Source organism: Lissotriton helveticus, chromosome 12 (assembly GCF_964261635.1).
Source record: "Lissotriton helveticus chromosome 12, aLisHel1.1, whole genome shotgun sequence".
NCBI classification, from domain to species: Eukaryota; Metazoa; Chordata; class Amphibia; order Caudata; family Salamandridae; genus Lissotriton; species Lissotriton helveticus.
The window spans coordinates 326,213,306-326,357,484 of NC_136073.1; positions in this window are offsets into that span (position 1 = coordinate 326,213,306).

The window sequence follows — 144,179 nt, forward strand, 5'->3', positions numbered from 1 at the left end:
AGTATCTTCAAGCCAAAGTCCAAATTCTGTCCACTTATGATCAAGGACAATCTCGACGCCTTCCACGATAAAGTTGGATCTGAATTGAAATCATTGCACTTAAGAGTTTCAAATGCTGCTAAACGTAGAAACTACAAAGATATGGAGTACCATAAACTAATCAAGAAAATAAGAACTAATGTTAACATTGTAGTGAGACAATCTGACAAGGGCGGTAACGTGGTCCTGTGGCCACGCACAATGTACACGGAAGTGGCCCTTGGTCAATTGAACGATCGTGAGTGTTACAAAAGGACTAATTTAAATGAGGTTCAAATGGCACACAATGACATCTATTCAAAACTGATGGCCTGGAGGAGCAAGGGATTGCTAAGCATGGATGAATACAAGTTTCTAAAGAATGATAAACCGACCATGCCAGTGATTTACTTTATCCCGAAAGTGCACAAAAACAAACTGCAACCACCTGGCAGGCCGATCATCTCAGCAAGAAACAGTATTCTTGAAAATGTAAGCAAATATGTTGACTACTACTTACAAGAACATGTGAAAAACCTAGCGTCTTTTATATTAGACACTGGAGACTTACTTAAGAAGTTGTCAACTTTCAAATGGAAACCTGGTTACTTATTGGTTTCAATGGATGTAACATCCCTGTATACAAGTATTTTTCACAGGGATGGCACAAGAGCCATTCAATTTTACTTGAACAAGAGACCTAACTCTCAAAATGAACACTCTAAAATGATCATTGATATGATTAACCTCTGTCTTAACAACAATGTTTTCCTTTTTTCCAATCAAACCAGGGGTGTAGCAATGGGGGCTTGCTTTTCCCCAAGTTATGCCTGCCTTCACATGGGATATTGGGAGGAGCAGGTCCTGGCCATTGACTACGGTCCCATTGTGAACACCAAAATAAAGAGGTGGTTAAGATATATTGACGACCTCCTCTTTATTTGGGATGGGTCCGAAAGTGAAGTTGTTGAATTCATTGACCAACTCAATGTAAACAATCTGAATTTACAGTTCACTAGTAACATCAGTGCAGAATCAGTCAATTTCCTGGATGTTGAGATAGCTGTAGTAGATGGCAGACTGGAGACCAAACTCTTCAGGAAACCCACTGCAGGGAATTCCGTGCTGCATGCTGCCAGTCAGCACCCAGCCCACCTAATACGGAGCATTCCTTATGGGGAGATGCTCCGTATTAGGAGAATATGTAGCAGTGACTCTGAATGTTATAAAAGCCCAAAGAGAGAGTCAGATCAGGTTTCTAGCCAGAGGTTACAACAAAGAAACTCTGTCCAGAGCCATCAACAGAGCTAACTCCAAAACAAGGCAGCAAATACTATTTCCTAATGTGGATAACACTCCAACTCTAGTACCTGACAGTGAGACACGCATCATTTTTGGCTTTAGTACTCAACACAAGGCCATTCACAGGATTGTGAAAACCAACTGGTCACTCGTAACTAGTGATCCGGTTGTTGGCCATCTAATGAGAAGTACTCCAAACATCACCTACAGAAAAGCCAGATCCATGCAGGACAGTCTCGTCTCTAGTAGCCCGGAAATCAGAGCTAAAACACCTTGGCTCGATAGCAGCAGGGGTTTTCTGAAATGCTTTGCCTGCAAAGCCTGCAAAAATGGCATCAGCAAGAAAGAATACACGACCCCTTTTAGCAACGACCCTATCCAAATTCGACACAAACTGAACTGTAGAACAGAATATGCTGTTTATATTCTGGAGTGTCCCTGTGGCCTTCGATATGTGGGAAGTACCAGGCCGCAGGTGTACAAACGGATTCTACAACACCTCAGAGCAATCACCAATGCTGACGCAGCATATCCTGTTGCGCGGCACTTTGAGGAGTGTCATGCTAAAAATGCCAGCGGACTTAAATACTATGTAATAGACACAGTACCACCCCAGAGAAGGGGTGGGGACCGTGAGGCCCAGCTACGTAAACTTGAGACGAGACACATTATTCTGCTTGATACAAAAATACCAAACGGTCTCAATGCTAGTGAGGACTGTTACACCTACTTATGAACTCGGTAACCAAATAGGAGCAAATGTGTATACATTTGGCATTGCAATCCTTTAACACTCTTTTACATGCCTATATACAATGAAATGATGCCGTCCATATTTGTTTTTAGCACACAATTTGTATTTTGATATTTCACTGGTAGCACTCTTTTAACCTATTGCATATAAATGAATTTTATGTCATCTTTTTATGCTATTGCCAATAGACATATTCTGATATATCTTTTATGGTTTGCGCTGTTTTGCACACAATGTAAGGTTAGCCCACTTGGGCTTAATCAACCCTCCGGGCACTGTTGGACTAGTGACGGATTGGGGGTTTTTAGCCTCCCTGTAAATATGTGTTTTAAATTGGTTGGATAAACTGATATTTTATCTTGATTAACCATTTGTATATACACATTTTACCATGGTTTTAGGGAAGCTAAGTCTTTTTTATCTTTTGCAATGATTTATGAATATTTATATTTTAGAACTTATATGAGAGACACTCATTGAGTTTTATCATTATTCTTAAATTGCATTTAGATAATTACTTTAACCTTACATACAACTCATGATGTGAAATCAAAAATGGCGAGTTAATGTGTTTACTACTTTTGCCACGCAATACTTCTTGATGTTAAGACACTATGTCTTTAAGTATTTTCTTTATGTCTATGTCTATCTACCGCACTGTGCACTTTAAATTTGCTAGTCCGTCTCACAAACGTTGTCATGTGATCAAGGCCTCGCCAGGCCGAAACGCGTCATGGCAGAAGTGGTGTTGGGTTCTAAATAAATTTACACGCACCAGATACTGGGTTTGCCTCGTTCTTGACCGATTGATTGGTTGCTGAAGGACGTCTACGTACCGAATATATATATATATATATATATATATATATATATATATATATATATATATATATATAGTAGGTATATATAGTTAGGATTTTTTCTCTATGGGATTTTTGAAAATTCTATGTCTAATAACTTTGGCGTTTGTGGACGGAATTGGCTGAAATTGTCAGGAAAATGGAACATTTTGTTTCTGAGCAGATACTGAAAATTTGGGGGGGGTTGTAAAGGGGGGGCTGAGAAAAAAGGGGGGTCCCAAAACGTGTTTTTCCCATGTTAATTTCCATGTTAATTTCCATAGGGCGGTTGGCCTCACTTTTAGCCCGAACGGCTGAATGGATTTGCACGAAACTTGGCAAAATTGTAGGGACTGGTAGCCCGATGTGCCTTTGCTAGGTCTCAATATATGTGATCCAGTGGATTTTGAGAAATTAACGTTCAAAAAAAGATATATATCTGTAAGCGCGCTCCGGGCAGCGCTCCGGTTCGCGTACCTGACGCGTAACGGAACTTTGCGTAGCGAAGCTGATTGGCTCTCCGGTGTCTGTCAACATTCTAAACAGTCCGGAGCGGCCGCCATCTTGTCTCTCGGTAGGATCGAGAGACAAGAGGAGGCAAAAACAAAGGGGGAAATGACCATAAGGGGGCATAGTAGATCCTCCCTGACCCCCTAGGTTTTATGTGGAGGCTTTAAAAGGGCCCGCGCAAAAAAAAAAAATGTTTGGTTTTTTTGCGTGGGGAGCGCCCGGTACGCGCACCGGGAAGCGCTCTGGCGAGCGTAGTATAAGGAAAAAAGAATGATAGACTTTTCAAATATTGTATGTTAATTGATTGTTTGTTTTGTTGATTTTTTTTTATTTCTTTATTTTTTAAGCAATTATTTATTATTGTGATTGTGTTTCAAAATTTAATAAAATGTCTAATATTTCACTGTCTGAAATGTCGTTATTTTCATTGAACATAGCTTGTAATGTTTGAGTGTGTAAAATGTCCTCATTTTCAAGGAGGACATCTACTGATTGCACACATTGCAGTAGTTCTTGGTCCCAAGTTTCATCCATAAATTCAATGTCATTTGGATCAATGATTTCTTGGTTGGTCTCTGCAAGGACAATTTCAAATGAAACTTTCTGTTCGCCTTCCATTTTGTCTGAAATTTGCATAACAAAATATATATTAGTAGAGATAGGGCACTGTTGGGATTAATTTTAGATAGGCAGTTTTTAACAGTGAATTTATCTTTGGGCAGTGTATAGTATCAGAGTGGAAGTAGGAATATAAAAAAGTGTATGTGATTTAACGTAAGTAAATTCATAATTATACAAGAGAAGCCTAAGTCCATCCATAACTATAACAGAGAAGTCTATCTAAATCTATAACTACTACAGAGGGATAGTATATAACTATCAGAAAAAGTTTACTATATTCACTTAAAGTGCACAATATACTTCAGTTTTTAAAATAACAACTTACCTTTAAAAAGAAGTTGAAGTTATTAGTGAAAATCCTATTGAAATGTACACCAGGAAGTAGTAGTCAAAATGGCTGTGTTTCCTTCTCTTCCTTTATATATATTCAGGTACATAACCAATCAAATGTCAGGTAAAAAAAAATAGAAAATGAAAGTAACATTTTAATTGGTTGTCAATTCCAACACTTCAGATGTGTTTTGTGAAGTAATTTACCTCAGGGTATTTAGAGAGGTCTACAGGCTAAATGGCTAAATGGAATTCCTTTTTTTTTTCTTTTTTTTTATTTGCAAACTGATGAGAGAAACATAACGAAAATACATTAAATGAAATACAAAGTATACATTGCACGATCTTTACAAAAACAAATTATCAGTTTCCCGTTTCAGGCACATTTCAGAAAAATCAATACTTCTATGATACGGATTTTAAAACATTTTAAGCATAGCCAAGCTCAGGGCCGTCAATAAAGTCACCCCATATTTTTTCGACTTTCATTCGTGAGCGAGTTCCTCTCAAGTTAGCTAACCCAAATTCCATGGAATGAGTTTCGTTAACTAGTGACCACCATTCCCAGATATTGGGGGGTTTGGGGCAGATCCAGGCTCTAGCCAATGTGAGTTTGGCGCAGGACATAAGGATTGTTGTCAGGGCAGGTTGTGATATACCAGAAGGATATAAGTCGAGTAATATAATTGATGGAGTGAGCGTGGGAAGAAATATTTTTTTAATTTTTAAAATTTTGGTTAGTTCCCCCCAGAAGTCTTTTAACATTGGGCAAGAAAACAGCATGTGTTCTAAATCTGCTGCATAAGCAAGGCATTTAGGACATTTAGAGTATCGTTAAGGGACCACTTTGAGATCTTTTCCGGCGTATAATATAGCATACAGACTGTGCGGAACTGTTGTAGTCTCAAACTAGATGAACGTACAGCGTTGTTTATATTAGCTAAAGAGCATTTGATTTGTTGAGACGTTATATTTAAACCAGTTTTGTTGCTCCATTTTTGAGCTAATTGTAAACAGTCATCGATTTTAACTGCACAGAAATGTTTGTATGCCTCGCTTATCACAGATTTATTTTTATTAGAGTATAGGCTGTTCCAAATGTCAGAATCTACGATATTAAGTCGTTTTTTCTTTCTGATTAAAAAATCATGTACTTGTATATACTTAAATCTCATATTTTCTGTCAAATTATACAACATTTGTAAAGTATGAAACGGTAAGAATCCTTGTGCCCCATATAAATCCCCGAGAGTGTTAATGCCAAGTGTTGACCATCTTTGAGTCGTTCCATCACTAAATATTCCCGGGAGGCCCGGATTGTCCCAAAGTGGTAATTTCGGGTGGTAAAAGGACGTTTTAAAGTAAGTCAAAATGTTGTTCCATATCCTAATAATGTCTTTAGCGGTCTTGAATTTCACCCGTTTAAAGTAGTTAGGGTCGTTAACTCGCAGTAAAAACATGTTGGCTTCTGCTTTTAGCATAAATGCATGAAAAAATAATGTTTTTTCTTTATGGAGTAAAGATCGAAGGCGCCTAATAAACGACGACCAGAAATATAATTTCAGGTCAGGAAAGTCTAAGCCACCTTTGTCTGTGTTGTTTTTAAGATGTTTCAACGATCTTCTAGCTTTTTTATACCCCCATATAAAACTACTGAAGATCCCATTAAGCTGTTTGAAAAAAGAATTATTTAAAGCAAATGGGATAGAACGGAATAAGTATAAAAATTTGGGAAGTATCTTCATTTTGATAAGATTTATTCTACCAATTAAGTTCAAAGGTAGCCTATGCCATTTTTTTAATGTACCAATAGTAGATTTGGTTAAATCATTATAGTTGAGATTATTTATTTCTCGTATTTTCGAAGTGATTTTACCGCCTAAATAGGTTGCGGTTTTACAAATCTCAGGGACTTCTGTTGCTGGTAAATAGTTAGCTATGATTTGTGTTTTGTTTATATTTAACTTATACCCAGATACTCTGCCAAATTTAAGGGCCTCTATGTTTATACCTTCTAAAGTCTGGGGAATGTCCGAAGAGTATACAGCAATGTCATCAGCGTATGCGGTTATTTTTAACACCTGTTCTTTAGATTTAAACGGTATGATTTTGGGTTGTGTTTGAAGAGAGTGTAAAAATGGTTCGAGTGATAGGGCAAATAATAGTGGTGATAACGGGCAGCCTTGACGGGTGCCTCGCAGTATCGGAAAATCTGCAGAGATCAGACCCCCATAGCTAATGCATGCAGTGGGATTATCATATAGTGCTTTTATCCCCTTTAGAAAGTATCCATTAAACCCCATTTTGTTCATAACATGCCATAGATAATTCCACCCCACCCGGTCAAAAGCCTTCTCGGCATCCAATAATATCATACCGAGTGGGGTCGACTCGATCTCGGCCACATCAAATGCTGTGATGGCCATGTTGACGTGTATGGTAGTATCCCGTCCGGTGACAAACCCGTGTTGCTGGGGATTAACCATTTTAGGCATAAGAGGTGCTAGTCTAGAAGCTAAAATTTTGGCAAAGATTTTTGCATCCTTGTTAATCAAGGAAATGGGCCTGTATGACCCTCTTTCCTGCTTTGGTTTACCTTTTTTAAGAAAAAATATTATTTTAGCTCTGTTCCATGATTTGGGTGCTTTATTGGTTTCCCCAATTGATTGCATTACCTGTAATAGCAGCGGTTGAAGTTCTGCTAAGCAGATCTTGTAGATCTCTAGCGGTATTGTATCTTCACCTGAAGCCTTTCCAGAGGGTAAAGAAGTAATAGCCTTGAGTAGTTCTTGTCCGGTAATGTTTTCAGACATAAAGTCTGATTCTGATTTGTTAAGTGGAACTATAGGAAGATCTTCTAGGTATTTCTGTATTGTTATTTCATTTGGGGTGAATTCTGGAGTATATAAAGTCCTATAAAATTCGGCAAACTGATCTAGTATGTCATGTGGTTGCTCGTGTAGTCGATTATCAGTGCCCCGAATACTGACAATCGTAGTATTTGCTCTGTCTTCCGCTACTTTGTAAGCCAGGATTTTCCCTATTTTATCCCCCCCCTCATATTGTTCTATCTTATATTTATGTAATTTAATACTGGTTTTTTTAATAAATTTCGCTTTTGTTTCTGACTTCATCTGATTTAATTTGAGACCAATTTCTACAGCCGTTGGCAATTTAAGGCGTAGTGCAGTTGACAACAACAGTTCTTGAGCCAAAATACTTGAGATCAAAGATTGATTGGCTTTTTGGCGTTCATGATTTAGTCTAATCACATATCCTTGCGTAAACCCCCTAATACTTGCCTTACAGGCATCCCAAACTATGTTACAAGTAGCAGAGTCTTGGTTGATTTCTATAAATTCTGTAATATGTGCTTTCAGCTGTAAAATATAAACAGAGTCTGTGATCAAGTGTCTAGGAAAAGAAAATAATCTAGGGTTAATGTTTCTATGTGAGATATCAAATGTTAGCAACACAGGATTATGGTCAGAAGAAATTCGGGGACAAACCTCCATTAAGCAGGTATTTAAAAAGTTTATATTGGTAAAGGCCATGTCCAGCCGGGAGCAAAGATTGTGGGGTGCAGAGTAGTAGGTATATCCTGGTGATGCTGGGTGTAGGTATCGCCATGCATCTTTGATATTATGAGTGCGACATAGATCTAAGATTGACTTTCTAGTTTTACGCATCCTCTGAAAACTTCCTGGCCTAGTAGTATCTATTTGGTAATCCATAATACAGTTGAAATCCCCCATTATAATAAGCTCCCCATCCCACCCCAACAAATTTATGTTCAAATCATCAAAAAACTTAGGTTCATCTAGGTTTGGAGCATAAATTGCGCATATAACGTATTTATGATTGTCAATATCCATTTGAGCTATTACCCATCTACCGTCTTTATCGTAAGCTGTTTGTAAAGTTTCAGCTTTGAGTCGTTTGTCTTTAAGAATCGCAACCCCTCTTATCGAACCCCCAAATACAGTACAACTAATGATATCATAGCCTAATTGACGTAATATTTTTCTGTCTTTACCAGCCAGATGTGTCTCAGAGAGTAATAAAAAATGAGGGTTATAGAACCTTATTTCTTCAGACACCAGACGTCGCTTATTTTTGCTGTTTAGCCCGGCCACATTCCAGGCCAAGCATTTTATTCTATGCATTGTGAATATAAACAACCGCCATGATAGTAAGCCCGTACTTCCTGAGTTCAAAATCGTGCATAAGTAAATATTTATTTATATTTTTATCATTTTTTTTACCAGTCTCCCTCCTAGTTTGCAAATACATTTTTTCACAGTTTTTTTTCCCCCCCACCCTGCGGAGAATCGATGGACCCCACCCACCACCCCCCTGTCACCCACCCACAACGGGAAGGGACCACCCTTCAGGTTCTGCTGCCGATGAAGAGGCAGCTTCTGCAGCAGTCCACCTGAGCAATCCTGCCATCACCCCCACTAAATACCTTTGCGTCTCGAGAAGTTCATTAGTTTCTTTTACTTTAGACTGTCTAGCTCGGCGTAGTTAAAAAAAAGATGAAAGAAAAAAAAGAGAAGGGGAAAAAAATAAAAAATAAATAAGGACATAATAATCTTAGCTACATAACAGATTCTCTATATTCTTAGTTTTTGCTTTAGCTCTATCTTTTACTTAGTCCAGAAAGATAGTGTCCAGCTTCTTTAGGATCGTTAAAAAAATGGGTGCGTCCATCTTTCATAACTTTCAACCGTGCCGGTTCTTGGAGAAAAGCTTGGCCCCCCGCTGATTTTATTGGATCTATCAGTTTTCGTAATTCCCAGCGTCTATCCATTGTGGCTTTACTGAGATCAGACCTAACAAATAAAGACAAATTCCCTATTACTATAGGGGTGTTAGGGCGCGCTTTCTGCCATATGGCCTGTCTCAGTAAAAAATTGCCCAAAAAAATAATAAAGGGGCGGGGGAATTTGCTTTCTTTGTTCTTTTGTAATAACGGTAAACGGTGTGCCCTTTGGATTTGAGAATCCCAATCCCAATCAGCTAAGTCCAGGAAAGCCTTTTGCAGTAGTCCCACCAAATAGGCTCTCGGGTCCGATCCCTCCGATCCTTCCGGCACCCCAAAAAGTCTCAGATTCGATCTCCTCTGTCTGTTTTCTAGATCCTCTACTTTAAGTTGGAGTGCCGTTATCTGAGTATCGGGTTGATCTACCGTTGATTGCGTACGAGTGGTAGATTCCTCTATGCCTACTACTCTATGTTGTAGCTCTTCAACATCTTGTGAAACCCCGCAGAGTTTAGAAGTTAGATCAGATAAGACAGATTGTAATTTATCATTATCTTCGCGTGCTCGAGAGTAATGCTCTTGCGCTTCAGTGCGTTGGTTAGTAAGTATCTGGAGTATAGTGTCAAACTGAGTAGAGTTGGGTTCTTGCTTGCTCTCCCCTGTTGAATTCTGCGTTAAAATGCTATTGCTGGCCTTCGGGGAAGAAGGAGAGGGGTAGATATTCGCGTTTGACACAGACGGGGCAATGGGTAGAGCACGGAACACTAAGGCTGCACCCCCTCCCGTGGATGTTAGCACGGGGGGGCTAAATGCAACGAGCGCGGCCGATGCAGTGGTGGTTCCCGCAGTGGCGGGAGTCGTTGGAGCCGGGATAGGGGCCACTGGCACGGCAATTGGACCGGCTACTATTTCAACATGCAGCTCATCGCCGGCTAATGGCCCCTCGGAGCAAAACGCTGTTACTTGGCAGATTTCAGAGGGAGAGACAGCGTCCCATGGCTCAAAGGAGCTCCCTACAGTCGCAACATTAGCTGACAAAAATGTGGGGAGAAATATTGGAAAATCAACTCTTGGTAAGCCTTCTATCTGCTCTGTAAAAATAACTGATTCAACTGACTCTAGTATCTCTTTGCCTAAAAAAAATGTAAAAAATGTTACAAAACCAAAGTGCAAGATGGGTGCGGGGAACCCTGGACACAAGAACAATATATTAAATGACATTAACATTAATAACGCTACAAGCCCAACCAATATGCTTATCACACCTGGGGGATCTAATGTGGAAACTACTAATACAGACAACGGGTCAGGCGATATATTATCTAAAAGCCGAGAGACAGAAACAAATAAAATATTAAAGGAGAATACAAGGGTAAAAGACAATCTAACTGCTGATTCAACCATTGACTTAACTGTGCAACCCGCTGATGGGGGATCTAAAATTCAAGCTGCACAACTCACTAAATCACTATCCGCTTCTGAAGTAACACAGACTGCTGACTTTGATGGCGACAATACTAAATCACAAAAAAAAATCAATTCCACTGTGGTGGTAGATGAAGAGAGTGCAGACCCAGGCTCTTATGATGAATTTGAAAATGAGACAGGAGAAGAAGAATCAACTGATCCGTCTGAAAGTGTAACCAAATCTTTGGCGGCCAGAAGACGCAAAACAAAAGGCAAATTTAAGACCAAAAGGGGGGCAAAAGCAAGTACTACTTTAAATCGAACTGTCATCAACAATATAGCGTCAGCTAAGAAAACTTTGGCTGATAAGAGCCCTCTTAGAAAATGGATTGAGGCTAAAGGGCTGGTCAAAAATATGACATTAAGGCTATCCGGTGCAAGCCCCACGGACCTGGATTCAAATCTTAGTTTGTCAGGCGACCTAGCCCTCCCATGTAACAGCATTACAAAGGCCATGATCGATTTAACTGACAAAGCTGCACCAGAACAAGGCTAAATGGAATTCCAACCAAATTTGTGAAAATGGTAGGGATTGGTATGTAGTATGAGCTAATCTATATTTGGTGAAAGTGTCTCCAGGGTTTCTTCTGTAAATTACTTTCCCACCTTTTTTGATGGAGCGCTTCCCGGTGAGCGCCCCGGTACGCGAACCGGCAGCGTTACGGGAGTCCACCATTTTGTGTTTCGGTCGAATTAAGATACAAGATGGAGGGCAAATAATGTTCAGAATGGGTAGAAGGGGGCACGGTAGACGTATCTTGACCCCCTAGGTTTTCTGAGGGTGGCTGAGGAGGCCCATATGTGCGGAAAAAAAACATTTTTTAAAAAAATTTCGCGTGGTTAGCTTCCGGTTCGCGTACCGGGTAGCGCTCCGGGGAGCGTACTTTTGCTCCGGGGAGCGTACTTTGTTGAAAATTTGTGAAAAAAGTTAGAGTAAAATAATAATTGTGAGTGATCAGATGTAGGGTAGCTCTGAGAAGAGCTTTTGGGTTTATGGTACATTTAGGTACTTATAAGTAGGTACCAATGCACAGTCTTAAATTCAAAATGAAAACTCTGTTGCCCTCATCTGAGAAGTGAACTCCATCTCCTCTGTAGATATCTTGCATGTAGTAATGCAAGTTATTGTTGTACAATGAGCCCATTCCATGGTCTCTCATGTAAGCTGAAACAGATTTGTTTACATGCTTCCTCGACTTCTCAATTTGTGGACAAAATTGGTTCGACCACCTCCATTTCTGTCTTTGGCATATATTTGAATATACCAAGGCAGTTTGAGGAAAAAGTACCATCAATTGCTCAAAGGTGTCCTTTAAAAGCATTTCCAGACCTACACCAGTCAAAGTGCCCAAGTCATTTCCTCCACAGTGCACAATGAACAGGTCAGGTTTAGGCAAATGTATAAAGGTTTTCACCAATGGTATCAATTGGTGACATTTTAATCCTCTGTGGCCAAACCACTTAATTTCCACATCTTGTAAATTGAGGTTAGGTAAATTTCTGTTCTCAGCATACCTTTGAGCCCAGTAGATGTAACTATGTCCAACAATCCAGACAGAAAACATGGTGAGAGGAGGTTCTGCTGCAGTCAGATGAAGTGTGGCAATGAAATGGGAGTTGAAAAAATAAAAGAGTTTAAAATGAAAAAAACTGTGGAGTTTCTGTGTTAAGGAAGCAGTAGCAGTGATTGGTGGATTTTGATTGCTGAAAACAGAAAGTTAGGGTGCATGGATGTGTTGTTTGAAAGGTGTAATTTGAATGGTCAAGAAAAAATCATTTAATGAAAGATTGCACTGGATACGCAGGTGCACTGAGAGTTCAGAGTTCAATTGAAACATTGTTGTGTGAACTTGCAAACATGAGAGGTCTTTCAGGAGGTGGTTGCTATGCAAAAAAGGCAGAAAGGCCAGAGGGGGGAAGGGTGTTGATTTGAAAAAAGTGAGGGAAGAGTTTTGATTGGGTGACATGAGAGATATGTGTGATGAGTTACAGCATTTCTGTGCTTTTCATAGCTGCAGACTCTGGAGTGCATACCTTTTGCTCTGCTAAAGACAATTTGGCGTGTTTCTGAGACTGTTTTGAAACTCATAACGTATTTGCTAAGGTGAGAAAAGATTCATTTAATTTAGGTAGAGAATAGTATGGTTTAGGGAGAAAATTATGAAGAAAGTTGTGTATTTAAAATGTTGCTTTGTGTCAAGTGTTTTACAAATAGATTTTGTTTCTTTGTGTTACATAGCCATGTTAAAAGTGATGCAAAAAAAGTGCAAGGGTCTTACAAAAATGCTTTCATGTGTCTTAGGGTATTTTAACTCACTTCCCCATGAATGTATGAATATAATTGTTTTACAAGATATGTTTAAAAACGTTTTTAAAAATCAATTAGGTTTCTTGATATGTACTGCTAGAGTTTCATAGGTTGCTTGGGGCATATTTTCAAGGCTTTTGACTTCCTTTGATGTAAATTTTCCCATTTTAATTTAAGACATTTCCCTGTGGTGCAAGGTCCTTGTAAATATGCCCCCATCTGTGCTTGGCAAATGTAGATTTTAATTATTTGACTAACATAGCCATGTTAAAAGTGACCCAAAAATGTTGCAAGGGCCTTAAAAAAAACGCGTTCATGTGTCTTAGGCCATTTTAAGTCATTTCCCCTTGAATGTAGGTATCTAATTGATTTAGTTGATGTGTTTAAAAACGATTTTTGAAATCAATTAGGTTTCTTGATATGTACTGCTAGAGCTTCATAGGTTGCTTGGAGCATATTTATAAGGCCTTTGTGTCTCTCTGATGTTATGTTTCCCATTTTAATTTAAGACCTTTCCCTGTGGTGCAAGGTCCTTGTAAATACGCCCCCATGTGTGCTTGGCAAATTTAGATCTTGATTATTTGACTTACATAGCCATGTTAAAAGTGATCTAAAAATGGAGCAAGGGCTTAAAAAAACGCTTTCATGTGTCTTAGGGTATTTTAAGTAACTTCCCCATGAATGTATGAATATAATTGCTTTACAAGTTGTGTTTAAAAACGTTTTTTTGAAATCAATTAGGTTTCTTGATATGTAATGCTAGAGGTTCATATGTTGCTTGGGGCATATTTATAAGGCCTTTGAGTCTCTCTGATGTTATTTTTCCCATTTTAATTTAAGACCTTTCCCTGTGGTGCAAGGTCCTTGTAAATACGCCCCCATCTGTGCTTGGCAAATTTAGATCTTGATTATTTGACTTACATAGCCATGTTAAAAGTGATCTAAAAATGGAGCAAGGGCTTAAAAAAAACGCTTTCATGTGTCTTAGGGCATTTTAAGTCACTTCCTGATGAATGTAGGTATATAATTTATTTAGATGATGTGTTTAAAAACGATTTTTGAAATCAATTAGGTTTCTTGATATGTAATGCTAGAGCTTCATAGGTTGCTTGGGGCATATTTATAAGGCCTTTGAGTCTCTCTGATGTTATTTTTCCCATTTTAATTTAAGACCTTTCCCTGTGGTGCAAGGTCCTTGTAAATACGCCCCCATGTGTGCTTGGCAAATTTAGATTTTGATTTTTTGACTTACATAGCCATGTTCCATACAGTTGTAACCTTCTGCGTAGTCTTTGATATGCTAGACTCCATCTGCACTATGAGATACCTAAGCAAAGGAAACACAGGTGATGTGATTGTGAAATGAGGAAAAGAAACTACACATTTTTCAATTACATCACATGTGTTTCCTAAGTTTACGAATGACATTGTGCAGATGAGGTTTAGGTCTGTCCACGGACACAGAAAAGGTCTGGCCTTTGTTCAAGAGTGAAGTGGACATGACTTACTTCATTGGTAGGGCTTCACATGTATTATCTCCTCTGTACTCTTCAAAAAGCGTAAATTTCATCTGCAACCCTGAGTAGGCCTCACCTCAAACAAACCTCTGGATAGGGCACACCTTATCGTCATCCTGAATCAATCATTTAAAATATTAGGGACAGATTTATGATAGGTGTATGCCTCTTTTGCGTCACTGTGCATCACTTTTGTGACGCAGCGACGGTGCAAAAGATTTGCTATGTGGTGACATATTTACAACTTGATGCATCTAGGCAGATGTGTCATGCTGTAAAGTCCCGTGCCACATGAAACTGATGCAGCAGTGATGCAAAAGATGCACCATGTTGCAAGACAGGCCTCATTTCATCTCCAACAAGATAAGAAGCTGAATCTTCTCTAAATGTCAAAATTGTTGTATTCACTGCTCAACTTATGTGTACTCTTTGATATGCTAGAGTCCATCTGCACTATGAGATACCTAAGCAAAGGAAACACAGGTGATGTGATTGTGAAATGAGGAAAAGAAACTCCACATTTTTCAATTACATCACCTGTGTTTCCTAAGTTTATGAATGACATTGTGCAGATGAGGTTTAGGTCTGTCCACGGACACAGAAGAGGTCTGGCCTTTGTTCAAGAGTGAAGTGGACATGACTTACTTCATTGGTAGGTCTTCACATGTATTATATCCTCTATACTCTTCAACAAGCGTAAATTTCATCTGCAACCCTGAGTAGGCCTTACCTTAAACAAACCTCTGGATAGGCCACACCTTAATGTCATCCTGAATCAATCATTTAACATGTTAGGGACAGATTTATGATAGGTGTATGACTCTTTTGCGTCACTGTGCGTCACTTTTGTGACGCAGCGGCGGTGCAAAAGATTTGCTATGTGGCGACATATTTAAAAATTGATGCATCTAGGCAGATGTGTCATGTTGTAAAGTCCCGTGCCACATGAAACCGATGCAGCAGTGATGGAAAAGATGCACCATGTTGCAAGACAGGCCTCATTTCATCTCCAACAAGATAAGAAGCTGAATCTTATGTAAATGTCAAAATTGTTGTATACACTGCTCAGCTTATGTGTACTCTTTCATATGCTAGAGTCCATCTGCAGTATGAGATACTTAAGCAAAGGAAACACAGGTGATGTGATTGTGAAATGAGGAAAAGAAACTCCACATTTTTCAATTACATCACCTGTGTTTCCTAAGTTTACGAATGACATTGTGCAGATGAGATTTAGGTCTGTCCACGGACACAGAAGAGGTCTGGCCTTTGTTCAAGAGTGAAGTGGACATGACTTACTTCATTGGTAGGCCTTTACATATATTATCTCCTCTGTACTCTTCAACAAGTGTAAATCTCATCTGCAACCCTGAGTAGGCCTCACCTCAAACAAACCTCTGGATAGGCCTCACCTTATCGTCATCCTGAATCAATCATTTAAAATGTTAGGGACAGATTTATGATAGGTGTATGCCTCTTTTGCGTCACTGTGCGTCACTTTTGTGACGCAGCGGCGGTGCAAAAGATTTGCTATGTGGTGACATATTTACAACTTGATGCATCTAGGCAGATGTGTCATGCTGTAAAGTCCCGTGCCACATGAAACTGATGCAGGAGTGATGCAAAAGATGCACCATGTTGCAAGACAGGCCTCATTTCATCTCCAACAAGATAAGAAGCTGAATCTTCTGTAAATGTCAAATTTGTTGAATACACTGCTCAACTTATGTGTACTCTTTGATATGCTAGAGTCCATCTGCACTATGAGATACCTAAGCAAAGGAAACACAGGTGATGTGATTGTGAAATGAGGAAAAGAAACTCCACATTTTTCAATTACATCACCTGTGTTTCCTAAGTTTACGAATGACATTGTGCAGATGAAGTTTAGGTCTGTCCATGGACACAGAAAAGGTCTGGCCTTTGTTCAAGAGTGAAGTGGATATGACTTACTTCATTGGTAGGCCTTCACATGTATTATCTCCTCTGTACTCTTCAACAAGCGTAAATTTCATCTGCAACTCTGAATAGGCCTCACCTCAAACAAACCTCTGGATAGGCCACACTTTATCGTAATCTTGAATCAATCATTTAAAATGTTAGGGACAGATTTATGATAGGTGTATGTCTCTTTTGCGTCACTGTGCGTCACTTTTGTGACGCAGCGGCGGTGCAAAACATTTGCTATGTGGCGACATATTTATAACTTGATGCATCAAGGCAGATGTGTCATGCTGTAAAGTCCTGTGCCAAATGAAACCTGCGTCAGTTTTCATATGTGTTTTGTTGCAAGGTATGCATTAATTTGCATGAAAGCCCTGTAAAACTAACACAGTGAAATTTAGAAGATTTCACTGAGTCAGCTTTATAGCATTGTTGAATCAAATCCTTACGCCTGTTTGAAACAGGCATAAGAAGTGATGCACCATGCAATGTGAGGCTTCCTCCTGTGCATTGCAGTAGACATGTCGCGCTTATGACGTGATTCCTGCAATGTGCTGCTTTTGCGGCACAGATGCGTGACGCATCTGTGCTGTTTTTGCTCAATGGTGCTCCACATTGTAAATGCGGCACACTATGGGTGGCAGAGCAGCGGTGCACATTAACTGGTGCATCCGTGGGGATGCGCCACTTAGCATAAATCTGCCCCTGTACATTTAAGTATGAGCAGGGGACACAGAGTCGGTGAGGCTTATCCAAGGTTAAGAAGAGATGAGTCCTGTTCACTGAAAACTTGGACATAGGCCTCACCTCCTCAGCATCGCTGGACATGGCTAAATAATAGCTGAAAAATGTTACTCTTGTTAAACAAATTTACTATTATAATCTCTGAGATTTGTCTCTTACTCTGCAACATCTCATTGTTGTTCTCTTTCTTTAAAGATAACGACAACATCAACATGAGTGACAATCAGCAATCAGTTGATCTCGACCTCATCATTGAACTTGTAATTGAAACGTCAGTGGAAGTAGATCCCTTGGATGATTTAAATCCTGAGGATGATGAAGAATATGATGAGGATGCCGATTTGTCAGAATTGTATGACATAGGGTGGGAAGCTGACCTGCTTGAGCCTATGGAACTATAAACATTTATTTTTAAAATTTACAATAAATGAAAAGTAAAAATGTAAACTGTTTAATTTTAAATTAAACACACCTTCAAAAACAGGTTATGTGTAGTGTCTTCAATAAAATATTAAAATATGCTCATAAAATTAGATCAGATTCACATATAAAACAGGACAGGTAAAATGAAGAAGAATTCCATTTCTTTTCTGCTATTTCTGTATTCTAAATTTGCCAAAGCACTAAAAAATATTATATGTAAAAATGTTAAGTAGTGTGTTAAGTTTTTGATGACTGTTATTGATTTACTGTTTGGTAATAGTGGTTAATAACATTTTTTATTATATTTTACCACAGATTCAACTGCAGATCATTTCAAATTTTGAGAATGCCAACTAAGGAGAGAATGAGAAAGGCTACAAAACGTCAAAGACAGCAGGTCCATCATTTACAGCAGCAGTCCTCTACAATAAAAAATCGTCAAGTCACCAAGAAAGCACCGGGTAAGACCACGAAAACATTCATAAGAAACATTTCTAGAAAAAAAAGTAGTACTACAGAAAAAGTTTTTGTCCAGAAAAAGAGAAGCAATTTAAACGGAAAGGAAAGGCCAATCAAAAATGTTACTGCTAGAGCAAGAGATAACTCTGTGCATGATAGTAGAAGGAAACAACAGTTTAGGGACATTCGTAAACGAATGTTCCGCAACAGGATAATTGGCAATTTGTTAAAAAATATTAAGAAAGGTCAACAGAAAGTGTTTTTTTATAAGAGAAAAAAAAAGTTGAGAAAGTTATTGATCAGGCATTTGAAATTAAACGAAAGTTATTTATTTTGATAATCAATAGAATTAGGAAGCTAAACAAGGCAATTTATGATTTCAAAAGAAATAGTAGATGGAAGAGAATAGTTAATCGTAGTAATTTTTGTGAAGTTTTTTCCGGAGAATGGATGCATAGTTCAAGTTGTGAGGCATTTTTCAATGAGGAGAGTTATTTCCAGGATAATGATTTGGTGCATGCAGTTGACACCAGCGGTCGAGCTTATGAGGTGGAAGATGGTTGTCCAGTTGAAAAAGAAAAACTTGTGACAACAGAGGCAGAAGAGATGTTAGGTAATGAGGTTTTAGGAAGACGTCCTAAGGGACCTGTGTACACCTGGAAGTGTAGTAGTATTTGCAGTGTGCGACAGGATTCCATCAATTTGCTTTGTGATTTTGTACGGACATTTAATAAGAAAAGTTTGAAGCAGAAAATGAAGTTGTTGCAAGAATTAGATCCTTGCAGAGTGAGAGAAGTGACAGGTTTGCATGGTCATTCACTGGCTTGTCTTTCCAGGAGAGTATGCCAGAGTGTTTTTCATCATTTCAGGATGCTAGCAGTGCATCATAATAAAGTGAGGAAATTAGTTAGAATGTTGTATTATGCTAAGAGTCCAGCAGTTATGCTTAAACAATTATGCGCTGCTCTTTTGCATGGTTCTGAAATAGATGTGAAGAATATGTGTGAAGAAATTGAGTTTTGTTACTTTGGAAGTAAAGAGGAGAATGTTGAAATTGACCCAGAAGAAGAGGGTAATGTGGAAGATAGTGTACAGGTTTCCAGTACAGATAATTTTCAGAAGGAAATTGCCACGTTTCAGGTGAAATCAAGTGAGAGGCCTCATTTCACTTGTGTGTGTTGTCGACGCACTTATTATAAGAATCAGACTAAGTTAGTGGATTTATATGCAAGAAGTGAAAGGGAAAATAATAGTGAATGGAAGGATTGCGCTACATACTTGATGGTAGAAAATTGTTTTGATTTGGGATCGGATCAACGTGTGTGTACTTATTGTTGTAACAAATTAAATCAAAACCAGATGCCTGCTAGAGCGGTTCATAATAATCTGGAATTGGTTGAGATTCCTTCTGAATTGAAGGATTTAAATACTTATGAATCTATTTTGATTCAAAGTATCCATCCCTTTCAGGCTATTGTAAGAATGGAGCCAAAGACAGGAGAATTGCCTCCATCAGATTTACAGAGAGGATTAAAGGGAAGAGTTGTTTATTTGCCTCTAGATTTGAAGAAAAACATTAACACAATTGGAGTAGAAAAAGTGGAAGAGGAACCTCTGGTTATCTTAGTTAACGGGTTTCCGACAAAGAATAAAAAAATATGGCAAGATTTAGTGGATGTTAGGAAAGTAAAAAAGGCAACATTGCATTTGAAAAAAAATAATAAGTACTATAAGAATGTATATATATGTTGCAGAAGAGGAAGTAAGTGAGGAAGAGGATAGCGATTTGTGTGCTGGTCAAATTGAGAAAGTAGAACCCTCTAAAAGTGAAGAAATATATGAACATTATAGTGTTCATCCTTTGCATTCCAAGGAAGTCATGGGGAATGCTATTGAGTTGTTTCAAATGAAACAAGCCAAAGGGAGTCCCATTAGTGTCTGGGAGGAAAGTTTGGAAGCTCGGTGTTTTCCACAGCTATTTCCAACAGGTCAAGGAGGAAGATATGATGAGCGACCTCATCAAATTCCTGCTTCTGAATACCGGACTTTACGATTGTATGCAGAAGATGCTAGGTTTCGACAATGCATTCCCTATTTGTTTCATCTCCTGTTTGAAAGCGATCTGTCTGGACTGTCATATGCAGTGAACCACATCTTGAAAAGTGGTATACAGATGCAAAACATCTCGGCAAGTGACTTTATGGATAAAGTCAATGTCCAAGACAGTATTTTGGATTGTCACCTGATTAATCTCATGGCGTGTCAGCGTGGTACTAATGAGTACTGGTACCGTCGTCATGGTGATTTAAAATGTATGCTGAGGAACTTAGGAACTCCCACATGGTTCCTCACTCTGAGCTGTGCCGAGTATGGCTGGGAAGACTTACTTGAATTTCTACGAGAGGCAAATGGAAACATCGAAAACATCGAATTCAAGACACCCGGAGAACTGTGCTCTTTGGATCCAGTGAATATATGCAGGTACTTCAATCATAGATTTGAAGCTATGATGTCTTTCATCATGAATAAGAAGAATCCACCTCTTGGAGAGGTGTTGGATTTCTTCTGGAGAAAGGAGTACCAAGCAAGAGGTGCTCCTCATATACATATGCTGCTGTGGATCAAGGATGCACCTAAATTTGGAACAGATCCAGAAGACTTAGTGATGAGTTTCATAGAACAGTATTCTACATGTGCTGTTCTAAACGCAAAGGAGGACAAAAGCCTAAGAGAACAAGTTCTACGCTTCCAAAGCCATCGTTGCGGAAAGTACTGTCGCCGTAAATTCAGAAACAAGGACAAGTTCTACACCAAATGTCGTTTCGCCTTTCCACGACCGGTGATTTCTAAAGGAAGAGTGAACAGTTTGATGTCTTTGCTACGACATAATGTGACAAGGAAATCACCTAAAAACACATACAATTTGAAGAGGAACGAAGAGTCCAAGTACATCAACGACTACAACCCAGTGATTTTGTCCATGTGGAATGCTAACATGGATATACAGTTTGTGGCTGATAACTGTATGGCTGTGGCTCGGTATGTGACATCTTACATCACCAAAAAAGAAAAGACAGAATTGAAAGATATGTGGGAGGACATTTCCCATGAAAAGAGCCTCAGTAAGAAGTTGTACAGTTTCAGTCTGAAGATGTTGTCGCATCGAGAAATCGGAGCTTACGAATGTTCTGACCGGTTGTCTTCAGCAAGTCTCTATGCCAAATCTAGGAGTATCGTTTGGGCGAGTCTTGGTCTTGCTGCAACGCGTAATCGAGTTCTGAAACCTGTGCGGGAAATTGAGTATTTGGCGGAAAAGGAGCCAAACAGTACCGACATTTTGAAGACCAACATGTTGGATACATATTATCCAAATCGAAGCAGTCACCTCGAGAATGTTTGTCTGTATGAGGTTCTACAAAATTACATATTCAAGAGGAACATCAAAGAAGATATTGATAAAGGAGTGTATGCTGTAATTGGAAGTGAGGGATGTCTGGTCAAGCAAAGAAAATGCCACTTGGTAAACCATCGAAAATTGAGTGGCGAATCTCCTGAAAAAAAGGTTTTTCTATTTAGCACTTTTGCAACTTTTCAAGCCTTGGCGTGCAGAAGAGGAACTGCTTGGAGATTTCCTCTGTTATGAAGACTCTTTCACTGCCGCCAAGGAGACCATAGAATGTCCTGCTTTTCCCAAATATATACAAATGTTGAATGCGGAAATCGAGCAGGAAGCAACGATTGCAGCCGAGATTGCCAGAGACAGTTCTCAGGACAGTCAGAGTTCTGTTTCATTGAGTCAGGATCCACTAGGAGGACCTGTTATCGAAAATGAAGCTGCCACTGCCATGAATGAAGTGGAAAGAGCCATGGCACATGCTCACGAGGATGCGGTTAACTTAGAAGACTTGGAAAGACAACTCAACGTTGAGCAGAGGAAAATATATGACGAAGTTACCAAGCAAATTAATCATGGATTAAGTCATGAGAAGAAAGAGTGCTCATGTACATCGTTGAAGCCTGTCCGACTGTACGTGAGTGGAGAAGCGGGAACTGGAAAGAGTTTCCTCATTAAAGCAATTTCATGTTATTTGAAGGAAAGGACTGAGTCATCGCTGTCTTGTGTTGTCACCGCTCCAACTGGACTGGCAGCACATAACATTAAAGGTATTACTTTGCATCGTCTACTGATGCTGCCAGTGGAGCATGACAACAAATTACAATACCACAAGTTATCTGGAGATGCTTGTTGTGAAGTTTCAAGAGTCTTGAGGAAAATGAAACTTCTTATCATTGACGAAGTAAGCATGGTTTCCAAAGTCATGCTTGCCTTTGTGCATTTTAGAATGCAAGAAGTTCTTAAAACAGAGTATGATGTGTTATTTGGTGGCAAACACATCATTGTTTTCGGAGATCTTCTGCAGCTGACACCAGTGAAAGGACAACCTGTGTTCAAAATGCTCACGCATGAAGATACCAGGAAGTGCCTAGGGAGCATTGGCAACGTCAATTAATGGTTAAACTTCAATTATGCTGAACTGCATGAAAATATGCGTCAGGCGAAGGATGAAGTTTACAAGAATATTCTACAAGATGTTAGAATTGGAAAAGTGACCGAGCATGGGAAACAAGCTTTACATGCACGATTACTGTCAAATTTATATCCAGAACAAGACGTTGTGCCTGAGAATATTTTTCAGAAAATTACTGAGAAGAAATCTGGAATATGTTTGATGCCAACTCTTGTAGAATGTGCCATCTTCAACAACAAAATGTTGTATTTAGAAAACCAAGAGATTGTGAAACTGGAAGCTATTGACAGAGTAGAGCATATGGGATCAACAATTATTTTGTCTGAGAATTTGAAAACAAAATTGGATTCATTAGAGAAGACTATATCTAAAACTGCAGGTTTTGAAAAGACTCTGAATGTGTGCTTAAATTGCCGTATAATTTTAAGAAGGAATTTACATGTTGAAAGAGGTCTGGTAAATGGATCAATGGGTAATGTTGTTGATTTTGTGAAATACAGAAATAGAGATGGAATTGAATTTTTAAAAATTAAATTTGATGGCATTGAGGAAGTACAGCTAATTGGTCGTTGTTCTGCTAGATTTTTGCTTGTAAAAGACTTATATGTTCGCCGTAAGCAGTTTCCTGTTTGCTTGGCATATGCGGTGACAATCCATAAATCACAAGGTTTAAGTGTAGACAGTGCACTGGTGAATATTGGCAGTTCTGTGTTCAAGGAGGGTATGGCATATGTGGCATTGTCACGAGTTAGAACTTTATCGGGATTGTACTTGATTGAGTGTGATGTCACAAACATTTGTGCGGATCTAGATTGTGTTAAGGAATACAATAGGTTAAGAAGAGAGTATGCGCCACATTTGCCTCAATATCCTTTGTTTGAGAAACGTGTGGTAGGCCGGAAACGAAGAAATGTGACCAATACTAGGGAGGTTGTACCAAAAAGACGAAAAGTTGATGAACCTGAAATTATAAGCAGAAAGAAAAAGGATTCTGTTGAAGATGTTGTTGGTTTTCAATTTGAAAACAGTTCTGGTGTCAACTGCTATGCTAATGTAGTGGTTAATGTTTTGTTTTCTCTACAAAATGTAAAAGAAGAGATTGTGGTCAATTCGGATCACAGATTTTGCAGTTTGTTAAATTCTGTGTTAGAGAAATGTAGCACTGATAGAACAAAAATAGAAAGTGTGTCTGAAATTCGAAATCTGTTAGACAGATGTTCAGGTCAAACACAATTCTCTCAAAATATTCAGCAAGATTGTCAGGAGTTTTTAATGTATATGCTTGATGTATTGCATGCTGAAGGTGTAGATGTAGATCACCTGTTTGGGCTTTCTTATCAATGGCAGCATGACTGCGAGAACTGTAGGGTATCAAGTACTACTAGTGTAGACTCAGAAAGATTTATATATTTAACTTTGCCAGACAGTAAATCAGTGTCCTTTAATAAGCTAGTAAAAGCAGCTGATCACAACATGGAGTGTAGCCAATGTAAATCTGAAATGATGTCAACATTATTTATACGAACATATGGCCAGTATGTCATTTTAATGTTCCAACGATGTAGGGCTGATGGAACAAAATTGACAACTTTAATTAAAAAATTTGTAGCTTCGCAGTTGTCAATATCAGGAAGGACTTTTGTAACTGCAGCAATTATATATCATGACGGTCCTTCAATAACATCAGGACATTACACAGCTTATTTAAAGTCTAGAAACGGCTGGTCATTCTGCAACGATTCTGTTTTAACTTTAAAAAAAAAATTGCCGTATGACCTTAAAAATTCTTACCTGGTGTTTTTAAAACTAAAATTTTAGGGAAAGAATCTCGGGATGTGCTCTGAGGAATTTCAAGAGGTTCTAATGGCTCCTACACGATTTGGCCTTGAGGATAAGTGTAGTACAGAGACAATAGTTCCTGGAAAAAAAGAAGATTTTCTTACAGAAAGTGGTGGGCACAGATTAGTTGAAGGGCAACAGAGTATTTCCCAAAGCAAACGGTCTTCTTACCATAACACTTGACGTCATGGAAAAATAACTGCACTTTGAATGAGTTCAGAAAAACTGTTTCTTTTTATAAGCTAATTCAAGCAGCCAATCAAAACATGGAGTAGAGGGAATGTAAGTCTGCAATGCTGTCTAGATTATTGGTCCAAACTTTTGATTATAATGTCATTTTAAAAATCCAATTATATAAACCTGATGAAAGTAATTACAAATGTTGTGGCTACACAGTCGTTGATTTTAGGAAGAAGATTTGTAACTGCAGCTATTATATTGCATGATGGTTATTTGACAAGATCCGCTTATTACACAGGTTATTGAAAATGTAAAAAAATTTGCTGTTTCGGAAATTATTGCCATTTGACTACGATACAATGTTGCCTTTTTACTAAAAAATATTCTTACTTTCTGTTTTCAGAAAAGAGAATTTAGGGTAGGTAACTGGCGTATAATGATTCTAGGGGTTGATATAATTTTATCTACTGTTTTATATTGCTTTGTGATTAAAAGTGATGTAGAGAATTAAATAATTGTAGTAGTCATAGAGGTAGTGTAAGTCTGCTTCATAGTAAGCAGTATCAGTGTCATAGGAAATGTAGAACATGAGTGAGCAAAAAGGGTAAGATATTACTAGTCTAGGATTGTGAAAGTGATCTTGAACGTTTTCTTTCTGAAAGTTGCGGAAATACAAAATGACAGGATTTGCTTACAAGAATTCCAAGAGTTATAAATGGCTCTTACACGATTTGGCCTTGAGGAAAAGTGTGGTAGAGAGCGAGAAGTCATTTATTGTATGTAACATATTTTTCAAAACGATGGAGCTTTTCTTTCAGAAAGTGGCGGGCTGAAAATAATAACAGCACAACAGAGTGTAAGCTGTTCATAGGATATCCTTCGACGTCATGGAAAGTAAGTTACTTTTGAGGAGTTTTGATTTCTGATTGGCTATGTTATATGGGTTTTTTAAACACAATCATTTTGATTGTGGTTTTTTTTCCCCGCTGTTATATGATGAATACCTTCAAGTCACTGTTTTTAGTGAAATTTGATACATTCTGAGAACAGCAAAAATAAACCATTTAACATGTATAGTTAATTCTGTACTGTTTGTATTTATGATGTACATTTAGAACTGTGTAGGAGGCATGGAGAAGGTGAGGCTTCTGTAAGTGTCAAAGTTGTTGCATTCAGTGCGTACTCTTTCATATGCTGGACTACATCTGCATAATGAGATACCTAACCAAAGGAAACACAAGTGATGTGATTGTGAAATGAGCAAAAGAAATTGCATATTTTTCAAATACATTACCTGTGTTTCGTAACATTACGAATCAAATTGTGCAGATGAAGTTTAGGCCTCTCCAGGGAAACAGAGGAAGTCTGAACTTTATTGGTTGCCCTGCACATGTATTATCTCCTCTGAACTCTTCAACAAGGCTAAATTTGATCTGCAACCCTGAGTAGGCCTCACCTGAAACAAACGTTTGGATAGGACACACCTTATTGCCATCCTGAAACAATCATTTAAAATGTTAGGAACAGTTTTATGATGATTGTGCACCTCTTTTGCGCTGCGATTGCGTCACTTTTGTGAGACAACAGCAGTGCAAAAGATGCACCATGTTCCAAGATAGGCCTCAGTTCATCTGCATCAAGATACTGTTAGTTTAAAATGTATATCTTTAGGACTGTGTAGGGGGCCTGGAGAAGCAGAAGCTTCTGTAAGTGTCAAAGTTGTTGAAAAACTGTTTGTCCTTCAATCTTTTCCCTTGTCTTTTCAAATTTTTAAATACATGTTTTAATATTTTTCAAATGTTTGTTCTCTCTTTCACAGATTGAAAGTATAAAAATAACAAGTGACTAAGTTAACGACAATTATAAGGTAAATGTTTTGTACTCTTTTCGTTACATTTCTATCACATTTAACTACTATTAGTTCCACTGCTTCATTTCTTTAACCCTAACTTTCCTGCCTTTGCTACTTCCCTCATTCCTTTCTCTATTACTTACTTACTTACTCTACTCCTTCCACTCCTTTTCTCAGTCCCTCTCCTCATAGTTCCTCACTCTTGTTCACTCACTCCGTCTCTATTACTCTTAGTCTCTCTGACTGATCACTCTTTCACTACTTGTTCATTATGCTTTCTCTGTGTAGTTGAAGCACACTAAGGGGCATATTATGAACACAGCCAATAAAATTATTGCTGCTTTTATCGGCAGAAAACTGCTGCAAAAACGGCTGTAGCGGCAGTTTTCTGCTGCAAAAGCGGCTTTAGCGACACATTTCTGCCAATAAAAGCTGCGAAACTTTTATTGCCTATGTTGATAATATGCCCCTATGTTATTTACATTTTTTGCTGTTTCAATTATTCCTTTTCTGTTACTTCTTCTTTTCTGCTTTCTGTTTTTTCTCTCTGTTATTCCACATGTTTTAATCTTATTTTGAACATTCACTCACATTCTCTAAGAAACTCTTCTTTGTTATTCTTCTACTCTCCTTTTTTTCTTTCACTTCCTTATCTATTTTCTTTTTCACAATTATACCCTCTTCCATCTTTTCTTCGGTAAATAAATCTATTAAACAGTATCTCTGGTTTAGTCCCTATAGCTGTCTTTGTTTTAACATTACTCTCTGTTTACTTCCCTTATACTTACTCTTCTTTTTTTTTTTTTTTTTTTTGGTTCGCTCCCGGTTCGCGTACCGGCGAGCGAACCGGGAAGCGAACCAAAAGAAATAGAGCTTGCCAGAGTGCTAAACATTCTAGCAATTTTTTTATAAAGGGGAGGTAGTTCTGAAAAGAACTTTTTTTTATGTTTTTGTTGTTTTATATATATTTTTTTATTTTTCTGAACATTTTTTTTTTGTATTTTTTGAACAGTTTTATGTTTTTTTTGGTTTTTTGGGGGGGGAAACAACAAAAAACAGGCATTGGAAAGGGCTCAACAGGAGCAAAACATTTTTTTTACTTTTTGGGGCGTTTAGAGCACTTGTGGTTTTCAAATGCTCTGTTTATTAAGTTAATGTTCATATTGGCACATGAGAGCAATGTACCACAATATAAACAGGTAATCTTCATATGGACAAAGTTGTCCTGAATGTTTGGCACGGTTTCCCGTGCCTCTGGCCCCGACAGAGATACCTGTGACGATGTCCTGGCCACAGGAGTTGGTGGATTGTCCTGAAGGTCACGCATCTCTGCCCGGCTGTAGTTTAGTGGATGCCACCTCAGCATGTGACGGTGCATAGTATAGTTGCCGTAACTATACTTCTTTTCTGTGCCTCTAGATAAGTCCTCTTTACATATCAGGCACGTCACATATCGAGCATTAACTTTTTTCTGTCCTTCAGGAAATGAAAAAAACTGCCAAATGAAACTAGTTTTATGATGAGATACCCGGGGCTCCTCTTGTAAAAACGGTGTTTCCTGTATCTCCTGTTCCTTTTCTTCATCCTCTTCCTCCTCTGTGTTGGTAATGAACTGTGGAGGTGGTCCTCTCTTCCTATGAGGAGGTGGTGGTGGTGGTGGGGGTGCACCAGCTGAAGCTACTAATGAAGCCATTGCTCAGTGATCACAAAGGGTCTTCCTCTCACAAAGATGAAAGTCAGAGTAAAGAAAGAAGGAGGGGTTTTCATCATTTTGGAAAAAAAATAGGTCTAAACCAATGAAAAGTGTTATTTTTAGGTCACATGACCTAGCCTTACATCATTAGGAAACCAAAAGTGAAATGAACCAATGAAAAGTTTTATTAACAAGTCACATGACCTGTTACGCTTAAGTTACGCGCTGCGGAACGCGCCCCGGATCGCTTCCGGGGAGCTGCGCTTCGCGCCTCGGTTCGCGCTCCGGAGCACTTCCGGGTGCGCTAACGCGGCGCGTCATAAGACGCATTACGCGGCAACGGGATACGTCGCGCTTTCGCCACGCGCCCCGGATCGCTTCCGGGGAGCTGCGCTCCGCGCCGCGGTTCGCGTACCAGAGCACTTCCGGGTGCGCTAACGCGGCGCATCATAAGACGCATTACGCGACAACGCGATACGTCGCGCTTCCGCGACGCGTCACGATGTTGATTTCTAACGCGGCAGTTGCGCAAACGGAACGTTTACTGGTTCTCGGACCGGGTCGCGGCACCACATTGAGCTAACGGGAAGCTTCCCGGTTCGCGAACCAGGAGCGAACAAAAAAAAATAATAATAAAAAAAATTATTAATAAACATATAAAATATATTTTTTGATTTAAAGAAGAATACATTTTACAGCTATAGATATTAGCTTTTAAAAAACCAATGAAATTCACTGAAAAAACCATAGGTTATAGACCATATATAGTTAGGAATTAGCATTTACAAAACCTTGAAAATTCAGTGAAAAAACCATAGGTTATAGACCATATATAGTTAGGAATTAGCATTTAAGAAACCTTTTTTTTACTCACACAAAACCATTGAAATTCCATATATAGTTAGTTGCACTAACTATATATCGCGCACCCGCAATCCACTGCTGATGATGTCACATATTACATCATTCATGACATGGTCAGTGACATCACTGATGACATCACTGATGACATCTCAAATGACATCATCCATTGACTGTGTGTTTCTGTAAAGTTTAAATATGTTTTACATATTGAAAAATGAGTAGATGTAGAAGTGCCTAAATAAAAGATTTAGTAGGTGCGTGACTGACTTTATGAATGAGTAAGTGATTAAATGTGTCTCACTGAGTGCATGGGTTAGTGACTAAACTGTCTTAATTTGTACATCATTATGTCTGTTGTTCTGTAAAGTGCTGCATGTGTTGATCAGTAGCTATATGAGTAACTATATGGGTTATTGATTGATTGTCCAAGTATTTGTATGGGAGACTGAGTGTGTGTGTGGCTGGCTGGGAGATGTCTGACTCTGTGCAGATCAATGTGTTCTTGTATCAATGATTGTATAAGAGAGTAAGTATGTGTTAGTATATGTTTGAAAATGTAAGGTACTCTATGTTTAACTGTATAGATTAGAAAATGGAAGTGTCATTGATTCTTTACAGGACTGACTAGGTGTGTGAGTAACTCCATGGATGAGTGGCAGAGTGTGAGTGTCTGTATAGGTGTATGAGTGCATATGATAGTGTTGTAAAGATGAGTGATTGTATGTATGAATGATTGTATGGGTGAATGAGTGAATGTGTGTGTAGACGTAGGAATCACTGAGTGCGTATGTAGTAACTAGTATTGGTGTGTCAATGGTTTAAAAAATTATATTCTGTATTTAACACTGGGTGTAACAGAGGTTATATTAAAGTGTGAGGAGATGCATTGTATTGTCATATGAATGATATCATCAGTGATGTGACCATTGATGTCAAATGAGATGTCATCAGTGATGTCATTTGAGATGTCATCAGTGATGTCATCAGGGATGTCATTTGAGATGTTATCAGTGATGTCATTTGAGATGTCATCAGTGATGTCATCAGTGATGTCATTTGAGATGTCATCAGTGATGTCACTGACCATGTCATGAATGATGTAATATGTGACATCATCAGCAGTGGATTGCGGGTGCGCGATATATAGTTAGTGCAACTAACTATATATGGAATTTCAATGGTTTTGTGTGAGTAAAAAAAAGGTTTCTTAAATGCTAATTCCTAACTATATATGGTCTATAACCTATGTTTTTTTCAGTGAATATATATATATATATATATATATATATATATATTAGGGCTGGGCATAGTTTGCGAAGTAGCGCTACGCGTAGGTAAGCGAAGTGAACTTCGTACTACCCGAGCTACACGTAGCACTACGCGAACTGTGTAGTACCCTGTTCGCACTGTGCAAGATGCCGTTTTCAATGATTGCACAGTGCGGACAAGAATTCGGCACTGCGCAATCATTGAAAACGGCATCTTGTAAAGTGCGAGCTGTCGTTTTCTGCCGCTTGAGTAGATTTTTACTCGAGTGGCAGCTTTCTCAACGCGGACTGGTAGTTTCTCATCGTGAGCGGTCGCGAGTATACGCGAACACTGAGAAACCTGACCTCCCCGCGTTGACAATCTTGCCGGGAGGTTTATTTTCCACGCTCACGATCGGCAACTTGAAGTTGCTGATCGGGAACGAGGAAAAAGTCTCGTCGGGATGTCATTTTACTTGCTCGCTGTCGCCAACTTGACGTTGAGGAAGGCGAGCAAGCAAAAAATTACCACTGCACTACGCTACGCTATGCGTGTTTCCACTGTAATACGTTCAGTTTGCGTAGTGCGAAGTAGCGCAAACTACACAAGCGTAGCGTAGTGCTTTGCCCAGGGTTAATATATATATTAGGCTGTTGCCTAAAGTCTTGGTAGAAAATGGTAATATTTCTTTGGGTTGTATTGTTATGATTTTAGTTACATGATTTATTAAGCAAAATGGTCAATATTTTGGTGAAGTAATATATTTATTTTTAGTTTAAACATGTGTAGAAAATGCTTTTGATTTATTTTAAAATATGTTGTTCATAAAATATTATTCATGAATACTTATTAGTGATAATTTAATTCTTTTGGTGATGTTGTTGTAGTCGATATTGTGTGAATTGATATTTCTGACATATCAAAGGTTTATTTAATGGTAACAATATTTTTGTTACCAATATTTGTGTTTTTGATATAAGCAAAAAACAATATTTTTAACAACGATATTTGTGGTTTTACTAGTTAAGAATAGGAAGTCAATATTTTTGTTATTGATATAGACTATCCAGTTTTTGGTTTTCGATATTGCATACATCGATACGTTAGTGATCCTGCAGTGTGTCTATGTGAAAGAATCATGACTCACTTCATGCATTCTGTGCCAGCATTATCATTATGTACAAAAGAAGTAGAATATTAACTATGACAATTAAGAAATGTGTATTATGAACACATTTTTGTGCTTAGTCATGAGTAAGCCAGTATGGCAGCAGTGATTTATGACTGCAACATTTTTAAGCTTGGCCCAGAGACAGGGTTAGTTGCTTTGTTAGCTGCATGTAGACAGACAAATTCATAAATAAAACATACATACAAGTATACCTTTAGATCAGTCCTCTTCATCCATTGGTCTGAAAACTGCAACTCACATTTTGTTCCCGCTTATTACATAATAGACCATGGACATAGTCCACATCTGTCATATTTTGGCTTTTTTATAGAGCACAAATTTGGCCCAAGGGCATTAGAACACTACACTTGAGCACCAGCTTGCATTACATAAGGTTGGATTCAGCTTTCTAGCACGGGTATGAGATTTAGCCAGAATCACAGGATGTTGAGCTGACAAAAGGACTTGAACCGTGTCCCCAATTCCAGAGTTCGCATAAGTGGCTGTTCTACCACATCTCCTCCGCTCCTCCCATGGTTCCCTCACACTGTGAGTGATGCCATTTTGCATGTTGCAATATGTACATCCTGTCTAAAAAGAAGTGCACTTCACTGCCATAGCTGGTTGGCCAATGCTTACGTTGTCAAAGCTTTTTTCTTTCCTTTCCTTATCCTTTTTCTAATGTTGCAGGTATCCTTATGTTTAAATTATGGCTTCAGGTTACAGTAATCCAAAAAAACAATGATACCTATCCTTCATGCCAATAAGTATCGTATTTTCTTGTGATTTATAGTAAAACCAAAAAGGGGTTTCTATACATGTTCCAAAAACCAGCACATGCACTATTTTAAAAAGTTTAGGTTATCGTTTTTTAACATTAAAATATTTATTGAAAGCTAATGGCTGCCATGTTCATTGTTGGGGCATATGCTTGAAATACAAAATAAAAATAAATGTAACCATCATAAAAACTTGTCTAGCTCAGTTGGCTGGCTTTGTCAAAGCTTTTTAAAAAGTCCATGAGTGTCTAATGAGAATTGGACACAATGGATCAAGAGATCTTAAATCCCCCAGCAGCATTAGATGTTCCAGATCATAGTTTTGAAAGAAAATAAGTTATGTTGTTCAATTATTTGAGTGTAAAAAGTCTTTTGACCACTTCAGTATATAGAGAAAGATGAGAATGAGGAAAGCTGGGAGTTATACTGAGAGACACAAAAGTACACTGAAAAGTGTTTTGATACTGCAAAGAGTATGAGAATAAATAGACACAATTTTACTATAGGTACCAGACTGTGGTGGAGAGCGTGGATGAATACGTAGCCAGTCTGAAGATGTTGGTAGCTACAGGTGCTTCCAAAGAAACTAAAGAGATGTTACTGAATCAGACAGTGGTGCAGGTTGCTATTACAAAAGAACAAGAGGCTGTATTAAGCTAGAGGAGTTCCAGTTTAAAAATAAGCATTGGGAAAACCAATAGGTCTCAGCTCATGATAGGCGAAATATTGGCTTTGTCAATGCTTTTTTGCAGAGCCCATACAAATGCATGCTTGAAGATGCATGGCTGCCATGCATTGTGATGCATTGCATACACATTTGTATTTCGTGACACGTGCATTGTGACACCTGCCTGTGCTGCTAATCTTGAGAGATGTGGGAGGGCTTCGGTTGGCATGTAACTGCTACTCTGTGAGTGGTGTGAGAGTGCTGTCTGAAGTGAGTGACTGAAAGGGATGTGAGAGGACTCAAGGTTGTGTATGAGTGCTACAGTGTGAGGTTCATGAGATGTGTGAGTGCTGTCATCAGTTTGTGACTGCTGTGGCTCGTGGAGGTCTGTTGGTTGTGTGAGATGGCGGGTTGAGAGTGCTGTCAGTAGTGTGTGACTGGGTGTAAGAATGTTTGCAGTGTTTGATTCTGAGTCTGTGAAGAGTGTGAGAGTGCTTTGGCAGTGTGTGAATGTTACTCAGACTAGTGCAAGAGTGTTATTAGTATTGTTGACTGCTACACTGTGAGGGTATGGGAGTGCTGTGGGTAGGGTATGACTGCTAGCCTTTGAGGGGGTTGAAAGTGCTTCCAGTACTGTGTTCGTGTTAGTGTGTGAGTGGTGTGAGAGTACTACCAGTACTGTGAGAAAAGCCGGACTGTAAGAGGAATGAAAGTGCAGTTAACAACCCATCCATCTTTCCTGCATAGCCACAAGATTTACTGAAAAACGTACAATAACCAGAAGTTGTGATACTTTTACAGGTTACAATTGATGTGAACCTATTGTCCATAAAGAATTTCTGGTTCAAGGACAAAAATAAAACAGCAAGTAGCTGAATAGTAAACAATTTAGTACGGCAGTATACACAATAAGAAGTGCTGCTATAAAAAATACTGTTTTATTGTCTGTAAAGATCTCACGTCCCGGGAAATGCAGGGAAACTGAGCCCGGCGTTCAACTATGAGGTGTGAAACTGGATAATCATCGCTTAATCTTCTAACATTCATTGACAGGTAAAACAAGCACGTAAAAACCAGCAGAGATACAATACACAATAAAGAAACACTTCAACTGAAATTAGTCACATGCAAGGGATGAAACGGCACTTTAGAGCCGTGTTTAATTTCTTACAAAAGATATGGGGGCAGATGTACAAGGCCCTTGCGCCACTTTTGCGTCATTTTTAACATGGGAAAAGTGACGCAAAAGTGGCGCTAGGGGATTGTAAATCTGCCCCATGATCTTAGTAGGCAACAGCCACTTTCACATACGTTGCCAGTGAAGTTTTATACAAAGTATAAAAGGCAGATATTGCTTTGTGCTCATGTTTGTGAACTGCTCACGAAAACCCTGAATGTAATGTTTTCAGGCATTTCGTAAGTACCTACAAGCTGCTCCCTCCTTTCCACTTGTGCCTGGCTGCGTCTGAGATCGACTGACAGGCAAGTCAGGCCCACTCCTGTAAAACGACATACTCTTGACGTTTGACTAAAGCATCCAGAAGTGAGCATTTAACTCACTGAGCCACCCTCCTTGCAGTCTTCCTAAATCCTATTTCTCCTACAGGCTGTCTGCCCAGTCCCAATGATGGCATGCCCAGCACAAATTACTCACTGTTTGAGCAACGCCAGTGGCAGTAATACAGCCCCACTGACTGCTCAGGCCCGATCACTACCTGTGCAGTCACATTATATGTATAGTCTTCTTTGCCAAATAGCCATGAAAGAAGTCACTGAACACCTGCACTATGATTTAATTTGAAATAGTAAACTATTGTTTAACCAAATCCACTGATTGTAAGCCAGCCAGTCTCTTTTGTGGCTCCTTGAAAATCATGATGGTAGGAAGAGACATTTGTATTGCCCACAAATTATCCCTGTATTTTTATTTCAAAATAGCTCAGAGACAGAATCATTCAGCTGTAATCTCTAGACACCCTCTATGCAGGGCTTTAAGCCCTCCATGGCAGAGATCCAGCAGAAACAATAAAAAGGGTAATTAAAAGCTCAGCCTTTAGTAAAAAATACTAAACGTTGTACACCGTAAATTAAATATAAATACATTGAAGCAAAAGAGGGAATCTTCCTTGTAGGGTGGATTAACTTAAATGCTTCTAGGGGCAACACCACCAGCCATGAAATGTCGCAGGCTTAAAGGACAGTGCGTACAACCTATGGCAAACCTTGAAAAGTACTTTGAAGCCAATTGCTGAAGCGGGCCTATCTGAAGCTCACACTCTCTCTTACTACATCTATTGTCCTTTCTATAACTATTCTCCTAGATAACTAAACAGATAGCAGACCTCCCAGGCAGGACAGCCTCACTGACACAAAACTTAAGGAAAAAAGTCCCCTTATGAATGCAGTGTAAAGGATACAACTCGCCTAATTAGAACTACGTGAGACAAAATTGCTACTGGGAAGGACAAACTAAAAAAAAGGGACAAAAAGCCATCCAATCAGAAGGGAAATGAAATTAACAACAAAGCCATTCAATCATTAGAAAGGAATTGACCGATAGTCCACTTTATGTAGATGTAATGAATGGAAGCAATAGAACTGGCTAAAAGGCAGCTAAAGATGTCTGTAGCTGAGACCTTAATATGATGGATGTCATTAAAAAAAGAGAGTTATGCTAAGGGAATTAGCTCCTATAAAATCGTCTGAAAGTCATAATAAGTGAATTGTATCCATAGAAACAAAGACAACTCAAAAATAAAGAGAAGTGCTACTTCCAAAGGACAGGCATAATACCTTCAAAATAAATGTATGTTAACACTGTGAGTCAGCCAATCACGCTGAGTGCATGATGCAGAGTACCAAAAGAGGCCACACACTAGAAGACAGTGACAGAAGCCTGGAAACTGAAGACCAAATGGAAGAGTTAGTATGCATGATGACCATGCATTTGAAGGTTGAGGTAAATGACAAAACAGTATGTGCGTAGGGATTGAAGGTGTAATGTTCACATTTTTGGTCAAGACAAGGTCAAGACTCAGCGAAATTGCAAAAGATTTATATTCCAGTCTGTTGAGCTGCATCACTCGGTAAACTGATGGGGACATTAATTAAAACTAGCTTTTCCTGTGCTACCAAGCAGTTTGAAGTTTGGATGGCAAGAACTGAGGTAATTCGGGGTGGTCAAGGGTGTGAATAATTTGGGAAGGAAAGAATAAAATAAACCAAGCATGAAGCCAGTTCCATGTACCAAGCAAAGCCGCAACTAAACTCACACCAATACTTCATGAGCCTACCATGTACTCAGGAAAGAATTAGTGATGATGAAATGTCTCCAATCCAAAGGTAAGATGAAAACGGCGGGTGTTGGTGGGAGATCTTGTTCAGAGCTGCCACATGTAGCTTTCGGAGATCTGACTGACAAAAACTTACAAAGGCCCGATGCTCCCTCAGCTTTGGCAATTTCACTGCACTTTAAAGCATATCAACTTGCGGTATGCCTTAACATTTTTCCGAACCATTCTTTCATATTAGTATTTAAAATGTAGGAAGAAGAAGAAGTTGTGGAAAAAATAATGTTGACCAGGTCGTGGGCCTGTGACTAATTTCACCTGTTACTCTGCTTGGCATATCCCACGCTGACGTTGTCATTTCACACCAAAAATAATCAATCATGATGTGTAGTGTAGGAACGAAAATTAAACATAATATTCCTGCCCTTGTATGACATCTTTGATGAGCTCATGTGTTTCTGGCTGAAACAATCAGGAGCTACCCCGAAAAGACATCTCCCTTTAAAAAATCCACATAATTGTGATGGATTCAAAACGGGTCGTTATAATGTAACAACTTTAATCCTGCTGCTGTAGGGCTGTAGCAGAAGTGATTCAGACATGCCTCCTTCTTCTTAGTTACTTTAATGTAAGTCGACTAACAAGGGAACAGAATTAGTGCATTAACTTGCATTTGCATTTCACAGCTTCACGCTATGCATGCATGAATGTTGTCAAGTCATGCCTTCCAAATGGAATAACTAATTATTTTTCGCGTGATATTCTCTCGGTTTTTGGGAATTCGATAATTATATGTTTTTATTATAAATCTGTTATTATAATTAACCCCATTGATATTTAGCATATTAGAAACAACGGTCATTTCGGGATACCATGACATCTTTAGATTTGCACTTAGCTGAAAGACACATGAAGTTAGAAAAGGATCTAGCTATCTATCTATATATCTGTCTATCTATCTATCTATCTATCTATCTATATATCTATCGATCTATCTATCTATCTATCTATCTATCTATCTATCTATCTATCTATCTATCTATCTATCTATCTATCTATCTATCTATCTATCTTTCTATCTATCTATCTATCTATCTATCTATCTGTCTGTCTGTCTGTCTGTCTATACCTATAGCCCTTGGTGAAAGTCATGTCATTTCCTTAGTGGAAATTATTCGAATTGCTCAAATAACGCAAAATTACTCATACTTACTTCAAATGCAGGCTTATTAATTTTGCACTTTTTTGGGCAAAATATGTCCTTTTGCCCAGTTTTTTTCAAGAAGATAATAGTGCTTGTATTTTCAGGCATTTCGCAAAATGCCGGCAATTATGCGTGATTTCGTCATCAATAATGAAATTTCATCCATCTGTCCATCCATCCATTTCTGATCTTTTTTGATTATCTTCAACAGTGGAAATAGTCTCATTGAGATGAGTGTTGACTGGATCTGTCAATAAAGTGACCAATTGCTTTTAAATTTGTGGCTTCCCTGTCTATTTGTTGTGTAAACTAGTAATTAATATTGATTAAACCACAATGAGCACTAATATTGGCAAAGTCAATGGGTCTGGTGTTCGTCACCAGACATTACATTTTGTCAATGCTTGCGTTGTTTTATCATGTGGTTTTTTTTTTTACAAAACTTTGTGGGTGTCCTCCTTGTGAAAGAGTATAATGTTGTCACTTACAGTGAAGACAAGCCAGTGACGGAAGTGGGCTTAACAACTGCCACATGCTGTATGCTGCTGTGGGCAGGACAAAATATGATTGACATAGTATCAGACCAATGGAGGAAGATGGCTGGCAGAAAGCCCCTATGAGCATATTATTAATTTCATTTTAGTAAAATCCAAAGGTTTGCCTATCACCAGACCTGAATATGATAAAAAGGGGCCTTAACTAGGCCTGGGCGGTGTTGGCAGAGTTCCACAAGCAGCGGAGTTTGTTTAGTCATGCCATTGATGTTGATTTTCAGCGTCGGGTGTTTGCCCCACGTGGTAAAATCAGCTGGAATGGCACCATGCACAGTGCAAGACGGTGCTGCTTCTTTTATTAGATCTTGAGAAGATTTTCTACCCAGCAGCAGCTTTCTCAACGCGAACGGATGGTTTCTCAACACATGTGGTTGAGACCATCTTCGACCGACCGTGTTGAGAAATCTGAGCGCCCGCGTTGAGAAATCTCACCGGGAGGAGGATTTTCCTTGCTCACTCTCACCACCTCGAAGCTGGCGAGCTCAAGCGAGGAAAAAACTCCACTCCGCTGAGTGTTTCAGAACTCCGCATAGCACAGAGTGCGGAATATTCCTCAAACTCCTGGAATGGAGCGGAGTTCACTGCCCAGGCTAAGTCTTAATCAGCACTAGTGTCATAATACACTATAAAACCATGGATTTCATTTAGAGGTAGTCAGGGGTCGCAGCTGTGACCTCTCACTTGCTCCTTGCAACTCCTGGCACTTCGTTGCAACCCCTGGAGGGGGGCAAAACTTTCGCCTACGCTGAAGCCAGGGTTGACCAACGAAGTAAAAGGAGTAGCAGGAAGCAAACTAGACATCACAGCTGTGACCGCAGACTACCACCAAATGGCATCCATGTATAAAACATCTATGCGTAAACAGCAGATCTTATGTGTTTGGGTACCAATGATCCAGCAGCGAACAATTTTACCTCATGTCTGAAAAAAATGGAAGACAAACTGATTGCTGAGTTCCTGGCCAAGCTTTCAATGACTTTCTGGATGGATTTTACCCTTAAAATGTGATAACGCAAAGGAAACCATTTAATGTACCCAACGAAGTGCTTAATTTGTACAAAATTAGGGGCCGATTAGGATGGCGGACAGACTTACGTCCGTCCGCCACCCCAGAGGTGGAGGGACCGTCCGCAGGGGCAGCGGCTGTCCCTCCATGCAAATTAGGATGTGACCGCCACCCTGGCGGTCACATCCTGTATGTTTTTACATTGCGGCGGGTGCTGCTTGAAGCAGCACCCGCCGCAATGTTAAAACTGCATGTGTTACATTTACATGCACAAAGCGGCAGGCACCGCGCGGTGCCTGCCGCTTTGTGCATGTAAATGTTGGGGGGTACCATAGGTACCCCCCATGTGCACCCCCCACCCCCGACACCCTGGGGGCCCGCAACGGGCCCCCAAAAGCCAAAGACCACATGCTTTTCCACGGCGGAAAACCCGCCCTGGAAATGCATGTTTCCCCATGCATCCTAAAATGGCTGGCGGTGTCTGATAGACACCGCCACCATATTAGAGCTTTTCCGCCACGGTCTCGCGGCGGAAAAGCGGCGGACGGTCTTGCCTTCCGCAGATGACCCCCCCCGCCATCCTAATTCGACGGGGGTCATTTCTCTTACCGCAGCAGTTAATCCGCATCCTCTGGGCCAGCGGTGGCTTCCGCCGGCCCGGAGGATGCGGATTAACCGCAATCGTAATCGGCCCCTAAGTGCCAGGGCCCTTCTAAGTAAGCCACTGCAGATTGAACCAAACGTTGCCCCTGTCATGCTGCCAATGACAGTATCAACACAATCACTAGCCATCACACGCTTACAAGTGTTACAATTCCGACTACAGGCCACCCAGAGCGATAAAAGTGATATGAGCAGCAGACATTATTCATATTTAATGTATATTGAAGAAATAAACAACTGTTGTTGCACTCATCTCAGAATTAGACAGACAGCACCACTATGTGACGGCCTGTAATAGGTGCCAGTGTTGAGAATGAAGTGCCAGTGCCAAGCCCCGGAAACCACCGGCTCAAATTCAGCACTGGCCCAAATAGGATAAAAGTGGTAATGCTGCTCAACTATTCTGATTCCAGCTAAAAGACTACTGTGTATTAGTGTTTGTTTAATGGTTGTGTCCACTTGCCCAGGTTGTGCATATTATTGCATGATAGCACTGTCTAAAGTGCATACTCTTAATCCTAAACTTCTTGAGTTAGCCTATGAGCTGCAGACCGCACAGCTCAAGATCGTAGCTACCCCGAGTGCAGCAGGTACAGTGGCACCAGTGACCAGATCCCTGAGGTGGACATTGAAACCTGATGAATGCTATATTTTTCTAATCCCAACAGCATTCTATGTGGCCATTTTCCTTCCACCAGGGCCCGTGGTATTTTACTACGCTACTACACAGCACAGAAAGAATAAGGCGTGGTTGCCTCTCTACTTCCGAGCGAAGTGGTGTCAGTATTATTGGAGCAGAAAGGTTGCTCTGCTCACACTTACATGAATTGCAGCCTTGCTTTGGTCCACTTTTAAACAAACAAGACAACTACCCTGAATTGCAGATTAATGGCACAGCTCTTTGGGTAATCAGGATCCCTGATTACCCAAAGAGCTGTGCCATTAATCTGCAATAACGTGACCCGTAGTGCACTTCCCCAAAACAGTCAGCACTTCGCCAAAATACAAAACATTATATTAATAAACATTCAGGAAGATACAATCGACAGTGTATCTAATTTATTTACAAAATATCTTTGCATCAAGAGATACACATATTAAATTATTCGGAACAAATATGTTTTCCTGCACTCTAATCGAAACGAGGGAGTGTGTGGGTCAAAGTTCCTCTGATACACAATGTACCATGCTATCTGTTGTTTCATTTTTTATTTATTTTCTGTACTGTTGAAAAAGAAAACATTTATGATAATGGATCGCAACAACAGTGTCGACCCAGGCGCGAGTCCGGGACGCGCAGGCCTTCCTGCCCACGCGTCTCGTGCTGTTCTGACACGGTGCAGTCAACCTTGACTCCTGGGACCTGCTGCAGTGCTCGGTGCGCGCGAGCTGTTGCAATGCCCTTGCTTATCCAATCCGGCACGGCCGCTGTGTGTGTGCCAAGGCTGCCATCTGGGCCAAGTGGCACTATACTGTTACAGATTAGCGTTGGCTTACACTGAAGAACCGAGAAAAGCCTCTGAGTACAACAAAAGGTGTGATAACAAAGGCTACATGCAAGTAGAAACTGTATTTAACTGTCTGTGTCCATTTAACACAGGGGTTTATCTAATCCATGGGCCTATATTTAGCTTCCACTATTATGCAGGCAGAAACATGGCCTAAGATTGGATGAAATTGATTTTTAATTATCATCTATGCAAATTCTTCTCCTATTTTGTTAGTGGGCAAATGAGAAATCGACTGCCTTGTCAGAGGCTTTCTTGTTAAGTGGCATTTTTAAAGGAGGCCTATAGAAAAAAAATGATAACGCTCCAGGAGCCCAATACTGTGCAGTTTCTTAAAAAAATTTCTAAAATATGAACTTGCGAGTTATACTTCTATAAAATGTACACCACAATAATATGTTGTACATTTCATTAAAAAAATAAAAAACAACATTCAGCTGCATTCTGAAGATAACTTACATAATGTACAAATCCGAGAGAAACATGAAGTTGGAACAACAAAGACTCAAATTGTAAGGAAGAAACAACTAGAAATGATAAATTCAATATAAAATGCAGATATGAATCATTGCAGGTGAGTAAAGGATAGGGGATTCCAGAGGCTAGGTGCAAGAAGAATGAGGGGCCAGGCTTTCAAACGAGCACGGCATGGTCTTGAAACAGGTAAAAGTGTTATGCGCTGTTGTGAGTGAGGTGGTAAATTGTGTTGCATTGTAGCTCGTGCCAATGGAATGGTGTGGCACAACTGGCATTTTAGGGAACATTGGTATGTCCTCAGTTTAGTAGATCCTCCCGTAGGCGTCTGGAAAATTGAAGAGGCCTTCCTCCATTAAACGCATCTTATACCTAATGCTCTCAAAGGGCAGCTTCATGTTAGTGAAGAGAGACTATGCAGTTTCTTCTGTATCTCACTTTGTTAATTGATACTAGAGTGCAAGAAGTGCAGTCATAGGAAGGCAAATGTGATCTAGCAGAAAATCACATGCAAGATCACACACAAAAATGACATGCAAAGCCAAATACTGTGGTATAGCTGTGAAAATGCCATCCATACAAGAAAAGAGTGGAATAAAAGAAAAAAAACAACACTAAAGAAGCCAAATGCAAATAAAGACAGCGACTACGACAGGAATGTTTAAACTCCAAATGCACGCCAGTGGTCCTCCAGCCTTTTAGCTCTCAGGAGATGTGACAATGTGTAGAGGTTCCATACCAAGAGTAATTGGGACCCTGATGCAAGAACCTGCAGAGAAACTGACTTCAGTCCTCTAGCGACCTTGCAGTCTTGTCACTCCATGCACTATACAGATGTAGAAGGTCCCAAACCTCAAGCACAGAGTATCCATGCTTCCATGTCAAGGTTTCAGCCAGGGTGAAATTGTTTATTCTCTTGTGATGGCTATGTCACCTCATGGACGAATAACAAACAACATTTGCTTTATGCATATACAGGCCTTCTACTAAATGTTAAAGGTGTTGTGATATTATACTAACAAAGTGGAATTGTCAGCAATGTAGTTTCAGAGAAACTAGCTCGGTGCATTGGGATAGGGCTACGGACCTTCCCGCTGGCGCGTAGCTGAAGTGATGCTCCTCCCCCTCAAGGCGATGGTGAATCTGCGGTCAGGTGTGGAGAGTGCTGAGGTTGGGTGCTGCAGTTAGATCTCCTCTTCGCTTTTGGCTGTGCTCGATGGCATTTTTCGAGTGCCGTTCACCATCCGCTCACCATCCGCTTTAGGAGATGGACCTGGTAGGCTTTGGGGGAAACAGAGTCGCTTGCTGATTTTTCTTCACCTCTCTGGAGGCATCGGTACTGCTAAACCAGCATATCCCCTTTGTGTGTGCTGTCTGTAATGGCGGCTTGGCGTCCTTTCCGGTCCGGTGCTTAATCCGCCGACCTGTCGATCTCCTGCTGCGGTGTGGCGCGGCTTACAGAACAGAACAGAACACGAACAGTGGCTACTTAAAAGCTGGGAAAATGATGGGAAAACGCCAGGAAAAAACGCTGGGAGAGCTGGTGGCTAGTATAACTGACCCAGGAGGTGAGCGTTGGGAGAGCGGTGAGGCTTATTTAATTGAATGGAATAAGACTCAGTTAGTGACTGGTAGGACTGACTAGAGACTTGTTCTGATTGTATTGAGCTTGCTAAAAGCTGGGTGGTGAAAGATAGCGAGCTTATAGTGAACTTAAAATGCGTAAAAAAAAAATCTGGGAATATGCTGGAGGAGCTGGGAGGCTGCAAAAGAAGCTAATTCAAACAGTGGCAAGAGGAGAGCAGCAGGAGGAAGGCGGGAGCGGTGTCAGTGTCGGTAGCGAGAAAGTTGACTAGATACTTGTGTAGATTTTTCATTTGGCGACTAGAAGTTGGAGTATAGAGCTCAACCTATACAAGTTAAACAATAAAGAAACAGCTGAAGCTGGCTGCTGCAGCAGCTAAAGCGGATGCTGCGATTGCTGCAAAAAATAAAACACGTTTAGCAAAGCCGCGCTGAACCAGACTTCGGCCAAAGCAGGAAGCAAAATGCATCATGTTGAGTCCTCCTTCAGCTCCCAAAGCTCAGAAACCGATGAGCCCTCCTTAAAAGAGATAAGTTTGATGGAGGCTTCAGAAGCTGCGTCAAGGGATAAAAACGTGGTTACTCTGCCAGGGAGTATTGGCGCTTGGCAAAATCAGGACCGAGATTTCCCTCTCTTTGTTAAGAAGATGCTACTTCCCATTACATTGACTGGCAAACCTAGCCGAGATCCTTACGAGCAAAAAACTCTGGTGGCAACAGGAGACTCAACAACGGAAGCTGTATCAGTAGAGCCAGTACCTTCACCGGGGCAACTCTCCTTCTCGTCTCCAGGGACGCCTTTCCCAGGTGGACAGGCCCCACTGGTACAGGTACAGGTAGAAGAATTACAGTCTGCGCTGGGGTTCCTTGGTCCCACTTCAACCTACTGCTTTGACCGTGGCAATGGCTATCGCGTCTCCGCTTCCTCAGTCTCTGCCCTCTCTCCTCCTTACCAGTGTAAATGACTCTCTAACTCAAGCTAATGGCACCATCCTGACCCAGGCTCGGAGTCAGTCAGATAGGCAAGACCAGCATGCTCCGTTAAGTCAACAAATGCTCTCAGCTCTTTCAGCGACCAAATCCACTCTTGAAAGCAGTATTATTTTATTAGATCCTGTGACCGGTGCAGATAACAATGAGTTACAGCAAGGAACTAAAGAATCTGATTTTGTATTCCAGGATGAGAAGGCTGTTTCATACAGATGGATATAAAAACTATGCTAAACTTGATTCTTGAAGAAATCTAAGACATGAAGAAAACTCAACAGTTAGAAATTGTATCTATAGAGCAGCGTTTGGGAAAGGTAGATGAAGCAGTTGCTAGTCTTCCTGTCCGTGTTCATAAGGCTGAATCTAGGATTTCCTCCCTTGAAAATCAAATGAATGGTGTTCTTCAGCGAGTTGATTCAGTCTTTCGGGAAAAAGCAATTATGGAGTATAAGATTAAAGAACTTGAGATTTTTTCACGTCGCTCTAATCTTTGGACAGTTGGTGTTCCGGAACGGCTTGAAGGGGCTGATACACTCAAGTGGGCCATATCTTTTATGAAGAAGGCTGTGATAACTGAGTTTTCCGATGACTTAACATTAATTAGGGCTCATTGGGTTCCCGCTCATCTTTATACCAATGAGAGGTTCCCTCGCACTATACTTGTAAACTTTGCGGACTATCGCATAAAGGAAAAAGTTTTGTCAAAGGCAATCCAGCTGAGACAGTTTGAAACCGAAAATTGAGCTAAATGTAGAATTTTTTCTGACATTTCAGCGGTGCCTAGAAGACGCAAAGAGTTTGTCAATTTATTATACCTGTTTAAAGCTCAAGGGGCAAAAGCTTCTATTGCACAATAATCCAAACTCAAAGTTCTTGTGCAGGGAAAGTTTCATTTGTTCACTAGCATTGAAGAAGCACAGGAGTTGCTTAAGGCAATTTCAGTCGGAAAATAATTGGGTTTTTTTTGGTCTTCTGTCTTGTTATTCTATAATGCTATTTTGTCTCAACTAGATTAGCATTTAGAGTTGCTGTTTCTTTTAAAAAAATCCTTTTGAATATTTGAATAGTGGATTCTAGTACTTTGCATAGTCTTTTTATTGAGGATTCAGTTTGGCTTTTGTGGGGAAGGGGGAGGTCACTTTTTGGTGCAATATCAGGGCACCAGCACGATCACGGGGGGGGGGGAGTATGTGGATAGCGGATCTAGACGCATTTTCTGAGGGTGGGATGGCTTTTAGGGTTGAGGGAGGGTTAGTGTGTTTTGGGCTAACAGAAAAAATGAGCAGGTGCTATCAGGAAAGTGCTAAATGCTGTAGGAATCAACTAAGTATTGAACTTCAGCTTATATTGTTTCTTATAATGTTTCTAATTGTTTTCCTTGTCTATCTGTTAGAATAAGTTTATCCAGTAAATGTCAGATTTAATCTGTTCAGATGAATGGAATATTGCATAGATGTAAATACGGTGGATTGATTAGGTGGCTAGTTAGTCTAAAACTTCAAATTATTTTCTTTCAGGAAAAATCATCTGAAAACAAACCCCCCAAAATGTTATATTCCAGGAATGTTTTCGAGAGTTTTTTTTTCTTCTGCGGGTTTTGCAATGCTGGGGTTGCTATTTATTTCTCTCGGGAATTTGATTGGGTGTTTCTTCAGGAACAAAGGGATCCGCAGGGGAGGTGGATTTGGGTACAGGATTCGCTAAATGGACAGCTTCTGAATTTAGTTAGTTATTATGGTCCAATAACTGACAATGTATTTGCATTACATACACTCTACAAACTCCTGATCGGGATCTCGGGGCAAATTGTGTTTGGGGGCGATTTCAATTATATTCAGGATTTGAAAATGGATACTTCAAATAGAGGAAAAAACAACTGCAACCTAAAACTAAGAAGGTTCTTGAGGTTTTGGGAGAAGATCTTCAGCTAATTGATGCATGGCGTTTGCTTAATCAGACTGTTCGTCAATATACTTGCTCTTCACGCCAACATCAAAATGCATCCCAAATTGATTTTTTATTGATGTCACGCTCATTGTCTCTTAGAGATGCAGTCATTGGTGTGAATGCTTTTTCTGATCATTTTTATGTTCAGGTTGGCATAGGAATGGGTTCTTCTAAAAAGAGCAGGTCCAAGTGGCATATGGACCGCCTTCTCCTTCAAGATCCAGTATGGCTTGAAGAGTTTAGACTCTGGCTACTAGATTATTTTACTACTAATGTAGAGACAGCTGATACGTTTTCTGTCTGGGGTGGTTTTAAGGCTGCAGCCGTGGACAGATGACAGCTGCTTCCACCAGGAAAACTAGGGAACGTTTAGGACAAATCCCACAGCTTCAGAAGTTGTTGGTTTATGCTTCTAAACTCGTGGGCTCCACGTATCGGGCTCAGTTGGAACAGGCAAGGAAGGCATTAAGAGATTTTTTTGTCCAGAAGAAATAAATAGCTCTTAGACATATTTGCAGAAGGGGTATGAAGAAAGCCAAATGGTTAGAAAGATGCTAGCTTGGTCAACTAGGACTCGACAAGAATCCGCCTATATTGTAGAAATAATAGATCCCAAAACAAATACATTAATAACTGACAGAGCTGATATTTCTCGAATTTTTGTTGATCACTTTCAACAAGTATATACCAACAAATATCTGATAACTCCGGAGATGATCCAGAAGTATTTCGCTTCACTTCAATTACCTAAAATATCTCAGTGTGTAGCTATGTTACTGCAGAAGAGAATTACAGAAGCCGAGATATCGGTAGTTATCAAATCATTGGCTGGAGCAAAATCTTGTGGCGAGGACGGAATCCCGATCGAATTTTATAAGAGTTGACCCCATTTTTGGAAAAATTATTTGATCATAATAAACTTGTGGGTCAGTATCTTCAGAATTTATTTAAAAGAGCTATAGTAATTGTTTCGCGAAAAATGGCAAACCGTCTAATACTTTGTATTCTTATCGACCCATTAGTCTACTAAACGCTGACTATAACATTTTTATGAAGATTTGGGACCAGCGATATACTTCTGCAGCTAAGGAAGTAATCCACAGTGATTAAACGGGGTTTATAGCGGGTCGCATGATGACGACCAACACTCGTTTTTTGATTCAAGCTCTAGATTATTTTAATATCAATTAGACACCTGCCTGTATCATGATGGTAGATGCAGAAAAAGCTTTCGATTTAGTTAATGGGGAAACATTATTTTATGTACTTTTTAGGCTTGGAATCCCGTCTTTAGTAATAGCTATGCTTAAAAACACCTACCTTGGGGCACAGGCACAGATAATAGTTAATGGGGCCCAAACAGGATTAATAGATAAAAATTGTGGGACCAGGCAAGGTTGTCCCTTATCACCCCTTCTATTCACCTTTTTTATTGAACCTCTCACAATTAGAATATGAGCTAATAGGAATATTAGAGTCCCAATCAACGGAATGGCGAAATTGAAACTTTTTGCTGATGACGCTATTCTGTACCTAGCTCCAGAAAAATTCAATCTGCAGTCAACATTGGCAGAATTTAGGAAATTCGAACAAATAGGGGGCAATAAAATCAATCCCTGTAAAACTGAAATTTTAATGTTAAACTCCGGGCTTGAATTCCTCCCAGAATATTTAAAACAACATGCATTAAAAACCGATCCCATGCGGTATTTGGGAATTTGCGTTCCAAGCCATTATGGGGAGTTAGTTAAGAATAATTATGAAGCCACCAGTATAAAGATTCAGAAACTGCTGGATAAATGGACCAATCTTCCTCTAACTTTAATAGGACGTGTGGCACTGATTTAGATGTCTATTTTACTTCTTTTGATATTTCTTTTTACTAATATTCCGATTAAAGTTAACACTAGTTTTTTTAAAGGGATCGATTCAATGATTAGGTCATTTGAATGGAATAAAAGGACAGCTAGAGTTAAGTTGCCAACTCTGCAATTAGATACTCAGTTGGGCGGTTTGGCACTTCCAAATATTTGTTTGTATTATGATTAATCATTTTTTGATTATGTAGCATGTTTATTGTCTAAACCACATCAGGTCGATAATTTCTTTGTCAACAAAATGATTCAAGAAGTCGGAACTCACCTTCCTACTTTTTTTAAAGACATCCAAACTTCCAAAGAGAACAAGATATAAAACGTTAGTAGACTTTTCAAATAGACTTCGTACTATTTTTAAACAAAAAAAGTCTCTGTTTTTTGTTCATTAAAATTAACCGAGTGTCGAGATCTAGGCTTATATATTAATTCTACTCAATTGAAAAAATTAAATGATTCTGGCTTAAGGACAGTTAATCGATTTGGTTTTCAGATCAGGATGATTATTTGGGAAGAAGTATAGGCTAGAAGCCTTGGTCCCAATAAACCTTCTTTTTTTTAATTTATCAAATTATTCATTTTTGGAAAAAATACAGGGGCATATTATCAAGTAAGGGCGTTACATTATCGCCGCTTTTATCGGCAGGAAACTGCCGATAAAGTGGCGATAATGGGCTTGATAATATGCTCTATGAATTCCAATCGAAGCCCATGTTAGATGTCTTCACATCTAACATGGGCTTCGATTGGAATTCATAGAGCATATTATCAAGCCCATTATCGCCACTTTATCGGCAGTTTCCTGCCGATAAAAGCGGCGATAATGTAACGCCCTTACTTGATAATATGCCCCTGTATTTTTTATATGCTCTATGAATTCCAATCGAAGCCCATGTTAGATGTGAAGACATCTAACATGGGCTTCGATTGGAATACATAGAGCATATTATCAATCCCATTATCGCCACTTTATCGGCAGTATCCTGCCGATAAAATCGTCGAAAATGTAACGCCCTTACTTGATAATATGCCCCACAATCTTATATTTAATACCACCCCAGGAAGAATTGCTTCTGCTTATATATATCGAAACTGTCTGGAGTGGGCAATTGGTATCGTTTAATGAACTCTCAAGACAAATCTCCATTGGTTTTAAAGATGCTGGAGAAAGTCGCAATTCAAACACAATGTGTTTTTTCCTATCAATAATGGCAAAAGATTTCAACCACAGGAATCAAGGTTTTGAGAGCTGCTAACTATAAAAGAATGGCATTTCTTGCCCACTGGATGGCATATTATACCCCAGAAGCATTAAATAAAATATATCCAGCTGTGGCAAATAGTTGTGTTCGCTGTGGTACTGGGGATGGCGGCATATATTTTTTCTTGCCCCAAGCTGATAATGCTTTGGTAAAAAATATTTGCATATTTTAGCAGGGCGATTAAAAGAACGTGCAAACAGAAGCTGCTTTTTTCGGGATAGCTACTAGGGAACCTAGATTATCGAAAACTGAGGGACTTTTTCTTACTATTGTTATGTTGGTTGCTCATTCATTCATTTTGCAAAACTGGAGATCATCAGAAATATCTTTGTTTGAGAAATGGCTGATGAAGATGAAACAAACGAAGTGGTTCGAAGAAGCCTATGCCAAACGGGTGAGGACAATTAAGACATTTTCACGGGTTTGGGAGTATTTTGTTGATTGTTAATTTGTTGATGGTTTTTTTTGGGGGGCTGATGCTATCGGAAATCAATGACTAATGAACAAAGATTTTGTATTTTGGTTTAAGTTTGAAGTATTTGTTAAGTGTAAATATTGAATGCTTCTTGATGGCTCTGCTCAATAAAAATGTAAATAAAAAAAGTAGTTTCAGAGAAACTAATCATGCACTGTCATGCAAGCAAATGTGTGTCAAAAGTCATCATGTAGAAAAGAAGGCAACTTGCGAAACGTGTGCATGTGAAGAGGGCAGTGGCATTCCCAATGCTTGTTTTTAACATTAATTCAATGTTGTACACAGAGGAAAATCTGTTCCAAGTTCAGGCTCATTTTTACTACATCACTGAGATGACTGCCAGTTTCTTTATTGTGTTGTGCCTGATTTGCATGCCCTGTTTCATGCCATCTTTGCTGTTTGGTGTGTAGAGCAGCAGGCTGTGCTAGAATGTGATGAAGTCATTTGTAAAGCATAACGTAATGGGACTGCAGCTGGGGACAGCTAAAGGCAGTTCCAAGGATTCACTGTATTAAAATAAGTTCTCTATTGCTTTGTAATGAAACTGTTTTTAAAGCAGCAAGGAGTTTCCTATCTCTTGAATTTGGCCGATACATATTAGTATATTTAAGACACCCCAGAAGGCTAAAAAGGAACGGGTTCTTTTGGAAACTGGGCAAATGCAATCTATGTAATTATAAAGTGGGCTATTTTAGCTAAATTATTACAGAAGCTGATTGTAATCCCTAACACACTTTGCTATAAGAACAAAGGAGCACAGGGCCTTATAACAAGCAGCAATAACCCTACTTGTGAGGTCTTTGTGAATATTACTTTAAGTGTATTTAAGATTTACACAGATGATGGACTGCTGAAGCAAGCAGTTAAAGAAGGGAGAGAAGAGTGAACAGAAGAAATAGCATGAACAGGTGTTCAAGGGAGTGACAAAGTGACGTGTAGTAAAACCAACCCTGAGACCAACCGATATCAATAGCAAGTTGTAGTTATTAGTGATATGCCTGTTCTGGTGTGGGAATACTCTCCCAAAAGGGTGGAAGTATGGTGTGACTTCTTTATCTCATTGGTTGACACATGTGGAGGAGAAGAATTCTGTTACTAAGTGAGACTAGTTTCTTTTTTGTGGGGTTGTGATATATATCTGGCATTCTCTATTGAGAGTGCACATCACAAGTCCCCTTATTACAATGCATTTCCTGGAGGTGGAAATAAATCCAGTATGTATGTATGTATATATGTATGGGATTTATAAAACACCAGAATCGCCCCCAAAGGAGTATCTATACGCTGCAGAAAGAGCTAAAGACAGTTCAGAAAGATCAGTAACAGAATAGCTCAGTCTTCAGGAGTTTCCTGAACAGGAAATGCTTGGAGCATTTATGCAATTCCACGGGCAGCGAATTCCAATATTTCAGCGCTAAATAGACAAAAGTTCTGCCTCCAGTCTGTAGTTTCCTATAAAGAGGGGGCGCAAGCAGCCCTTTGCCCTCTGATTGAAGCAGTCTGCTCGGGAGATAAAAGTTAATTTTTTCCATCAGGTAGCTCGGGCTCACACCATAAAGAACCTTATGTGGTATGCAACAAAGTTTAACCCCTTCGGCGCTGATGACAAAGCCAGCTCGTCATCAGCGTTACCTGTGCTGCGCGGATGACGAGCTGGCTTTGTCATAAACAAGCCATTGGTTTTTTTTTCAGCGCACAGCGGGAAAACGCGGTAGCGCGGTAGGGGTGAAACTTAATGCTCTGGCATATAGGAAGCCAGTGAAGCTGCCTCAGCAAATGCCGGGAAGAGGTTCTAGGAGGCATCTTGAGAGCCAGATGCGCTGCAACTTTCTGAACTATCGGCATTCTACTCAAGAGGGAATCATTGGCGGATACTAAGAGGGTGTTACAATAATTAAGCCGGCTAATGACAATGGCTTGAAACAGATAAGGGCAGCCACTGGAACACTCTAAGCAGAAGACTAAGAGTGTGGTAGCAGGCCCCTGAGGTGGCCATGACGTGGTCTCTCATGGATAGAGAGTTGTCCAGTCATACCCCTACGTTTTTAGCCTTGGGTTTCAGGGTAGGGACAGGGCCTAACATAGCAGGCCACCAGTTTGGGGACCAAATCATTTGAGCGGTGCCAAATAACAAGATCTCGGTCTTGGCGGCATTCAGCTGGAGGAAATTCTCTGTCATGCAACCAGCTATGGTTTGCACGCCCTCAGTAAAAAGGTGTTTAGATAAGTCTATGTCATTATCAAAAGATAGAAGAAGTTGGGTATTGTCTGCGTAGAATTAGGGAGTAAATCTATATTCTCTCATAACCTTGGCAAGGGGAGCCACATAGACATTAAATAAGGTAAGGCTAAGGCAAGAACCCTGAGGCACCTCCTTGGTGAGCTTCAAGGTCTGAGAACGGAAGGGGCCCAGATTGACCATTTGCATACACTGGTCCAAAAAGATTGCAAGCCACTTTAGAGCCTGTCCCTGCAACCCAGTCTCTCTCAATTGGTGAATCAGCTTCTGGTGAGACAGCATCAAAGGCTGCTGTCAAATCCAACAAAACCAGCAGCAATGCCTTGTTGTTATCAAGTGCCAGTTTGATGTAATCTGTAACACCGACGAGGGGGGTTTCAGTAGAGTGGTTAGGCGTGAAACCAGACTGGGAGGGATCAAGCATGCCTTGAGATTCAAAATACCCCATCAGCTGTGTGTTGACGTATCCTTCCATTAGTTTGCTCATAAGCAGCAGAAGCGAGATGGGGCGATAATTAGCCAGCACATCAGCTGGTACCAATGCTTTTTTCTTTATCTGTAGCACTTGAGCTACCTTCCATTCAGGTGGAAGTGCCCCTTCACACATAGAAGCATTAAAGATGTTGCAGATGGAGGGGGCCAGAAGTGGGGCAAGTAAGGCAAACAGATAGGCTGGCATTATATCTAGATAAGAACCAGATTTTGCTGTTCTTAACATGGCTTTGGCTTGTTGAGTCTGCAGTGCTGAAAAATGCTCAAGACTGGCATCCGTCCTTCTCAGGGTTCAGGGTGGCAGGTTAGAGGGATCCAAGGAATTAGAGTCATTGATCATGAATTAGATTGCTTTTTTCATCAAAATAGTTAGCTATGTTATCGCAGAGCACCTGGGAAGGAGGAGTCTGCAGAGAGCAGGCAATAGAGTTGATAAAAGTGTTGAGAACTTTATAAAGTTCCTTGGTTGAATTGCCTGCCTGATTTAAACTTAAGATAACACGAGCTTTCCCCGCCTTTTTTATATTCTTATGGTAACTAGTGAGTGCTGTTTTATAGGTAAACTTCTCGATCTCCATGAGAGTTTTGCACCAGATTTTTTCCAATTTTTTGCATTTTGATTTGTCGTTACATAAGTCAAGGGTGTAGCAAACTGCATATATCTTGTGAGTGTTAGTATGTTGTTGATTAAAGGGTGCTAAAGTGTCTATCACTGAAGTAACAGCCTCATTGAAGATCCTAAGCCTATTTTTGTGTGGAATACAGGAGGACGTCACTCATTTGAAAAGCTCTACTCTGAAAATAAATCAGAAATTGATCTGACCAGGTCATTGGGCGAGCGGGGTCAGCAGATATATAGGAGGAGTTAGTGAGAATGATGTCCAACGTGTGGGTGACTGAATGGGTAGGGCCTACATTGATCTTTGTAAGGCCCAAGTATGCCTATCAGCAAGAAAACTAGAAGCATAGATGTTCTCACTGTCCTCACTGTGAATGTTAAAATCCACTAATAGCAAAAAGTGCTTGGTGGTAATCGTATGAGGGGCAATTTTATCCATCATTTTTAAATTAAAATATTTAAGAGGGCCCAGAGGGCGGTAAACAAGGTGCGACCTTTAGGTAATCCTGAGGAGTAAATTCAATCTTAAAAATGCATATTTCGATCTCATTATCAGAGGTAGAGTGACAGAATAGTTTAACATCCTGTGCAAGTTTAAGCTTGAAATTGCATGATTTAGTGGGCTATCATTCCCAGGGCCGTCTGGGCTCTGACGAAGGTCTAAAGCTCTTATGGGGTGTAAGATGGCAAGTTTATACTAATTGAAATTCCGGTATTTCTGGGTCTGAGAAACTTCTCTTGGCTGTGAAGGACCTCTCACTTACTTAACAATATTTCCATGTGAAGTGCCAGTAGAACTTCGACCAGATGTATACTTTCATACGGAGTCCTTAGCGTTGTTTCTTTTTACAGACTAAGGATAGGAAAGGTGTACTGAGGTTAATTTGACTACTTCAGGTGGAAGAGGGAAAGAAAAAAATAACAATTGAATAAAATATCTTTAAAAGTGTTTAACAAAAAAACAGCTGGTATCCTAGGCCACAATGTGTTTTTTTCTCACAAAATTGTCATTTTCTTACTGAGTGGTTATGCCTCTCATATCTGGGGTTATTCATGTCTGTCAGAATTAGTTGCAGCAATCCTATGTTCATAAGGAAGTTATAAATATTCAACTTTGGGAGCAGTGTCTGAAATCTTCTGAAAAATCCAAGAGGACTATTATTTCTAACTAACCATCATAAGACAGGAATTGTACAAAAGGATGTGGTTTGAGACATAGGCAAACAATATCTTAGGGTACACAAACACACAACTGTTTCTGACTGATTGTACATAGATGATTTTGTGGCATATCCGGGCCTCAAACAGAAGAGTATGTTTGCTCATTTGAGGGGTAAGATCATGAAGTTGTGTAATTATTAGTTCAAGAACTCTGAGAGTACATAATATCCAGATAAAGGATACATAAAAGGACACATTACTTAAAATACATGCTATCAAAAAGTGATGCAAAATGTGTGATGTTGCAGAATTTCCATTGCAAGTCCCTTGGAGGTGTTGTTACCAGTCAGTACTTCTGTAATACTAATGTGACTCTGCCTTTTCTTAGATAGTGCATTAAAGATGGGGATTTTCCTCATTTGCATGGATGCATTTCAAATACAGAACAGGTAAAAATGTGCTTCTCAAATCACATGGTACATTGAGACACGATCGTTGTTCTCTATATAGTCACAGGTACACCCAAACCTGACAATCAGGAGAGGCCTTCAATGTTTAATCTGTAAAATATTTAGGAGCTTCTGCCATATATTTGGTTGACAAATGCCAAGGCTGCCTTGCTTTTTATTCCACCTGAATTCTCATTCCTTTTGTCACTGTTTTTATGTCTTTCTTTAACTTTGCTCTCTCTTTTCTCTCTTTCCCTCTCTTGTTTTGGATCACTAATGATGATTGAAAATAGGAGCCTTATTATGACTTTGGTGCAGTGGCAGCAGGCTGCCATGCCAGCGGCCTGCTGCCACTCTGCCAAAGTCATCTAGAGACTGCCCGCTGGATTCTGAGTGGAATCCAAGTCGGGCGTTCCTGCAGTGCAGTGCTAAGGCTTATATGTGAGCCTTAGGAAGACACTGCTATGGAAAAGCCATTGCAGGTTCCTGCAGGGCATGGACTGTCGAGTTCATGCCCTGCAGGAACTGGGGGTGCATGAAGACAGGGGGACCCATGTGTCCCCCTGCATGCACCCCTAGGGTAGAGGCACAAGGGATCCTGTAGGGCTCCCTTTGTTTCATCACTGCCACACTTTTCATGGCGGGCTCACCATGGCAGTGAAGAAACTCCTAATATGCTTGGTAGAGCTGCAGTGGCACGGCCAGCAGATTAGGGGCCTCAGACCACTGCAAGACTGCCAGGGATTGCGGATCCCTGACGGTAGCAGTGGTCCAATGGGGGTCTGACCACCCAGCTTGTAATAGTGTGGTTGGATCACCGATGTAGCGTTAGCCGCACCACCACCATGGGTTTTCTAGACCCTCAGCCCGCCAAATTCATAACAAGTCACTTAGTCATGGATCCCAAAAATAAGGGCTGGAAAAGAAAAAGCCATAGTGCTCAGAATATTAGGCTGTGCATGTGCTATTCACAGTCTAAAAATATTTTACACAGTACTGGCCGCACAGTTTTACATTTTTCATCTGTGGAATATTCAGAAATAACTATTACCATTGCATTGGTAGAGAGACAAAATATCGAAATTAAAATATCGATATACAATAATATCGATGTTTTAATTTCGATGGTATAGAATATTGATGTGCAATAATATCGATAGACAGAATATCGATATTAAGGTATGTATGTTAGTAATATCGAAATTTTGTTTAGTATTATGTATTTTATTATGTTGTTTATGTGTTTGTTAAACATGTTTTTAATGTATGTTTAGAATTAGAGTTAATGTAGTAGTATTTATTATTTTTTGTTATTGTTAATTAATTATTAATTATTAATTAATTATTATTAATTAGTTAATTAAATTAATTAGAGTTAATGTAGTAATGTTTAATATTTTTTGTTATTGTTAATTAATAATTAATTGATAATTACCTATTATTAATTAGTTAATTAAATTAATTAGAGTTAATGTACTAATAGTTTTAATTTGTTGTTATTGCTAATTAATAATTAATTGGTAATTAATTAATATTAAGTGATTAAATGACAATTACATTTTTAATGTCTTTATTTATGTGTAGTGGGTTGTGTGTTTATAGGAGAATAGGGTGTGAAATAATTAAATTAAATTAATTAAAGAGATTGTATTTATTTTTTGGTATTTATTGTTAGTTAATTGTTAATTAATTAATTGGTTATTCGTTTTTTAAATATTTCATAATATTAATAATAAATAATGTATTAATACATATTGTTTGTTCTTGTAAATATCTTGTTAATTATTTGGTAAATAATTTTTAATTGGTTATTAATATGTTTTAAATAGCTAATTTATAATTACATCAATTTAATATTAATTATTATTAATTTATTAATTGATATTTATATTAATGGTGGTTTTTTGTATGTGTAGTGTGTTGTGTGTTAAAGGGGGAGTAGTGTGGGAAGTAATTTTTACCCCCATGCTATCCAACGCTTTCCCTACTGTTGCACCCTCTGGAGTGGGAATAGTAATTTTTACCCCTACGCTATCCAACGCTTTCCCTACTGTTGCACTCTCTGGAGTGGGAATAGTAATTTTTACCCCTACGCTATCCAACGCTTTCCCTACTGTTGCACCCTCTGGAGTGGGAATAGTAATTTTTATCCCTACGCTATCCAACGCTTTCCCTACTGTTGCACTCTGTTGAGTGGGAATAGTAATTTTTACCCCTACGCTATTAAACGCTTTCCCTACTGTTGCACTCTGTTGAGTGGGAATAGTAATTTTTACCCCTACGCTATCCAACGCTTTCCCTACTGTTGCACCCTCTGGAGTGGGAATAGTAATTTTTACCCCTACGCTATCCAACGCTTTCCCTACTGTTGCACTCTCTGGAGTGGGAATAGTAAGTTTTACCCCTACGCTATCCAACGCTTTCCCTACTGTTGCACTCTCTGGAGTGGGAATATTAATTTTTACCCCTCTGCTATTTAACGCTTTCCCTACTGTTGCACCCTCTGGAGTGGGAATAGTAATTTTTACCCCTACGCTATCCAACGCTTTCCCTACTGTTGCACTCTCTGGAGTGGGAATAGTAATTTTTACCCCTACGCTATCCAATGCTTTCCTTACTGTTGCACTCTCTGGAGTGGGAATAGTAATTTTTACCCCTACGCTATTCAACGCTTTCCCTACTGTTGCACTCTCTGGAGTGGGAATAGTAATTTGTACCCCTACGCTATCCATCGCTTTCCCTACTGTTGCACTCTCTGGAGTGGGAATAGTAATTTTTACCCCTACGCTATCCAACGCTTTCCCTACTGTTGCACCCTCTGGAGTGGGAATAGTAATTTTTAACCCTAAGCTATCCAACCCTGTCCCTACTGTTGTACTCTCTGGAGTGGGAATAGTAATTTTAACCCTACGCTATCCAACGCTTTCCCTACTGTTGCACCCTCTGGAGTGGGAATAGTAATTTTTACCCCTACTCTATCCAACGCTTTCCCTACTGTTGCACTCTCTGGAGTGGGAATAGTGATTTTTACCTCTACGCTATCCAACGCTTTCCCTACTGTTGCACCCTCTGGAGTGGGAATAGTAATTTTTACCCCTACGCTATCCAACGCTTTTCCTACTGTTGCAATATGTAGAGTAAGTATATACATTAATTTATATGTAGTTTTAATTTATTTTAAATGTGTATGTATTAGTTATTAATTTTTTAATATGTTTTAATGTTTATATTTTTAATTTGGTAAATTATATGTATTTTTAAATTATTTTTACATTATCATTAATACATTTAAAAAAACGATATTTTTAACTTCGATATTTTTGTATTACTATATTTTTTTTCGATATTTCTGTACTTACCTTTATGTAGATAGAACTCCGATATTTTTGATTTCGATATTTTTGTGTCGATATTATTGTATGTCTATATTATGTCTATCGATATTATGTCATAGATTCCATTGCATTTTCAGATGGACCTCAGAAGAAAAAAGTAATTTGTTCCAGATGTGCATCTTTGAAAACATGATTAACAGTAGCCCTGTAAAACAACAAGGGCCCTATTTATGGCCTGGTGTGCGTTGCTTTTGCAACATATAACGTGGTGCAAGAGCCACGCAAACCTTAAGTCAGATATTTAAAGCCATGCAAAGTCACTTTGCATGGTTTTGAGTTGCTCCAAAAATTTAGAGCAATGCAATGCAGTGAAAATTGCTGCATTGCATTACTTTGCCCTGGGTAGGAGGTCCATGGGCATTGCATAGGTGTTACTAGACACAAAGAAAAGGTCCCAGGGGTAAGTTTCAAGACCCTACCTGTTAAGCCCCCTGAACAGAATTGACACCAACCTTGATTAACAGTGAGTCCAAACAAATAATGTACCCAAATATACAAGAAAACAACAGGGAATAGTGTAACAAAAACGAGTTCACATCAGTCCAACATCGAGACCGCCCTTCATCATCTGGGATCTCTTGTACATATGTATATATCACATTCAGGGGTAAAACACCTGTGCTGGCAGATGATACACCATGCACAGGAGTAACCACAATATTGAAGCAGATGTGAAAAGAATGGCGTGTCTAATGGGGAACTGAGTAGCAGTGCATAGAAAAAAGTGTATTGTGAAGAGAAAAAGACTCTAAAATTAGGTCGTGATCAGGGAAAACAATTTTTAATATACACCCTCACACTCCTAAATCAATAAAAACAGTGCAACTTAGTGGTATAACAAATGACCACTAAAAAAAGATGTAAGGTCGACATGTTTCTGCAGACAAACGGAGTCTAGAGATCTCCCGCTGCTTCCTCAGGACCATTAGTGCTACTGCTAAATTTAAACAACATAAACCATATCACCTGAAAAGTGTATGTATGATCATCTTCTCATCCTAAATGTAGGAGGAAAAAGTATATATAAGGGTACAGTATCGAAAATTAAATTAAAATAACATAACATGCACATTGTGCCATCATTATAATGTTATGTAGTTAGTGCTGGTCATGAACAGTTATTGACCAACATCAAGACCGTCAAATTCGGTCACAAATCACCATTTAGTAAATTTGCAAGTTTAAATTCACTCACCCACGTGATGGGAAGGAACAGCCCCACCTCACCTGGCACGAGCTCAGGTAGTGGATGCACCGCACTATAAAGAAAACAACAGATAAGTAGATGTGTCTCCACCTATATACATTCCTAGTCTAACCAGTCTCAACATGCGCCACACCGGGCGCCACATGCCTGCCAATGTCAGGAAACATCACCTGGTCGTATTAACTGCTTATGGAAAATTATTGCCAGTTGTTATCGGACTTCTGACTCAAAAACCAATCAATAGCCGACCCACAAGACACACACATCCAGATTCGTAATCCTCGGTGGTTCTGAATGGAACTCACCTCTCCGTCGGTGCACCGGTCGTCCCTCTAAGCTCTCTCGTAGGGAGGAAACGACTCGGTGCACCGGAGGGACATAAATGCATGTCTTGCTTCCGCAAAAGGCGTCGGGCGTGTCCAGACGTGCCCGCCGCGTGATGACGTCAGACGCTCTGTTGCTGTCGGGCGCGCTATTACTGTAGGGAAATGTAGTTCCTAATGGGCGATACATCCCGTTTTGGCGGTTCGAATCCCCGAAGGGGGACGTAAAAATACATAGTAGGTAAATTATCGCCAATTGTTAAGGGTTGACAATTATATCACTTGAAATAGTGTATTAGTCATTATTACTCCTGGCCATGAGAAGGAACAGTTCTGATCCCTGTTCAGACTCTTATACCACAAACTGGAAGTGACCGAGTAGGCTAAGATTAAGCCATGTTCTTACTCCTTCAATGAACTATCAAGGGGCAGTTGGAAGTTTCTACACTCGACATGATAATCATCACACTATGCGTGTCACACCTGCAAGTGGTATGTACAAGGATTAACCACATCCTCTCTTGAGATCAGCTATGACATTCTAAATAGTAACATTCAGGCCACTTATTACGCACATATTGTGTAATAGCTAAGGGACAAAGTTGGATAAATGTAATACTGAAAAATGACTAGCATTTAGAGGGACATCCATGGGATTTCTTCGTTCAACCCACATTTATCGCTCCGAAGTCTGTAGACCCATTTTTGCATAGGTGTTCCCACACAACTCCCACCCATGATTTTTGCACATTCCCAGATTTACAAGACCTTTTGAACCTGGGAATGAGCCAAATAGATATGCCTCCCCAGGCGAGGAGTGACAAGGAGAACTATCTTTTTTGCTCCTCATGTGTTCTTATTTCTATGTGTGTTGCATTGTGCAGCACACATAGAAAGAGGAAAAAGCCTTTCAGGATTGTTTGTGTGAAGCAAAAGTGCCCCTTCTAGCACAAAAATAATCCTACCTACAACACAGGCACCCTCGCACAATGGTGAAAGGGGGCCTGCATTGGCGCTAGGCTGCAAAAATGGCACCAGTGCAAGGGAAAACAACAGGAATGGGACTGCATTTGATAAATACGGCTCATTGCTGACCTTTCCCTGTAAAGTAGGGCAGCGCAGCAAGGTAACTTGATGCCTTGTGCCACAAAAGTCAAACCTATGCCCCAAAGTGTTTTGTCTTACTCGTACACATAAGGCTCACAACTAATACAAATCTTTGAAATCTTTTTTTCTATTGTTTTACAGGCCACATGCATGTATTTGTAGTCTTGTACAATATATGCAACATGTCTGGATGTGCTTGCATTATATTAGGATGCACATTGTAGATTTACTCACTAATTCTGCTGTGTGTGAACTTGACTAAGTGGTTTCTATGGGCATCCACTGCATTCCACATATATTCCAATATTTAATCGTACCTGGTAATTACGGCAATTCCTATTCTTTACTGGGGGCTTGATTTATTAAGATTTGACACTGCGCAATGTAGCAAGACAACTTGCTGAGCTGGTTGTGTCAAATCGAGAGGGCAGGAACACATGGCACATTCCTGCTCTCTCTATGCACTGATGTACTTCTGGCTGCCAAGCGTCAATGCAGGCACCCTAGCGCCACAATATAAGGGTGCCTGCATTGCAGGCAAGATTGTTTTTGTGCAGGAAGGGTCACCGTATTGTACAAAAACAATCCTCTGATGCATTTTCCCTTTCTAAGTGTGCCGCCGAATGCAGCACATGTAGAAGGAGGAAACATGAGGAGAAATAGATATTTCTCCACTTAATGCCTCTCATTGAAAATGTGTATCGTTTCGATGCATTTCCAAATTTACTAGTGTTAGCAAATCTGGAAATGTTTCGAAAATGCATGGGTGGATGCATGGAAACATGCATTTTCCAACCATTCAAAGCCTCCCCAACGCAAAGTAACATAAGGCAGCGATTTGCATTGCTTTGTGTGACTCCCAATTTATCAAGGTACAAGGGCCATGCAAGGTGGCTTTGTGTGGCTTGGTAAATCTCACTTACGGGGTCGATTTGCCTTTGTGTCACCTTGCACGGTGCATGGACAACGCAAGCCCTTGATAAACCTGCCCCAGGTGTATTAGTGTACTTCTAATATTGATTTGCCCAGTGGCAATACTGTATAGTTTTTTGTATCCATTGTTTACTGCCTTGGCCTACATAAAATAAAATATCTGCCACCTTCGGGAATTGTCTGTGCCAGCTAAATAAATAAATAATAAATATATTTAAAAAACAATCCTCATATTTCTTTTATTTGTCATCAGAGGACATTCTCCACACATTCCATGTAAAAAGATAAGCACATACACGTAATTGCAAATAGACTTCTTGTGTACATGTATAATTTGTTCATCAAAATTTCGGAAGAGAATGCTATTAGGAACTACTTTGAAGTGCCACTTCGTGTCCTAAATACACTGCAGAAAGTGTTTACTCGTTTCTCATCAAATGAAAAAGCATTTGTTATCATTTTATGCAAAACCAAAATGTGTGGCCTTTCCTGAGAACATATCTGACAGAAGCGCGCTGGAAATGTAGATTAAATAAAGCTACTTACGTTCTTTGTGTTTTTAGCTGTTGGTATAATAATACGGACCCGAGCTGCAGGATGCAAGCATCAAGCACATGCTGAGTGACAATATGCTTTCCATACGAGCAGAAATTTAAATTGTCTGAAAACATAAGAGCGAGCTCAGAAGAGGTATGGATGAACAAGTCTCGTTCTGAGCAAGTTCGAAAACTCATGCTACACTGAGAGCAAATCTTCCGCGCCAGAGACAAAATTGATCACAATGGCTGAAATATGTTCAAGCGCATACATGAATTGATCAAAAGCTCTCATTTTATGTAGCCCAGTGCTTGCATACCCAATAAAATAAGATGCACGAATGGCTTAACTTTTTTTTTCCACTAAATGCAATTTTTTCCCCTCAAACGATTACTGAAAATTACTTTTTCTAAGTCCGTATGTGGGCCTTATCAGTCCAGCGATGTTCAGGTTTCCATATTAACTGCCTCACATTACTGTGAACAAGCGCTGCAGTGAAAACTGGTGAACTAAAGCTGTAGCATGCATAATGCGGATACGCCTGCAGTAACCCTTTCCTTTCATCCTGGCCTAAATATCTCCCTCTTCATCACCATACAATTATAGCTTTACATCATTGTCTGGCCAGTATGAAAGCATTATTGATGTCTTTTACATATGTAGCAGTGGTCAAAAAATGTTGACAGAGATGAAGGCGCACACGCATTACCATACAGGGTAGTGGAAATCTGGTATGCAATAAATTGCTAAGAAGGACGGAATAATTGGAAGGTATGTAAAGAATATTCACATGGGCCTTGGATCGCCATGCTTAAAGGCACAATAAAGATAATAAAGAAATGGAAGACACAGCCTAACAAAACACATATGCATCATCTGTGTTAAAGCATCTGCATTCCTGTACACTTCAGTGTGGCCCTACTGGGAAGCAGCCATTTCCTATTTATATCAAGAAAAACATGCGCCACTAAAACCTCTAAGAAAGATTGTACATTGGATGATTTTTATTCACATGCAATAAATAAATTATAGGTTTCCGTCAGTGGCAGGTCACTATATCGCATGCAGTGTATTTTATACTAATAATTTTGTTTCCAGTACATTGACATGCCCAGTGCCTAATTGGAGCCAGTGCTTGCCAGTGGGGGCACTGGCACTCAGTTTTGGGGACCTGAACATATATTTCCTCATCAGATATTTCCCGAGAGCATGAGAGGAAAAAACACGCAAATGGAAAAAAGAAGGAAGAGAAAGAGGGAAAAACACTCACAAGAGTGAGATAAAGGGGCAGGGAGTGTCTGGCTGTGGACTATAGAGGCCTGGGATGGATTCAAGGCTACACAGCCTTGGTAGTGGGCGCACTGACATTTAATAACACCAACCATGGGGCTTCTGAACAGAACTTTGGGCACCGCACCAAGGGGCATGTTTAACAAAAAGTCATACAGCACAGCAAGTCACCTTGCTGCGCTGTGTAACAGGGAAAGGGTAGGTATGCACCATACTTCACAATATATGGTGCATTCCTTTCATTTCCCAGCACATGCGCACAATGTGCTGCCCAGTGCCAACGCAGGCCTGTTTGCACCATGGTGCAAGGATGCCTGTGTTGTAAGGGGCACCTTCCTTCACAAAAACAATCCCCTGAGGTATTTTCCAGAATGTGGCACACATAGAAAGCGGAAAAAACAAGGAAAAATAAATATATTTCTCAGTGTTACACCTCATCTGGGAAGGGCAGCAGTTTCGGTACATTCTCAGGTGTATCACCTATGGTAAATCTGGGAATGCATAAAAATCCATGGCTTTGGCATGGGAACACACAGGCACTCCTGATGAGAAACCTCCCTGGGGCAGAGTAATGCAACACAGATATTTGCACTCTGTTGTGTTAGCCTCAATTTATTAAACCACTCAAATCCAAACACGGTGGTCTTGTATGGCTTGATAAATCACATTTAAGGGTTGCATCACACATGCACCCCATTGCGTTGTATAAAAGCCACATAAGCATTTCATACATTTGGCCCAAAACATACCAGTACATTGTAATGAAAGTATTCATTTTCTATTCCTTTTCCAATTGACTGTACCTCCTAACACAAGTTAGGAGAGTTCAGAACAGTACATACTTAATATGTTCGGTGCGCAGGATGGATTAGTTCCATCCAGCGCATGGTGCTCGTGTGCAGAGGATTGAACCATTCTGTCCTCTGCACATGACCTTCAAATCCTTCTGCTGTTTACAGCAGAGGGATTTTTATCTTTGTTTGTGCTCCTCCAGAGCTGGGGAAGAGCTTCCCCAACCTTACGAGATACTAGTGTACTGACGATCGTGCGAATGGCACGCTGACATCATTACATTGAAAGTGAAAGTGAAATGAGCCAATAAGCTCATTTCACTTTCATTGCCTACGTGCTCGTGGGGCTTTTCCGCCGCTGAGCACCTACACAGACAGGAGAGGTATCATTGTGAAGGGGAGATCCCCCCTTTTTAATGGAACCCTTCCCTAATGGATCCCAGCTTCGGAATCGCTGCTTGAGGGCGAACCCCAAGCAGAGATCCACTACAACACACCAGGGAGCAGGGAGCAGGAGCGGCCCCTTGGGCTAGGGCCTTTGCTCCCCCCAAACTTTTATAGACAAATGTAGTCTTTTTTCCCCCCTGGGGGGGCAGATGGGGACTAAACCCACCGTTCAGCCACCCCTAGGAGACAGAAAGCCCACTAGGAACCAGTGATTTTTGTTTTTTATAAAAGACAGATGGGGTCTACCCACAATGGGCATGCAAATGGTCCCCCCCAGACCCTAATAATAAATGTCTTTCTGCTCCCCCTAGTGGGCAGATGGGGGTTATGCCCTCTAGAAATCAGGGATTATTGTTTTAATGTGTATGGGTGGGGGCTTCCCAAAATGGGCATGCCAATTCCCCCAACCCAAATTCAAAAGTAACAGTCTTTCTGCCCCCGTGGTGTATAAGGGTGTTATGATCCCCGATCTGCCCCTGGGGGGGAGAAAGCCGACTAGACACCACAGATTTATTTCGATAAAATAGGGGGGCACGCTGTCCAGAATGGCCATGTGAATACCCCCACTACCCAATAAAATGGGCACAGTCTTTCTGCCCCAGGGTATATGGAGGCAGTAGCCCCCAATCTGTCCCAGGGGGGCAGAAAGCCCACTTAGCATCATGTACTACTTTCTTTTCATGGTGTAGTGTTGGGGTCTGCCCAGAATGGGCATGTCAATGCCCCCACCCCCCCATAAAAAAGCACAGTCTTTCTGCCGCCAGGGGGCATATCATGGCAATAGCCCTTGATCTGCCCCCAGGGGGAACAGAAAGCCCACTAGACACCAGGGATTAGTTTTTTTTCTTGTGCAGGGGTGGGGTTTCCTTGAGGGGCCCCCACCCTCCCCCAAAAAACTTAACACAGTCTTTCTGACCACCCTGGGAGGTAGATATGGGCAACAGCCCTCGATATGCCCCTTTGCGGGGCAGAAAGCTCACTAGACACTAGAAACATATTTATGCAGGTCAGCGATATGTTTAGGCTCATCTGCCCACAAGGGAGGCAGGAAATCACTCCATACCAGTGAAAGTATGTGTGTGTGTGTGCGGGTGTGCGTGTGTGTGTGCGTGTGTGTGTGTGTGTGTGAACTGGAGTTTGCCTGATGGTCTGCATGTACTGGTATTTGGCTGGCTGTGTGTGTTCTGGCATTTTTCTGACAGTGTGTGTGGACTTGCACTTGGCTGGTGGTGTGTGAGGACTAGCGCTTGCTAGCAGTGTGTGTGGACTAGTGCTTGCCTGATGGTATGTGTGGACTGTTGCTTGGCTGGCTGTGTGCGTTGGATGGTGCTTGGCTGGCGATGTGTGTGGATGGCGCTTGCCTAGTGGTGTGAATGAACTGACACTTGGCTGGCGGTGTGGGCGGATTGTCACTTGGCTGGCAGTGTGGCTTGCGTGGATCCACCTGCATTTTCTTACCCAAAATCCACTGCAAACCTCAAATTTAGCTTAAAAGTCACATTTTCTGTGTGGGAAAGTTGAGTGATCACCGCACTGGCACACATTTCCTTTCACCCAGTGTTCCCTTTCATCTCCTGATAAAAATGATCCCTCACATATAGAAGGTACAAAATGGCATTTAAAGATTGGTTATGTGCAGGAAGGGACACCTTTCTGCACATAAACAATCTTCCCCTCAACACAGGCACCCTTGCACAGTGGTGCATGAGTGCCTGCATTGATGCTAGGCAGCTCACTGTAGTGCCAGAGCAGGGGAAAACGCAGGGCTGCACCATATTCTAGTATATATGGTGCAGCCCTGTGTTCTAATGTGACGAAGCGTGTCGTTAGCCTTCTTGACTTAACAACACACTTTGCCACTTTCTTGTAAATATGCCTCTTACTTTCACATCCCTCCCAGCTTCCTAGTAACTCGGCCTCGTAGAGGAATTCAGTGAGTACCATTGCATTATAAGCTATCAAAAGGGGAGTACAGGAAGGGCCACCAAAAGTCTTCCTAAAGCTAACAAGGCCCCCTATCGTGGCTGCTGCCCTCATCTCCACCAGTTCTTTATGCAAGACCCAATTCAACTGTCTAGTGAACATCATACCCAGATACTTAAATGACGACACAACCTCAACCCTACTATTATATGGCAGCCACTTTTGGTTGATTTTTTAACAAACGGGATTTATTTGAGTTTTTTCCAGGTTCACCTTAAATTTATTAGCCTCACACTGATTATTGAATTTGTTATGTTATGTTAGCAGGAATTTCTAAAGCGCACGGTCATCGGGAGGTTTTATGGCGCTGATCTGGGCAGTGTCAGGACGGAGGAGGATTACGCGGGTTGATCATCTTCCTCTGCAAGCCTACTTAAGTCATGTCCAAAATTACCAGGTCATCTGCATAGAGTAGGCACAACACATGTCTACCCCCTATTTTCAGGGGAAAAGAATAAGTCACTGCCAACTCTTCCGTAAGGTCATCAAGGAACAGTGAAAACAGTGTAGGGACCAGGACACAACCCAGCCTTAAACCATTTCCCAAGGGGATTCTCCCCGATAGGGCTCCATCTAAATCAAGCTTAATTTGGGCCCAGTTACTGGTTTGCAATTCCTGCCGGATTGCTATTAAACAATTTGGAATGTCCTGTTGTCTTAGTTTTGCCCACAGAACACAGTCAACCAAATCACAAGTTGAACTAAAATCAACAAATCAGCAAAATAAACTCCTGGTTGTTTACTTTGCCTTCTGCCCCAACTCCCATAAACTTAAACAATGGTCAATTGTTGAATGCCCAGCTTTAAAGCCGCCCTGTTCCACAGAGATAATTCTGATTCCCTCAATCCAATTCTTTAAAGACCTTAATATAACTTTAGAGTATAATTTTGCACCTACATCCAACTGACTTATCAGACGATAATTACCTGGAACATTCATAGCGCCTTTTTTTGTGTATGGGTTTGATATGGAGCTCTTCCAACTTGGAGGTATTATAGCAGTCATGGTTATGGATAGAAAAACCTTTGAAAAGAATCCTGCCCACCACAAAGAAATTGACTTAATTACAATTGCTGGCAAATTGTTTGGTCCTGCTGCCTTTGTTAAATTTAAGGAGAATATCAACTTGCCAATAGATTGAATGAAGAATGACTCCAAATCTTCCTCCCCCAAGATTGGTGAGAATTTGTCACTACTATCTCAATAGATAAATATGCAATCCAATCTGTTTCTAGCATTATGCAACTTGCTGGTTGGGACGCAATACAGCTTCCCCTCTGGACCAAGTTCAAGAACTTCTTCATGTCCTTTCCTTGTAGTGTCCTAATCATAAGGTCCCAATTTGACTGGAAGAAAGCCTGATTCTGTCTCCCAACCAGGGCCTCATACTCCCTTTTATTACAGCAATAGATCTCATTCACCTTTATAGGGCTGGCTGATCACCTCGCCCTTCGTACCTTTCTTAACTCCTTCCTATTAAGTACACACTTGTTATCAAACCACTGTTGCTTAGAATGCTGGCATGGTAGATCCTTTTTCACTTTCTTATTGTATAACCTTACTACTGGTATCAGTCGATTTACAACCTCTGCAATGGTCTTTGCATACCATACAGCATTTGCCTGTCCTACAGCCCTATCACGGTCCATCTGGTGAAGGATTTGATACTGCATCAAGTGGTCAATATATTATGCATCTATTTTTGTTGTTCAGCGATTTGGGAAATATACTTCCATTGGGATAACTCGGTCCCTCAATATTGGTGCTGTCTCTATGGCCAATTTTAGCCCCCAGTGTTCACTTGTCTTTAATCTTAACATCTTGAATTTTATATAGTGGTCGAAAAACCATGCCTGAATAAACATATACTCAACAGGGCACTGCTGTTTACCATGTAGACATGTTTGGGCTGCTGAATCATCCTCTTTACACTAGCCGGTTAGTCATACAAACCCTAACTCAGCGAGAAAACTAGGAATTTTACTTTCAGACTTGGACTGTTCGCACTTTGGGAAATTTGCATCGGGGATACTGTAAAATTCTAGCATTTTTAAAACTTCAGAATTAACCTTCCCTGGGTCTAAGCATAGGTAAAGTTCCCCTGGAGGAGAATTGGGGATCCCCCCGGGAGCTCTGCTAGCTCTCCCAGATCCCTCTGGGACACCTCCCACTTCTCCTGCCGAGAGTTCTCTTCAATTATATAAAGATTCACAACTATCAACTTATTTTGCCGCAGACTGTGAGAAGCTAGTCTGGCATATGAAGTCCACTAGTTCTAGTGGGTACCTTGTACCAGTCTAATAGACCCTTATTGATGGTGGTTGTAAAGTCAACCTTATAGAAAGCTATCCTAGGGGTAGCAGTGACTAGGCGAATTAGGCGAGTTGTTTTAACAATTATAATCCCTTGAGTACCAAATGAAAGCACACCACACAAGGTATATATCAAATATATATGTATTTATTCTAAACACAACCCCTCTGCACTCTTTATGAGGTCAGAGGTAAAAGTACAATACAAGTTACTTAACTGGCATACGATAAGTTGCACAGTATACATTTTGCCCTAGGGGCCTCACAAACCATATGCTAAAATAGTGGTATAAGAACCACATGAGAATTAGAAAGCAGGCCTGGGACCTGTGGAATCGCTCGGGCTACTCTAATCAACCAAAGGTTAGGATGTAGGCAGCCCACGGGTGACGCGTGCAGTGACTAAACACAGCCGAGGGTTACCATTGACTTTCTATGGGAAACAAACAAGTTTCAAATGTACAATTTAAGGACACTTCTCAATAGACTACAATGGAACCGTTTTGGGCTTAGACACTAGGAGGGACAATACCCTTGAGACTACCAGAGTACTCGTGTTTCCTCACCCACGGAAGCCGGGTGCATAGGTGTCTTTTCGTGTCGGGTTTTGTCGTCGATTTCAATGGAGATCTGCAAAGAAGTGCTGCAGGCAACCAAAGGAAAAGTGTCCGGGTGGATCCAAGGGTGGATGAAAGATCTGTAGAACCTGAAAGCAGAAGGGACAGAGTCTGGGTCACTTGCCAGTGACCAGGGCGGCGATAGGAAGATACCACCAGATGTCAGGTGATTTCAGGTGAGAAAGTGAAGCTTGTCTCTTCAGCCACGAAAACCAGGAGGTGTTGACAATGACCAGAAGCTGGATTCGAGCTGTCCCATGAAGGATGTAGTTGGCTGCGGTGTCGGTATCTGCATGGGACCCAACAAGCCTTGGCAAACGCAACCCATGCTGGATGTCAAGATTGGCTTTGGTGCAGACCAGCAAAGTCTGAGGAAGTTCTCCTTTGCAGGGAAGTTGGAGCAATCCTCGAGCAATCAGAAAATCAAGTTAGATTCAAAGAAAAGTCTTTGGTGGGCTAACTAGCCATGGGCAAGGAACTGCAAAGATGCATCAAGCTGAACTGCAAAAGCGGGGCCCACTGGAGACTCGTGGAGTGGGGGCCTCTGAGCTTCAGTGCAAATAGTGCTTGGGTTTGGGGCTTTAAGCATTCTAATGCACAACTTTAAGATACCTTGTAAAGTAGGTGCAGCTTGCAAAATGCATGATGTCCAGGAGTTCCAGTCCCACGTCTCTCGTGTCCGCCACGTATCTCAGCTTTGCTGTGATTGAAGTGTGGGATCAGAGATGTCTGAAAGTCTGTGTCCTGTGTTGCAGATTCTTCGGGATCCGGCAGGAGCCTCAAAAATGCAGACCGGCAAAGTTGCTATTGGTGCCTGTTTGAACAGGGTGATCACTCCTTGACCACAAGGGAGATATCTTCCATCTTCCAGTCGAAATGGAATGTCAAAGGTCCAGGATTTATGTTTCAGAGTTTCATCCAGGGTAATCTAAACTCCTAGGGACTGGGTTCCTATATTTATACTAAGTTTAGGGGCTGGACTACCTTTAAGGTCCCGCCTATGGGTGGACCTGGAAAGGGGGTAGTTATACCCCTTTACCTTTGTCCAGTTTCGCACCAGAGCTGGGGCAGAGTGCCCCAGCAACCGGTTTGAACTGGGAAATGCATGGAGCACCTTGTGTGCCCCAGGCAGTGTCTAGAAAGCATTCACTGAATGCAGCCCTCCCTGCCCCAATACACAAAGAGCCTGTCTGGGGAGGTGCCAGCACCTCCCTGGGCAGGAAACCTATTGTCCAGGCCTCCCCTGCCGTTGTTTTGTCCAGCAGCAGGAGGGCAGACTCGTGTCTGTGGCAGCAGCATCTATTTTGTGATGCTAAGGCTCTGTTTAACTTTAACCGGGTAAACCAGTAACTACATTGTCGTGCAGGCATCAGCCAGACCCGCTAGTGCAAGGGGTTCGCTCTTCTCTGCACGAAGTCCTCAGACTAATTGAAAGAAGCTGGCACAGAAACTGGAAATTGAAAACGTAACATTTATTACACCTCATGAGGTGGTGCTACGGTTCAAACAGTACCCTTCGGCATTGCAAGAAGTAGCACCATGAGCTAAGATAGCATGGTTTATTTATACCCGCACAGGGGCTCAAAAGAAGGCGGTACAAAGCACAAGAGCACATTTTATGTACATATAAGGTAATATCGAGAGGCACAATCGATCAGTGGGAGGGGCTAACAGTCTTGGGGGCTTGACAAACACATTCCAATCTAGAGCTAATCACTACCAGATGTGAACCCTAACGGTCAGCGGCAAAGTAGGGGACACTGATAAGAGCCTGTTGCTGGGCAGATTCAAGCACCATGAACAGGAAGATAGGACAAAGCACATGGTCGGCACGAGGCAGTATGTAGCAGACAAAATGGCTGCCGTGAAAACAAAATGGAGTCCATTAAATGTCAATATAACGGCTAGAACTAAGATGTCTTTTGCTAATGCTCAATCTAATCGCTGTTAAATTACAACAGACGCCCCTTTTAGCATTAGCTAAAGACATACGCTCTTTTGGGATAATCTAAACATTCATCCTGTATATCTATACGCATCATATCAGCTACTTCTTTATCTAACGTGTGTTGTGCCTTTACATTCACAGTTTTCTTGGATGGTATACAAGCAGTTATGCACATAGAACATAGCATTGGGCCACAATGGATACACATACAACAGGTGAAAATCACTGCAATTGCAATACAGAGAATAGTCAGTAATTTCCAACCCCAAGCAGAAACTAGAGCCCAGAACCATCCAGCAAAAGTCCAGGTGCCATTTTTAGTATGAATATCTGTAGCTTTTTTATGTAGTTTAAGAATTGCATCATACACTGAGGGCGAATTATCAGGGATAAAAACGCAACAACTACTACCGATAACTTTGCATGCACCTCCTCTATCTGCTAACATAACGTCTAACCCCATCCTATTCCGGAGAGCTACAATCCTAGCAACTTGTAACTCTTCAGTAATTTTTAAGGGTGGGCGTCCGAATCGGCTACGCCCACGGAGTAGGCGTAGTGTTGCCTTCTACGCATTTTGCGTAGACAGCGTAGCCGGCAACACTACGCCCACTCCGTGAGCGTAGCCGAGTCGGCCGCCACCCGCCTCCCTCCCGCCCTCCACTAGATACTTTATTTAAGCATTTGCACGGATAAAAACAACTTAAAAGCACTTACCATGTCCGGGGCTCGTCCGGGTCTTCATCTTTGAATAGCGTCCTTTGCCTGGATACCAATGCGCATGCGCGGGCGGCCGCGCATGCGCATTTCTCGGGAGAAATGCGCATGCGCGGCCGCCCGCGCATGCGCATTGGTATCCAGGCAAAGGACGCTATTCAAAGATGAAGACCCGGACGAGCCCCGGACAAGGTAAGTGCTTTTAAGTTGTTTTAATCCGTGTAAATGCTTAAATAAAGTATGTAGGGGAGAGCGGGAGGGAGGTGCGTAGTGGGGCTACGCGGAGTGCGGGAGTGGGCGTAGCTTCTCGCCCTCTCCGCGTAGCTCCGCGGAGCCCCACTACGCCCCACTACGCCCAGGGTTAGTAATATTTCCAAGAGCTATAGCAGTTACATTAGTGACAGCTTCCACAACTCTAGTCAGTCGTCGCACTTTTCTGCTATTTAATGCAGCGCCCACAAAAGGAAACCGGCCCAAATTAAAATCAACATATTGCTGCAGACTAGTGTCAGTTTGATCCACATCATCAGTACTTATTGTCCTCTCATAACGATTCATTGAAATGTTCCTAAACAATTTAAAATCTCGATGGTATGATGCAGGTGCTAGGAAAACAGGAGGCAGTAAGAAAGAAACATAACATGCACCTGACCACCCTACTGGTAGTCTATGATATCCATGACTTCCACATACTAGATATGTGTTATGCGAAGCCAAAAACGAGCTGTCATTTATTCCATCTATATTTAACACAGTAACACAATCACTAATTCCAACTGGGATTCGTCCAGTACTCTGTACACATAAATCTGCTTTAGTCCTTGTAACAGTAATTACAGATTGGTTGCTTGTGGTAAAGTCTCTCGTGTGGGTGAAAACATATGGCGTAGAAGCATTGTCCGGTCAGTATTCCTCCCATTCCAATATAGTTCCATTTGCTTGAGGATACCCATGTTTGTCCTGATAACACTCCTTATTCAAACGGAAAAGAAGCCCACCTACTGTAGGTTTTCTAGTAGCAAACAAAAGATTGCACCAGGCTCGACAAGAACCATTATGCGAGAAAGGAAGTAGAATAAAAGGTGTTCCACCTTTCTTTTGATGCGCTGGAAGCATACCACATATCCAACAATTAGTGATGTTCGTTGCATTATGGGTGTGGTGAAGCATCTGAACAAACGTATTATTACGATAAGATTCTCGCTGCTTCTGTTCATGATACGGAAGAGTGAAATGCTGGTGTTCTTCTGGAACTGGAGTAGTAACCACAAAAAACTCATGAGCAGGAGCCATCATTTCAACAGACCAGGTGATCACTGCTATAATTGTCAGAGCAGCAAAAACACCTATAACTCCTAATACCTTTTTCTTTTTGTTCATCATAGCAACAAAATCAACTTTCTCAAAAACAGAACAAAACAACAAAACAAAAATAGTCGTAGGAGCTCTTCTCCCGTGGGTAGACGGTGTTTTCTTCACCGCAGATTAAGACAGGTGTCACTACACTACGCAGGGCTGATCCCCCTCCCTTGTCATATCGGCATTCCGTTTCCACTACCCAGGGCGGTTGCTCAACCTGTCTCTCTCAAAAAACTGTAGATTCTTTCCTCGGTCTCAAGTTGTATCGCGTTGCTCCAGGAATCGTCTGGTCCGGGAAGAACTCAGCATATTCGTCAGGTGATACAGCAGGGCCTTTCTCCGTAGTCAAGATCTCTCGATGATCAGTCAGCACAGCAGATTCCATCAAGGTTGACGATACCTTCCGACAATGGGTACTATGCACCCAGTTTTTTTGTTGGTGACTCGAACAGCTGTTCTCGTGGCAAGGAGCATCTGTTCTGCTCCACGCCATCTCGGCTCCAAGCAGCTTGACCTCTCGAACGCTTTAACCATCATAAGGTCGCCCGGACGGAGTTCATGGCCTTCACCTGTAGATCTGTCTGGAAGTGCTTCCTGAACCTGTTGATGAATAGAATCCAAACTGTCGGTTAACTGTGCCAAATAGTCCTTCATCAAGACACAAGGTACATCATACATAGAACTCGGTTATGGAAATCCCCAAATATTCATAGGCCGTCCAAATACCACTTCGTATGGGGTGAGACCCGTTCTAGAATGTGGTACTGATCAGATGGACAACAATGCCAATGGCAACGCATCTGGCCAGGTCAAGTGAGTAGAAGCTTGAATTTTCGCAATTTTCAGCTTCAGAGTAGCATCATACCTTTCCACCAATCCTGCTGATTGTGGATGGAACACTGCATGGAACTTCTGTTTAATTCCTAATCCCTTCAAGACATACTTGATAACTTCCCCAACAAAATGAGGTCCGTTATCATGCCATAGGAGTCTGCAAACACCGAACCTCGGGAAGAATTCCTTCAGTAACACCTTAGCAGTAGTAATAGCAGTATTGTCCTTTGTGGGGTACGCCTCAATCCATTTACTGAAGGCACAAACTACCACTAGAACATACTTTAAATTATTACAACGCTCAAGTTGAATGTAATCCATTTGCAAGACTTCAAAATGTTCAGTTGGTGTAGCAAAACCTCCAGATGGAACTCGCGTTCCTTTTCCAGGATTATATTGTAAACAGATCAAACAAGACTGTACTACTCTCTTAGTTGTGCTTGCAACTTCTGGATGCTCCCAAACTTGCGTAAGCATTTTTGTTATTGTGAAAGCTCCAACATGTGCTAGCCCATGTGCCATCTGAACCATAGGTTGTACGAAAGCTATAGGCAACTTCCATCTATCCATCTGCTTATTCCGCCAACAAACTTCATCATCTAACTCTCCTTCTTTAGAACATTGTTCGCGTTCTTTGTCAGAGGCTGTCCTCTGTATCTCTCATACTTCTTACCTAGCATTGTGCCATCTCTCAGCTTGTGACTTCACTACATACATGGGAGTAGTGCTTCTTTGCGTCGCAGTTTCACGTGCCACGTGATCTGCAAAGGCATTACCATGTCCAATCTTGTCTGTCACTTTCTTGTGCGCACTACACTTCACTATGGCTACTTTCTTTGGGCATGTCAACGCAATCAAAAGATTATGCACTAATTCTCCGTGCATTATTTGCATTCCGTGAGATGTAAGGAAGCCTCTTTCCTTCCAGAGTAGGCCAAAATCATGCGCCACTCCAAAAGCATAGCGGCTATCTGTGTAAATGTTCACACACAAATCAGTACTAAGCTCACATGCTCGCGTCAAAGCTATCAATTCAGCTGCTTGAGCTGATTTTTGTGGTAAGCGAGCTGTCTCCACTATTGTTTCAATCGTGGTGATTGCATATGCGGCTGAGGTCGTACCATCTGGTAATTTCAAACAATACACGTCAAAACCACAATTCACCAACCACATCTGGAAGGGGTGTATCTTGCAAATCAATGCGACCCTTTATCTGTTCCTCAGTCAGGAATATACAATCATGCAGTTCTTGTGACTGAGGCTGAGTCACCGGATACGGCAAAAAAGTAGCTGGGTTCAAAGTTGCACATCTCTTCAATGTAATGTGAGGAGCTAGCAATGTCAGTTCATATCCTGTCAGACGAGCGCTAGTTAAGTGCTGCGTCTTTGTTTCATTCAAAAGGGCATCAACCGCATGGGGTACCAACACTAACAGCTTATGTGACAAAACTATTCCCTCACTCTGTCGTATTGACACAGCTGTTGCTGCAACTGAGCGAAAACACCCAGGTAATGCACTAGCAATGGGATCAAGAACTGCTGAAAAATAGGCACAAGGACGTTGCTTATCGCCATGTAACTGGACTAAAACTGACAATGCACATCCATCTTTCTCGTGCACGTAAAGTGTCAAAAGCTTCGTGTAATCTGGTGTACCTAACACTGGTGCTGAACAAAGGGATTGTCGTAACTGTCGAAAAGCATTTTCACATTCGTTTGTCCATGGAAGGGGTACGGGAGTGTCTATCATCAAAAGTGCTAACAAAGGCTTAACAATATATGAAAACCCCAAAATCCATTGCCTGCAAAAGGAAGTAAGACCAAGAAATGCACATACTCCTTTCTGTGTGGTAGGTATTGGTGTGTCTAACATTGCTTGTATACGATCTGACGTCAATGCACGTCCATCCTTAGACAAAAGGTGACCTAAGTAGGTTACCTTTGGTCTACAATATTGCTGCTTCTTTCTCGACACTTTGTGATGATGTGAAGCAAGAAAAGAAAGAAAAGACAGAGTACACTTTTCACACTGCTCCGGGGTGTCGGCTGCCAGCAATATGTCATCTACATATTGTATGAGAGCCACACCTTCGGGCAACGCAAAAGAATCAAGTTCTCTTTTTAATGCTTGACTGTAACTACTCAGACTCTCAGTATAGCCTTGAGGAACTCTACAAAATCTATACGATCTATTATTCAAAGTGAAACTGAACTAGTATCGGCTGTCAGGATGAATAGGGATCGAAAAGAAAGCATTCGTCAAGTCTTTTACAGTCTTTTAGGGACCAAAGTAAGAAGTGTTGTGATGTCAGAAACCACAGGGTACTGCGGTACAACGATCTTGTTTACCTCCCTCAAGTCTATGATGAATCTATAAACTCGAGTATCAGTATCGCTTTTCAGAATTGGAAGAATCGGGCTGTTGCAAACATTATATGGAACTTCCTCAACATCCCCAACTCGAATAAGGACATGTACAATTTGTATCAGTGCTTCTTCACCCTCCTGTGAAATCCTATATTGTGGCAAGCGAGGTAACACAGCTCCCTCCTTGACACTAATATGCACTGGTGGGATAACCATTTGACCCACATCAGTGCCTGAGGTAGCCCACAAAGTTTTAGGAAGCAAAGCCAATGCAATGTCTTCTTTACAAGACAAACTCTTTCAGGCTCGGAATGATTATCATTAAAAATGACACGCACTCCTTCAGGGGAACATCGTATTGTGGCTCTCAAATACTTCAGCATATCAAGACCCACAATATTATCTGGTGTGTTTGGGGAAAGAAAAAACGGACATGGAGCACTAAATTTATCGACATGAAATACAAGTGGTTGTGACAATGGGCTAAGGGAAGGTGTTCCATCAAAACCTATCGAAGTAATAGTTACGCCAGACAGGGGAGCCCTCGGAACCAATTGTTTAGACAAAGCGATATGAGTAGCTCCTATATCAACCAGAAACCGATCATTAGAACCCAAAACATGTGCTGTAACATAGGGACCTGTCTGATCTACTGGAACTTCAACTGATTCCTTACCCCATCCTTGGCATGAGCAGAATCGTAAAGGTCAGGCTGGACTTAATAAGACATTTGATATTGATTTCGTCTATCAAAAGCATTTGGTCCATTCTGTGCTCGTACATTAGTATCAAATCGAGCACGATCATTCGTATTTCCCCTAGGCCCTGTAAAACCTGAACGATTTCTCATTTGTCCCCACCCTCGTGAATTCTATTGGGCACGCAACACTGGGCAATCAGCCATCCAACAACCAAATTGCTTACAATACGCACATTGATTAATAGACAAATTCGTACGAGTATAGGGGGTATTAAAAGATCCACGTCCGCCTCTATCGTAACCTCTATCATAGCCTCTACCGTAACCTCTAGAGGGCGGACCATAGACTTGTGCTAACATGACTTTTGTTTTCAAATCTTTAGATTTCTTTTCTTCGTTACCTTTTGCTTTTGTTCTTGACGCTCATAATATTGAGCCATCGTCAAAACAGATGCTGGAGAGGATGTAGTCCAAGACCTTTCACTGGCTTTTAAGCGGCTAGCTATCCCTGGCAACAGATTCGTAACATATTTATCGACAAACAGATGTCTGCCTGTATCATCCGTCAAAGACTGACCGCTAAAATCATGAGAAGCTTCCTCAAAGCGCGTAAAGAAATCAGAAACCGATTCGTCTACCTTTTGTTTACACAATGCTAAAACAGTCCAATCTATCTTTTTAGGGGGTATAACTGTTTTAAGCTTAGTTAATATTGCTGCGGGGAGATCTAATATTAACTTGTGTGGCTTTTTGGCAGGCTCCCTATCTACATCCAATTGTTCTAAATCCTTCCATTCGGCACCAAGAAAAGCCCGATCATCGATTTTACGAACATTCCGCCACATATCTGGCGGTAAGATTAAGGCGAAAAATAAATCTATATCACACAGGGTCATAGTACAAGAATTTATAGCGCCTTCAACTTCCTCATAGAAAGCGGCTGGGTTTTTACGCGGATCGGATAATGCTGCTTTTAGCGCCATTACATCTGCTCTATTCCAAGGAGTGTACACCCAATTATAAACGAAATATCCTTTAGCATCAGCAGAATTTTTATCATCACTGTCACCCGTTCCTTTAGGAGGAACATACAAGGGCGCGGCTTCCCGCATAGGCCTCATATCGACTGGTATTATCTTATCAGTTCCAAAGATAGGAGGCTGCGACACTCCGGACGGATTGGGCTGCGCAGCTGCATCTGCAAGCTTTTTCTTCTCCTTCAAGTGAACCGCGTCAGTTCGTAATTTAACCAACCGTCTAATGGTGTCAGGCACCTGAGAGAAAAGAAAAAGACCATCAAAAAATGGATTTACAATCAGCTGCTACATCATCAGGTTCTATAATTGGAGAGAATTTTCGAAAAAATACTACAACTTCTGTAGCAAATGTCACAGTGAAATATAGCTGCTCCTTTTCCGACCATCCCTGTATACTTGCTAAAAGATCGGAAGCAGGATCAGTACTACGTAATGCTTTACGAGCAGTTTGTCTGATATCGGATGCACGCTCAGCAGTCAACATGGATCGAGTGTCCCGCGCTTTTTGTTGCTCTGTGTCAGAATCCTCGTCGCCTTCAGCCGGAGCGGACGGAACGGCATACAGAGGTGGAGGTCGATCTAATAACAAAAAATCATCTTGCGGTTTATTAAAGACAGGATAGAGAAGCTGTCGAACAAGAAATTGGCCAACTACCTGCAACCTGTGTTCTTTCTCCTCTCTCTCTTTTAACTCTTTCACTTCTTTCTTTCTCAATTCCAGCGCTTTCTCATACACATTCTTTCACTGTTCTTTCTCAATCAACGCTTGCTCACGCTTCTCGTGTCGTACTTTTTCCTCCCACATACGTACGCATTCAAACATATCACGTCTAGACCTCCCTTCAAACATACATTGCTCCACATACTAAATCTTCCGTGCATCAAATGACCCATTCAATGGCCAACGTAACTCAGGATCCTTCTTGCTATATTTATGCCGCAACATGCTGTACATTATAGCAGAAAGACCAAATTTTATGTACATGTCTCTATTAGGCGTCCCCTCTGGGGGAGCCGGCTGCGATTCCTCAAGTCGTAGACTGGTACCCTTACAAAAGCAACACAACTTTCGAAGTGCGCTAAAAACAGGCATGCCAGAAATAATGCAAAATTTGCAGTATTATACACAAAGTAGCACTTAAAGTACCTTTAGTACGTTGCACTGTTCAAATCAAATAATTGAAGAAAAATCTTCACATTGCCTGCCTATATGGGTTGCAACACATATATATACCAAATTCCAAATACAAATTAGACTAGTCTTTTCCAAATACAAATATGCCACAGTAAGTGTTCCTAAAAGTACTTTACCATACAAGGGCATCCAAAACCTGTAGTAGGTGCCGCAAAACGGCTCTTACCAATCATAGGGTGTCCAGGTTCCAACTGCCAAGTTCTAAATTTGACCAAACGGTCACTGCACGGTGAACCAACAGAAGAGATCTCAGTCGAAGACCGGCGCCGCCTGGATGGTCAGATCGGAAAGAAGGGAAGAAACGCATTGGGTGCAAAGACTCGGGTCTCTTCTGGCATCGATCGTGTCCTCAGCAAGGTTCCAAACCTTCGTCACGACCAATCCTTCGGGCATCCGAGTTGCCGATGAGCCCCAGGTGTGGGCGCCAATTTGTCGAGCAGGCCTCAGCCAGACCCGCTAGTGCAAGGGGTTCGCCCTTCTCTGCATGAAGTCCTCAGACCAATTGAAAGAAGTTGGCACAGAAACTGGAAATAGAAAATGTAACATTTATTACACCTCATGAGGTGGTGCTACGGTTCAAACAGTACCCTTCGGCATTGCAAGAAGTAGCACCACAAGCTAAGAAAGCATGGTTTATTTATACCCGCACAGGGGCTCAAAAGAAGGCGGTACAAAGCACAAGAGCACATTTTATGTACATATAAGGTAATATCGAGAGGCACAATTGATCAGTGGGAGGAGCTAACAGTCTTGGGGCCTTGACAAACACATTCCAATCTAGAGCTAATCACTACCAGATGTGAACCCTAACAGTCAGCGGCAAAGTAGGGGACGCTAATAACAGCCTGTTGCTGGGCAGATTCAAGCACCATGAACAGGAAGATAGGACAAAGCACATGGTCGGCCCAAGGCAGCATGTAGCAGACAAAATGGCTGCTGTGAATACAAAATGGAGTCCGTTAAATGTCAAGATAACGGCTAGAACTAAGATGTCTTTTGCTAATGCTCAATCTAATCACTGTTAAATTACAACAACATGTCTTCTCCCTCTAGAAGGGTGGAATGCTACCCCCGCCGCCAGTGTTTGACACCTCACAAGACATGTTTTGATAAAGCCAAACCAAAGTTAGCATTAACCACAAGGATTATAAATCATTTAAAAGTATATGGTATGGCTATATCATAGAACAGCTATAAGGAGATGGGTTCGAAAGCTGCAGAGGGACTCAGCTCATGCTAGGGCACCCTCTCACATAAAACCAGGCACTCTGCCTCCAGGATTGTTAAGGCCTGCCATAGGAGTGACTTATAGGTGTATATGTGTCTATATGTATAAATAGATGTAGGTACACTATATCTAAGTAAGGGGTGATTACACCACATTACCCAGGCTGTGTGAACAGACCTGTGGTGTCAGTTTCGAAGGCAAACCAGGGGTGGCACAATACATGTTGCAGCCCCTGGTAGGCCTAGGGTGCACCTATGCCCTGGGTACTTATGGTACACTATACAGGGGCTCACAAGGTTGACCCAGTAACCCATTTGGTATGTACCTAAAGTGCATGGTATCAATTTAGAGAGAGAACAGCTAGGCTGTGGGCCTGATTAGTAGCCACAGCCAGACTAAAGTCGAAAAACCAGAGAATCACATCAAAAAGTGGGGGTAACCATAGGAAGCAGACCCTACTCTCCTACACAGACAACCCTCATAGATATCCAGTGAACAGCTAATAGCCAATCACTACTTGTTTTGATAATTTTTGCCCCCTTACTGCATTTAGTAGATAACAATGTCAATAATCTACCTTTCACTCGCCCAGGACCAGATTTGGTTCTATCTTTTTGAAACAGCATAGAACCATTCTGGTGGTACTCCCCACCCGCCAACCAAGTCTCCTGGAAGCAAATTATCTCATTTCTCTCCCATAAGTGTGAAAGAGCTGTTCTTATTACATTCCTCAAGCCCGCGTACACTCCAGAATACAATCCCCAAGCCAGTGAGTGTGGCGATTCCCTGATCTATCTGTCCTCCCATGAAAGAAAACTCTCCCGATCAATGCTTTGACGCGCAAACCTATTGGGTAAAGGGATCAGTTCTGTCAATCTCTCCCTTTGCTGGGACAGGGATAGATGCCTTTAGGGTTCAACAATTCAACCCCACTGAGTTCACTTCACTTGGGGCTTTTGCTGGGGTGTGCTCTTCTCATTGGCCTAATGGCCTCCTGCAGGTTGACAGTATCAACTAAACCCTCACCTTTATTATCATTTAACACTCCCCATTTTGATATAAGTGGTGCGGATTGAACATGGGCTTGATCCGGCCTGCACTTTTGGGCTGGTAGCCTTGCTATTAAGCCCTGACTACTTGTCATCCCTGTTAATTTATCCAAACACCAACCCATCACTCACCCATTGTTCCTTCTCCTCACCAGCAATGGCCTTTTTGACACATAAACCGTTGTGTGTTCATGTTCCCCTTGATTTAGCAGGGCCTCTTTTGACACCAGTTGAGGGACTACTGGTCTTACCAATGAGGACATACAAGAGGTAATTTCTTTTTCATTCTAGCAAGATCTCCATCAACACTATGGCCTCCATTCTCAATGACTCATTTGCTGCTAGCGATGCTTCAAATAGCCCTTGTAGTGTTTTCTGCATCAGCAGAAGAACATCCAAATCAGGGATGAACCTGACAGCAGAGAGTCAAAATATACAGTTGTTTGTTCACCAAAGTCCCTTGGATGCCACTGCAGGATCCGCTCCAGTCATCTTGAGACCTCCTGGTAGCACCATCCTCGAGTGACCATCCACTGATGGCCCGTCTATAGTGACCTCTGCCCTTGTACCTGCCCTTCTACATAGCACACAAAACTCAGCTCTGAAGGCCAAAACAAACATGGGGAGGAAGAAAGCTGGGGCTGGATCACTCCTAAGGTCCCAAATAGGTCCTGAAATTATTTCTCCTCACATGCAGTCATTGTCTCTTGAAGACTGCCCCCCAATGAAGCCGATTGTCCCATTTTTGTACCCTCTATTAATACAGATGACTTGAAATCCTTTCCTAAAAGTCTTTAATTGAGGCTGCCAATGATTTGGCTGATAGATAGGCTTTGTCCATTACTGGAGTTCTGCCAGATCCTGCTTTGGCTCCTACAACAAGGGGAGAAGGCAAAGGTTCTCCTTTTCCCTACATAACCTCTCTATTCTTTCCTACATTGTTTCCTTTCATTGAGCTTTTTGATTTAATGGAGGCATCCTTTTTGGCAGATAGATGGAACCGGAAATGTTAAAAGCGCACTCAGCAATTACACTTGCCCCCCTCCCTTTTATGTTTTATATCTTATGTCTGTGTCTTTGAATCTTCACACACCAAGCCCCCTGAGTCTGCTACTTTTCCTGGGGCTGCCACTCTGTCGTTACGAATTACTCCATGACCTATGAGAGCGCCGGTGTTAGCCCCCTGCTCTTTATGAAGACAATACCCTTCTTACTTGAGTCTTAGTCCTGTGCGCCTCACATTGCAGCTCAGGTAATCTTCCACACCTCCCTCTCAGCCTCCTCCACCCCAGGCCCCCACGAGGGAACCAACTGACCTCCAATAGCCACACCTCCCCAGCCACACACAGGGCACAGGGCTGCTCACCTGCAGGAAGAAGCGGCCAGAAGCAGGAAAAGTCAAGGCAAGGACAAGCGGGGCCACGATCAGGCTCTGCACAGGTTGCACTGGGGGGCCAGCAGTGAGACAACCCCAAGGACAGGGAGGACGCCCAACAGGACAACTGGACATGGTGCTACTCCATGTTGGAGAGCTCGGCTCAGAGGATCACACTGGGGGGTACAGTAGTGGTGTGTCGGCCACATCATCTTCGGCAAAAGCCCTTAGTCAACCCTATGGGCTTCCTTATGACAGTGTGTCGGACCTTGTGATTGCGGTCTGCAGTCCGTCCTCTGTCTTCTAAGCATCTCTGTACTAGGAGAAGTGAGATTGCGCTTTGTAAGGTGCTACATAAGGTACAGAGATTTATAATTTAGGTGGTGGAACATTGATGGAAAGTAGGACGAATAGAGCCATGGGATTGTGAAGGTGCATTTAAAAAAAACAAAGGTGTTCTCATGTAACGTAACTGGTGCTGGTGTAAAGCGCTCTGATACCCAATACGTTCGGGTCAAGTTTGTGCTATATAAAACTCTGTATGTGGTGGGGCAGTTATGACTTTCAGGGCTTTCAGGGAGGTGGGCACATGGGAACCTCGTGTTGTAGTTCAAGCCACACCGTCCTGTTGCCGGCCGCCTCCGCACCACAGCTGGGAGAACGCAGCCTAATGCCAGGCACTCACCATGTACAGCGTACAGCCTCCCCTCTCCTCTTGGCCCCTAGCCTCCTCATAGCCCCTCCTAGTTGCTCCTTACAACACACTCAGGCGGGAGGAGCGAACACTGCATCGAGGGCCAGCGGCTGCTGTGCCCTCGTGGTCTTCCTTCACTGACAGTAATAGAGGCTCGATAGACCCCTTGGATGTCAGCTCGATATTGGCCTAGCTGCACTCCGCTGTTCAGCTGCTCTGTAAATCCACGTCCAGGCCCACTAGCTTCTGCTTTCGTGACTCAGATTTCAAACTTTCCTAGTTCTGTTTTCCATTCTGATTATTCCGTCTCTTGGTCTGTTTTAAGGAATTGACCTTCATTCAAATAGCTACTGAGAGAGCGCCATGTAATTTCGAAATTTGTAGGGGTGCACCATAATCCAGAGTAGTCAGCACCCACATATTTAGAGGGTCTACTAATGTAGTTTAGACTTATAATGTTAGGTTGAGAGTCAGCACGATATGTAGTGATGTGGTTATTAATTAAAGACTAATGTAGTGTTCTAATCGAAATGTCGTGTTGCCTAATGTAGAAGTATAATCATATGTGAAATGTTGTATTACTAATGAAATACTTTTGAAATGTATACATGCTTATTAAGGAGTGAATTAATATAGGCTTCTAATATGAAAGGTAGTGCTTATATTGAAAGCAGGATTAATACTCCATAGTGGTAAAATGTAATGTCATGTTGTATTAGAAATGTCTTTAAACATGCAAAGGCTTGGGACATGTTAAACCCAGTAGAGGCCTAATTGTATTTTTCTTTTGTTAGCTTTAGTCGAGAAGGAAAGATTTTCTCTCTTCAGGGAAGAAGCTGTCCTCAGCAAAATGTTGAATTGTAACTTCGAATGCTTGTAGAGATGTTCTCATGTATTTCGGCTTGCCGGTGCAAGGCCACAAGGCTCGTTAGGTAGAAGGGTCCATTGTTTAGGAGTTAGGATAGTAGGCGCAAATGGAGAAAAGCTGCCAAAGAATTTGGGAGTGCAACCTTTAGCGAGGAAGGTGCCTGGGACCCAAGGACACACCAACGGACGCTGGATGGAAGGTGCCATACTGGAAAAATCTGAAGATCTTCACCTGCCAGAGGGGTGTTGTTAGAAATGGGATCTCTGGCTGGCCAAGGTTTGCGCCAAAGTCAGTCAGAGACCACCACTCTAAGTCAGGGCAAGGGAGTTACACGCCGAGATAACCCCTGCTCACCCACTTGGTAACGTGACACGAGCAGTAAGGCTAAACTCGGAGGCAACGTGAGTTAAGTGTTTGCGCGCGCACCCAGCAACAACACCCAAGGCCCACCACAAAGGAAACTCCACACAAGGTTATATATAAAAATAGCCTTTGTATTACACCAAAACACATTAGATAAAAACACACACTTTACAATCTGCCAACAGGCAGGGGCAGAATTTACAGGGGATATGTACAGGACAGGGCCACCTGGACCACTGTCAGGAATATGCACTTGTAGATTTTAGCACTTAGAACATAGAATATAAAATTACTGTAGCACAAAATATAAAAATAGAGCACACAACCAGTAATCACTGGTAACAGGTAAGTACCACCTACGCAACCCTAACCACCTTAGGAGAATGTCACACAGGGAACCAGGACCTCACTAGCAACACCTGTACTAGAAAGAACAACCACATAAGTATCAAAATACATTTAGGGGTATAGGCATAGGAACATTACACATGATGCATTACAACATTCAGAGGTGTAGCAAAGAGCAATTGCACAGAAATTACATAGGCCAAAACATATAGCTGTCCCCAGGCCAACTGGCCTCTCTGGGGCTGAAACGCCCTGTGTCCCATTGTCAGGGCAGGCTGCAGGTAGCCAAAGAAGAAACCTAAACGTGGCAGCTGCCCACTAAGTGCTGGGCAGCTGGAGTAGGAAGCCTGGCACGAGCGTGCCTCCTGGCTGTCTGCGAGGCTCCTAAACAAACAATCAATGGGACCAAGAACCACCTGTGAGCCTTGCAGGCTCGGTGGTCACAACAACTATGCCCCTGGGAGCCTCGTGGGCTCTGATCAATGCTGCCACCACTGGGGGAGCGGCCCGCTGCCAGCTGAGGCCACTCTACCACCAGGAATGCCGGGGATCGTTGGAGCCTCGTGGGCTCGAAGAAAAATGCCACTGTGATGCTGGAGGCTCGTGGGCTCTAAATAAAGAATGCCCGGAATATTGGAGTCCCACTCGGGGGACTCGAAATGCCAAAATGCACCCCAAGAGCCTCGGGGCTCAAAATCGCATATACCCCCTCACGACGATGGAGCCTTTCAGGCTCAGAACAAATAACTGCCAGGGCCCCCACAGGGCCTTTAAAGAACAATGGTGCCCCCGTCACTGGTGTCCTCCCTCTCCGGGGGACTTGCGAACAATCGCCCCCTGCTCCACTCACCGGTGTCGGGCGGGGGCGGGAAACACTGCCGGTGTGCCTCTTCAAGCAGTGCGGGGCTCTCCTTCAACTCCAGAGCCCCGCCTGCATTTTCAGCTGCTCAGTGGGGCCGCTTGGAGGAGATGCACCGGCGGGGTGCGTGGCCTCACTCTACCCCCCCAGCCGGCTTTCACTCACCGGCTTTCTTCGGTGGGGGGCTCCTCTCCTCTGCGCTCATCGGGGCACTCTGGGGCTCCCCTTCACATCGGGACCTCGCTGACTGCGGCGGGGGATACTGCCGGTCTCCCTCTCCACACGGGGGACCGGTGATGCCCAGTACAGCTTCCCCAGGCTCACGCAGGAGCGCGAGGTCGGCTCCCGTCGCTTCCTGCTCCGGTTTTCTGCCCCAGGACTTCCGGGTCACCACGCGGGCAGCGCGGCAGCCCTTCCCAGGCACTGCAGGCTGGGGGATGAATCAACCGAGGGATAGGCTCCCTCGAGTTAAATAAAAAACGGGGCCACACGAGGGGTAGGCTCCCTCTTTAATTTAAATATAAAGTGGGCTGGCGACCCGCTAGCTAAATTATGCCACGAGCGGCACAAATGCGAGGTGGGCACTCGCTTGGGGGCACAAAGGGGGATCCCCACACCGGGGAATCTTTCGAGGACGGGATCACAGCGCCAGACTGCAAATGAGACCAGCAGCGCTCCTGGGCAGGGAAATCCAGCACTGCCCAGGTGCTTTAGGAACGAAGTCACCCCAGTCCAGGGCAAAGCACAGCAGAGAAAAGTCCTCCAGGAGGTGGGGGGGGGTCAAGGCTGGGCCCAGAGCCAGCTCACAGGGTACTCCTAGGCAGGGAGGGAATCCCCAGTGGTGGTCCTCCTGGCGCCCAGCAGCAGCAGCCCCCCCTCTGGAAAGGATTCAAGAAGAGAACATTTTGCAAGGGGACACAGCCCCTTTTTATACATTAAATCCCTTTGTCTCAGAGTGCAGGGTGGGGGAAAAACCAGTCGCAGCTGGTTTTGGAGCACTCTTGATGTGCTCAGCCACCATTCCTATTCACTAGTTAGGCTAGGGTCATCAGTCACACCACAGGGGGCGGAGCCAGCATTGTGTGGGGAAAGCCCAGTCCTATTCAGGTCCCAGTTGCACCCCTCCCTCACATCAGCATGCTACTCTCTCCACTCACCACCGGGGCAGACCCATCCAGACTCCTGGAGCCAGGGTCACCAGCCAGCTCCAGCCAATCACACGCCAGCACACTCACTGCACACGCGCACCCATGTCTAGAAGTGGCACTTCCACACTAGACACATTCACGCCGCACACATCATTGCGCAGCATTCAATCTCACGAGTACGCACATACCAAACTCGGGCCTGCACACCCCACGCATCAGGAACTACCAGGGACACATACATTCCCCATGCATTCCTATGGGAGGGCAGGCCTATCTCACCACACGCCCTCAGAGTCCGCACGCACTTTCCACTGGGACACAGTGAAAGTGCGCAGAAACCAAAAATCACCATCCCCAGGTCACATATAAAAAGCAAAAAGTTCAGGGGTGAACCTGCCAGAAGGGCCAAGTCCAACAGGTGTACCTCTGGGCGTGTCAACTGTTTTTGGGATTTTGTATTAGGGACAGCTTCCGAGGGCCAAGAGCAGATCTTAGTCAGGGAACGGACAGACCAGGATTTAGAAAGCTGTAGAGAGAGAGTCTTGGGAAACTTAGGGCAGAGTTGGGTGTAAGAAGGAGCATCTTAGAACAAACTTGACAGTTAGATTATTTGCCTGAAAAAAGTGAATGTACTTCTTTGGAAGTCTTCACCGCTGACATCTTTACTCTTGTCTGATGGGAATGTTATGTAGGGATGTCACCTTACAATAGTGTAGGGACAGACGAATCACTTTCTTTTTCCTTTTTGTAAATGCAGTCCAAATTACAAGCTGGGACTGTTCTTGGTTGCCTAATGTTATTCGAATTGACTTTGCTGTTTATTCTGAGTCGTCTGAGAATCTTGCGTAGAATTATGTTTGTATAAGTGCCAGTTTATTTTCTGAACCTCTTGCTGAGATGTTTGTATGTCCAACTATTTTTGGCTTTGTAATAAACCTTTGAAACTTCAGTTCGTAGTCAGCGGTCCTTTGAGTTTAATTTGGATTTGACGGTGAAGTTGTTCTATGCTTTTATCAATTTTCCTTTTATTCTTCTAGAACAGGGTAAAAGGTCCAGTCGACCTGGTTTGGGATTCTAGAGATGAGCAAGAAAATCTAGATGGAAATCCCAGCTTCCCCACTTCTGCCAACATGCAGGTGCAGAATGGTCTTCTTTAGAAGATGCTTTGTCAGACAAACATATCACTATTTGAGTACCATCTGTGAATGACATAACCACAGAGCCAAAAGATCTAATCAAAGCAGAGAGGGGAGGCAAGCAGGCATTGAATAACATAGGGCTAAGCAAGAAACTCCATAGATAACAGAATTCACAAATGAGCGAAAAAGGGGGAAGTAAAATGAACTGTGGCCTGTTGGATAGAATTTAACTAAGGCAACCCAGAGATACCGTTTAAAAAGAGGTGCTTGATGCGGACGGATGTGAAACCATGTCCAAAGCTGCAGATACGTTGGGAAGGCCCAGGAATTCTGAACCACTCTAGTCCAATAGAATCCTGGTGTCATCATACATGGCCAATAAAGAGGATTCTGTACTGTGTAGGCGTTGGAAACCTGAATGAGTTGGATTCAAGGTAGTTAGAAAGTTATTTAACTTTTCCTTCACAAGAACCTTCAAAGGAAGAGGCAGTAAGGAAATTATAATTATTCAAGACGGTGGAGGGTCGTCCATCTGCTTCCAGCAGGGGGAGATCTGTGCAGACGTCAGAGAAATACTTCACTATGTAGCCAAAGCTGGCACTAGTGTATCAAAGACTGAAGAAAAATAAAAGAAGGGTACCGATGGAGAGGAGATCCAGACTTAGAGGTGAAAGGGAGGAGCAATTGCCGGAAACCGATGGATGGTCCAGGATGTACAGAGAGGAAGTCTAGAGAGTCACGCGGATAGCACCTCTATTTCCTACTGCATTCTTAAAGGACATAACGGCGAATGCACAGACAATAGAACAAAAACATGTAATTAATTCTGAGTGCACTACCATTCAACATAACACCTAGCGTGGCACATGCATTCTTCGACAAAATTATTCATAGAATGCAGCAACCCGTTAATGCGCATCGATCTAGTTTTGTTGCAGGTGAGAAGTAAAAAAAAGTGCCAATTCCAGCCTGAAATACTGTTGCTTTCAAAATATGTCCGCAGTATGCATTGGCTATCTAAAGTTGTACATGTATTTTTTTTTCAAAATGCATTTTAATCTACATTTGAAGAATATTCCATCTGAGGAGAGTGCCTGAAAATTGCAGCCGCCATAATCAGCTCATCCATGGCAATGCACGGTGTAATCTGCTGGAAGCATGTTTTGCTGGCTTAAGTTCAGCGCGCCTTGCCTTCTGAGGTGTGTTTATGCATTACCATTTCAGATGCTCCGTTTATGGATTACTAAAAGTGAAAGAACTCGGCCCTGCGTCGTGGAAACCCAATCTGTGCCTGATGGCGATTTAAATCGTAAAACTTCAGATAATTTTCCTATGCAATTGCCAACTGCTTCTCAGCATACAGACATGCAGGGTACTGAAATGCATTTCTCCCTTGAAGGGCCTGCGTCCCCTTGGGATAACGCAAAATGATGGTCCAACTTACAGAGTGTGGTCAGGGGGTACTAAATCTCCCATAACTCACAAATATTAATTTGACAAGCATTCCATTATTTCAGACTCCCAAGATCTCCCTGGACAAAGAGCAGGACCCTGGGGATTATTCAAGACTTTCCCATTTCTTCTCCCTCTTCCTCGTCTCATCCAAATGCTAGCTGTCTCTCTCTTCCTCGTCTCATCCTTAAAGTCCACTTCTCGTCTCATCCAGATTCAGACCCCTCTCTGCTACTTCTGCTGGTCACTCGCACAGAAACCGGATTGCTAGCTGTTTATGTCCACCTCCGGCATATTTGCTCCCTTCCCCTATTATTTCGGCTGCATACAGTCTCTGCCGTCAAATATTTGCTTCTTCACACTGCATTGTTGTTATTGACTCAATTTCCAATGCTTTATGTCAGGAAGCACGTGGTTGTTTCATTTGTAAAGCACATTGACACATGACATTTTTAGTGCAACGCTATACAAAAATGTGATAAAATGAAGACAAAAGTAAATTAATAAATCAAGTAATAAATGAAAAAATCTATTAAGTCTTGGTGGAAATTACCCTGGGAAGTTGCTCTTTGTAATTGAGTATGGCCGTATGGCTGCAGTCCATACATTAGAACACGAGTTCTAGCAGTGGTACCTGTAGATATTAGTGCACCCTATCAGATTAAGGACAACTGCATAAACCAACGTGCAACTGAATTGACATACTTGTTCTCTTGTATTGTGTTGATATGTTTACAAAACTTTCTGTACCAATTACAAAGCCTAAAGCACTCTTCACTTCTTTAGGAAATAGTTGTTCCTTATGTTTCATTTACATAGCGTTGTGACCCTGGGGAGTTCAAAGAGCACAACAATTATCATGTTGTTCCTGGGTGGCTTTTCAGGGGTGTAAGACAAACCTTTGCAACCCCTGCGTCACCGGGGAGTGGGGGGGCAAGCATACAGAGAGGCCCCCAGCCATTCAAGGGGGTACCATTCGGTCCAAGGCCTATAAAAGCCTGTGAGATATGGGATACTCGGGCGCCCCTCTTTATATTCTGCAGGGAGTATGCTTTAAAGGGTGTTGGTCTATTTGTGAACAATTGGGTGCAATGCATGAGGGTGGGATTCAGGGGGGATTTGCTTAGCACATTAGCATGAAAGCACTGATGTTGTGGAGAGGCTAAGGATAAACGCAATCCCTCATGCAAGTACTAGCATACATAATAATGGGGCGGGATTGCCCTCTTCTTGCTAGCACCTTTCAGAGTAAGGCAATATCCTTTGTTGCCAATACCCCATGCTCTGCATGGAGGCAAAGATATTAGAGGAAGGGTATTCACTCTAATTTTCCCAACCTGGCTCACTTTAGAAGAGTAGGTGCATATTGTCATTGACTGTCATACCAGATGCTAGCTTTTTGTTCACCTGCTGTGTCTTGGCGTTCTTGAAGTTTCTATTAGGACAACTTCAGTACTGCTGGAAGTGTGAGTTTTTCTTAAGCTATTATCTTTTTCCACTTTGTATTTTAGAGATATATTCTTTGTAGTACTTATTGTGGTTTTAAATTATAAGTCCCAAAATTCGACTACCGAACTCTATCCCAGAGAAACTGCCAACTTTTGATGTATAGCATGAGATTCCTGGTTACGAGAATGCCATGTTCAAATAATCAATCACTTCTCCTATTTTAATAATAGCAACTTGTATTTTTTATTATCCTTCATACAACATTCTTTCTCTATCTAAGCATGATAAATTAAAGGTGTTCCCATTGTGCACATTAGTTGTACCTAACTTAGGAACCTTGGAAGGATTGAGGGAGTTGGACATATTGTGATGCAAACATGTGACCTGCAGATCACCATGTAGATTAGTGGTGAGCATTCACCTCACTGAGTCAACATGCCAGAATCCTGTTACATTGTAATCTACGAATGGTGGAGGACATTTCAACATTACAGGTCACATTTACTACTAATAACTCAGATTTCATCACTCTGTGTTCAGGACACTAACAAGCGTTTCCACTGAGAACTACTGCTTGCCCACCAAATATTTGATCGAAGACATTTACCCAGTGCATGAATCAGAATACCTATCCACCTTCATGCACTATACTTGAACATAATCTGACACATCTAAAATTGAATAAAACATCAAAATGAGAGCTTCTCCAACCTCAAATATTCAAATTCCGTTTTGGACTCAACCTCATTACACCTTTCTGCACTCTGAAAGTCGCACTGAATCCTAATGATTCTTGATAATTCCAATATCATGACTCGTCCAAATGTGAAATTTATAAATTAGAGAAAGCTTGGTATGTTTTCTACTCTGCTCAAGACTTCCTAGTCCTCAAAAACACAGCCTGGATATCCAAAACATCGCGTTTCAAAACAATGTCTGAGTGTTACACCAAACCTACATCTGAATTTAAAAATGAAATGAAAGCTTAATTTAAAAGAGGTTTATATTGAATTAACCTACTACAATCACTTATCAACCTTGATTATCTCATGAAATAAAGCCATATAAAAAATGTCTAAGCAAATAAATTACAATATGCAATACATTGTTTTATCTGACTCTCTCACCCACACTCATTCCTCGTAATCACCTCTATTGATCTAGCCAGGATTATACAGTCTCTCTAAGATACTTTCCAAACATATTCATAAATATCTCCACCATAATTTTAACAACTTCTCTTAATTGATAGCTTGCCATTCTTATTAAAAACTAGTTGCATCAGTCCTTTGCTGCGAAACCCCAAACTATTTCCAGAGGACAACCCTAAACTTTACACTACTATTCATTTTGATATCCCCATTAAGATACAAGAAAAACCTGTGGTGCTACAACTCAAAACCATATTGACCAATACATGTAAAATCCAGTAGGCCTATCAATCTGATTTCCGCTCTTGCTGTTTTGCTAATCACTATTTATGAGTGTAGATTTACACCTAAATGCAGACTTAAATATCTCCACTCCTGAAATCAGAGGGAGGACATATTAAAGACAGAATATATGAGTATAACTTTGATACTGCTAACTTTTCATACCATGACAGAAATCTCCCAATGGAAAGTATGGAGGAAAAATAATAAAGCATATTAGAACATTGGAATGTTGGGAGCTCCATTGAAAACAATGGATTGCTCTGGGCTTATAATGGCTGGTATAAGCCTGGAACTCCAACATTCCAATGTTTCTTTGTTCACAGCTCTGGCTGTGAACAAATGCTTCAGGGAACCTGAGGGGTTTCCAATCCCCTCATGCTCCCAAAAGGCTTTGTTTTTTTTGTTAGAACATTCTGTCCTCTAGTGACAGAATGTTCTAATAGCCTTATAGCCCTTCGTAGATGGGCTATACCGCTATTAAAGTCCCTCTCCCTTGTTAAAGGCCCTCGCCTTCGGCTCGGGGCCTTTAACGCTGGAGAGGGCCTTTAATAGGCGGTATAGCCTTCTACGGCGGGCTATAAGGCTATATTAGAACACTGAAATACTTGGAGCTCTATTGAAGACAACGGAGTGCTCCATGCTTTTACGGGCTGGTAAAGGCCAGCAAAGCAACCTTCCAATGTTGTTTTCAAAGGCCTCTCAGAGTCCGAGGGAATTTAAACCCCTTGAACTCCGATAGGCCTTTGTTTTATTTGTTGGAACATTCTGCCCTCTAGCGGCAGAATGTTCTAATAGCCTTAGAGCACTTAGGAGCTGGGCTATACCAGTTATTAAAGTCCCGCTCTCTTGTTAAAGTCCCTCCCCTTCGATCAGGCCTTTAACGCTGGAGCTGACCTTTATTAGCCGGTATAACCCGCTACGGAGGGCTACAAGGCTATAGTAATTCTTTCAAGAGCTCAGCTCTGCGCTACACCAGAAAAGCCCATAATGATACAGCCCACGGCAAGTCAAAAGTTGGTTCTTCCAGAAGAACTGATCTTAACTCACAAGATGTGTAGCTCTCAATATAGGGTATAAGGCTGACAAGTTATTTCAGCCTTCCCTGTGGGTCTGACCACCATTGCTCATTATTGACTATCCCTGAAGAACACACTTCTCTGTACTACTAACCCCTTTTGCACAGGCTGTTCATAAATGAATGAGGTTATGCCATACTCAAGGCTTTCTCAGATTTCACACTCAACCTTTTAAGTTGCCTTTCATAGAGTGAAGTACCTTGTCACATTATAAGAGTACAATGTTATAAGTCCCACACTCAAACCCTACCTCTCTTGAGGTGCAAAAGTACCCAACAGGTGTCACAGACACTAGGACTGGCTTCCATATATTGATGCCAATGACTATATCAATTCAAGTAGGTAAGTAGGAGGACAGCATTTTTCTGGATACCAAGTATCCAACAGCAGAGATTTTCTATGACTGTCTACTATTTGCTACACAATTAGAATTTTCTGCTTCATGATACACAGAAGAATTTAACACCACCAGATCATTCAGCATGCCCCTCAAGAGCATTGAAGATTTTTTTTAGCTACCCAACAATTTACTGATACAATTGATACATAAATATCGTGAGTGTACTCAGTGCCATATCATAATGGTGGTGCCTCACTTCCAAATTAGTGAGGAAGCTCCTAACTTTCAACCAAGTTTGCTAGATTTAGCCAACTGCCAGAGCAGAGGCCTAGGATAGGCCATTTCACTGATATGCAATGTTTTAGCGCTGTGTAGTTGGAGCCTCTGCACTATAGAGTTGAACGACCTCACTTTATGCCCCTAACTTTATCATACTGAGTGTTCACATGTCCTGTGCCAACATTCGGAGAGGTGTGGCGCCGCGGCCAGGGCGACTGACGTTGGAATCTGGGGACCACGGCAGGTTAGCCCAGCACCATGTGACTCTGGGCAATAGCTCGCTTAATCTTCCCGACGGCCCCCAGCGCCTAGAGACCCTTACGGGTGATTGTGCGCTTTACAAATGTGGACTTCACTTTACTTTTGGGAGAGTGAGAAATTAGAAGAGAGATTAAAGTCAGAGCGAAAATTTTCATAAGTCCCCAATATAGACACATTTGGACACCATAAAAGGTATGAGTGTGTGCATCGTTTGATGTATTTCATTCTAATTTCTCGAGGGCACAGAATGATTGCCTTCATATGGAAGATGCTTTAAAATTCATTTTTTAAATTTTGTCTCAGGCCGAGCATAAAGGACTACCTCCTATTAGGATGCAACCATTTTTACACGGCAGAATTTTGGGGTGATTTCTTGAGCTGAGGTGGAGCAAGCCCATACTTGCTGTCATTGATCTTAGCTAGAAATTCCTGGCGAAATTTACATAGGATTTTTTTGTACTTAACCATAGGTAGGTAAAAGTGGCTAATTTATGGAGGATTTTGTTACGCTTAAAACAGCCACACAACTGCTTGTCCTCCCTTAAGAAAAATTCACGACTGATGGAGTTGATTTACAAAGACTTAGGGGTCGATTAGGATGGCGGACGGAAATGGGTACTGTCTGCCATGGTGGGGGAAATTTTACTCCCGGCTGCGCCGCGGAGATTCCGCGGTTGGGATTAGGATAATCATGTCATGAAACTCCGACCGCGGCGGACGGATCATAACCAACACCGTCCGCGGTGGACGGAACACATCCAACTCCGTCCGCGGCGGACGGAGTCCAATGAACAACCACTGCCGCGGACGGAAATGACCGCGGAAAATAACACATGTACCGCCATACCTGTGAATACTCCGTGGCCGCAATTAGGATAAATCCGCCCGTACCACGGAACGCACAGCCATCCACGTCCGCGGCGGAAAGAATGCAATGATAACCACAGCATCACTGCGGAAGGCCAACACGCACAACATCCCTAGCGGCAAACAAATGTTAGAAAGTGCACCGCAAGTCCAAAGCAAACATACGAACATTGACAACGCCCCCCCATACAACAACACCAAGCACAAGCCACCATGACACGTCCCAAGTTTCCAATAATGCACACTAGTCAACACGCCCACCTACCACCTGACTGCCAACAACCATTGAGACACGACTATAAAATGACACCCACACACTACCACAATCCTTTGCATCACAGCATTGCTGCTAGCAAGAGGCCCTATTCGAGATACTGCTAACTCACATAGAAGACACACAACCACCACCCTACCACACCCACCACACAAACACCCACCACACAAATCCTACACATCACACACCACACACCTGCACCCCCAACTCACTCAACTCACACACTGAGCACCACACACCATGGCACCCAAAAAAAAAACTAAATTCACAGAGACAGAGTTGAGGGTAATGGTAGATGAAATAATCCGTGTTGAGCCCCACATCTTCGGGGCCCAAGTCCAGCAGACGTCCGTGGCGCAAAAGAACCACATGTGGGACAGGATCGTCACTCGGGTGAATGCGTCGGGGACTGTGCCGAGGACGAAGCATGACATTCAGAGGCGGTGGCATGACCTGAAGACCAGGGTGAAGGGCATCCGAGCTAAAAACTTTGCTAGAGCCAATCATACTGGCGGTGGCACACCCCCGGAGCCCATACCCTACACCGATTGGGAGGAGAAGGTGCTGGTGATACTACACCCAGAGAGCCTAGACGGACTTGACGAAGGAGAAGAGGCTGGTGAGTACAAACAAAGCACCACGATCAGCACGACATGGTCAGGCTCACACAACTGAGAAGAAACATCTCCTACGCCCCAACCCATGCACGTTGGACACCAACTCACAAACATGTACATGGCTCCCAACAGGCCCCCATGTTCACGGGGAGGGTGGTGGTGGTGGAGGGTGGGGTGTGTGAGAGGCCCAAACTACAACTCCCAACAGGCCCCTATGTTCACGGGGAGGGTGGTGGTGGTGGAGGGTGGGGTGTGTGAGAGGCCCAAACTACAACTCCCAACAGGCCCCCATGTTCACGGGGAGGGTGGTGGTGGTGGAGGGTGGGGTGTGTGAGAGGCCCAAACTACAACTCCCAACAGGCCCCCATGTGCACGGGGAGGGTGGTGGTGGTGGAGGGTGGGGTGTGTGAGAGGCCCAAACTACAACTCCCAACAGGCCCCCATGTTCACGGGGAGGGTGGTGGTGGTGGAGGGTGGGGTGTGTGAGAGGGCCAAACTACAACTCCCAACAGGCACCCATGTTCACGGGGAGGGTGGTGGTGGTGGAGGGTGGGGTGTGTGAGAGGGCCAAACTACAACTCCCAACAGGCCCCCATGTTCACGGGGAGGGTGGTGGTGGTGGAGGGTGGGGTGTGTGAGAGGCCCAAACTACAACTCCCAACAGGCCCCCATGTTCACGGGGAGGGTGGTGGTGGTGGAGGGTGGGGTGTGTGATAGGGCCAAACTACAACTCCCAACAGGCCCCCATGTTCACGGGGAGGGTGGTGGTGGTGGAGGGTGGGGTGTGTGAGAGGCCCAAACTACAACTCCCAACAGGCCCCCATGTTCACGGGGAGGGTGGTGGTGGTGGAGGGTGGGGTGTGTGAGAGGCCCAAACTACAACTCCCAACAGGCCCCCATGTGCACGGGGAGGGTGGTGGTGGTGGAGGGTGGGGTGTGTGCGACAGGAAACAGAAATGTCTACAAATCTATATGACCATGTAATGTCCACATTACTGACCAGCTCTATCTTGTCCCTCAGGTGATCGTCAACTGACTGGGGAAACCAGTACCCGGCCGCCAGCCTCGCCTCCCACACATACAGGACTCTCTGGTGACGAGGACACAGGCAGCTCCGGTGCGGAGGATGGAGCAAGACCAAGCACGCAGCCAGGGCCATCTGGCTCACAGGGACTCCCGGGACCGACCAACGTCGCATGTGTGACTCCAGCGACACCTGTCTCTGTGATCTGCACAGTCCCCACCACCACCAGTACCACCAGTACTACCAGTACCACCAGTAATACCAGTACCACGACACCTGCCTGTGCCACCCAGCATAACCCAGCGCATGACGCTGGTCCATCGGCCTCACACACAAGCAGGGTGAGTGGGCCACAAACACAGGCAACGGGACATTAGCCAATCAGGCGAGCCACACACCGCCGTGCAGAGGAAGGACAGCTACCCCATCCAGTGGCAGAGTCCCTACAAGCCCTTGCCAGGTGTCAGGCATCATACGACCGGTCCCAGGCAAACGCTGATCGTGCACACCAGGACTCAGTGGACAACACCAACATCCTGCGCGAAATCTCTGGCTTCCTTGGCCAGATGGTGCACATCATGGGCCAGCAGGCAACGATGTGGAGGGAATGGGTTGGCCGGAACAACCCCCCCCCTCCACCAATTGTCGTAGCGCCACCGCCACCGTCACCTCCGCCTCCACCGCCACCGTCACCTCCGCCTCCACCGCCGCCACCACCACCTGTGCCCCTGGCGACGGATGTGGCCCATCAACAACTTGCCCCCCCAGCTGACTCTGTTCCACCTCAGAGACGGAGGGGCCGGCCGAGGCAGGAAGTGGCTGAGAGCAGTGTTGGAGCGCCATCCACACGCTCCAAGAGGGGACGCCAATGACAATGTCACTGCCTGTGCCAGACATTCACCCTGCTAAGTATCCTGACCCACAGACAATCATTCCCACTGGTCTGCTGGACTACCCTGACACCCCCCAATGTGGTGTCAGCACGGACATTTCATCTGCCATTACCTTCAACTCTAACTCCCTCCACCCCACTTACTTCACCAGCACAAAAGCACCACCTGTAAATAAATTGCACTTACACACACAATGATGTTTTGCCTCCATGTTTATTCACATGATTGCCTTCAGAAACAGACGTAAACAGGTTCAGGGATCATAGTCGTACATGATCATGGCGCTGCGGGAGTGACCTAGGGATAATCAGAGACAGCAAACACACGTCAGGAAACAGATTCACGCACATCACAACACAATGCACAGCAACATTACACAAACGACAACCATCATGTGCGGAGCCAGGAAATCTTGCACACACATGGGAGATGATGTTGTTTGCCAGGCACACCACCTGCACGTTCAGCGAATGGAAGTGTTTGCGATTCCTGAAAACTTGCTCCCGTGCCCGTGGTGGAACGATAGCGATGTGTGTGCCATCAATTGAACCCACAACGTGAGGTATGTGGCCCAGTGCATAGAAGTCAGCTTTGACTGCTGCCAACTCTTCCGGCCGTGGGAAATGTATGTAGTCATTCTTGTACAGCATCATAGCTGTTAAGACATCCCGAAGAACCGTTCTGAACATGGCCTGTGACATCCCCCCGGCATGTCCAACTGTGTACTGAAATGTGCCAGTAGCAAAGAAATGTAGTACCGCCATGACCTTTGCAGTGGGTGTAATCGACCCAGGATACGTCCTACGTGGCTGCAGATGAGGAGACAATTGAGCCACAAGCTCCAGCAACCGACGTCGATCCAGCCGGAATTTCCGAATCACCTCCTCGTCAACCATATCCTCCAGCACAGTGTATGGGCGATGCACATTGGAGCCCTCCTGTGTGGGAGAGAGATGTAACTTAGGTCAACTTACAAACGACGCATACGTGTACAACTCCATCACATGTGAACCTTACTGACAAAACTTCAGTCTTCACCCTAATGTTTAGTAGCCACATCACAGACACACATGCAACTGCATGCACACAAACGATAATTATACACACGCCATGTCATCAAGCACAAATGCCAACACCAATAATGTTGTGCATACGGTAATTACATGCATGGTGACACAACGTCAAAAACACATACACGGAATGCATGTGTACCACCACCACTGTAGTCACCTCGCCAGAACAAGACACTGACAACAGATGCATAATTTGGCCATACAGCCGTGATGTACTGTGTAGTTGTGAAGATGTAAGAACGTCTGTAGGGTCACACCCGACGTCAACACGTACAAATGCACATCTGTTGCCCATTGTGTGCCGACCGATGGGCATAGTATGGACACACATGCTATATTGTATGACATATGACCTTTCCCTATCACGCTCACAACCCTCATGACGCAACTGCCCACAACACATCACGGTGCAGCGTCTGACAAGATAACATAATTGGCGCCGCCATGGCGGTGCACAACTTCCGCTACTTCCCAAAGGCCATACGCGGCCAGCGGCCCACTTCCCATTGGCTGCATGTGCAGGGACCGTCACGGGCACACATCGGCAACCGCACGTGCAAGCTTCAGGCACGGATGCTTCAGTTGCAACAATGTTCTATCACTGGCGCCTCCATGGCGGTGCACGTACTCAGCGGGGGAGGTGCAGGCCTATACACCCTGTAGATGTACTCAATGGACATGCCAGTTCATGACCCCCCTTACAGTCACATTGCATCATCCACCGTACACCGGCCGGAGCGGCCGGGCCTAGGACGGCCGTGCCCGGCCATGTACACAACCACCGTGGCCGGCCATGTACACAACCGCCGTGCCCGGCCATGTACACAACCACCGTGGCCGGCCATGTACACAACCACCGTGGCCGGCCATGTACACAACCACCGTGGCCGGCCATGTACACAACCGCCGTGCCCGGCCATGTACACAACCACCGTGGCCGGCCATGTACACAACCGCCGTGCCCGGCCATGTACACAACCACCGTGGCCGGCCATGTACACAACCGCCGTGCCCGGCCATGTCCACAACCACCGTGCCAGGCCCGGCGGGTGTGGACATGGCCGGGCACGGCGGTTGTGTACGTGGCCGGCCACGGCGATTGTGTACATGGCCGGCCACGGTGGTTGTGTACATGGCCGGCCACGGTGGTTGTGTACATGGCCGGCCACGGTGGTTGTGTACATGGCCGGCCACGGTGGTTGTGTACATGGCCGGGCACGGTGGTTGTGTACATGGCCGGGCACGGCGGTTGTGTACATGGCCGGGCACGGCGGTTGTGTACATGTCCGGCCACGGTGGTTGTGTACATGGCCGGCCACGGTGGTTGTGTACATGGCCGGGCACGGTGGTTGTGTACATGGCCGGGCACGGCGGTTGTGTACATGGCCGGGCACGGCGGTTGTGTACATGTCCGGCCATGGTGGTTGTGTACATGGCCGGGCACGGCCGTCCTAGGCCCGTCCGCTCCGGCCGGTGTACGGTGGATGATGCAATGTGACTGTAAGGGGGGTCATGAACTGGCATGTCCATTGAGTACATCTACAGGGTGTATAGGCCTGCACCTCCCCCGCTGAGTACGTGCACCGCCATGGAGGCGCCAGTGATAGAACATTGTTGCAACTGAAGCATCCGTGCCTGAAGCTTGCATGTGCGGTTGCCGATGTGTGCCCGTGACGGTCCCTGCACATGCAGCCAATGGGAAGAGGGACGCTGGCCGCATATGGCCAATCGCAAGTAGCGGAAGCAGTGCACCGCAACAACAGGGCCAGTCATTGGCCCATTTCACGAACGCGCTTCCAGGGCTGACCAATTGCTGGCGACGTATGCCACTGACACGTGCTGAGGGCCCTATATATGTGTGTTGGCCAAAATGACACTTCCTACCCTGGGGACCAGTGCTGCCTGTTCACCTCGACCTGCTGCTGCTGCTGAGCTGACCACCGACTGCTGCCTGTGACCATCACCTCGACCTGCTGCTGCTGCTGAGCTGACCACCGACTGCTGCCTGTGACCATCACCTCGACCTGCTGCTGCTGCTGAGCTGACCACCGACTGCTGCTCTAGTGCCATACTCCGTGATCTTGCCATGTCGAGAGGCAAAGAGATCCGGTCTCGACCCTTCACCGCCGCAGAGCTTGATGTCCTCGTGGACGGTGTACTCCGCAACTATGGACGCCTCTACGGCGCACCAGGACGGGTGGTAAGTGCAGTGTGGGACATGTTGGTGTGCATGAGGTGGCCAAATAATCAGGCCTATTTCTATCTTAGCTGTGTAGTGTGGGCTAGACATATGTTCCTGATTGTGCATGGCTGCTGACAGTTACGTCTTGCCCCTATGTGTGTGACAGGCCAACTGTCCACTGACTTAAACCCTTTTGTCTCCCATCATGGTAGGTCAAGCTGCACCTTCGCAAGGACCTGTGGAGGAGCATAGCACGGGAAGTACGGGCATTGGGGGTGTGCAACAGACGACATACACACTGCCACAAACGCTGGGACGACATTTCCAGGCTGAGCAAGAATGTAGCGGAAGTAACACTGGGCATGATTCCAAGGACGCCCCGTCTGGCCCGACGCTCCATGACCCCTCTCATGCACCGTATCATTGCAGTGACGCATCCTGAACTGGCCGAACGTCTGAGTGCCGATCAACAGCAAACTAGCGGTGAGCATACTGTCTGTGTAGGAAACCTGTGAGTGCTATGCATGTATTGGTGCACAGACACAGTATTGAGTTCCGTGTTGCGTATGTATCTCTGTGATGCCATTTTGGTCCCATTGGGTGGTTCTCCTTTGACATCCTGGTCCGCCATGTTGACACGCCACTTGCTTAGTAGTTGAGTGTTGAAGCACATCCCCTAGTGGTCAATGGCCCCATGGCAGGAAATGTGAGGATGACTGGTAGAGGTGGGCCGTGTGCAGGATGAGGGCTACAAAATCTTTGTCAGCTATGTAATTTGGCAATCCTGGTCCTTCTGTACGTCAGTCTGCCCATGACTCACACATCTTTTATGTGCATTTCAGCTATGACAGAGGACACTCAGACACAGACGGTGGAGAGTAGTCGAGGAAATGAGTCCGGCTCAGACTTCGCACACACGCAGACTGACACAGAGGAGGCCAGCGCCGGAGAGGGGGACAGGACCGTCCCTGAGGACTCGCATGTGGAGACACCATCGTCCTCCTCGTCGGACACTCTTGGTGAGCCTGCACTGTTGTCACAGACTGGGAGCGGGCACTCATCACCTTCTGTCGGAAGACAGCACACAGGGCCCACACTTCCGCCAACTGCACCGTGTACTGTTCGTGGCCGGAGGAGTAGGGGGAGCAGAGTGGCGTTCGGTGCAGGCACCACTGCCCCTGCCACGGTGAGCCAAAATGCACTGTGTGCTGAGGCCGTTGATCTGCTGCGACAGCTGTGTGTGGGGCAGACCAATATGACAAATGCTTTCCAGGACCATGATAGGAAGTTGGGGCAGGTGGTGGCATTCATGGAAGGGATGCATGGCGATCTTGCTGGTCTACACAGGACAGTGCAGTCATTGGCAAGCAGTGTGTCGTCTGCAATAGTACAGTCGCATGGACAGGGTGCTACTTCTGTTTCCCCATCTACACCACTGGATGTCTCAGGGGGTAGTGAATATTCTGACCAGGACTCTAATACAGGTTATTGCACTAGAAGCAGCGTCAGACAGCACGTCAGGGCACGGAGGGCACAGACACCATCCCCTAGGTCAGCAAAATCTGTTCACGAAGACAACGTCAGATACACTGGAGTACACACACAGGATCCACAAGTGTTGTTGGGGGACATGCCTTCAGGAGCTACACAGGCATTCAACACAAAAGGTACTCCAAAGGCAAGGGATACTCACATGTCCATGGACTGTACCTTGGACAAGGCCAGTCAGAAGACAAAGGCACCTCCTAGGAGCAGGGAGACTCCCAAGGGCAGGCCCACAACAGAGGAAAGGGACACTCCCAAGGACAGTGAAAAGACAAAGGCACCTCCTAGGAGCAGGGAGACTCCCAAGGGCAGGCCCACAACAGAGGAAAGGGACACTCCCAAGGACAGTGAAAAGACAAAGGCACCTCCTAGGAGCAGGGAGACTCCCAAGGGCAGGCCCACAACAGAGGAAAGGGACACTCCCAAGGACAGTGAAAAGACAAAGGCACCTCCTAGGAGCAGGGAGACTCCCAAGGGCAGGCCCACAACAGAGGAAAGGGACACTCCCAAGGACAGTGAAAAGACAAAGGCACCTCCTAGGAGCAGGGAGACTCCCAAGGGCAGGCCCACAGCAGAGGAAAGGGACACTCCCAAGGACAGTGAAAAGACAAAGGCACCTCCTAGGAGCAGGGAGACTCCCAAGGGCAGGCCCACAGCAGAGCAAGGTCCATCTCCCAAGTTATTTATTTATTATTTATTTATTTTGGGAATTTGTAGAGCGCGACTGATACCTTGCAGGCTTCCTGGCGCTGTAGAATACTCTGTTAGCGAATAACCGGGGGAGATAGTCAAACGGACAGTTATTGAGGGAAAAGCCAGGTCTTGATACGTCTCCTGAACGGAAGAAGCTGGGACATCTGACGTATGTCAGTGGGCAGGCTGTTCCACAGCTTGGCCGCTGCAACCCTGAAGGATCTTCCCCCTGTTCTGGCTTTATTAAATCTGGGTACCTTTACCAGACAAGCCGAGGACGAGCGTAGATCTCTGGCAGGAGTGTACCACATAAACAGGGCTCGCAGAGGTTTAGGTCCAAGTCCATGCAGAGCCTTAAAGACAATGCAGAGGGACTTGAAGGCCACTCGTTGTTTTAGAGGTAGCCAGTGCAGCTCAGATAGAGCTGCTGTGGCCGAAGCCCTCCTCGACCAGCCAAGAGCCAGCTTAGCGGCGGCAGATTGCATTCGCTGAAGACGCTCCATCAACGTGACTGGAGACTCCAGAAGCAGGGCGTTACAATAGTCAAGGCGACTGAGTATCGTACACCTGACTATTGACGCCCTGGCTTGTGCCGGGAGGAGAGGCATGATTTTCCGCAGTGAGCGAAGCAGGGCTGTGCATATCCCCACGGTTTTCGTCACCTGGGTTTCCATACTTAATTTGTTGTCAAGCATGGCTCCCAGGTTGCGAACCGAGGGAACCGGCAGAGGTTTGTCACTAAACTCTGGGGGCCAGAAATCAGTCGGAAACTGACGGGGTATCTTGGTGCCTGAACAGAACAGGACCTCCGTTTTTGCGGAGTTAAACTGGAGGGAGTTTATGTGAAGCCAACCAGCCGTCTCTCTTAGGCAGTCGTGGAAGGTCGAGAAAGGAGTGGCATCTTCACCTTCCCAAGAGAGGATGAGTTGTGTATCATCCGCGTAGTTTATTGTTTTGATCCCAAAGGATTGGATTAGTTTGATTAGCGGGAAGAGATACACATTAAAAAAGATGGGGCTGATGGAGGAGCCCTGAGGGACTCCCTGGGGTACTGGTGCAAAGGTGGATTGAAAAGGGGGGAGGGAGACAGCCTGTCTTCTGTCCCGAAGGTAGGAGTGGAACCAGAGCAATGCAGTGCCCTCCACTCCCACCTCACCAAGTCTCTGCAGCAGCATATCATGATTGACCGTATCGAATGCGGCAGACAGGTCCAGTAGTATCAGCGCCACTGGCTGACCCCTGTCTGCACGCATGCGAAGGTCCTCCATGGCTGTCAGGACTGCTGTTTCGGTGCCGTGGGCAGGACGGAACCCGAACTGGTGATCATCAAGAAGGTTGTTTTGTTCTAAATGGGCGGACAAGCACGAGCTGACCCATCGTTCGGCGATCTTCGCTGGGAAAGGCAGCAGGGAGATGGGTCGGTAATTTGACAGACAGTCCGAGTTCAGGGAAGGTTTCTTCAGAAGAGGGGTAATCAGTGCCTGTTTCCAGGGAGTAGGGACAGAGCCACTGCGCAGAGACTGATTACAAATAAGGCGCATGGTGTCAAAGAGCTCGTTTCCAAAAAATTTCCAGATTTTTGGTGGTAGGGGGTCGAGTGGAGAACCCGAGGAAATACCAAGCGCCAGTCTTTCAAACTCGAAGACCGGAATCGGGGGGAATTCCCGAAGTCTAGCCAAAAGGACAAGGCCAGAAGGCGACGAGTTTCGAGAACTGGTGTCTAGTCTCTGTGTATTGGAAATGCCTGAGGCTGGGGGTAATTTCAGGTTGTGAATAATAGTGTTGATTTTATTGATAAAAAACACTGCAAGATTGTCACAGAGGGCTTGGGTGGGAGGCTGTGTAGAAGTGACACAGTCCGGATTAGTTAGATTTTTAAGTATCTGAAAGATACTTTTTGAGCTGTTAGTGGCGTTGGAAATGATGGAGCAGTAATGTTTAGCCTTATTTTGAGCGATAACCATTTTGTACTCCCGAAGGTTTTCTTTCCAAAGAATTTTGTGGGTATCAGAGTAACCCTGCTTCCATTTTCTCTCTGCTTGTCTGCATGCTAGTTTGAGAGCTCTTAAAGAGTCATCAAACCATGGGGCCGGTGCCCGTCTCTGGGGTTTACCCTTTTTCCGAGGGACGAGGCGGTCCGAAGTGTTGGAAATCCTGGTGCAAAGGGATAGATAGTTTGCCTCCACTGGATGAGTAATGGAAAAGCTGTCTGCCACTTCAAATACTGGGCCATTCAGTCTGAGTTTGTCCAGAGCCTTCCAATCTCTGTACGGGAGTGCAGGGCCGTGGAGTGCCGGTCTACGAGACCTGCTGCCTGCTATATAAAACTTAATGAGTGCGTGGTCGGTCCAGCACATCGGCAGAATATCGCTCAGACGTGCTAGCTGGGGGGAGGGACACACACAGAGAGCAGGTGAGCAGGTGTCTACTGGAAACAGGTGCACCACAGAAGACAAGTCTGCTGGCAGGAACAGGGCGGCGACCAGGGCACAGGCTACATCCAGAGACAACACTCCACCTAAGGATAAGGCACATCCTACGGACAAGGCATCTAGCATGCACAATGGCGCAATCAAGGACAGGCATACTTCACCCCTGGCTGCACTGAGGCTGATGTTTTCTAGTGAACGCCAAACAGATGTCTCCGCGGCGGAGTCCCCCCATACCTCTACTCCCATCCAGGCCAGTCAGAAGCAGAGGAGGGTGTCCCCTGTTTTTGCATCCCCCATTACACATGATTCCGAGTCCAGGCGGCAGGCACAGAGCAAACGACAAGCAGGCTCCAGCACGTCCCCAGAAACCAGATCCCCGGCTGCAGATGCTCCACCTATGGTGGGTGGTGATTCTTTAGAGTCCCCACCACTTGGCAGTCCTGTCCTGTCCAGGGTGCACTCACACATCCCTAAGAAACGCAGACACACACCATTGACACCTGCCAACCCCGATTTGGCTCAAGATCAGCTATCCCCAGCTCCCAGGCCCACCCTGCCTCCTGGCCCATACAGCCCTGTGGCTCATCATTTCAGTTGTCCCAGTGGCGCTGGTGCAGTTGACTCTCATGTATCAGATGGTGGCACTGTGTCTGTTGTTGGCTGTCATGCATCATGTAGTGGCACAGTCTCAGTTGTGCCCTCTCCTGTTGCAGGTCCTGGCAGTGTATCTGGGTCTATGGCTCACGTGTCAGTTAGAAGATCTGTGGCTGTGTTGCACACTCCTGTTTCTGGTGCTGGCAGTCTGTCTGGGTCAGTGGGTCACGTGTCAGTGACTACATCTGTGGCTGTGTTGCACACTCCTGTTTCTGGTGCTGACAGTGTGTCTGGGTCCGTGGCCCATGTGTGTGTCACTCGGGCTGTGGCTGTGTCTCACACTCCTGTTGCTGGTGCTGACAGTGTGTCTGGGTCCGTGGCCCATGTGTGTGTCACTCGGGCTGTGGCTGTGTCTCACACTCCTGTTGCTGGTGCTGACAGTGTGTCTGGGTCCGTGGCCCATGTGTGTGTCACTCGGGCTGTGGCTGTGTCTCACACTCCTGTTGCTGGTGCTGCCAGTGTGTCCGAGGCAGGTAGTTCACGCAGTCCCCCTGATTCTGTGATGTGAGGTGCTGAACACTTCACTCAAATGTTATTTCACATGGTGTGTCCATTGAGAACTGCGTGGCACTCTTGTGGTTCCTGTGACGGGTTGGTAGGGACACGTACTTGTGCTGCCTCTGATGGACCTGTTCTGTGCAATGGACTGTTGATGCACTTAGCCCCTCTCACGTGCTGCCTCTGATGGACCTGTTCTGTGCAATGGACTGTTGGTGCATTCTGCCCTCTCGTTTACTGCCTATGATGTACCTGCTCTGTACTCCACAATGCCCTGTTGATGCTGTGATACTGCATTCTGCCCTCTCACATGCTGCCTATGATGTACCTGCTCTGTACTCCACAATGCCCTGTTGATGCTCTGATACTGCATGCTGCCCTCTCGTTTACTGCCTATGATGTACCTGCTCTGTACTCCACAATGCCCTGTTGATGCTCTGATACTGCATTCTGCCCTCTCATTTACTGCCTATGATGTACCTGCTCTGTACTCCACAATGCCCTGTTGATGCTATGATACTGCATTCTGCCCTCTCGTTTACTGCCTATGATGTACCTGCTCTGTACTCCACAATGCCCTGTTGATGCTCTGATACTGCATTCTGCCCTCTCGTTTACTGCCTATGATGTACCTGCTCTGTACTCCACAATGCCCTGTTGATGCTCTGATACTGCATTCTGCCCTCTCGTTTACTGCCTATGATGTACCTGCTATGTACTCCACAATGCCCTGTTGATGCTCTGATACTGCATTCTGCCCTCTCGTTTACTGCCTATGATGTACCTGCTCTGTACTCCACAATGCCCTGTTGATGCTCTGATACTGCATTCTGCACTCTCGTTTACTGCCAATGATGTAGCTGCTCTGGTGCCCACTTTGCCCATGCTCACGCATACACTGTGATTATACCCCTATTATGTACAATAAAGGTAGTCTATCAAGTCTCGTGGTCTGTCGTTGTCATTCCTGCTTGCGTACTACAAATGTGTATTCGTATTTTCTTCTCATCAGTGGTTTCGGTAACATGACACTCCCCCTCCCTACGTCACGTCCCTTGCTGGTATTCCCCTCCAGACAGCCAATGGTTTGTGCCTTACCTGCGTCGTCGTCCATAGTGGGCCATGACTAGGACGTGGTGGATCGCGAAGAGCATCGGGAAAGCGTGTAGCGCTGGGTCCATGGTGGTGGTCAGCTTGCGGTGGGTATCTCTGCTGTGTCACCTATGTTCGCTGTGGGGATTCCGCCGTGTTCAGACAGGTTGTTTTTCCGCTGCGGTTTTATGTGTATTTTCCGCCATCTTGATTTGGGGGACGGTCTTGGACGTCAGTACGTACGGCGGGGCCTCCGGATGTGTTCCGTCCGCCACGTGGTCGTGTGTAGTTCGGCGGCGGTGCGTGCTTTTCCGTCGCGGACGGAAATTTGACACGTTTTCCTATCCTGATATGGCGGACGGAGTATCCGCGGCAGACGGACACGGAAAAGGCTTTTTCCGCCTACTCCAGGGCCGCGGTGGCTCTTCCGTCCGCCATCCTAATGAGCCCCTTAGCCCCGGCTTAAGGCAGCCTTAAAACGGTCTTAATTTTTTTTTTAAAACCCTTGGCCGTCTATGGCAAATGTATGAATCCCCAAAAAAATTGATAATCTAGAGAAATTATACAACACTTCTAACATTGGGTACTTTTATCCAAAATCAGAAATTTGGTCATGCTCAAGGACACCGATGGAGCTGATTAAAGGGTCATTGCCTCCTATAAAGATCTAACCCTAAAGGTGATGAATGTGTTAAGCAGAAATCCAATTCTTCCATCTCGCCTCAACCAGTATTATAAATAGTCATATCTGGGCCTTCAGATGCTCGCCAGGAGCCAATCGGGACACAGCAGCATAGAAATTAAAGTGTCCTCGTCACTAATGCATTTAAGATGCGTTTACACATCATTTATATTTAGATAAGATGTTTGCTGTACATTTCGTTTTAGTTGGGTCTAGCGATTTGTACAATTGCAAATATTTTCTCTGCAACTTTCTGATTGCAATCTTTGTAAACATCACAAAGTTTGTTTAGTTTAAGAAAACAAAATGGGTGCAAAAGCCTCTGCTAAAAGTGAGCTTGTAAGAGAAATTCTCTCAAAAAATCACCTTGTTGGAAAATTTCTAATTTTCAAAACAATTTGTTTTAGTTTGAGTGACACTTTTTCCACATGCAAAGTTGAGCAAGGTTGATAAACCTGGGGGGCATTAACTGTAAAAAGTGCAAACTTTGAGTGGATAATTTAAAGGTTTTCACACACTTTTACTAATCCCACTTTCCATATCCAAAACAAATCTGTTCTAGCTAGAACTGTAAACCATATAGTACTTGTGAATGGGTCACTATTTCAAATATTTTTGTTATATAAGGTCTAATAGTTGGAAAGAAACATTATCTGTTTCAAAAAGTTACATTTAATGTAGGTGGATCTGGGTCCCTATTAATCATAGGACACACTTTCTCAGTTTGCATCATAGTACACCTCTTTAAAGCTGTGCCGGGTGTAAACCTTAATGGTGCACCTTATTACAATGAATACGCTGCACCCCCGGCAGCCGCAAGCTCACTTTGCCCTGAGGCCATTGCATTGAGCGAAAAACGAAGCAACTGTTTCCATTCGATCCATGTTTCTCTGTGCAGACTGCAAAGTGCCGGCACTTTACAGAGGGGTTAGAGGTCCGCCTGCAGGCAGGTGCAGGTACTCACTGGGACCCCCATCACCCTTTGAAAAGGCTGCCTTCAGGAGGTGTCCTGACTGCATGCCACTTTTTTGTGGTGCAAGTGACTTTGCCTTCTAAGGGCCTGCTTGTATTTGTACTTGCATCCATAATAATTGTTCCTTGGTGGTCGAACAGCAATTAGGTGTGGTACCTTGAAGTAAATTGACTCCCCCGTGGTTTAAATTGTGAATTGACTTTAATATTTAGATGCACTGACAGAACTTGATTTTTCCCAAACCAGTGTAATTCTCTGTACACATGATAATACAGGAACAATGGGGCATATTAGCAAGGCCCGGTAATAAAATTATCGCTGTTTTATCGGCAGGAAACTGCCGATAAAATGGCGATAATGGGCTTGATAATACGCCCTTGTTAATTCCCATAGAAAACCCTGTTAACACAAGAACATGGGCTTCTATGGGAATTAACAAGGGTGTATTATCAAGCCCATTATCGCCGTTTTATAGGCAGTTTCCTGCCGATAAAACAGAGATAATTTTAACACTGGTCATTGATAATATGCCTCATTGTTTCCCTGAAATAATAAAATTTAGATGATAATGATTTTTCTGACCTAATCAACCATTGTCTGGATTGATATTTGGTTTGTATGTCACAAATAAGGTTTTTGTGGTTGCTCTCAATTGTATATATCCTGATGATGACCTAACAAATCATCATGGTCATAACGCTGTTGACGTTTCCCTTTGGCACATAGAGAGGAAGCATATATTGCACCTTGTTCTTTTTACAATACAGGCAAACCTTTTGATTGTTGTTCCTCTGCCATTGTGTTTTTGTTTACACTGCAATATTTTGCTATGTTTGGTGTAATTATTTGAGCACATATTGTTTTGTTGTTTTTCTGTTTATGTATTGGCTTTTGTATTGTAGTGTTTGTTTTGTTTTGCAAAGAATAATTCAAATACTGAAAACTTTTTCATTTTAAAAGAATTTCAGTGTGAGTACCTTGTTTTTCTGTTTTATGACTTAAAATTGCACATCTTTGGTTTGATTAGGTTGTGATATGCTGTTTGCTTTATCATTATATTCCTAAACCTTTGTGGTTTCTATATTGCATCTATAATAAGGCATGCTCTGCAAACAAATGATGGACGGAATGCTGAATAAATCATACATTCACCCCCAGTCAAGAGATCTGCGTTAAATCAATTGTTCTTTTGTTCACCATGCCATCCAGTTTAGACCCAGCCATATGCAAATCAGTCCTGACCCTGTTCCTTATGGGAACAGTCCAGACCGAACTGCTAATCCAGGTCCTCCCTGGACCAGAAACAAGCATCCTGGGACCGGTTTCAGGGTATTAACCCTCATCAGCCAGGCAAGCTTGAATCCAGTGGCACAGTGAGCAAGGGACCCACGTCTGAGAATTCCCACCCCACTTAGGGCAAAAAGTGCAACGCAAAGAAATGATGGACGGAATTGCTCACTTTGCCACTGGATTCAAGCTAGCCTGGCTGATGAGGGGTGTTAACCCGAAACCGGTCCAGGGTGCTTGTTTCCAGTCCAGGGAAGACCTGGCTTGGCAGTTTGGGCTGGACTGTTCCCATGAGGCACAGGGTCAAGACTGATTTGCATATAGATGGGTCTGAAATGTGGTGGAGAAGTGAGCTAAAGAACGATGATGGATTCAACCCAGATCAGTGACTGGGGGTGAGTGTCTGAAAGGTTTCAGCTCTCCGTCCAGCATTTCCTTATGTTTGCTTTATATTATGGCGTGGGCACAGAGGCAAAGAGATTCCCCCATACGAATGAGAAAAGGCCATCTCGTGATAGCACTGGTGCTACATGTACAGTATTACAGAAAAGGCTGACAAAAGTCTGAGACCCCATCTGTAATACCATTGTACCCTGGGGGTACACAAGGCTGCTGCACACACCTGTTGCATCCCCAGGGCACAATGTATAATAAGGCCCTTGTGGTTAACAATAGATTAGCAATACTTGATTGCTGAATGTTAAGCCTTTTTCACTATGTCCAAGTGCAGTTGCTTAAAGGAAATCTATTGGCACCGGAAAAATGATGCAATGACCTTTCCTAGATTTTCAAATCTTATGAATGTATAGAAAGTTCTAAGGGGAAAAAAAAATCCACAGTTTTACTAGATGATAAAAATAGGACCCAGGTGAAATTATGTTGTTCTAGTGTAATATTGAGTAATTTCCGTCATTTTATGTAACCCTTTCCACACAAATCCTGCAAATTGCACCATTATCATGGTATGAAATGTTGTGTCAGTTCAGGGATATATCCTGTCATGGGAGCAAGGGAACAACATAATCAGAACGCGGGTGGATGCTGTTTGCGTAAAGTGTCATTTATTGCTCATTTTTTATGGTGCAAAATGCATCCTTGCATCAAAAATAGACAGGTGACACATTTCATTCCAAAAAGTAGCATTGAACAGCAGCTTTATGATACACTTAATTTTGTGAAATGTTTCAAAATGTTAGCGTAAATGCACAAAGGGGAATAGTGCAAATTTCACCCCACTGGAAAGCAACCTTATGTGACTCATCTTACTGATCACCCAACTGCTGCAGTTAAAATATGATGTCAGCCTAGTAATATGTGACGTCCTCAGCCACTCTTACGATTTTAAGTTCGCTAGCCCTTAGCAGTTGAGGTCATTTTAAGTGAAAAGTATTATTGCTGTATCAATCACAATTTTCACGTTTACACACCATTCTGCATGTATTATTGAATACATCCAACGTCTTTGTACGTCTTAATGTTCCTATGTTTGTATTATGGTTGCCACAACACCACTTTAAAATGTTTCAGAGCCTTATTGTGCACAAGGGCTGATGCAGCACTCGAATACTGCTTGGGCTTTTAAATTATTAAGATCCTGTTTGGCAATTAGGGCTTGCACGCTTCTTTGCGATGTAATAATTCATTATTTAAACCCAGAGTAATATGTGCTATGATGTGTCTTTACGCGGTTGCTTTACTGTCACAATGTGCTACTGTTGAACATCCGACAAGCACAATGCTGTTGCGCTTAGTCCTTGGTCTGTGTTCAAGTGATTCTTTTAGCTGTACTTTTATGGTTATGAATTTTTTAACCGAAATAAAATAAATTGAAATACATCCCTGTCATTTTGGAATACAAGTAGTAATGACAGACTAAACTCATCTGTCACTAGCATGATCACATCTTTTCCCACTGGAACACATATGAATGGGGTGTAATGCCACTTCAGGCCTAGGGGTGGCAGTCACCTGTAAAATGCATTCCTTACAGTGTTCCTGACACAAAAAGTGGCTTACTTTCGCTCACATTCTGTCAGCTGTAGTGGGAGCTAACAACTTCTAAAGAAAAGGAGACACCCAGGGATAGGCAAATATTGGAACTGCATGTAACACGCATCACATTTGAAGAACAAATGTGCACTACAAGTAATTAAAGTGTGTTGGCTCGTGAATAATGCACCACTTACCACTGTTTGCAGAGTATAATTAGACAAGCTACTACTTTGACAATGAGCTCTCCATTATGTGATTACTGCCTATTTTATGCCCCGTGCTGCATATTAATTTTTTCCTATCATTGTGTGCATTATCAGCCTATTGCTTTTTAATAAATGTATTCCCCTTGCAGCGTGGGAGTCTTTGTTTGAATTCTGGCCCAGGGCATACATTAATTTAATTTTGTTGTTTTAGGCGAAACAACTAGTGACTGGTGAATTTCCCATAATTAACAAAGCAGCTCGTTTGTCACTAAGCACATTTAAAAAAAACTGTCACTTAATATAGAAGCAGGGAATTAACACGATCCTCCCATTCCTATGGGGCTACAGAACGCGTGAGTAAACAGAGGGTCCTGCACTCAGACCAGTTGGCTTCAGAGCTCACTGGGCACCACATTTGTTTTTACCAATCGGGTTCTGATCAAAGGGCATAACCTTTGGGCACAAGAAGCACTCGCTTTGAATGGCACCAAAAGCCCTATAGACATGGACTTTTTCCCATGCAAACGGCAGAAAATGATGTTGTGTTTCCAGTGTCAACTGACGTGAGAAGAGCATTTGATTGCAGCGTCACTGATGATGCCTGGGACGCAATTTGTGAATTCATGAGCGAAGTCAATTGCCATATTCTCGTAGAAATTAACTGGGATTCGAAGCCTGCAGTACAGATTCCAAAGTGAGTATGTTCTCGTAATGGACACGCAATAGTTGCATTTGGCAGTCTGTGGTACCATTTTCGGCACCTAGATGTCACTCTACTGGATTCATTTAGAAACATGTCTAGATTGTCCCTTTCATCAAAGTGATGTAGAAAAAGACTTTGTATGCATATGGAGTTGACTTATCATTGATGTTAGTAGAAATGTGGCATGCAATGTCACAAGTGATATAAGCCTGGTGTAATCACTTTATAAGAACAACCAAAGGTCTGATTTAAAGTGGGGCATAGTGTATTAAATACTCTATCCCCCAAACAGAGTAACTGTACTCTGAATTTAGAGATGTAAATCAGTCTCAGAATTGGCAGAGTTACTGGCAAAGTGATAATAATTTGACTGATAACACCTGTCAAACTTTTAAATACTTTTTGTTTTTATAAAAACGGAATACTAAAGCGAGATTTTCTTTATAAAAAAGCAAAAACTAATGACCCCCACACCCTAGGAGCTGTCACATATGATGCGGGGATAATAATTGTGTTTTTTTTACTGTCCAGCAGCATGGCGAACAGCAAAAAAGCAGCATGGCGAACAGCAAAAAAAAAACAATTAACACAGTTCACTCTAATTAGTGCGGATGGTTCCGCTAAGTTCTAAATTAGGCAGTGTCTGCTTGACTGTCAAGTATCTAGCACTAAACATCTTCACTTATAGAAAATTGTAATGTCAATATTAATATAATTACTGATGTCATGAAGATACAAACAACATGGAGGGATGGGCGTATTAATATTAAGAAAAGCGAATACCTAAGTACGATTTTCCGTGAATCACTATTAAGAAATTGCTAGTCGTAATGTCTGAAACACATAGGGGCTTATTACGATGTCGGTCGGAGTTACCTCCAGCCAACACTGTCTCGGTCTCGTGACCGACTGAAATCTTGTCGGCGGTTCCGACCTCCTAAAACAAGGCGACCGAACACTGTTCAGTCGGATACTCACATTTCTCTATATGAGCTTGTGTTATGGCCGTAAACCAGCCATGATACAGGTTCCCATAAAGAAATAGGTTTGTGTGTAAAACCCTGCACCCTGTGGCAGGCACCCCATGGGGTGCCTGCCACACAGTGTATGGATTCACAGGGGGGAACCCTAGGTACCCCCTCGGCCACCAACTGTAGGCCACAGAGGCATGGGGGACCTGCTATGGGCCCCCAAAGTCATTTTCTGACAGCCTTTCTATGTTGGAAAGGCTGGCACAGAAAGGCTGTGTGAAACCGACATCGTAAGCTCAACGGCCGAAACACCATCCATACGGGATTAAAGTGCTGTTCCGACCAGCCGGAAGACTCCAGGAACCCGTCAGACGGCATCTGAATTACCAGGCGGTTCATGCTCCGACCGCCGACATCGTAATTCGGCAGTCTGACCGGGAAGTGACTGTGTCGGTCAGAAAGCCGACGACTGCAGTCGGAAAGCTTCCAACTAGCCGTCGGAGGCTTTTCGACCGACATCATAATCGGCCCATAGAGTTTCATTTAGCAATTCCTAGTGGGTCGCACATCGACCTACCTCATGGATGTTAATGAAGTAGCCGACAGCAAAAAGGTCCCTATGTGTCTAAAGAAAGGTCAACATAAACAAGCAACTGGGGAAGCTTCTCCTCTAGCCACTAATTTTAACTGTAAACATGAAAAATTTGCTGAAATGTATGACTTTAATCCATCTAATAAAATGACATTTAGGTATTGCTGGCCTTAAGGCAGCCTTCCAAACACAATTTATTAAGAAGATATGTATTGATAGTGAGTGGAATCGCTGCAAACTACAGCCCAGATGTATCAAGCATTTTTCCGGCCACAAACTCAAATCAGGCCGATTGCGACTGGAAAAATTCATTTTGGTATGTATCATTCCCAATTACGTTTCGGTGACACGCTGTTTGGAATTGCGAATACATACTGATTAAGTATTAGCTATTCGGAAGAGGTGTGTTAAAGGCGTTGCTTCTTAATACCGAATTGTCTTGGCATGTAAGAATGTTTAGTAACAGAAATATGGTTGTTAACATTTATATTTTACCACCTACTTCAAATCCATGGTAATCTATTCACAAACGAGAAGGGGTCCCACATGGGCCCCCTTCCCCTTTGTGAATGTTCATGAAAATGTTTTTAAGAGCAGGTAGTGCTTCCACAGACCACAGTCTGCTCTTAAAAAAGTAAAGAGAACTTTTCATTTTTTTTTTTAAACACAACCTGTTTTCCTTTAAGAGAAATGTTAGCAATTCCTAATGTGTCGCAAATTGTGACCTACTTCATTAACATTATTCAAAGTGAAGGGAGTTACCCCAAAGTAAAAACTAAAGGGACGGGGTATTGAGAAACCGACAGCAAAAAGGTCCCTATGTGTCTAAAGAAAGGGCAAATTGCCATTACCTGGACCAAGTGTCACTATCTTAAACCAATATTTGTTCGAATGACCAAAAAATGTAAGCACTAATCATCTATTATCTCAAATCATGCACTTAAGACAGTTATATATATTTCATAAACTATAACAGACCTAATGTTTTGTACACAACACATATTCAGGAAGATAAGTTAAAAGCATTACTAAGTAGAGTGTTAAAAATGTTAAGGAGTAGACGAATGACAGTCTCTAAAAACAAATGTAAGTTCGTGAAAAGCAAAATTGAATATCTAGGACATGTCCTAACCTCTGAAGGGATAACACCAAAGGACCACCTAGTAGAAGCAATAAGAGAAGCCCCAGAACCAAAGGATAAAGAGACCTTAAAGTAATTCCTAGGCCTAAGTGAATAATATTCTAAATTTATACAAGGATACGCAGGCAAGATTGAACCCTTAAGAAAACTGCTACGGAAGAACATAAGTTATAAATGGACAGATGAAAAAAGCCATGCTTTCAACACCATAAAAAAAGAAATTTCTGAAGCACCAGCTTTGAAACCTTATGATCCCGAACTCGAAAATGTTATCACAGTGGATGCTAGTGCCAAAGGCATAGGTGCAGTGTTTTGCCAACTTCAGGGCAAGAAAGAGAATACTATTGCATTCATATCCAGAAGGTTAAATGAAACTGAAAAAAACTACAGCACCATCGAACGCGAGATGCTCGCATGTGTTTGGGCAGTGCAGAAACTAAAAAACTACCTATGGGGCAAGAAATTTGAGATAGTTACAGATCACAAGCCACTGGTGTATATGATGGATGGTGAAGGGCGTGGAAATGGTAAGGCAAGCTCCAGGCTAATAAGACTGTTATCCAAACTTCAAGAGTATACATTTAGTATACGGCATATCAAAGGTGGTCTGAATTGCAGAGCTGACTGTTTATCACGCCTGCCTGTGGGTGATCAAGCCGGAAACTCACTAGACGATGTAGAGTGTGTAGTAGCTTGGATAGATGCCACTGTAATGTGTAGCGGATCTATAACAGAAAAGGATTGGTTAAAATGTATGGAGAATGACAAAGTAATGGAAAAAGTGATGAAACACGTGAAAACAAAATGGCCTCCTATCAGAAATCTGCAAAATGAATTAAAAAGCTACCAACAAGTAAGTGATGAACTAACCATAGAGAGTGGATTTTTGAAAAGATGTGAGCTATTCATACCACCTGCTGGATTGAGAGAGAAACTAATAAAAGTAGCTCACAAGGGCCATCCAGGTAGCAGTGCCACTAGGAACATTCTGAGAATGCACTACTGGTGGCCAGGAATGGATAGCGATGTAAGCAACTATATTGACAATTGTGAGCAGTGTCTAAAAGAAGACAAGCAGGCAATAGACTTTGCAGGACCATTTAATGTGTTACAAGAAGATTGCAAATATATAATTGTGCTAACCGATTATTATTCTAAATGGGTGTACTAGATCAGATAAGCTTTATTCGATTTTTTTGTTTAAAAATCATAAAAGCATCAACAATACATAAATAAAAACTGTAAACATTTCATTTCAAAGGCACAATAAAAGATCATTACAGGTTTATTAAAACAAGATCAATATGTAGGGGTTTCGTTAGCAATAAAACAACGCTAAAACAATATACTAATCAATTACAGCCTACCCTATCAGTTTAACTCAAACTTATGGGTGGCCACTTAAGAGTGGAGTTTTAAAAATACAATTTTTGGTCCAAAGTTCAATAACCATTAAACGCTAAAAAGTTGGTTCTATGTAATATGTGGGGAGCTCGGGTAGAAATCGTGCAAATCCAAAATACGAATGGTGCCTTGTCTTTCTTTGGGGGGGCAAAATCGTAAAAAGGGGGCAACATTCCTGTTTTTAAATTTGATTAGTACCAGGTCCCCAGCGATGTTTTTGGGCAGCGTCCCTAACCATCCCACCCTCCTGACACTCAAGATACCACCGTCTAACTCAGGTGGCAGGGGTCTGTTGTTTTTTAGCCAAAAAATGGATTTATTTAGCAGGTCCTGCTGGAATTCACGTATTCCCTGGGTGAGGGCAGGAACCCCAGAGAGGACAGACACATACGGGGCGGCCTCAGGGGGCAGGTTGATACGTGGCATTCTTACCAAAGCGGATCTAGCCACTGTATGAGTTTTTAATGCATGTTTTGGGATTACTTTGGGGCCTGTTGGAGTAGGTGTACAGGGAGGCTGTATTTGAGTAACACCGTTACCAGACTTATACTTTTCACGGGCAATGGGAGGGTTAGGGCAGACGGATGTGGCCATTATATTAAATGAAGGAGGATACTTTCTGATTACTGTCTCAATGTTAATCAGCCTTTCCCCTAAATCGTTGATTTTTGTGACCAAGGGAGAGATGACAGCTAACAGCAGTTGCTCAATTTGAGCCAATAAAGTCAGTTTGGGAGACAAGAGAGGATCCTCTAATTTGTCCGCGGCCGGGTCCTCCATAAATGCTGTTGGGTTAACGGGAGATAATATTGCGCTGGTGCACAGATTTTGTGTACTAATATTGTTCCCATTGTCAATTTCGCTGTCGTGGTCCCCTCTATTGTTGGAACCCAAGGGCGCAGCATTTACTTGGTTGTAGTCTTTATTTACGGAAGGAGCAAGGACCCATGGAGAGCCATTAGACTTATCACAAAACATGCCCACAGTGGGGGAGGTTATAGCGTCAGGGACGTACTTTGTGCCACACAGGGCGTTGAGCTCTTCCCAAATGGACATAGTGTTTATGATAGTAAATACGCCTGGAAGGTCAATAAAATTGCAGCACAATACCTCCTTCTGTGATGAAATCAAGTGGGGTGGCCCGTCCTGTCCTCCTTGTGCCTCTGAGGGCCACAGAGGGCCCGCCCTTTGCCCGGGCTTAGCCCCGGGCGCCGACCCGCGCGCGATCCCGCGACGCGGGGGCTCGCGCTGTCCTTAAGTGCACCTCCGGGAGCGGGACAGGAAACACGCCTTCCTAGGCGCTAGTGGTGCTGGGGGATGTAGTCCCTGATCTGCCGCCTCGCCGTGATTGTTTGGGCAGCAGGGAGCCTGGTGAGTGTTGCTGCAAAGCAGCGCTGAGGCTGCGGTGGTCGGGAGCCCAGAGAGAAGATTACTTCCCAGGTCAGTGTCAGCCCGAAGTCCCCCGCTCCCCCGGGTCTCGCGCTGTCCTTAAGCGCACCTCCGGGAGCGGGACAGGAAACACGCCTTCCTACGCGCTAGTGCTGCTGGGGGATGTAGTCCCGGATCTGCCGCCTCGCCGTGATTGTTTGGGCAGCAGGGAGCCTGGTGAGTGTTGCTGCAAAGCAGCGCTGAGGCTGCGGTGGTCGGGAGCCCAGAGAGAAGATTACCTCCCAGGTCAGTGTCAGCCCGAAGTCCCCCACTATAAGTTTGTATGCACAATAACAACAGAACAAGTGATGCATTTTCTCAAGAAAATGTTTGCAATAGAAGGCCAACCAAAAATCATTGTCACCGACAATGGTACCCAATTGGTGTCTAAACAAATGACTGAGTTTTTAGAAAATGTGGGCATCAAGCAAGAGAAGACACCACTATAGAGCCCCAAACGTAATGGACAGGTGGGGAGGAAGAATATGTTTATAAAAGAAGGAATCCAGCTAGCAATAGCTTCTAAACTAAATGTGAAAGAGTTAATTCGTAAGAAAATAAACACATATAATAACACACCTAATGAAACAACAAAACACACACCATTTTACCTGATGAGAGGAAGAAAGTGTAACAATGAGCTTACTCCCAAGTCTAACAAGTGGTACAGAGATGAGGTGACATCAAATGAGATAAACGAAAGCACACTAAGGGTCAAGGAGCGTATGGTTTGTTAACAGGAGAAGACATGACCAACAAAGCTAAAGAGAAAGACATAGAACGAGGTGATTGGGTGATTGTTAAAAAACCATTCATGGTAGCGAAGGGAGAGTCAATCTTTAGTGACCCAGCCCATGTACAAGAAACATCTAGAGGTGCTGTCTGTATAGAAGGGAAAGGTTGGCGAAGCAAGTATGACGTGGTCAAATTGAAGAAAGGGCAAGAGAAAATCATAATGAGAGGAAAGATCAGAAATGATGCTAGTCATGACGATAGAATACTAGAATGGGATGAAATATCAGATAACCGCAGCTCCAGGGGTTTAGATGGAAGCATCAACACGTCCAATGATGAGGGTGAGAGAGAAAACAGACGAACTGAGGAAAATATTGTTAGTGAGGAAATTCACAGTGCCAGCTCTTTCAACAATAGGTTTGATAAGGAGATCAATCAAACCAGATGTGGAAGGGAAATTCGGATGCCTAAGCGCTTTGAGGATTACGTACATGAATGACTTTGTTTTAAAGGTTCTTTTCTATTGTGGAAAGGGAGATGTTGAGAATGTGCTAATGTTAAGTGCATTCTCATTGTAAACAATTAGTATGTTTTCTTTGTTCATGGTTCTACGTCAATGATTCCATCTTGGAATGTTGGTAAGGTATTTATGTGATGTCACATACGTCGTCTGGCAGATTCCCCTAAGCTCTGACCGGACTGCTCTGTAAATGTGGCTTCCCGTGAGTCTTTCATTTAGAGATAAAATTAAACAGTATTTAAATCTTCCTTCGTGTCCGTCTCTCTCTCCCCACAACAACTTCTCTTTAGATCCATTTCCTTCTTTACCAGCACCTCCGGCATTAACCACGTGACATCACCTCGAGCGACTGTTGCACTGCAATGATCTTGCTCTGGTAATGCAGTGGCAGCCATCTTGGATTCCTCAGATGCGGCAGAGGTTCAATTACAGAAACCCTCCTCCAAATGTCCTACCTGCTCAAAACTCACCCTGCACTTCGTGATAGATGATGTGTATGCTCTTCTGCTTTCATCTCTCAGATCTCCTGACTGCAGGCTATCTATCAGTTTATCATAACTATAACTTTTCCTCTGAGTACGTTCTGCAGTTATTTGTGAAAAGGTCAATATGAGCTTGATACAAGATCCAGACGATCTTGTTACTGGAGCGATGCCATGAAACATGGTTATTTGAGTGTGTATGTGTGGAGGGGAGAGATAGAGCTTGGCATTAGCGACATGCTACCTTCCATTGTGTCATTTAGAAATCCTTGACTAAAATAGTGTTCTGTGTTTTTCTTCCTCCATTACATTCTTAATGTGCTCCGGTGAGACCATGAGTCTGGTCAGGCTACAGCCCTTGTCAGATTTTGAAAACGAAAACTTCCCAAATAGACACTTTAGTGGCATGGCCGGCTAATATTTATCCAGAATTTGAGGAATTGGTGGAAAGCATGGACCTGCAAAAGTGTCAACGCTATGGCTGAATTTTTGAAGGAGATCTAAACCCACATCTGCAAATGTTTTCTTCTAGGGATTTTGGAGGGCAAAGAAACAGGCAGACATCAAATGTTCGGATTGTGGATTCCAAAGAAGGCTGACAAGACAAGCTTTGAGAGGTCTACCCATTCCAATATGATGCACAGTAGAACATAGGTGAATGGCAGCTTAGTACTTGCTGCTGGTGGAGATTTCAGGCCTGGAATAAAAGTGATGAAAATCCTACATGCTGGGGGGCGTGGCTTGGATGGCAAGGGGGTGGCAAACCTAAGTCCGGAGCTCCCGACCCCCCGAGTAAAAGAACGGCGAGCAAAGCAAACAAACCAGAGAGAAGTGCCACAAGAACCGAGGAAGAGGTGTGTGAACGTAAGGGGCATTGCCTGAGCCGAGTCAAGCAAAGTTTCGTCCACCAAAACCGGGAGAAAAAAGAAGATAAAGGAAACGGCCAGGACGAGAAAGAAGCAGAGGGAAGATGGCGGCCACCTCGGAGAGGAACTGAGAAAGACCGCCGCGCTATCAAGCAAGAGACTCCAGGCCCCCAGGTGCAGAGCCCCTCCCGAAGCCGGCAGGAGGGAGAGACACCCGCCAGTACCGCCAGTACCGTGAGTACGATAGTGAGCAGAAAAAACACCCCCTGACTCCCCCCCCCCCTCCATCCCGGCGCAGACAAAGACCGAGGCGGCCATCTTGGTGTGGGAAAGGCGAGGGGTGAGAGACACCGCACCGCAAGCGCACGGCAAGACTAAGCAAGAAAGGCTGCATAGCGGGAGCACAGTCAGAGGGGACTAGCGCAACGGAAGGCGGACAGCGGAGAAATTGCCGAAGCAAGCTGCGGTGGGGGAAGCACCCTACCAGACACGGAGCACACCGGGAGAGGCGCCCTGAGGGGGGAAGAAGGCAAGCGCCGATAACGAAGGAGCAAACAGGAATAACACTGCGGTCAATAAACCCCCAAGAAGCACACCGGGCGTAAACACGAGGAGCGGCTCAAGGGGGCGGCCATCTTTGAAGGGGGTCAGAAGCTAGCAAGCGTCTCAGAGGGGCGGCCATCTTAGAAAGGTCAGAAGCGAGCAAGCAGCCATCTTTGGATAGTTCGCAGAAGTGCCGCGGAGCACCAGAGCACCAGAGGCTAAAAGGGTACATCAATAACGGAACCGGCACAGACAGGGGAGGTGTTAAATAAATAAATAATAACAATAGCAATAACACACCCAATAACCGACGCACGGTCAACCAAAGACGGAGGCGAAGGGAAAATAAAGAGGCGGCCATCTTGGAGGGGAGGGGACGACCATCTGGGACAAGGCGGAGCGGGGGGGCACTCGCTAAAGAGTCGCAGGCACACCCGGGCCAGCAAAAGGTGCGAGGCCAAAAGGAGCCCAGGCCCCCCCCCCCCTGAACAGCGGTGGAGGCAGCGGGCGCACAGCCGATGCGGAGAAACGACCGCAGGAAGGAGCAAGGTCCAGGGGCCGCCACCAGGCCTAAATCCCCGACCAACACGCAAGAGGAACAGCGGAGGGTGCGGGGCTACTCAACTCCGAGCCGGTCAGTGCGGAGGAAGTCAGGACATAGGCGAACCGCAAGAGGCTGGCGGAGTACCGGACAAAAACAAGAGTGGTCAAGTGGCCACCCAGGTTCAGGGATAACCCCCTAACGACAATAAGCACCCTAAGGAACAAGGAAGGAGGAAACAAGGCCGGCACAAGCCAACAACCAACAGGTGGGAAACATAAGACAAGCCTGGCCAGAGGAAGCATGGCAGGGAGAGACGGGAAGCACAGTGCGAACGAATTGAAAAAGAGCAAGAATGAAACACCGCCCTCCCCGATCAAAGAACGCAACGGCCAAGGGGATGGCACAATCACACTGGACACTCTACTAAAGAAAATAACAGAAGGGAACGAGTTAGCAAAAGCCACGAAAAAGACAGTAGATAGCATCCAAATGGAGCTAATAGCGATCAGGGCAGAACAAAGCAAAGCCAACGGCAGGATAGACGAGGCAGAGAAAAGGATCGGCCTGCTGGAGGACAATGCCAGCATTTTGGCACTTCGAGTTCGTTTAATCATCCTTCAAGTGAACCCTTACGCCATAATGACGACACTAAAAAATTACTAGATCTTAAGAAAAAGCTAACACGTATTGAAGCCCATGGCGAATTCATGTTGGCATATCTTCGCCTGGGCATTATCCCATTAGGTCTTCGTGTTAAAAACATCCCTGGTCTCTTTGTGCACCACAAGGCATTTCTTGATAAGTGGAGCAGAATTGCCAGCCGGTGTTCAAGAGACTTGATGATGCTAATAGTCGAAACTGCAAAAGAACTAGCTGCAGAAGTAAGATCAGATATTGATGAGCTTGAAGACAAAATCAAAAAAATGGGGAATATAGAGGATGCAATGAAAAAAATAGCTGAGTGCAATAAAGAATTAGAATCGTTCTCCAGCTATCTGGACAAAAGAAAAAACGACAAATTACTTAAAGACAAACGATATGCCACAATTGAAAATACCTACCCTTATCTAAAAATAGATTTTTATAAACAAAATCACTTCACTGTAGACAACAGTGAAGAACAGCAACGGGTAAACACCTTTTCCCAAAGTTCCGATTCAGAGAATGAGACTGAAGGGTATTACGAACCAGAACCTAATTACAACTACAATTCAGGTAGAGGGGCACGCAGACAGCCTTTTTTAGGGAACAGAGGGATGGGACGGGGACGCCCCAGAGTCCATTTTCAGGGGCAACCGAGAGGGAACTACAAACCCCAACACCATCAACAACAACAACAGGAGGAAGCCCAATTTGTACGAGAGACAAGAAACAGGCAATATTGGAAGCAGGGGACATAATTCCAATCTTTAATCTCTCTAAAACTAATCTAGACTCTTCCAGTATTGCATTGTTATCTAAGGGTCTTTCCTTTGTGCCCCATTCAACCCCAAACCTCTTTGAACTATACTGTGACATAATTTCATTCTTCCGGAAAGTACGTCTAAAAAGATTTTTTGCAACTAATGAGGGTATTGATATAGAAACTACCAATATTAAATCTTTGAGTCTTCCATCGACCTTTAGTCCTTCTTTGGAACAACTAGGACCGGAAGTGGCCACTTTTGAGCTAGTCGTTTTAAAGAAACTGGACCAAGCTTTGCGATACATCCCAAAACCAATTTATAATATAAACAAAGAAGAACATCTAGCTCTATCGACTATTTCATCCAATAAAGATCTCACTATTAAGAGTTGTGACAAGGGTGGTGGGATTGTTCTCATCGACACGGCCCAATATGAACTCAACATGCTAAAAATGTTGGGTGACACGACTTTTTACATCCCGATTCAAGCATACTCCTCATTGAATCTATCTAAAAAAATAAGATCCTTAACTAAAACAGCTTTAGAAGATGGCCACATCAATCCCAAGGAATTTGAATTTTTAAATCATCACCAAGGAAAAACAGCCTGCATATATGGGCTTCCAAAGATCCATAAAAACCCATCTGATCCCCCTTATCGACCAATAGTCTCGACCATAGGTACAGCTACTGAGCCCCTTTCCAAATATATAGACAACTATCTACGTCCATTTGTATCTAAGATCAAGTCATATGTGCGTGACACAGGTGACATGATACAAAAAACAGAAGGCTTAACCTTTGCCCCTGGAAGAGACCTGTTAGTCACATTAGACGTTGAGTCTTTGTACAGCAATATTCCCCTCATTGGAGCAATGAAAGCTACATCTTGGTTCATTGATTCATATAACATCTCTTGCCCCAAATCATTTTTACTGGCATGTTTGGAAATTGTCCTAACCGACAACTTTTTTGAATTTGGATCGAATACTTACCGCCAGATCAAGGGGGTAAGTATGGGCGCATCAGTAGCGCCCTCGATTGCGAATATATATATGGCGGCTTTTGAAGCAAAAAATATATATAATGAATTAGCTCCCTTTTTCGAGTCCGTCTCCCATTGGTCCAGATACATAGATGATATCTTCTTTGTCTGGACCAATGGGAGGGAGACATTAGAGGAGTTTATCTCTTGGATAAACGAAGCAGATTCCAACCTGCACTTTACGTCTCATATCAGTGATGATAAGGTGGAATTCTTAGATATTGAAATTATGAATGATGCGGGCATCTTAAAAGTTGATCTGCATACGAAACCTACAGCCAGAAACACCCTACTGCATTACAGTAGTTTTCACCCTAGGTCACAAAAAGATTCAATCCCATTCTCCCAGTTTCTAAGGGTCAGGCGCAACTGCACAAGCCTTGCAGATTTCGACAGACAGGCAATGGTGATGAGAAGCAAATTCATCGAGAGAGGCTATCCTCACCGATTAGTGAGACACTCCTATAAGCGTGCCCGCTATTATGACCGTGATCACTTGCTCCAACCAAAACCTGCAAAAACTACTGACCAGGTGGTTTGTGTAACTAAACATTCTACCCTGGACACTAAAATTAAACAAGTCATAAATTCAAACTGGCACATCTTAAACAGCAACTGTACTCCAGAATTGAAATTAGCTAAGCCACTTTTTGCCTACAAGAGGAACAGAAATATTAAGGAACATATCGTTCGTTCACGCTTCCAACCCACATCTGACAGAAATCATTCAGTACAAAGGTCGATTGTATCAGGCAATCCAATAAAAGGAACCTTCCCTTGTTCCTCATGTTCCTCTTGTACCAACATCATAAGAGGCAAAGAATTCACACACAATGGCCATACAACAGTGGCGAAAGAAATGTGGAATTGCAGATCCTCAAATCTGATCTATTTCATACAGTGCCCGTGTCTCCTCGGGTATATAGGAGAAACATCCCGTGCTATACAAACACGGCTAAACGAACATCGTTCGGCGCTAAGAACTCACAAACTTGCTGCCCCAATGGTGAAGCATTTCTTGGAGAAGGGACACCAAGCAGATGACTTCAAATGGAGAGTGCTGGAAAAAATTCATATCTCAGACTCCAATGGTGGATGTGCAATTAGAAAAAAGAGGGAGGTGTTCTGGATATTTGTCTTTAACACCTTTCGGGAAGGAATGAATAGTGAATTGCCATGGGAGCACGCTATTTGCTAGAATAACCGCAGATTTTTCCTACCTCAGGAATATTTGTTTTGGCTCTATCTGATGTAATGTTGAAGATCCATTCCGTTTATAAATTGACAGTTATGTATAGTGTGTCCTGAGTAAAATAATTATTAAGAAGCTCCAAAGTATTTCTCCTCATGTGATATCACGTATTATATCACATACACTGGGGTCCCCTTTCTTCCTCTTCTAGCTATTACTACCATAACCATTCTTTCTTTCTGTCAATTCATATTATTTATGTATAATCTTTTAAAATAGTAAATGATATAGATTTCCATCATGTTGACATCTATGGTTCTGTCAAATATACTATTTTAGTTGCACTATTCTCTTTATGGTTTGATTTTCACATCCATAAAATAGAGCGCATACCGCTTTATAACGAGTCCAGATTTATTCCCGCATACACGTGCGGTGTGTCACTGATAATTCCCTAGTTTGATTTTTACAACAATAACAATTGAGTTCAGTGCCCACCTAAGATGCAACTTCCTCGTGTTATCTTCCATTATCCTGACTAGGTGGAATTTTCCTTGCGTTCCACACTGTCGTTTATGTTGATTTAAGCAACATTAGATCTGGGAAGCATTGATCTAATAATTACTAAAAGTATAGAAAATCTGGAGTTTCTTCAAGTTTACACGTATAGTGGTATCAAACAGAGTTCCAAGCCTTATGAGATTCCGCACGATTTGACCCTTTCTTTTGCAAATTATTAGGTAGATCGCTACTCAATACATAACGTGCCTATGGCTATATTTGGAATCATTCTTGTTGCGCTATGTACATAGAGTTTCCTAATTTGTATTTGGTCAATAGGTAAAATTGACCTTAGTGCCCCTTGATAATATGGCTCCCTTCTCCGTTTTTACTCTTCTGTTGAGTTAGGTGAGTCTAATCGCTCCACACCATCATCTATGTCTACTCAAGTGACAGTGTACTTGGAAGCCATCTTGGTTATCCCTTTAGAGAATCGAGTCCTCTTTCTACTTCCCTGCAAGTGGTGGTCCTTTCTCCATTCCCACACAAGGTCAGGTGCACTTACTTATCCAATCAAGTAGGGTATATAAACAGCAGTTTATAGAGCTTTCAGTTGCCATCGTTCGTGGAAGGAGCATAGAACCCCCGTGTCCCGCCGCCGGATTTTTGGAGCCCTGTTGATATCTATTGGGTGAGTCCTGGGAGAAATCCTTAATGCGGCACCTTCAATCTAGTCACTCTTTAGTTGACTCGCAAGTTTTAAATAATGAGCGAGTAACATAACTTCCCTACCATTTTTTCTATTTTACAGACAGGGAGTTATTTTAAAATCATCTGAATCAACCGCCTCTGAGCGCAACCAAAAAGGTAACCATCAGTCCTTCCTCTCCTTAAGAGTTTTAGTTAAGAAATTGCTACCCTGTGACTATATAGTATAGATGTTTATGCCAGTTTTCTTTCTATCCATTCTGTAGGCAATCATCACAATTAACTATCCCCACATCAGGAGGATCATACCTTTCCAGTTTCACATAAATACGCATTACTGCGGCCACTACTTTTTAACTCCGGGCGGCGGGTCTAAATGAACCCCTACTCCTTAATTAAGGTACCTTCATCTTCTAAAGTAAAAAACTATATCCTTACTAATTGTTTAGTTAAAATTAAAAAATCAAAAGTTGAAAGATCGAATATATTGAAAGATCCTATAATTTCTTTAGGAAATATAGAAATTTATATCAACATTCGAGACCAACGAATCACATCAATGTTTATGGAATATCCATCTGCAAACCTCAATTAAAATAGGTAATACACCAATCTTGTTCGTCTATTAAGTATTGGCCATGAAGAAATCATAAGACTAGGCTATAATAATAAGGGCTCAAATGGTCATTTACTGTTTCTTTATGGTTTAGAATATCTACATAACATAAACAAAAGAAAGGGTACTCGTTGGACGTACAGACCAGATTGCGTCATCGAATTACAGCAATATATTTCGTGTTTTTAAAGTAAGTGACCTTATTTATGATATAGATGCATTGCATATTATTATTTAGGTCCTGCTAGAATAACTTCCTGATAACTGCGACCATCTCTAGTGTTCTCTACTTCATCGTTCACGCTAGTTAGAGGTTCAACTAGAGAGATACAAATATCAGAATCCCTTTATTAACCATCCAATGTAAAAACCCTTTAAACTTACAACATTGGGAATAGTCAATCTATGATTATAAGACACTGTCTTCTTTCTGTGACCACTAGTGCAGATAAAAGATTATGGGTTCAATGATCTACCACAGTTATGCATGTATGATTACCTTCAAGGCAAGGAAATGAAATCCTTAATAGTAATGTTATAATATAAAAACGTTTGGTCTAAACAAAATGGAAAGTCTGAGACTACTACAATAACATTGGATTGTTCTGAAGTGTTTTTATGTTACACAACAAGAGTAATATTGTATATAATGTTTCTTTATATGATATTTTCCTTTTTGTAGATACTATCGTGGCTGCTCCAGAAGAAGGCGCTGGTTCGCCGAAACGCGCGTAGAGATTAATTTAGCCACATTTTTCTCTTAAAAATTGTGTTCATTTTATGTAACTTCCATCTCGTTGAATTATTTGCTTCTTTTTAACAGTGTTGTTGTGTATTCTCAATTCATTGAGTTACATGTGTTTAATGTAAAATTGTAAATGTGTATTATTATTTCAATGTGTTTTAATAATTTGTGAATAAAATTGAACTCCCCTTTTTTACAAAAAACCAATGTTTTAGCTCAGTTCATTTCGACCTCTCGTTACGCTCTGTTGCCTAGATTGATACATATCAAATTATTTGCTTTTCCCTGGTCTAGGAACTCTATTTCCATGCACTCAGGGGGTCCTTGATAAATATTGACGCAATGCCAGCATTACACACAAAGACCTGGGGCTGGTGATAAAGAGAACGACGGCATTACAAAAGGCCATGGCGGAGCAGGAGGATAGAAGCCGCAAAGGTAACATACGACTCCTGGGAGTGCCCGAGGAGGAGGAAGACACACCTGGGGCGTGTGCCCTTATGCTAGAGTCTCTAATACCCAAGCTCACCGGGCTCAGCTTCGACAAACCGCTTGAAATCACCAAAGCATATCGCATACCGGCCAGGAAACAAGCGAATAGTAACGCCCCGAGGCCTATAATATGCAAACCACTAAGAGAGAACCACACCGACGCAATTTTTTCCGTAGCCAGGAAAGGTCGTCCAATGCTGGTAAGCGGAAGCAAGGTAACCATCACCCAAGACTTCTCTAAACTAACAGTCGAGGTGAGGAAAGGCTTCCTAGCCCTAAGAGACCGCCTGCGGAAGAAGAACATCGCCTTCACCTTTGCTGGCCCGTCAAAAATGAGGGTGACGGACAGGCACGGAAGCAAAATCTTCGATGACCCCAACGACCTACACAGATACCTACAAGGGCCGGAACCAGAAGAAATGGAACTACCTAGCCCCGGAGCGAAGCGAAGGGCATCCTCAGACGAGACACACGAAGGGGAGGAATAGGAAAGAGAGAGTCCCGTGCAGCATGCATGCGTGTCCCAGCACCAGGACTCTGTGAACTCAAACGAACAAAGTCTACCTCAGACAATCGCATGCGCAACCCAGCACCAGGGCTCTGTGAACTCAAACGAACAAAATCTACCTCAGACAATCGCTCAACAAGAGCAAACGCAACAACCTCAGTAGAGACACCGCAGCCACGAAAGAAGAGACGGAACAACAACAATATCCTTTTCTTCTCTTCATCCTTTCTGTCTCTCTTTGTTTTATAAGCTAGCACATGATCCTGAGGGGCCAGGCTAACACCAGGAACTTATCAAGACTCGGGGGGGGGGGAGTGTGAGGACCCTTGCTGTCGCACACCCGAGGTACTACTGACGGGGGGAGGAGGGGAGGGGGAGAGGGGGGGGGGACAGGGGGGAGAAGTGATGCAGGTGGACAAGAAAGCAGCGCATGTTACAGCACCCATCGGTGTAATGGACAAAATGTTCTTATTATTTCCCTTTTCTACATACATCTTTTACTTTTTCCCTCTTTGCACTCCCACGCAGACCCCTGGGGGGGGCCGCACAATGCAAAACAGCAGCGACAGCACCAAACCACCATGACAGACCCAACGAAGGCAGTCCTGTCTACCGACCTGAAGATAGTATCCATGAACGTTAAAGGACTGAATCACCCGGTCAAACGAAGGAAAATACTGGAACACCTGGCCAAACTAAAGGGAGACATATACATGCTGCAAGAGACCAAGCTCTCAGAAGAGGAAGCAGGGCAACTCAAGGCCAGATGGATAGGGGAAATACACTGCTCACCAGCAAAAGGGAAGAAAAGAGGAGTAATAACAATCCTGAGCAAGAAGGCCAACCTGACAACACAATCTACGGACGCAGACGAAGACGGCCGCATGCTAATAACGAGCGTCCAAAGAGGGAGCGACAGAATACACGTGGCCAACATATACGGCCCTAACTCCGAGGAGAAACAGTTCTGGCAAGCAGTAAACAGCAAACTGTCCAGCCTGCCCCAAGAGGACCTCCTGATCACGGCCGGGGACATGAATAGAACAATGGACCAAGCAACAGACAGACACCCGATCAGATCGAGCCACACCTCCAGCAACAGCAGCAACACCCTGAAAGACCTGTGTACCAAACAACACCTAGCAGACCCATGGAGGCTACAACACCCAACTGCACGTGAGTACACCTTCTACTCACATCCTCACAACTCATACAGCAGGATTGACTACATATTGATGTCCAACACCCACACGCACCTTATAGAGCAGACGGAGATAGCCCCGATAACCATCTCAGACCACGCTCACATAACGCTCACTCTCAGTGGCAAACACAACGAGAGCCCAACGAGGAGATGGAGGCTCAACGACGACATCCTCCAGAGCAGCGAGAACATTAAAGAAATCGAAGCCACAATTAAAGAATACCTCGAGCACAACGACAATGGCGAGGTAGGCAAAGACACCATCTGGGACGCCCTTAAAGCAACACTGAGGGGGAAACTAATAAATATCAAATCCAGGTTGAACAGAAGCAGAAACAAGAAAATCACTGAGCTGGAGGAGGAGATAACAGCACTGGAGAGAGGCCACTGCGCAAACATAACAGACAAGAACACGCTCACCCTACTCACAAAAAAGAAATATGAACTGAACAAGATCCTAAGTGAGAGAGCAGGGTCCTGGCTAACAAAGTTCAAATCAGTCAACCTATGCGCAGCAAACAAAGCAGGCAAACAGCTGGCATCCACCTCAAGGCAAAACAGAGGCAGCACACGATAGCAGCAATAACAGATCGAACGAACAGATCTCAAACAACGAACAAAGGTATACTAGAAGTCTTCAGACAATTCTACCAAGAGCTGTACACCGAAGATCGGACCCTGAGCAAAGATGCAGGGCTAGGTCTGCTCAGTAACACCAATCTGCCAAAACTCAAGGAAGACGAGAGGGAATCGCTCGAAGCAGACATAACGGAAGAAGAGATCGGAACAGCCATAACCCAACTGAAACAGAACAAAGCACCAGGACCAGACGGATACTCCGCGGCATTCTACAAAACTTTCAGCGAACACATTAAAACGCTAATGGCACAAACGTACTCGACGTGCATCCAGAACGGGAAGATGACGGAGTCCATGTGCGAAGCCAACATCACCATAATCCCTAAGGAGGGGAAAGACCCACAATACCCCCAGAACTACAGACCAATATCGCTAATAAATGTCGACTGCAAAATCTACGCGAAGGTCTTAGCCAACAGACTAAACAGAATACTGCCGGAGATAATCCACACCTCACAAGTGGGCTACATTAAAAACAGACTATCGCAGGACAACACAAGGCTACTTTGCCATCTAATCAACCACACGGCAAATAGCAACGAACAAGCAGTCATGATAGCGCTGGACGCGGAGAAGGCCTTTGATAGAGTCTCATGGCCCTTCCTGAGAAACTGCATGGGACGTTTCGGACTGGGGGAAAAGTACACGGCAATGGTCATGTCCATCTACAACAAACCGAAAGCAAAAATAGTGGTAAACGGCAGTGCATCTGAAACACTCACGCTGGGAAGAGGCACCAGACAAGGATGCCCCCTCTCACCCGGCCTCTTCCTACTTGCTCTAGAACCCCTGCTAGCCAGAATACGGGACAACTCAGACATAACAGGCGTCAAGATCAGGAAGAAGACTGTCAAACTAGCGGCGTACGCAGACGACATCCTAATAACAACAGCGAATCCCTCCACGTCAATAAAAGCGCTAATGGCCACCATAGGAGAGTACGCGGAATCCTCAGGCTACAAACTCAATAAGGAGAAATCGGAGTGCAAGCCGATGAATGTCCACACCACGAGAGAGGTCCTAGGCGAATCTGGGCTGGCCTGGCAGACGAAACCACTGAAATATCTAGGACTCCACTTTGGAAGAGACCTTGCATCAACGCTACAACACAACGAGGACCTGACACTGAAAAAAATAAAGGAAAGACTGGAGCTATGGTCACCCAAATACATAAGTTGGTGGGGTCGAATTGAAACAATCAAAATGATGATAACACGGCGATAAACTACACACTGACAATGCTACCACTCCTAATGACAGAGACATTCCACAAAAAGCTAGATCAACTCTTAAACATCTTCCTATGGAAAAACAAAAAACCAAGGATAAGCCTACAGAAACTAAGACTGGCGAGAGACCTCGGAGGCCTCAACTTGGCGAACTTCAAAATATACCAAATGGCATGCCTAGCGAGACAGGGGATCGCCTGGATAGACAGCACACAAATGTACACACCAGTATGGCTAGAAGTCGAACAAGACATCCTGGGAGGGCTTAAGCCAATAGCCCTTCTAACAGCAAACCGGCACCCACTAAAGTCCAACGCCATACTGAAACACACGAGGGAGGCACTGTTGAAAGTAGACAAACGCATGGCGCAGAAGCTGAGAAGCACAGCATGGGAATCCATCTGGTTCAACACAAGGGTAACATATCATGGTACGATCCTGAACAACGACATATGGATCGAGAAAGGCATCAGCCTCCGCAACCAGACAGAAAGCAAGCAAGGACCGCTGACGTTTCAGAACCTACAGCAGCTACACAGCCTCCCACACCAAGAGCTCTACAACTTCCTCAAGATGAAGACAGCAATAACGAAAGCCAACCTACGCAGAGAGGAGCCAGGCATCATCAAGTACCTGCTGCTCCTCAACTCAACAGGTCACCAAACGGCAAAGATCTACAAGCTCCTGACCCCCTCCACGCTGGCGCAGAACAAGAAAGCCACCAACGCATGGGAGACACTCCTGGGCAGGCAAATGAATGGAATAGAGCGGGCAAAAATGTGGAGTTCAGCTACAACAAACAAAGTCACCCCACAACTAGCGCAAACGAAGTACTGGCTGCTCCACAAGGCCTACTGGACGCCATCCAAGCTTCACAAGGTCGGCATCGCAGACTCTGACAAATGCTGGAACTGCCAGAAAGAAGAGGGCACCCTCGAACACCTCATTTTCACCTGCGTGAAAGTCAGGAGGTTCTGGACACAGATCAACTCCTTCCTGAATGATATGCTCAAAACAGACCTAACAATCAGCTTCGTAAGCCTGGCGACAGAACATCTAACCGCGAACCTAAAAAGTAGAGAAGAGAGAGAACTCCTGGACCTACTCCTCACAGCAGCCCTTAAAATAATCCTAACGAACTGGAAAAACACAGCCAAAGCAAACTTTAAAACATGGATTAATTGGGTCACTTTCCTGAGAGGGGCAGACAACATCACAGGCAACTTCTCGAAAGAACACAACGCCAAACTACACATGTGGCGCCCACTCGACGACCACCTGAAGAAGCACCAGTAGGCCCCCCCCCTTTTTTCTCTTTTTCTTTCTTTCTCTCTCTCCTTTCTTTTTTTTGTAATGAAGGGAAAACAAACAGCACGCACTCTCGAACGGGTTGTGACGGAAAAAAAACGCTATTGAATGCACCACCCATATATATATATTTTTGTATGGTTCTTTTTCCTGTATGCCAATAAAAATTTCTCTTTTTAAATAAAAAAAAAAAAAAAAAAAAGAAAATCCTACATGCTACCCAGGCCTCAATTACATTTCTCAGCATAGTTAAGGAGCTGCAACACAAAGGATAAAGACATAGGGCCAGATGTAGGTCACCAAGTACCGACCGGTATTTGGTGATTGAGATGTAGGGGGCCTATATTTTACAGAATCTGTAAATTTACGGATTCAGTAAATTTACAGATTCTGTAAAATACCGATTCGGTAAATTTACCGATTCTGTAAAATACCGATTCGGTAAATTTACCGAATCGGAAAAATCTATATGTAGGTGGCACTGGAAACAGTGCCACAGGCTCTTAAGAATTTGTTATTTACCATGACATACAATGTCATGGTAAATAACGAATTCCTGTGTACATGCACATCTGTGCATGTACACCTGTGCCATGTGGCACACATCCATGACCTAAGGGCATGTATGTGTGTCACATGACACACAAGCCAGAATCAGGGGTGCAACAGGGTGTCAAAGTGACACCCTGTCCCCCTTACAAAATCGGTAATTTTACCAAATTGGTATTTACCGATTCGGTAATTGACATTGATTCCCATGGGCCTCAAGGCCCATAGGAATCAATGTCAATTACCGAATCAGTAAATACCGATTTGGTAATTACCGAATCACACAGATTCGGTAAAAAAATCGGAAAAAATACCTACATAGCATTTACCGATTTGTAAATACCGAATCGGTAAAATTCGGTATTTACGAATCGGTAAATGACATTTACCTATATCTGGCCCAAAATGATGAAGGATCACAAATCTGAACAAAAGTGGTCATGCCCTCCATAAAATATATATCACTCACATCTCATATGGTCTACTAGCAACAGAACATGTTGTGCTAACCACATCCTTACATACACATTTAAACGTGCTGCACAAAGGACACATATTGGTAATAAGTAAAGTCTCCAATAATAACGGAATGAAAGGATTATAACTAGGGCTCCCGGTTTCACTGTATTTTTTTCTTTTTTTAACAATTCCGTCTGATTTATCCATTTTTATTTTTTAGTCATCTTATTGGTAGTTATCCATATTTATTTTGTGTTTCAAGAATAAATGTAGCTGTAAAATTGTATATTTCTGCGTTTATATAACTCTTTGACGTGCACTCAAACATGGATGCCTATCACGTTTTAGCACACTAAGCAGCCAAGTATAACAAAAGATCACACTCAAAATGACATATTAGCATGATACTACAAATATATGTTAACATATGCCTGTATTTAAGGAAATTTCATCCTGTATTTTAACCCTCCATGTTGTGTGCCTGCTAAGCTGTTGCCTAGAATTAATGAAAGACAGCTTGGAGAGTTTCTCATAAGAAGCACCATTTTCAGTATTTTTCCGCTTTTAAAAATAAATACAGACAGGAAACTCATTGTTTTCTGTCTGTATTTATCTGTAAAAATCAGTAAAAATTGAAAACCGGGAGGCCTAATTATAACCAACGACTTCCTACTGGCATACACCCATATAGGAGTTTAATGAGCTGCAACCAACAATCTGTTTCGCCATATTCTGTTTGCTTTGGACAGAAGTCACCCGCAACAATGGATTTGATATTAGGTGTCCCTGATGGTCTGAAAAGTGTAAGTGCTGTCCACTGGAACATCAGCGATACATGCTGTGCCATCAGCCCACTGACAAGTTGATCAACCCAAGGGAGAAGTGTAACAAAGTGAGTTATCATTTGAGAAGTATGTGAGTCCTTAACAAGTAATAAGTACACAATCTCCTTCTGTTTACTTGGAATTAAGTACCAGTTGAAGCACTTAACTCTTTTAGTGAAGTGACACAGATCAGTCTAAGGCCCACTCAGGGGAAATGGTATGGGATAGTACTACTGTCCTTAGGCATGCAAAAGGCAACATTAAAAAAAATATTGTCCAGTCAGCGCTTCTACTTATAAAACAAAAATCTACTTTATTCCATACACCCTACTCAATATAATGCATTACTTGTCACTCATATATGGAAGTTGGGTAGGAATATCTAGGATGACAGACTCTTAACAGTTCACACCTACCAAGCCCTAAACCCAAAGTACTCTCACTCTCATATACCAGACACACTATAACAGTGGGTAGTTATTAAAAGTCAGGCATACTTGCTTTGTCAGAGAGTCACCAACATAATAAAAGCAGAAATATATAATGATAAACCAATGTAAATGTTTAAAACAAATAAGAATGTCATAATCTTTCAATGACATACGTTAGTACATGCAATAATAAACGGTCTCTGTACGCTAGTGCCATCAGCTAACTTCCACAGGGATCTTGAACTCTAACAAAGCTTTCTTCTGGATGTTCAATTTGACCTCCTGGAAGACGTAGAGTGCCATTTCAGAAATTGATAAATAGGTGCCTGCAGCGCCCCCTGTCTTGTGGCAGGTCATTGAACAGTTTACTCCCCAATACTGGGACTTATGGGGCATTCCTCTTACCTTAGTAGGGACTCTTGGGGTAATTTAGTGCCTCAAATAAATGTATTTTAGGCGTAGCCTTGTGCCGTGGAACAAAGTGGCATTTTCCCTTTCTTCCTATTTTTGTCTTCTGCTCTTTTTTATTTTCTGCTTTTCATACTATTTAAGTCTTCTGCTGGTCAGTTGGGTGACCCACCCCAAATTAGCACCTGTTGTGGCCTTTGTTGGGGACAGTGATGCTGCCCCACAGATCCCGGGGTCCCTGCCAGCTACCTGCATGCCACAGCCTTCCTAAAGCCAAACAACAAGAGCCAGGATATTCTATGTTCTCCTGCTAGTTGTGCATGTGGGTAGGAATTTCCCTATTTGTTCCTATAATGTGCAATACGGGGAAGCATACACCCTTTTGGTGAATCACTTTATAAGTCCTGGACAAGTCAGCACCAATCCATGAAGGGGCTCTTCTGCCACAAGCTATTTGTATGCAGAAACCAGGCTGAGCTTGATGGTAGCCCCACTTGCTCACCACACACATGTGTACACACAGCTAAAACAGAGCTTCTGCCCCCCAGCTGCACAGCAGTAGCCCTTGTTTTAAAAGGTAGACCCAGGCAGTTAGCACTCAAGTCCACTGCAAAATGCTTACTGTGAGTGAGAATCAAGTAGTGAGACTCACTTGTGGCACAAATCCACATCCTGGGCAATCTAAAATGCAAAAAATTCAAGGAGTTAAATGGGTCAGAACCAATTTTCCTACAGAACGCATCGTGCCAGAAAATTTGAACTAGAACAATAATAATGGTTCTGTCTTACTGAAATACACAGTAATATAGTATTCCCAGGTTTGTTACTCACAACATCCGTCCCTGTAAGGGTACAATGATAGTGGTACCTATACCAATATGAAATAGAACACACTGACCACAATGAAGATTAGAGTAACGTTTTAGTCATGTACTTTTATCTTCTTTGAATTGTATTAAAACATTGATTATAGCTGTCTAGACAAACACAAAACATATATACCGCATACATTTTGAGCAGGACTCATATACATTTAAAACAACATACAGAATTGTCAAGTCACAGGGTTATTAGTAGCATCAACTATAATAGCAATAATCTAATAGGCATAACAATCAATTCTTGGTTCCTAGTAGTTTTTACAAAGTTGATTTCCCGATAGAGAAAATGTGACGACGTTTCGACCCTGGGGGGCGATGCGCTGGATCTGCGCATCAGGGGCGGTTCTTCATCAGGACTGTACAGTTGTGGAACAGCCTTTTCTGGACCTCGGCTCCTCTTGGAAACCTGGTCCTATATATGTAGTATCTGGGAGACCCGGTTTGCAGAAGGAAGGAGTTATACCGTGACACCCTTTTTTCATATCAAGGACACAACGCCTTACTGATAATATCAACGCTGTATAAACAATCAATACAGAGATCGAAGAATTATCTCGATATTGGCTGAGTCGGCGGACCACCAATACTACATATAGTGTTAAACCCTAGAAAAATACGAAAACTTCTGTGCAAATGTCTTCGAAGGACCTTTTGGTGGTGTCCGGCAATATTCCCATAGGCGGTATGTGAAAATATTTTGTGGGATACTGGATTTGTGTAAAAAGTGATGACCATAATGATGGTAACAGTATATGGTGTTATAGCCTGATGTGTCTTCTAACATTTCAGTGCTTGGAAATACAGCAGATTGTCCTAAATCAGACAACATATTATTTACAGTTTCAAAGTCCCAATCATTAGAAAATATACTGGAGGTAATGATATAATTTAGAGACATTTTAAATAAAGGTGGTATTTTCAAAAGTTCAGTAGGGTCAAATACATCATAATCAAACTTGTCCCAAACGATATCATCAGTAATTGGAACAGCTGTAATGTTCATAGAAAACAGATCTATCTGTTTGAGGTGAGATGATGTATGAGGTTTCAAGACCAAGTTCATATTTGATACTGCAGAGCATTCTGGGAGATATTTTCCATTGAAGAGTAAGCAAAAAGCAGTCACTAGGCCAATCCAGAACAGAAAAAAAATATTCCAGTGATGATTCTGAGCTGGAGCCAAGGTGATATTAAGTAAGTCTTTTTTCAGAATTCACAAATTTGCTGCTTACGGGAAACTGGAGCTGACGTTGTCTTAGATTCACTGGGATCAAGAGTTAAAGTATCAAAATCAATGTAGTAGCCAGATGCAGTTCGATCTATCTTTGGGAGCTCAGCTGGTTTTGTTCTTGTTGAGGCATATTGATGTAGACATCGTTGTTAGTCTGAAATGACATTTTTTCTTTCATTTGTGTTTTGAAGTTCTGTTTCAAGAGGTACGAGTTCCATTTCGTTGTTGGAAATTCCATCATTTTGTATTGGTGACTCTTCAAATTTTATGAGTCTTTCTGTCTGAACTTCCTATATGGTAGCAAGAGGAAAGAGTTGGCTACCCAGGAGCCCACAAGGTCTACTATTCAGTATCGGCCACATAATGTGGTTTGATTAGACCAATGGAGACAAATCTCTTTTCTTGTTTACAGGCAAGAGGTGGAAGAAGTACTGTTAAGACAAAATTCTTCGTCTGTTTTGTTAAACCAGGCCACCAATAGCGTTGTTTCAGTAAAGAAACCGTTGCTGTAATCCCTGCTTGTGCGGAACCTAGACACTTGTGTGCAGCTAGTATTAAGCCTAATCTGCGATCCTTGTTTGGTATTACTCTATACCCCACTCCTAGAATCTAAACATACGGAATGTTGTTTGCTTCTAACTTGTAGGAGTACTTGAGTGGAAAACCTTTCAGTAAGGCTGGGCTGTTGTTGCTTGAAGCAATGACAGCTACGATTATCTGTCCGCCTATTCTTGTTTTTGAGCGAGTGATTGCAGCTACGGCAGCCGTACGTACTACCCCCTTTGTGGCTTCATTGGTCAATGAACTCCCTTCAACGTGAACGCCATCACGTTGGTGACTCAGCGTGTGAATTACGTGAGCTCTTGGAGGTTCGGTTTCCAACTCATCTACCTCTTCCCATAGCATTTTGTGCTTAATTGTGCCCCTTTTTGAGTCTTTATACCCAGTTTGTCCCCTGTAGTGAAGATACTCATTGGATGACTGGACACAATAAAAAGAATCACACACAATCAGTGTGGGGAATTCTCGATCCGTATTTATTAGTGGCAGTAATAGTGCTTTTAGTTCTCCCAGCTGAGCAGTGCAGTCTCCTAGAGACTGTGTCTTCATATCGCTGGAATGGAACTTGCGATCCTGCATATGACCTTTCACAATCCCACAAGCAGCGCTGTATTACTGTTTACTTCCTATGGCCGGCTGAGCAGATCCTTCACTGTAAATATTATACTCATACTGACCTAGAGGCTTTATTTCATTTTGTAGAGGATATTCTTGTTCATATTGCAGACATGCTTGTGTCTTATAAGGCTTTATCTACAATAGGAACTGTTTGTCCTTCAATCTTAATAAACCCTTCCCACTTTAGACGTCTCTGGGAAAATATGAGTAGGGTCTCTGAGAATAGCACAACTGAACTACTCAGATTTGACTGTTAAATAAGTACCAAACCAACGGTGGCGGTGCCATGTTGTGAAGTTTCTATAAACCTATATAGAATCTGCATGATTAGACAACATACACTGTAGGATTGGTGTCCAGACTGATTCTAGACACCCCCATTGGGTATGTTAACCCGTATACCAGCTAGCTCACAGTACCACAAGAAACCCATCTTACCAAGGAGAGATTAGTTCTTGGCAACTATCAAACTTGACAACCCTGATCCCTCAGGATTGTGGAAACAGTATTTTACTTTTCGCTCAGTCCCTCATGCTCATTTCGTCTCAGAGAGATACACAGAATAAAAGGTGAGGACATTTTTCAATAAGCATTTATTGAATCAGCAACATTCTAGTTTAAAATAGGTGTGCTGAAACAACCAATAGACAATAACAGATATAAGTGATTATAAGCACTAACAGAGTAAAAGGATGGTGGATTTCTACATGCTAAAACAAAGATTACAGACAAGAATATAAAATACATGACAGTACAATACGTACTCCTGTAATGCAACCCTAAGTAGATGTACCTAAGTGTACCTAGCATGTATGTGAGTGTAAAGCCAAGAATCCCTCTAGTCAACCCCATTACCTGAAGTGAGAGACTGTGGGACTCCATCTTGGTTTTAAGATAGACACCCCACGAGGGATGTCTGACCACTGCAAGCTGGACTGTTTGCGTGCAGGAACCTCAGCATCTCGCGTCAGTGTTTTGGCATGGACGTCACTTTCTCCTCTGACTACCTTAACAAGATATGGTGTTTATATACCCAAAGTGGTACCCTCAGGGGTTCTTCCTTAGTGTGTCATGTCAGACGGACGGAATGACCCTTGTATATAGTTATTATGCAGGAAATGGTAGTCCTGCTGAGTTGACAAGATTCCTCATGCATAATGGATGAGGTTAGTTTGCAGGGAAAACCCTACACCCTGTAAGCATTACCGTAACTAGGTAAAAGGGCAGTCCAAAGAACCGGTATGTAGAGTAATGGTAAGGGAGAATATAGGTGAAAGGTTAAGTTGCTACCTGAGCCTATATTGGGGTACATATATGAAAAATAACAAGAGAACCTTTTTTTCAGAATGAAGAAGACAGAAGTATGTTTAACACAACTGTGCAAGGTGCCGGAGGACAGAGAAACATTAAATACTGTTGAAAGTGTTGGAAGTACAGCTGTGTAGCCATGGAGGAGAGTAGAGTTATAGAGGAGTGAAAAATAAATAGTGAAGAAAGGTCACTAAGTGAGCATAACTTTTTTCACCCAGGCATGTATTTCCAAAGAGGGTTTCAAGCAAACGAAAGGCAAATGTAAGCCAGTACTGGAAGTTGTAAACAGGAGTGCTAAATGACAGGATTTATGCTGAGAGTGGAGGGATTATAAAGAGTTAGGATTGGGAAGAAGTGGGATGATAGAGGAGGTGAGTGAGGGGATGCTGAGAGAGTGTACATCCTGATGTGAAAAATGTTGAAGAAATAGTGTGGAGAAAAGTGCCATTAGAATGGAAGGATGAAAAGTAACAAAATAGATGGCATGATGATCAGAGGCAACATTTACTTGACTGTTAGCCCTCTTGTATATTAAAAACAAACTTTGTGAGCTAAAATACCTTATTTCACCATCAGAATTTTGTTGTCTGCTTTGTCCTATTGGATAGCAATGATCTCATTAGGTACCAAAGGCTCACCATTTCCAAAAGACGTTATCAGTTTTTGACACCGACAGCCTATTAAGTCCCAAATCTCTCCATTTACCTACCACATACAATATAAAGTGAGCTGGGGTGGCTTCACAGACTGGAACTTCTGTGCTTTGAGGTGCCTCTTTAGAGTGGAATTTATTGGGATTAAGTGGATTAACAACGTTTAGTCCCCCTACAATTTTTAGATTACACCATGTCAGACAGATGCCAGACTCAGTTTTGATCTATTCATTTGTTAGCTATGAAGAAAGCTGTTGAATATTGAGTCCCATCCACAAAGTTTAACATATTGATATCATGCCATTTGATGGGTGCTTGTTCTCTTATTCTATAGAGGCACGAAGATCAATAGACACACTTCTAAAGGCAGAATCTCAAAGCAGCACATTTGAGCCAATAAAAACAATGCTAGAGAGGGGAGTAACCTCCCTGTTAAAGGTGTACGTGCTGCTGGGCAACAGATCAGGTACTTATGGGGCTTTAGCTACGTAATATATGAACATATGTATATAGAGGAGAAAGAGTGCTGTAATGTTTTTTACGCTCATATATCGACCTGTAGAGTACCGTGAAAATGTGTTCAGGATGTCAACAAAAAGACCATGAATAAGCAATGGTTTTCAGGTGACAGTCTGAATGCTGTCATACAAATTCACCATTTACACCCTT